This window comes from Eleutherodactylus coqui, chromosome 6 (genome assembly GCF_035609145.1).
Source record: "Eleutherodactylus coqui strain aEleCoq1 chromosome 6, aEleCoq1.hap1, whole genome shotgun sequence".
Lineage (NCBI taxonomy): Eukaryota > Metazoa > Chordata > Amphibia > Anura > Eleutherodactylidae > Eleutherodactylus > Eleutherodactylus coqui.
Window position 1 is genome coordinate 150,713,043 of NC_089842.1, and position 144,179 is coordinate 150,857,221.

Here is a 144,179-nt window from a genome sequence, read left to right on the forward strand (position 1 = left end):
TACTATAATACTGCCTCCTATGTACAAGAATATAACTACTATAATACTGCCTACTATGTACAAGAATATAACTACTATAATACTGCTCCTATGTACAAGAATATAACTACTATAATACTGCCCCCCTATGTACAAGAATATAACTACTATAATACTGCTCCTATGTACAAGAGTATAACTACTATAATACTGCCCCCCTATGTACAAGAATATAACTATTATAATACTGCCCCCTATGTACAAGAATATAACTCTATAATACTGCCCCCTATGTACAAGAATATAGCTACTATAATACTGTTTCTTATGGACAAGATGTACTAGTGCAAGTGATAATTTTGATAACATATTGGAGTCTATCTAAAAAGCTCATGTTCTTAACTAAAACAGCCACTAGAGGCCAGCACATGACCACTCAACACTGACTATGGCCTTTCACCTAATTAAACTGGAAGTAGTGTTGTCACTTCATGCAAAATCCTCATGAAATGAACCAGCAAAGTATAAATTGCAGTCAGTGTAGTGGATTTGTAAGAATGGGGATGTCTGAGTCCTAGTCTGCAATCTCTATGGAAAGTAAGGGGAGCCGATGAGCAGAAAAAAAAATTGACAAAACTGTATTGATTTGTGATAATTTTTATGAGATCAGTCACTCATACAGACATCAGCAATCTGAAAATAAAGAGTTAAACGAGTAATTATGGGGTCTCCTTTCTGCCACTTTCTAATCACAACCTCCAGGATTGACTCTATAATTACTTTGTTGCTCTTCTTGAGGGAGTTGTGGTTATATTATGTCATGCTCTGGGGGGTCTCGATGTGCTGCAGCCTCAACTGACCCCTATGATATCACTGTCCAGGCTGCTGGGCCAGCACTTCATATGTACAAGTACTTGCCGGCGTGTGTTATATGGTTTCCCCAAATCTGAAATATGTGCTGCAGCTGTGTGACCATGTTGTACAGTCGGCGCGCAGTTAGTGGGTCCAGCAAAGAGAATTCCCAGCTGTTGTTACAGACAGATCTCAGAATGTGGAAATCAGCTTGTAACTTCCTACTTGACAGTGCATGCAGAACATTTGCTGGGTGGGGAACGTGCAGCCCTTGCAGCCAAAGTGGAAACTTTGAAATCTGTAATTTACCCGGCCCAGCTGGATGACATTCTTGGGCTTCATTCACACGAGCGTATGTGTTTTTACGTTCGCCTGCACGCGCCGTAAAATCAAGCTTAAATAGTGGTTTATCGTCCATTCACACGGCCGGGTGCGACGTATTAGTGAAAAAATACACCCAGCCAGGAAATCCCTCGCTCTGCATAAATCCTTGGAATGACTTCTAATGCCTACATAGAGAGACCTGCAAGGTTTTCACAGCATTGGACACTGCTAAACTGCCTCCCCATTTTATTTGCAGCTCCCATAGGAGTCTATGGGAGCCACCAGCATATATTGGTTGAAAGGTAGAGCAAGACCTATCTTTTCCAGCAGCACATAATTTCAGTCACCGATTCTAGTGGCATATGTGTTTTTTTTCCAGTGCAACGTTTTTACGCAGCTAAAGCTAATGCTTCAGATGGTCGCGATTTTCGTCCGACATAAAAACGCAGTTAAATAGCCGCGTAAAAACGCTCGTGTGAATGAAGCCGCAGGTATACATCTGCTTCCTGACATACACGTTGGATGGGAATCGTAGGCCAGCACGAGAAGGAGAGCAGTTGTCTTGTTACGTAAAATGCTTGTTTAGACAAAAACTATCCAGAATCCGACAGATGGATGACAGGATGAGTTACTGGGGGTATGGGGGATGCCAGGTGGTTGTTATATCCACTCTGCACTGCCTTAAGGTCCATTTACACGCAAAGATGATCGCTTAAAAATTCATCAGAAACTGACAGTTTTGAGCGATCATTTTGTATTAGGTACTAATAGGCTAATCAGCCCATTAGTAGCTAACCAGCTCCATTTGCATGTATTTAGAAAACAGCGGGTGGTCTGTTCTCTAAATACATCACCTTTGTTCTCCCGCGGGCTGATGGCTGCATACAATGCTATCAGAGCTGCCCGCGGAGAACACAGAATGCCGTCCCTCTTATCAGGGACAACGGATTTCATGCAAGCCTAAACTCAGTGATAAACGAAGAGTGCGCAGTAAGTGAATAATGGGCACACATTTACACACAATGGCTATTGCTCAAAATAATCGTTGCGTGTAAATCAACCTTTAGCTTATATGCACCTATTTAAAGAGGTAGTCCCAAATAAAGTTAACCACAGGCATGTGATTTTGATGAGATCTGTCAACAATCATATCTATGGAACTTACCTGTGTCAAACATGGGGGTAAGCAAGGATCAGGGAGGTTGGCTTTTATCTTCGCTGAGCCTTTTTGTCTCCAAAGATAAGTGAAATCGAATTTGTCTGAGGATCGTATACCTTTGTCCCAAGTGCTTACACACCCTGGAAGTTGCTCATGCAAGTGCTATGGGGCTCCACAGAGAGAGGGCCCTTTCAAGGTTAGCTAGGAGGAAATGGCAGGGCATGTGCCCCGGGTGCTACAGTAGATGCTACTAATGCCTTGGGTATGGCATTTAGATACCGGACTATGGTAGCAAACTGAATCTTTGCCCTGAGCAAAAGAAAGCCTAATTTAACTTTGGTGGGAATCTGAATAGGAATGTGATACCATGTCTAAATGGGCCTTTAATGTTGCTCAGTTAGACCCCATAGATCTTTCAACAGTCAATTCAGTTTGGTTAATTACTATTTAACTAATATTTACTTCCGGACTGCTGAGTGCTACACAGAAAGCGAGGGGAAACATAGATGGCCACAGCAGATTCTGACTGCCTTAGGCCTTGTTCACATGAGTGCTGTTTTCGTGCATTATAGTTGCGTGTAAAGATGGCCCCTATACTGCACTAGATTGCGTGAATGGGTTAATTCCAGCTCTTTTAATTAGCCCGTTCACACAGTCTGAGGTGCACGGTACGTGTAATCCAGTTCCCATAGGAGTCTTTGGAAAGCACACAACAAAAATAGGTAAGGTCCTAAATTTTCATAGAATGTGAAGTGCCGAGCAGAAAACATTTCGACGCAGCGAAAGGTGAGAAAACCAGTGATGATTTTTATGTTGGTTGAAAGTGAGCAATAAACAAAAAGTAAATGAATAGTAAATAGGGATGAGCGAGTATACTCGCTAAAGCACTACTCGCTCGAGTAATGTGCTTTAGCCGAGTATCTCCCTGCTCGTCCCGAAAGATTCGGGTGCCACCGCGGGGCGGGGAGCTGCGGGGGAGAGCAAGGAGGAACGGAGGGGAGATTTCTCTCTCCCTCTCTCCCGCCCGCTCTCCCCTGCTCACCGCCGCGACTCACCTGTCAGCTGCGGCGCTCCCCGAATCTTTATGGACGAGCGGGGAGATACTCGGCTAAGGCACATTACTCGAGCGAGTAGTACCTTAGCGAGTATAGTCGCTCATCCTTAATAGTAAACCATAGCTTTGCATTTAGACGTAACAATTATCACGCATTTTCGTTCACTTGAACAAATTTCCGTAATAATCGTTCCATGTAAATGGCCCTGTAGACACTACATACTGCTCTGATGGCCAGCACGGCTCATGTGGTCATCACTGGTTAATCAAAATGGGTGTAGTGTAGAGTTGAGCGAACGTAGTCTGCTGAGCTTGATGCTCGTTCGAGTATTAGTGTACTTGATGGTGCTTGTTACTCGAACGAGCATCATGTCGTGTTCGACCCCGCCCAAGTTTCTGGCTCCTCCCCGCTGTGACGTGCCTGTTTTGGCCCCTCCCCGCCGCAGCGTGCGTCATTGGCAATTTTTTTGTCTGGTAGGGGAGAGAAAGAGAGAGAGAGGCGAACCTAGTGGGAAAAAAAGCTCGGCACCCGGCGTCCCACATACAAAAATGTTCGAGTCTCCCATTGTAGTCAATGAGGTTCGTTACTCGAGTAGAGCTCTCGAATTTTACGAAAAGCTCGACTCGAATAACGCGGACCTGAGCATTTGGGTGCTCGCTCATCAGTAGTGTAGTGTCTTAGACTAATGATGCTTACTAATACACAATGTGCACCAAGCAGTCAGAGAAACTAGTGCAGCCATCTTTGTTTTGCCGGTGGGTCACTTTAAGCTACTTTTACACGGTACGATTATCACCTGAATAATCACTTGAAACAGCAATTTTCAGTGATAGTCATCCTGCAGTGAGCGGGGGGGGGGGGGGGGGGGGGGGGGGTTGGACCCGATGACCCTGCAGGTCCCTTCCATCTCTCCGAGCAGTAAACACACTACCAATAAGCATCACCCCATGAGCATACTTGTCCTGATACCCAGTATGAAGATTTCACAATAAGAACTAAAGCTTCACCGGGTTTCTAAATTTGGAGAGATCAGGCGCTGCGTGATTTATGTCAGCCTTGTGTCATGTACATTACAGACGTGGGTGCAGAATATTCTTTGATTAAGTCATCAGTTTCAGTAAACTAGACACGTTGTCACCTCGAAAATCCCAGGATCAGGCTCAGATGCCAGAGTGTTGTGCTATACAAGGAGTAGATGTGGTACGAGCAGCACGTCATGGATGTTCTTCCTCAACATATCACGCAGCTTTCGTAAAGAAGAAGTTTATTTTAAGAATGCCATCAGATAATGGTCAGAGTAGAATTTAAAGGGACGTCTACTGTTATACAGCCTATTCGGTGTATTCGGTCTACTTCACTATTTACTAGCCAAGTGTTCCCACAGATCACTAAGGACCCACCAAGTCCTGTGAGTGCTAGCGTCGGCCCCTTGTTTAGTTACTATGGATTTTGGTTCCAGTTAATTTAAGGCCTCCATAAAGAGAATATGACATCATGAAAAACAGCCCTGAAATACTTTAATGCATGCGTACAGATGTAGCAAAGTTGAACATGAAACTTAACGCATTAAGTAAAACTTTAGTCCAACAGTTATTTGCCCTTTCAATAGTTTTTGTTGTGTTAAGATAACAGCTTTTTGTCTCGTATGCACTTTAGCAGCATGTGACATGGGTGCGACTGCCAGGGTTTTAGCTATTTTTAATCAATCAGTTTTGTATTCACTTTCTACTTAGGTTGCAAATTGAGCATACATCACCCATGAACACAATCTATACCCCCCCAGATACATTTCTGGTAGAAAAAAGGCCCAGAAGTCTCAAATATGCTCACTCTCTGCGCTCCAGCAGTCAAAAGGCTAACACTATTAACCCTTTCCAATCCAATTTGTATCCTAGTTTTCCTAGGGGGCTTATTCTTTTTCTGCCATTATACAACGGCGCTTTCTGCTGGCTAAAGCCAGTACTGCATGAGGTGACACGTTGGATAGGCTCCGACAGCAGAGAGGCTGGCAATATACAGTAAGAGAACCCCGACGGACGTCTTCCAACATTGGAGCTGTACAGCTTTAAATCATGTCTTCAGACGTCAGACAGTGGATTAGAAAGGGTTAAGGGCTAAAGGTTCAGAACAACCAGGACCAATCGTATTAAAGTTTTAAAAGGTGTTTTCCGAGTTATAACTTTCACATAGTTTTGAGCCTCTATGCCCAGAAATACATAAAAGTAATATACTCACTGTGGCACTGGACTGGCGTTTCGGCGGTCCACTGTCACGGCATCTGACAGGTAACATCACCCAGGTACAAGGCCTGGTGACGTCCTATAAACCTGCCAGTTGGGCTTCTAATATAGAATCCCTATGGCAGGTTTATGGAACATCAGTGATGAAGTTCCCGCTGGCTTCCTATTGGCTGCAGTGGTGATGTGGCTACAAAGCACAGAAAACCTACTTGAAAATGAGCTAGTGTCTTTTTTTTCAACCCCTTTGCTTAATGTCACTGGTTAGATCTTCCATTGCTGCTGTTGACTCCCTATTATCACAAGTACCACACCGGCAGTCGCCTACTACTATCAAGCCTACGCAACGACAGATCAACCAGATGATCCTAGATTTAGGTCCTGCTATCCACTTCGTACTGTGCTGCTGCTGATGCAGCGGTTTCTACTACCTCCCCTGCTGCTGCTACTACCTTGCCTACACAACCGCAGATCAACCAGATGATCCCAAAAAAGGAATATACATGCAAGCGTAATGCGTTTTTTTTCTTGCCCCTATATAGAAGAATAGGTGATTCTTAAACAAAAATGCGCAAAAATAGGTCATGTTGCAATTTTCTCTAGCATCGCTGTGAGAGAACAATTACACATGTAATTACATCCATTAAAACTGATGGCTTCTCTTCCTGTACGATTTTTGTACATCTCACAACACACAGCAATAGTGAGGGAACAATGCCTGTCTAAATGCACCCTTAGGCCTCATTCACATGGGCATAAATACACCGCATAATATGCGTGCATTTATTATAGGCGTATCACGCAGTGAATAGACCCCATTGATTTCAATGGGTTCATTCATATCTGCGTATTTTTCATGTAATTTTTGGTCGCGTGAAAAAAAAAATGCAGCGTGCCATTATATGGATTTAAATAGACCACAGAAGTGAATTTTGCACATAAAAACAATAGTCCCATCTCACATTTTTTATTGTGCACAAAAAAGTCACCCTGATGCCGGCTTCACACAGGCGAGAAAATTGCGCAAGATTTGTGCGTTGCGAAATGAACAAATCTAATACAGATATGAACCCTATTTATTTGAATGGGATCACACATATGAGCAATGCTTTTTGGCACTGCATTACACTGCGATGCGGGAAACAAATCGTGCCATGTTCTTTGCTTGCTCTCGCATCGCCCATTGTTCTCACTAGGGCCAGCGGCAGCATCACACCATGTACTTGGTGCAATGCAATGCGAGTCACGTCTGTCACTACTTCCCCGGTTGATGCAAGGTGGTTTTGACGCTTTGCATCCGGGGGAAAATCACATGTTGGCGAGTGAGATATCGGGCCGTGATTCGCAGCTTGATATCGCACTCGCCCGTGTAAAGTTAGCCTGAATGAGCAATTTTCGGACTGTAAATACGCACATAATACACTGTGTATTCATGAACCGAAAAACACTACGCCCTTGTATGAGTTCTTATTTAAAGTGCAGGGCCTAATTTCAATATCTCTGCTTGTGGTCAGTGAATGAAAACTTTCTTGTTTTTCCTAATGAGTCCTATTCAAACAGGTGGCTTGTTAAGTATTAGAGCTCTTGCACACTGGCGATAGATTTTCTTGCGATGTGAGAGTGAGGGAAAATGCATGATTTTCAATGGTTTCATTCTTATTTGCGATGTGTTCACTTAAGACAAGTTGCGATAAAAAAAATCAGCGACATTGCCCAATGCTTTCAATAGAGCTGGCCCCATTGAAATCAGTGGGAGAAGATCGCGAAACAGCCTTCGAATCGCGAGGAGAGAGAGGGGGCGGAGCTACAGTGGATCTTTTACATATCTCCCCATATTTGGAGAGATAGGGGGTGGGGCTAAAGGGCTTTCCCAGGGCTTCCCTGAGAGTGGAGGTGGGGCTAAAGGGGTTCTTATAGTGATTCTTCTCTAACCAAAATGGGGGGGGGGCAGAGCTAGAGGGATCCACCCTGCCCCCTCTCTAGCCTCACCCCCGCTCTCAGGGGAAGCCCTGGGAAAGTCCTCTAGCCCCGCCCCTATCTCTCCAAATAAGGGGATCCCCTGCAGCTCAGCCCCCCTCTCACCTCGCTATGGGGGATTCCGAGGCTGTTTCGTGATCTTCTCCCATTGAAAACAATGGGCAATATCGCAGATTTTTTTAAATTGCAACTTGGCTTGAGTGAACACATCCCAAATGAGAGTGAAACCATTGAAAATGATTGGTTTCATAATCATGCATTTTCACTCACTCTCACATAGCACAACAATCTGTCGCTAGTGTGCAACAGCCCTGAATTCTGCAGTAAAGAGCATTTAGGTCGCATCCACACGGGCGACACGATAGCGACACGAGAAAATCGGGCTGGCAGAAGACTGAAGACGAGTAAAGAAGTAACCCGCGCTGAAGACAGACAACGTTTTCGTGTGATGCAACGCAACAAAAAGGAAGGCTCCATAGGGAAACGTGAGCTAGAAAAAAAAAATAATAATAATCGCAAATTGCAGCTGTATAGAACATGCTACAATTTTGTAGGCAATGTCGCAGGCTACAAAACATCTCTTGTGTGGAAGAACCCATAGGAAAGCATGGGCTCTACATACATGCAGTTTGTAGCACTGCAACATTGCGACAAAATTGTGTGAGAAAATCGTCATGTGGATGCGGCCTTAATCACATACGGTTGTTCGATGATAAGTGACTCTCTGCAGCACCATTAACAGCCATTACATCAGAGTTCTCTCTATACAATAATGTTTCTGTTCACTGACAGCAAGCATATATGTAGAGAATGTGCTACCTTTGATAAATATTTCAATTTCTCAACAAATGAAAAGCGAATCTGTGAAACATGGCAACCAATCATATCTCAGCTCTTATCTTAATGGGGCTGAGCTGCAATACCAGGTACAACCTTTGGACAAGTGAGGTGCTGTTTCTGAAAGAAAGCAGCCATATTGTTCTATATACCTTACAAACTCTTTAAACCTATGGCTCCCGCCCACCAGCAGGAGACAGCTCTGCTGTATGTATTTCATCCTCAGTATAATTGAAGACTAGGATTGAAGATGATGGGCTTCTCAGGATGTTCCTCCCTCTTATCCATTTTCCAGAGTGCATCCATCTCGCTGGCAATCATCATTTAGCCTAATGCAGTGTGTGCAGGAAGCCGCAGATTACTCTGCAGATGGGAAAGAGCAGAGGCCTGCAGCCCAACAATTACGTGAAATGCGTAATTAACCCCTTAGCTTCTGTTCCAATCCTAAACTGTGTTTCTCCCTGCTCAAAGGCCTCCTGCACATAGCAGTACCGGATTGGTAATAGGGCATCAAGAGACATCTAAGTACCATACTGTATCTCTGATTTCATGGATAAATAATTGTGGCACATTTCCTCTCATTCTGCATTAGAGAGATTCTCCCTAGAGGCGTTGCACCATACAGTGGTATTCCCTACAGAACCAAAGTGGAGGCATAAGTACCACAATAGCAGCTCTACAGAGCCCGCATCTTAGGAGAGCCAGGGCTGCTGGGTCTGAGCCTCGCTATCTCCACTGCTCTGTTCTCGCCTCACTTAATGGCAGCTGCCTATATGGTGTCACATGACTGCTGCAGCCAATCCCAAGCCTCAGCTGTATGAGGCTGGAGAATGGCTGCAGAGGTCACGTGCGTCTGAGCATGGGACCGGCTGCTAGGAAGCAAGTAGAGAACAGTGGAGACAGCAGAGTTGTGGGTGTGAGAGGTGAGTATACTGTCCTTTCTTTTATTTTATAGCATTATGCCAAAAATACTGAGCAGGGCCATAAATGGGGCCTCATGTAAGTATTGAGCCAGGGCAAAAAGAGGGTATTATTGTATCTTGATGCCACCAGGAAGCTAGGGATGTGACAGCCCTTCAATGGAGGAAACGCCTCTGCCATACCACTAGCTGCCGATTGGCTGTCATTACATCTCCTGTGCCCCCTCCTTCCTCACTGTTCCCCCTTCTCCTGGCCTCCTGAGATGTGCTGTCTGTCCCCCCTTCTTCTGTGCCCCTGTGCACCACTATGCCCCCGTCCACTGTATGTACCCCTCATCCTCTGGTGCCAGGTCAAGGGGTAGTGTTCCCAGCTCTTTGCTGCTCCACAGTGTCAGCCTTCCTTAGCAGGCCCTTCCTGCGCCTGAGTTCGATGTTTCCCCGGGACTCCGGCAGGTGTGGAGGTGTGGATGTGCTCACTGTGAATGACTAAACAGCTGTAATAGTAATAAAAGGCAAAGACTGTCTTACATGCCAGTGCCATACTATTAGGTCATCTTCTTGCCATCGGTGGAATTTCTGGACCCATTAAATCATAACATATACTATTTGTCTGTACATTATATATCTATCCTATATATCTATATAATCTGGGACTACTACCATCAACCTGCGGACTCTAAATATGGGTAATAACATAATTGTGTTACAAATGGAACCTTTATATGGTAAACACAGCATTGTAAAGGAAGAACCTTTTTAATGGGAAAACGTAAAGTCTTAATATTATTACAATGCTGCATAAGCACTCGGTAGGAGGCTGCAACAAACACAAATCAGTCGTTCAATTATGATGAATACCATGGATTAAGGATGGGCCACCTCTAGTACTGCAGCTGTCATGACTGGCAGAACATCATGGAAAACAGGGTTCAGTGACCTCATGAAGGTCGAGCGTCACCCATCCCTCTCATATACAATACATTTCATAGAGCAGTGTGGTATTTTTTTTAAATTAAATTTAAAAATAGACAAAAAAGAATCACAATTCAAGGAAAATAGTCAACAATACTTCTCCTTCCATGCTTCTAACAGGGTATACATACTTGCCTACTTTTGTAAATTGACATCATGGAGATTCCAAGAGGTGATATATTTGGCAGCATGCAAATTTTTCGCAAGTAGTGCATATGACCCTCTTCATCAAATGCCAAATTTTAAACAGCCCTCAGGACAGAAGCCTGCATAAATACAGACCCGCTTAATGAATACAGATTCTCAAAATAATGCAGACCGGACCACCAGAATACAGATCCCAGAGCAAACCCTGTGGCGTACCACCAATAGTGGCAAATCATGCGGCTGCTATGGGGCCCAGGGCAGAATGGTCTCGTTTCTACACTGTGGCCAGCAATAGAGTCATTATTACTGACGGCGTCCTCTGTGTATAACCTGACTTTTCATCTCAGCTCCTGCTTTCAGAGTATAGTGTTCCAGAGCTGGGGAAGGAGTCAGGTTGTACACAGAGCGAGGCATCAGACAGCAAGAATGAAGAATTTTGCAAGCCGGTGTCGCGGCTTGTTGGTCACAGCAGCATTGTGGCATTGTGGCCTCAACGCGCCTTGTTATGCAGGACAAGGGTTAATGCTCTATGTGCAGAGACTGCTGGGTGCTGTCTCTCTTTGCTGCATGGATGCATGCTGGATTAGTCATGCCTGGGAGAAGGTCGGAGGTGTGCTTCTCTAATTGCTGTGCTAGTCCTCACCAATTTATCACCGATAGAACATGTATGGAACCATCTGGGATGTGAACTTTGAAGGCCTATGAGTTTGCACAATCTGGACGCTCAGTTACAGCAAATGTGGAATTATATGCTGCAGGATACCATATGAAACCTGTATGCCTCCACACCTACCAGTATCACATCTTGCATCCAAGCTAGAGGTGGTACAGCAGGATACTAGAGCCTCCATGCTCACTCATATCACATCTTGTATCCAAGCTAAAAGTGGCCCAACAGGATACTAGAGCCTCCATGCCTGCCTGTATCACATCTTGTATCCAAGCTAGAGGCGGTACAACAGGGTATTAGAACCTCCATACCCACCCACGTCACATCTAGTATCCAAGCTAGAGGTGGCCCAAGAGGATACTAGAGCCTCCATGCTTGCCTGTATCACATCTTGTATCCAAGCTAGAGGCAGTACAACGGAATACTAGAGCCTCCATGCCTGCCTGTATCACAACTTCTATCCAAGCTAGAGGTAGTACAACAGAGTACTAGAACCTCCATGCCCGCCCGTGTCACATCTTGTATCCAAGCTAGAGGTGGCCCATCTGGGTACTAGAAACTCCCTTCAAGTGTTCAGCTTGCAACAATAAATTATCCTTTTGCTCTGATATTGTAATTGCTTATATCCACGTTACAATCACAGATAGAAAGTTTCATCCAATTCCGACAACTCCTTTTAGGTACTTGATGTTTTTTGACAATGGGTGTAATTTATTCATGTAGATTTCTAGTTATCAAATACCAGGACTAAATATTACCACCATACTGTTTTTAAACAAAACACAATATATAATTACCAATAATACCACCACATCATGCCCACAGCTAGGACCACTATATAGTATTACTAGATTGACCCCAATCTTCGCTACACGAACATAAAATGTTTAGAAAAATGGTTGTAAATGTTTTAAGAGCTGTCGAGCCGAGCATTCAGCTTGAACTGTTTGTCATCCACGGCTTGGTCTTCCATGCTTTGGGAACATGGCAACAGTCAAACTGGTAAGCACTTGATATGAACGTCGCTTAGCAAGACTTGACTTTACCCTAGCAGCGCTAATTGACTGAGCCATGGCACTCATGATCCAATCGCAGCACTCACTTGCTGGAGTCGGGGTATTTAAAGCCCCGTTACCAGGAAGAGAATGCTGTCAGCGCGGAGGACACGGTAGCAGGCCGCAGCGCCAAAGACCAGAGCAAGGCACCGGGATGCCATCAGCTAGGTAAGTATAAGACACCCCTGAAAATAAGATACTGTACCTCTTTTGGGGCAAAAATTAATATAAGACAGTGTCTTATTTTGGGGGAAACAGGGTAGCTGCGGTCAGCCAGACATTTTCCCTGAAAGGGGGACATGTTGAATTACAGGACAACTAAAGTTCATCCAAATAGGAGCTGCTATTGCTGCGTGTCTATCAACTTTGGCTCATAGTGTTCATATCCCCTAAATTTAATTTATTGGAGAATAAACATCACACACAAATTGAGGCCCTTTTTACACCCATTCACATCTCGTGATGGAGTTCATAGTGGCATACCTTTCTTCCTGGGGCTTTGTTATTGAGCACAAAGAAGACGATTAAAGAGACCCTGCAGCGACCGAGATGGACACTCGGGACACGAGGCCCATGGTGAGGAGCTGGGAGGGTAGCGTTGTCACTTGTCACGGTGGTGCTTACCAGACTCCTCCCCAGAGGGACACATGCGATCTCGGCCAGAGTATCACTGGGCCTCTTCCAGACACCCCTAGGATAGGGATAGCTTAAATACATGTAGTGGAATTTCAGTATGTCACGTGACGCCACCGTTCCTTACTCACCGGAATGAACCTCGGCAGAAAATAAAGGAAATCCACACACAATGAGGTTTTTAAGTACCTCAGTCCCTGGGAACGGTCAGAGCCTGGCAAAACTTTACTTGAAATTCTTCAGCATACAAATTAATGCACACCAATGCAGGCAGGACAGTAGATTTGAGGTCAGGGAGGAAACACAGGATGACACCGGTCCTACAGTCCTCGTTATCTGTATGGTATTGCTCCTGGATAGAGAACATTTACTGAGAGGATGGGGGAAGGGTCACTCCACAGATACTCACTTATTGAAGACTTGGATCTCTGCACGGTGGACTCGTCACTCTTCTTCACTCTGCTCTCTCTCTCTAAATGGTTCCTGGGACCTCAGGAAACCTCCCTTTCTCCTCCATTCTCTTCACCACATGAGGGTTGAAGGTACCCCCATGTGGCCAGCACTCCACTCTCTACCATAGAAGATGATGAAAGACCACACCTTGCTCTCAAACACTCATACTTATAGTCTCTAGCATACCACGACAGGACATAAATTGATACAGCCACATGCTATGGGAAGCGTCGGCCGTCGTCATTCGCTGGCGGTAATGGACAGGGGGCCTAACTCCTCATTTTCTGCAGCTGTGCAATACACATAACAGGAGACAAGACATTTTGCACAGTGCATCTACTCAAAAGACATGACATGTACAATAATTATAGAGGCGCCAGGAATAGGTGTTTCTGGTCACTACAGCCCCATCACCTGAACCTATTATTCTTATATTAAAACTCACTAGCCACTCCCACCCTCTGAAAATTGAATCATTAACTACTTAGGACCCATTAAAAAAAAAAAGACTACATACCACCCGATATCTTGACAGACTTTTCCAAGAAAGTTGGCCAGGCACTTTTGCTTCGAGTCTATTGGCGTAGCTCCATACAGTGTCCGAATTCAAGATCTTGTGTTCTGATTACAGCTGCACTATTTACTGCTTTAGCAAAGCAGTAATCGATTGATAAGCATAAATTAAAGCTTTTCGATGGATTATTGTTTTATTTAAGCAGTAAGTAATGCCATTTTAGTCAGAATGTGACATCTCATGGTAATTATTTGTAAGACATCATGCTTCAGCACTGTCTGGAGTTCTGTGGCATGCTGGAGCCATCAATCAAAAGAGCCTGTCCAACCGTCTCAGGAAAGTTGGTTATGATATGGAACGGTACATAGCTTCTTTTAAAAAATATATATATTTATGGGTCCCAAGTAGTTAAAGATCTGACAGGGGGGCTATTGAGTTTTTGAATAAGAACAATAGCCAAGTTCAGGTGATTGGGTCTCTTTTAAAGGGGTATTCCATTCTTCGCTTTGCATGGCCAAAATGGCAAAACTTGGTCTCCCTGTTCCACAAAGAGCTGAGCACTTAGCTGTTTGTGTAGCCCTCATAAAAGTTTATGTCTGTTCTCTTTGGTTTCCATTTTTTAACTGAACAAATAGTGCAGCAAACTGCGTTATTTGTTCAGTAAAAAAAAATGGAAATGAAACTGAAGCCTTTCTGTTTATTTTCCATTTCCCAAGTGTTTATGCACAGAGAAAAACAATATTTCTTACTATTTTTTTTTGTTGCATGTTTGCAGTGATTTCTCTTGGCTATTAAGTTTACCAGCAGGTACTACTATAACTACTATTTTTCACTGATATTTTGTAGATATGTATATATACGCATGTAGGCACACACACATATATATATATATATATATATATATATATATATATATACACAGGCCATATATACACTTACAAATACAAGTATAGGTGCAGATAGATATAGGCATAGACATAGGCACATATACTGTACATACATTTATACAGGCACAATATGCACACATGTATATACACTATGTTGACAAAAGTATTGGGACATACATAAAAGGGGGGGGATGGAATTCACATTTCTTAATAGGGTATTGGGTTGCCTTTGGCCTCAGTGACGGCAGTAACCCTCTTAGGTCGCTTTCCACCAAATTCCGATAGATGTGTGGAAGAATTTGCCCCCACTCCTCAAGAAGAGCTTCAGATAGTGATGCAGGGGATGATGGGTGTATTACATTTTCACGGATACAAAGTTCTAGTTTGTTCGAAAGATGCTCGATGGGATTGAGATTTGGATGTTGGTCTGGCCAATAAAGTTTGCAAAAGTTCTGCACCTCAAACCAAGCCTCAACACTGCGTATGACATGGTGCTCAGTCATGTTGGTAGGTACACAGGCTGCAAGGCCAGTGTCTTAGATTGCCTGGGGGCTCCCTTAGGGATAGGGGCCCTAGGAAGTTGCCCAGTTTGCAATCCCCCTAATGCCAACCCTGTAATTATGTGAGGAGGCACTGGGGACAGGCTTGGCTCTCCCCTACTCTCTGAGGGGGATCAACATACTGGTTACACGACAGATGGCACCTGCAGGAAGGATAGACCCAACTCTTGTAGTGTGACCATCATCTCCCAGTCTACATAAGTGGGTGCAGCTGCCAACAAAGACTCATGGCCTGGTTCAGGCCATAACGGTTCAATGTTTTACAGTAGACCCAGCACATAGCGTTGTTCCAAAGCCTCCGAGAATACGTTATAAAAGATCCTGAACCAGGCATTATTGCTGGAAATGAGGTCTTAATAAACAACAAACAGCAATCTCTTTATCAAGTCTTTCCTCATCACTAAGGTAGTTTACTTCCGACCATTACCTGGCTGATTAATAGGAGCTGTTCTCCCTGTAAAACAAGCCTTTTCAACAGTCACTGTAATGGGCTCTAACTAGTGCTTACGCAGTAACCAGGTTAGTTCTCTATACAGCAGAGACTCCCATAAGGTCAGATCAGAAGAGGGACTGAGGGAGATGGCAGGCTCCAAGCGCTTTCCAGAAACAGTCCGTTAATTCAGGCTTCACACCTGTAGGGCAACTGCTTTGGAACTCATCCACTTAGCACATGACACTCCGAACACATCCTCTGGCCTTGCTCTCCCCACCTTTCAATCAGTGATTTCCCACACAGAACCAGCTGCTTCTCACACCCTCCAAGTCTAAGGGCTCTTTGACACAAGCGCATAAACGTCGTCATTTTTACACCCAGCCAATATACGCGACATTCTGAGTCATTGGTTTCCAATGCATCCATTCATATGGCGCGTAAAAACGTTGAATCGTGAAAAGTGGAACATACGTGACCAAAATACGTGTCGGGGGATATACCCTGGGCAAAAAGATAGTTCTGGAACTATCTTTTGGCCAATATATGCTGGCGGGTCCCATAGACTCCTATGGGAGCAGGGGAAAAAAGAGAAGGGGAGGCATTTTTGCAGCGGTCAGGTGAATGGGTGAGAAACTGATAATTTCCCTGGCGGGAAAAAGTCCTTTCATGTGATTTTACGGCGCCCGTGAGAAAATGTAAAAACACCGAACGTGTGAACGAGCCTGCTCAAGATACCTGTGATGACTGGAGGTAACTGTACATGTAATCACTATTACTGTATAGAGCTGTTATCTGACTATTATATGGGGATTTCATTATTTAGACATATACCAATGCTAAAGTGCTATGTTATGAACATAGTTTAACAGTAACAGTTTAAGTAAATATATACATACACATTTCAGAATACATATATGTATACACACACACACTTTTTCAGGGAGGGGCAATTCTTAGCTTTGCTCTGAGGCCCCATGAGTTCTATGTATGCCCTTGAACACCCCCGAAGTAATACAGAACCCAAACCAGGCCTCCTAAAAAAATTGAGATCCTAATCTAAACACACTCTGTGGCAGCGTTGCTAATTTGAATTTTTCATTTTTCCGAACTTATCCAGAAATCAAACTGTCAACATTTTTACTAACACATCGCAAAAAAACACCTTGAATAATAAAGATTAAAAGCACTACATGTCTGTAGGACAGAATTCGGATGTACATTCATTACCACTAGAGATGAGCGAGCATACTCGCTAAGGCAAACTACTCGAGCGAGTAGTGCCTTATTCGAGTACCTGCCCGCTCATCTCTAAAGAGTCGGGTGCCGGCAGAGGGCGGGAGCGGGGGAGATCTCTCTCTCACTCTCTCCCCCCGCTCCTCCCTGCTCACTCCCGCAACTCACCGCTCTCCCCCGCCGGCACCCGAATCTTTAGAGACAAGTGGGCAGGTACTCGCATAAGGCACTACTCGCTCGAGTAGTTTGCCTTAGTGAGTACGCTCGCTCATCTCTCATTACCACCATTTACTTTGAGTTGTAAAATAATAATTAGTTGTATAATAAGTACCACCAGCCTCAAAAAATTCATGGACACTTAAGAAAAAAGTCCCCTATTTTTACAGACTCTCCAGAAACATGTGGACAGTTGGCAACCCTGCTCTGCACCTACTCACCACTCTTACAGTCCTCTACACTCCCAGGCACGGTCTATTGTAGCGCCCAGAGCTGAAGGCAACTGATGGAATGAGGAGAAAAGTATTGTCAGAATGCGGTACCCAGGAGACTTGGCAATGGTAAGATCTGAGGTAAGTGGCCAGGCAAGTATGGAGGAGAGCAGAGGAACATACAATTAGATGAGTAGGGGCTGTAATCTGCTCTGACAGCAGAGAGGCTGGCAATATACAGTAAGAGAACCCCGACGGACGTCTTCCAACATCGGAGCTGTACAGCCCTAAATCATAATGTCTTCAGGAGGTCAGACAGTGGATTGGAAAGGGTTAATGTGTAAAGATACAAAAATGTAAAAAAAAAATCCAAATAGTTCCAATGTTTGTCAGAAAAGGAAGCTGTCAACATTTTGCCTCTAAAATGGAAAGTCTGAATGCAGTGTAATTTCATGACTCACTCAGTGCTAGATTGTTTATTTTTGCTAAAGCCATGTAATTAGTGGGCAGTGTCCATATATCATTGCTAAAGTGACATTTAGGAATTGTGTTGGAGGATTATTTTGAGTAAAAAAAAATACATATTATAATGATATGCCATATAAAACACACAAAATAACAATGCTATAGCAAAATCCCCCTCCCAGACAGAGAAAAAGTTTTTAGTTTTTTTTAATTTTCCACCCTTCTTGCCGTTTGACTGCCATTGCAGGTCCCACTGAGGTTGGATCCATTCTTTCAGGTATCACCAGTAAGAAACTGCCATAGTTCTAGAAGGATACTACTATTACAGTGTAACGAGTTAGTGCTCATCTACACATCTATGCAGTGAATAGAATCCATGGGTTCATTCACATCTGCATATTTTTCACACAATTTTCAGGTTGCATAAAAAAAAAGACGCAGCATATCCTATATTGTTGTGTATTATACTCCAAAATAAGCCCTAAAAGTAAATGGGCCAGCACATGTATGCATCACTGCGTATTTACACATCCAAAAACCCAGAAGGACAAGCATCCGCATTCAATAAGTAATTTGTGGTCCATGAATACTCTACTCATGCCTATGTATATGAGTTTTTAGACTTATTTATTAGTCTGGAAAAGCTGTTGACAGTCTCAATGAGAGCTGTCACGTCAGCCCCGATGGTGGCCACCCAGCTTCCTCTTCATAGCGGATTTGCGGATTTTCTGCAACAGAAAATCAGCAGCAAATCTGCACCGATTGATGTGGATTTTATCCCCTCATTTAAAGAGGTGAAATCTGCACTTAAAATAAGGCCTTACTCACACATGCAGATGTCACCTGCATATTAATACGCGGAGCTAAGAGCCCATTGATTTCTATTGAGCTCCTCATTCCTGCATTTTTATACATTGCATGGAAAAAAACAAAACAAAAATAAACATATCCTAATTTGGTGTGTGATGCAAAGCAATATAGGCTGTGGGGATTTAACATGTGCATTTGCTGTGTACTGTCTATTTTACGCAGGTAAAACATGGGACACATACACCCTTGTGACTGAGCCTTAGTGCTTATTCACGCGAGCGTATATCAGCCAGCCAATACACACTACCATGTGCTGCATGGACTAGGCGTAAATGCCATCGGGCGGAGGGAGAGCTATGCTGTCTTCCCCTTCCCTCTCCCATTATAAACAGACTGTGGGGGAGGGTAGAGCGAAGCTCCCTCCCCTCCCCACAGCCAGCAATGGGAGGGGTCAGGCAGGGGCAGTGCTAGGCTTCCCTCCTGCCCGTGCTCTTGTCCGCAGCCAGCAATGGGCGGAGATAAGGGGGAGGGAGTTTAGCTGTCATTGGCTCTCATAGGAGGCTATGGCAGCGGTCGTAGTCAGGCCAAGAAGATAGTTCCAGGATTAGCTTTCCTGATGGGTGCTTTTATGCCACAGGAATACACTTGTGTGATCTGATGCATTGGAATCCAATGCATCAGATGTTAACGTATATCGGCCGTGAAAACGGTGGCCGATATATGCTGTGTGACTAAGCCCTAAAGCAGCACAAATTTAAAGGTTGTGGATTCAAAATCCGCATGAATTGTCATTTCTGCTTCAAAATTTGTGCAGAATTTTTCTGTATTAAGTAGATGAAGTTTTTTAAAATCTTATCTACTTATGTTGTACTGTAAAATGCTGCAGCATTTTTTCCATGTGCGCATGTACAGAAGCAGCTTTCACAAAGGCGATGTTCTCTCCGATGCGATGCAAACATGCAGCGTATTTGCGCAGCCGACACATATTTAGACCACGTGAGCCCGGTCTTATGCAACCACGACAAACAACTGGAAAGGGACATAGCAATTCAAAAATTCCTGCCAGTGGCCGCATCACCGATATCCTGATGTAAAGATACAAGGGCAGGTAGACCATCACTTCAACAGAATGCAGACAGGCAAACTGCTGCACTGGAAACCATGGGCTTCACATATATGTGTTTTGTAGCCCGTGTGGAAGCAGCCTTATGCCTCCTTCACACGTGCGACAAAGTCACGCAATTTTCTTGCGTCGTGACAATGCTGCAAATTGCATGTATGCGACGCCCATGCTTTCCTATGGGTTCCTTCACATTTGCATTGTTTTGTAGCATGCTACATTGAGAGTCAAAAACCTGGTGGGTTTCGCAATATGCACGCGACCAGTGAGGTTTTGTAGCCCATGTTTCCCTATGGAGCCTTCCCCTTCGTTGCGTCGCATAAAAAAATGGGATTTTCATACGGTGCGATGCAACTTTGACAGTAGGAAATCCTACTGTCAAAGCCCTAAACTAAGCCCTAGCTGCAGAACAAAAAAAAAAAATAAAAAAAAAAAAAAATTCTAAAACCAAAACACAGAGGCGATGTCCCACTCTGGCCCGTTTTCTCCCCGGTTCCTGGCAGTTGTAATCAGCAGCTCTTCTAGCCAGGGATTAGAAAATCTGTGATTGGCTGAGCATCACAGCACTTGGCCAATTAGAGGCAGCGCTTCCTGGAGGTGGAGTTTTTTTTTAATCCCCGACCAGAAGAGATGCTGAAGACAACTGCAAGGGACCGGTGAGAAGATGCAGCGGAGCTGACAGCGCTTCTTAGGTGATTTTTTATATTTTTTTTCTGCAGCTAGGGCTTATTTTTGGGGTAGGGTTTATATTTAAAGTCCCCTCCCCAAAGATCCTCGAACATGGTGCTACAAAGTCACGTGACTTTGTAGCGCCACAGAATTATAGTATTGCTGCGAAACGCAGCGACATCGCGTCAATTTTTTTTGCAGTGATAGTGTTGCCCATGTGAAGGGGGACTTAAGCCCATTGTTTCCAATGAGTTATTTCTCATGATCAATGTTTTGTAGCTTGAAAAGAACCCATTAGAAACCACGGGTTTCACATACATGCGTTTCATAGCAATGATTTTGTGGCCCGTGTGGGTGCAGCCTTATTCTTGCACATAGATTGGGCATAGGAAGGGTGTCAGTCCCACCAACATAAATCCCAGCGGGCTATCCTGCACCCCACAATTGATCCACATTAGTACTGACACACCAGCAGTTTAACACCAGGCTGCTAAAGTATTAACCAATACCTGATATTCATTTAAAATCTGCAGAAGCAATCTGGCTTTAAAATGCTGTTCTTGGAGGGAAAAAAAAACCAAAACATGTTTTTCTAATCATTGAGCTACAAAATACCATTGGCAACAGTGGCTCTGTTTCCGGAGGAAGTCTGCCATGTTTTTCTAATCTCATACAAACTCCTTAAACGCGAGTCAAGAGGGGTGAAGAGGGACGACACACGTCACAGGCTTCTCGCAAACCTAGCCAGAAACCTACTGCACAGTGATAAGGGGCAAACACCCCGAAACAGCTGTCTGTACATGGATTCTGGCTTAGTTTCCTATTCCCAATCATTGTTTTACAGAATTGGTCAAGTCATCCATTGATTTGCAGGAATGCTGCCATCCAATAGGTGGCGCTGCAGAGATATTGTTCCATCTTCGTTATTTGTAACTCTCTAAATAAAAACACACCAGACTTTAAATAAAATGTTATCTTTTATTTAAAATAAAAAGCTTTTATACATAGTTTTAAATCATCATATATCATGTCTGAACACAATACTATGTAGTAGGTCTGAGGTGTCTCATGCAGCACTTTGCACAGAACAATGGCAAAACAGCACTCTTGGGGAAAAAAAAACAAAAAAACACGTGCCCAGAGGTCAGATTTCTGGAGCTTCATGAAAAACATGTAATTTTTAAGGGGCCATCTAGAACTAGAAAAACATGCCTACCGGTCTATGGGTTACGTGCGCTATGCCAGTCAAGTCCCATTGAAGAGAATGGGGCTGAGCTGTAATACCACGGACACCCATAGACAGGCATTTCACTGTTTCTATAGGAAAGCAGCCATACTTTTCTTATCCTTTATGATCTCTCGGAAAGACGTACAGGTGATAGACATTTGCCACCATGTTCTCAAAATATTCAAACATTATATGGATTGTGGAATATTGTATTACATCAGTCTATATATTTATGTGACGGCAAACCTAGAGACTGTATTTATCAAAAACGGTCTAACAAAAGAACCAGCCTGGTTGCCCTTAGCAACGGCAAATGGAAGCTAAACTCCAATGGGTTGCTATGGCCAACAAAAGCCATTCCTCTCATCACTTTTGATAAACTTCTATAGAGTTAGAGTGAAAAATCAATTTTCGTGTGCTTCCCTTTGTCTGCAAATAAGATTTTCTGAAACGCTCATACTTCTATCGGAGGAACACAAGCATTAGCACCAAAGCAGTTATGTAAATATAGTTTTATATAGAACGAAGTAGTGTGTGTATACTTTTAGGTCAGAGGCATAACTTGAAGCTCCCGGGCCCCGATGCAAAACTTGTAACAGGGCCCCCAACTATAATGCTTTATTCGTAGTACTGGGCTCCCTATATGGAGAAGAGAGGCCTTATGGGCCCCCTAAGGCTCCTGGGCCCGGGTGCAACCGCATCCCCTGCATCCTCTATAGTTACGCCCCTGTTTTAGGTCATTAATATCTTGCTTCAGATACTACTACTTGTTGCATTTTTTTTTTTTACATCGAAATGGTCACCATCTTTGACCCTTGCTGCCCTCCCCCCCTTTCCAGATTTTACTGGGCATGTATACTTCAGTGATAAAACAAGAACTTGAGGTTGCAGTGAAATATATTTAATACTAAAAATGACAATAAGAGTACATTCTTAAATGCAGATTACTATAACTAAAGAAAAAAAATAGGTGATCCTGTAACTGAAGGAAAATTAATAAACACTGTACAATTTTATAAAATTTGTGTTTTTACATAAGTTATACAAAAAAAAAACCAAAAAAACAAAATTTAACATACTTCATTCGACCTTTACTTCATATAGTCATGAAACGTTGCATATCTGGCAGGACGACGCTGGTGAACACTACATTTTTGTTTAATACTATATGGTGTAGACAGTAGGAGAACTAAAAGGAAACAAACATATAGGGAAATGTAAGTGAACTATATGTACCAACAGCCCATACACAGTGGGGGCGGTCAATAACATCATAAAAGCAATTTGAGGCAAGATGTTGACATCATTTTGTCTATAAAACTCCAACTACCTCATTGGATTAGCCTCATTTGGCCCCTAGCTTGGGCTTTAAAAATGGCTGCCAGCTCTCAGGTATGCTCCAGGTGCCCCTGTAAATATTAGCATTTTCCTTAAAAGGCTACAGTGTTCTTGAAAAAGCACAAAAATTGATCAGGATTGACATAATATCCAAAAACATTACAAGCTAAAAAAGTTTCATCAAAAGGGCTGAAAAACCCCAGAAGGTGAACTTTTTGGGAACCAAAATATAAAAATACATGCAGTAGACCTGATTATTGTGTAGTTATAAAGTCTAAGCCCTTGATCATCGTCTATAGTGAATGGCTTTTAATTCTTGCATGTTCTTCAGTCTACAATAGCCATTACGCCCCTCAAACCACTGTCAAAAACAAAAAAAATCATCCATTTCCTCCTTTTTTTGGACAGAAGGTGGTACTTGCAACATATTGTAGTATGGAAGTGCTTTGGTTAGTGCCCACAGCTTGTTAAATGCAGAACTTTCATAGGGAGGATACATTTCAAGCTTATGTTTATTGTATGTTTTTTTTTCCTTAAGCAGCATACTTAGAAAAAAAAAAAAAGAAATAAAAATTGGAAAAAGAGCTCTGGTAATCTTGGAGGAGAGCAGTGGGTGGGAGCTAAGGTCTCACACCCATCCACTTGTGAGTTTGAAGAACATCTCTTCATCGAGACTTTCGTTCTGGTCCTTGGCCCGCGTAGACAGGAAGATGTATCCACCAATAAATTCATGAACTACTTTGCAATCTACTTCTGTGCATATGAAGGAGAGCCTCATTTCATCTGCAAACTCCACGGTTACCTTTGAGGAGAAAAATAGGCTTCCATTATTGACCGTTTCGAAGAGACTCTCAAAAAGAAAAGAAACCCCTACCCAGGAGTGCATTTATACAGCCACCATGGTCAATGAATTTATGTGAAACTATATCATTATTAGCAGGGTTATCATGCTAGCCCATCTGAATGATGGTAGTTCCTATATAGTTATTGATGTGGCTGGAGATTTGAATCTCTACAATGGTCCCCATGACTGAACTTCTACAAAAGCCCCTTCAAGGGGATTTTTCTCTCCAGTGTAGTGGAAAATCCTGCTGCCTACATCCCCCACATTTCAACAGCAGTTTCTGAAGATGGGGCATTTATGGCTGTCCGTTAACTTTGCTAAAAACAAAGACTCGGGTATTCCCCTTGTTGCAATATCTTTCTTGACTAGAAGGGTTGCGCCTTCAGTCCACATGTTTTTTATTGTCTTCAAGCTAAACGATCATGCCCCATTTACATGGTCAACAACTAGTGGTCACGCGGCACCTTACTTTTTCCCTATACAGAAAGAAAAATCCTTCATTCACAGTTCTTACAAATCTCTCCACTGCCTTTTTCAATTCTATTTGGATTTAAAAAAAAACATGGTTTGTTCGTTCACTAATCGTTTAGTTTAAACATCAATCGTTCAGTCATTGTCATTCACTTATATAGTTGACGGAACGATCCCCTTAAGTAAACCATTTATCTTAGTGTTTAAACTGAACCCCCGAGCAATGAAATGGAAATGAGCAGAAATCTGCCAAAAAGGAAGACCTATTCAGCAGCTTTTATTAATGGCCAAGACAGGTCCCATCCAGGTTCCATCCATTTTTAAACCCTGACGGTACCAATAATGAGATCTAAATAGTCCCCAGTCTTGTTAGCGCATGTTATATTATAGCAACCAAGTATATATAGTCATAACTCAGGGCTCCTATGGCGAGCCACATACGATTCCAAAACCACTAGTTGCGGACCACTGGGATAGGCCAATATTACAGTCCCAGAAAACACCTTTAATTACTTAAAAGGTCAACCTGAACATTGCCCCCTCCCTAAATACGACCTAATATATATGATAATTAAGGCTAGGCTTACCATCTTGATTTCCCAGTTGACGTTCCACTGCTTCATGTTACTAAATCTCCATGTCTTAATGGCATCTCCAGTGTTGGCATCCATTCTGATGAGCCGATTATAAGCAATACCAATCAGCTCTTCCTTCTTCCCACCTTGGAACCTGCCGAAAACAATTTGCATTCATATGTAGGATAGCTGAATAATAATAGAGATCCCCCTTTTCTTATACAGCATACAAAGCTTGTTACATCTCCCAGAATACAACACAAGTTGGTCATCACTTACACCTACCTTGCAAGAAAATGGGTAATGCCAAATTCTGGTAATGACTGCCATGCTTGAATGAACCGCATCTTGGCTTCTATTAGACTCATCTGAGCAACATTCTGGTGCGCTTCCAGGATACGGGCTGTGATCTGAAGAAAAAAAAAAATCATTACACCAAGAAGAATCTTCATCTAAACATCAGCATCAAGATAGAAAATATATGGGTCATTGAATATATAAGATGTACAACTTTCTTATAGACCATGAACCAACTCCTTAGTTTGCAGTCAGTAAGTGAGAACATTCTTTACATTCAGACTATGGCTGGCCTTTTCTACATGTGACTAACGCAGTCTAGCTTGTAGAGGGGACACCAGGATGATGTAGCCTAAGGCCGATCTCCCCTCCTTAGGTATGCTGGCCAAGTCATGTTCTTCCTTCACGTGGCAGAGTCTTCTGGAGCTACATGAATCATCCTCCGCCTGGCTTGGTCTCTTCACCTCTGATGTGCAGAGGCAATATTTTCAGCCCAATTGCTCAGTTCTGCTATTATATTGATGAGCTTGGTTCTGGTACTGTATTTATTCACGGAGCTGCTCTGGATATGCTGCCATTGTCATACACACATGCATACATACACATCCAAAAATCTTTTTCTCTCATGATTAAAGCGCAAAAAGATGAATAAATTCTGCACTGGATGCTATCTAACCCAAGTCTGACAATTATTCAGAGGCAGCAGACCTTTAGATACTGTAGTATCTCAGTTGAGAAATGGATACAACTGCATCCAGTCTAGGCAAAACTCTGTGAGCCAACACATAGATTTCAGCAAAGTACCAGAGAAGTTTCTGTAGTTGCAAATTATGTATCGGTCTAGAGTCCAGCACTGCCAGATATGTACTAGTTTGCATCATCTGAATGCAAACAATGATATTCCCATTTACCGACAAATTTGTTGAGAACAGAGAATATTTGAAAATTATTAAAAACTTTAAAGCAATTGTCCAGCTCTTAGGTCATCGATTTTTTATCTTTTATCTTCAGAATAAATAAATCTTTAATAATAATAAATAATAATAACTCTATTTGTATAGCGCCAACTTATTCCGCAGCGAATAAACTCAACAGCTGATCAGAAGAGCAAGCCAAGATCTGGCGCAACTCTATTCGTGTCAGTATTGCTTAAGGAGACAGAATGAGAATTTAAAAAAGGCATTTTAAAAAAGTTAAAAATTATATAAGAAAAGAGCATTAAAAAAAAATAAATAAATAAAAAAAAAAAAAAAAAAAGGCGGAAAATACGAGAGAAGCACACACACTTTTCTCTTCTTCTTGTCTTACACAAGTGAAGATAGGATTTAATCTTATTGTCGGGCCAAGTATTACTTGAGGTACTTAATCTATGTCCTCATCTGAAAATAATAGACACCATAAAAGTTAAGAGTGAGATGTAGGAGTTGGCCCGAATTGTTCTATTTTCGGTTATTACAGGATATGTTCATTTTCTTTTCACAAGGTCCTGCGAGACCTTCTTAAAATTTTAGTTGTAAGAAATTTTTCAGATAAAATGATTGAACAATAAAAAATGATTTTAGATTTTATCTGTATTACCTTTAATTCAACATCAATGTATCCCAATAGTTGCTGAACTACCAAATGGTTTTGGAAAGACATTAAAATATAAAAAACCTCATATGCAAGTCTAAAAGCACAAGCTAGAGTGTTAACCAAATCTGCTGCATCCACATATTACAGTTCTGTATAGGAGACAAACGCTGGATTCTCAGTCTTTCAGGATTATAGAATGGCTGATTAAATGGAATTTCACTTTGTGTATTCATCCATCCAGTCGAAGTCTTTGGCCTGTCAGTTAAATCATATGTCCAACAATCCAGTAAGTTAGTGGAGAAGAATTGGAATCCATGGAAAGAATTAGACATTTCCATCAGGACGGAGGCTTCGTAAGCAGAAGACTACTTAACTCCAAACAGGGAAAACTTGTATTGATGCACAAATATTAAAGTATGAGAGCAACATAAGATAGTCAAAGACTTGCTGACTGCAGCAGTATGTCTGTCTTATGTATCTGCGTAACAGTTTGTGTCCGCTGCTATTGATAAAATGTAAGTCTCTGACAGCAGACTACAAGAAGACATCCTCAACACTCATGAGCTGCGGGCTAGCCCTGTGCACACTACCCTACAGTGCTTGGGGTGAGAAGGGGCAAACCTGCAGCTTATGAGTATTGACGGCTTCTTGGGAGTCCTGTGTAAGAAATGTACATTTTATCGATAGCACACAAAACTACTTCAAAAGATGCACCACAGACATTATTGCAATCAGCGTGCTTGTCCCTACCCAATACTGCCCTCAGAGGACAGCATAAAGGTGGTAACAAGTTCCCTTTAATGCCGACACATCTTATATGTAGTATTTTAAGAGGGTTGAACTGGGAGACTGAAAAATGCCTCCCCTATTCCAGACTGTGTGGCAGATTTACTTACTGTGCTGGGGGGATGAATTACGGTATATATCCATTGTTTGTTACTACATAAACAAACCAGAGGAACTAGTTAAAAACTCAAGTTATCCTTTAGGGCTTGTGCCCACGGCCGGGTCGGATTCAGACTGTGAATCTCGCAGCAGAATCAGACCCGGCACTCACCAAAGACCCTATTCTAACCTCTCCAGATCTGCCATGAGAGTGTCGGCCAGCGATCATGTGCAGTGTAGCGCATGGTGCTGGGGTATAATGCAGATTCCCGCGATACCTCCACTGTGCCCACAGCACGGAGTATCGCAGGACGGGCAGCTTGCATTGACTGCAATGGAAGCCATCCGTGCTGCGATTCTCCCCCCACAAGCGGAAGAAAAAAAATTAATAAAGCGCAGCTGATTTCCGCTCGTGCGCAGGGGAGGATCATTTTACACAGCATGTCTATAGACAGACATTGCTGTGGAGATCGCAGCGGGTGTCTGACCATGATTTCCGCAGCGGTAATCCGCCCATGGGCATTCAGCCTTAGAAAAGGTGGATGTAGCCTTATCTACCTATGACAACTTGTTAATATGACTAGCCAACTTTAGTGACTACAGTTCCCAGAAGCTACTTGACTTGAGGCCCTTTTACACGGAACGATTATTTTTTAAAGCCAATCACTGGATCGTGCGAATTTGAATAATCAGCGTTCAGTGTAAACATAGCCAATGATTGAATGACAAACGAGAATTTGGTCGCCTTTTGTTAGTCGCTCATTTTATGCAGACATAAAAATCATTCCCTCGTTCGCACATTCTTGCATGTGAACAGCGGTTGTTTAGTCATTGAATGCAATTCTGAATGATTTATCTCCCTATATAAAACAGGCTTCAGACGTCAACTCTGTTCTCATTCGCTCGTACAAACGATTTATCACTCTGTGTAAAAGGAGCCTTACTATTATGTAGATTTTCATTATCATTCTGTGGTCCTGCCCTTCTTCCAGACCACAGTTCTATAGGATTTGTGCATTGGGGTACCTAATAAGCACATTCAAATCACATCAATGTATCCTTGCAACCTTCCACTTGTTATGGGATGACAAGCATTCCAGAACCGAGAGGCAAACTTGTGAATAAACGGACCATCAAGTAAACTCAAATAAACTACGAACTTGCTGTAATTCCTAGTCTACAACTTGTCTAGTCCTCAGCCCATACAGTCATGTTATAAAATAGCATTAAATACTTCGAAGCATTGATACAATTAGTTATTCTACATTCAGGAATCTGAAGGTGCAGTACACAGTTATAAGAACAGTAGTCCTTTTATTAGCTAATTGCATTTCTATAATATCTGAAGAGGTTCCACATTGAAATCGACATTCTTAGAAAAAAGTTGGAAAATGTGTCTGTTTCGGCTTCCACTACTAAATGAAAAGCCAATGTCATACCAGATACAAACAGGTAACCCAACTGTACCCACATGTAGGTATGTAGAGAAGTTAATTATAACCTTTTAGCAAATCGCAATTTATAAAAAACACAAAATGCAAGTTAAAATCCCAGCAGAAAATATATAGATTTTGAGCAATCTTTGGTTGGGGTAAAACATCTTAAAAAGGCAAAGCATGATATGAAAAATTTGCCAACTGAACACAAAAGTCCTTCTGCTTGGAACTTACCAAGTCTCTTACATAGCCTGGCTGCAGGTGGCAATGCCGAGAAATGGAAGATTATAGGATAAGGAGAAAGATGGAGATAAAACAAAAAAAATTCAGATTAAAGCCAAATAGGCAAAAGAAAAAGGATCTGCAGTCATCCGAGGACAAAAATAAAGCAGAAACAAAAGCAAAATGAATGCAAGCAGAGTGAGTGTCAAGAGTCTGACGTGAAAGCGGGGCTTGTGCTGCAAATGGTGGAGGATGCAGGCACAACCGTTGTGTTCAATGCCTTTATTCAGCCCCATGCCAGCGTATACAAAAGCAGGTATTAGTGAGTAATAAATGCAATACTGATTTACCATAGGGGTCATTAAACCTCCACAATACAGCAAAATTCCAATAATCTAGCATCCACAAGACAAGTGAGAAGCGTCAGTATCCGGCAACCCCAAAAGGAAAATCCCACTCCATGATTATATAGATTTACATAGTGAAATATTACGTTTTAGTTCAAGTGAAATTTCAATTACATTAACCAATGTCCTAAATCTCTCATTGCTGAGCAGCCAGCTGACAGTGTATCTGCATTCCACACATTCCCCTGGCACAGCACATCCTACTTTATACTGCAGCCCAGTGTCATGAGATTCTGTGGGACAGAAGCGTCCCAGCTGACCTCAGGGACCATTAACAAGAGCCACTTCCCGGATGTAGCAACCATGCCGTTAACCCTTTGTGCTGCTTGATCCTGTAAGCAATGCATGAATGCTCAAAGCCTTGTGCCTAAATCAAGGCAAGACAGTGTGCCAATCTCATCAAAACCTTTCCATTACCTGCTTGTTCTTGTACTTCTTTAGATACCGGGGTGAAACAACACATTCTGGGTTGATATCAGAGTTGACCTGGTCTGGAATGAACTGTGGGTCAGGGTTCAAATGCTGCATTTTCAGGAAAGACAAAATGTTCTGGACTTCTAGGCTGTAAGAACTGTCTGCCATGGTCTTGCCCTTCGATGCCAATCTACATGCTGCCATCCATTGAGCATACTGCTTTTCCTGCAAGATTAAGTATAGTTCGTTTAACTCTTCATGATAAAGCACCATCCTAAACCATGATCCCCCTAACAGAACAGAGATTATATCTATCTGCTACATATTCTTAGCCAGATCCAATGTCCATGGCAAATTTAAAGTTTGGTCTAGAAGTTAATTCATTTAGAGGCCATAAAACTTGTCAAACATGACCATCAGGTCCAGAAGACCCAACCATTAGCAAGTTGACAATGGAGTGGCTCACATACTGCTTTCCAAAGTCCACGGCTCACATTGTTGGGGTACGTTCACACATGGTGGATTTTAGTGCATATTTCCTGCTGCGGATTTTAATATGGATGCGCAGCAGATTTTTATTGAGGAACTAAAGTCTGCTGCAGATTAATGTCAAAATTCACACTAAATGCAGATTTTGACCCAAAATTTTCAGCTGCGGAAAGTCCACAGCAAATCTACCACATGTGATTGTACTCTAAGGCCTCATGTCCACGGGGAAAAGAAGAATTAAAATCCGCAGCGGATTTTAACTCTTCTCCTGCCCGCGGATCCGCATCCCATAGGGATGCATTGACCCCCCGCGGGTAGATAAATACCCGCGGATGGTCAATAAAAGTGATTTAAAAAAAAAAATGGGGCATGAAAAAAAAAACAAAAAAAAAAAACAAACGGACCATGCTCCATTTTCGTGCGGGTCTCCCGCGGGGACGGCTCCCGCGGGCTTCTATTGAAGCCGTCCGGATCCGCAGGAGACAAAAATCGGAATTTACTCACCGGCTCCGGTTCTTCCCTTCGCCGTGGCGCCATCTTCTCTCCGTCGTGGCCAGATCTTTTTTCTTCGGGATGGCGCATGCGCGGGGCACGTCACCAACGTCATCCTGCGCATCCGCCGGGCCGAAGAAAGAAGATCCGGCCGCGACGCAGAGAAGATGACGCCGCGGCGAAGAAAGGATCCGGAGCGGGCGAGAGGTAAGTTTATTCTTATTTTCAGCGCTCATGTCCGCGGAGCAGGAGGGACCCGCTACGGATTCTCCATGGAGAATCCGGAGCGGGCCTGATTTTCCCCGTGGACATGAGGCCTTAGGCTTGGAGGTGTCACCAATAATGAAGTCCACCAGATATGGGGACCTCAATCCTAACCCTATTCTCAGGCCTTGAATAACTTATGGGACATGCATGTAAATCACCTTACTAAAAGAATAGCCCACAGCTATATCATGAACATTCAATGACCAAGGCCAGTCTTAGGTGAGCGTGTTTGTGCAGTGGCAAAGGGCTTATTGCTGCTTCTACTACAGTGGGTGCCAGCACCTTGAATCATAGTATAGGTTAGACATTGTATAGCACTGTTACTTGGCACTGCATGATGGCATTTAATTAGGTACTGGGTGCCACTGCAGAGTATGGTGGTGCCAGCACTGTAGAGCACTTATTTAGGCAACCATAAGCAAGTATTATTTGACCAATGTAAGGCATTTTTATTAGAGCAACATTTAGTACATGACTATACACCACAGGGAATTGTGTCAAATATTGCACAGGGCACCATCCAACATGCTGCCAGCCCTGAAACCATTTTCACTAGGAGCCGATTATATCCTAGAACTAGTGAGAATATTCATGCTGCAGCTTGCATTTAAATCTCTTACATTTTCACACCGGAGCCAGATTTCATTCATTCCTTCAGCAACTGGTATGAGGAGCTTAATGATAAACTTCTGGCTAGATATATTAACATCTGGAGTTACTTCACAACCTGGAAAACAGAGAATTGGTACATTTTATTGCCCCAAGTTCTCATAGAGAACATTGATATTAAAATATGGCTCCGGACAAGAACATCACATATGCCATAATAATTATTTGCATCTGGATGAAGATTTAGCTGTACTCCATCTCATATTCTCCCATAGAATGCACACGAGCCTGGAAGGGAAATTACAACTATATGACAATGTATGGTTGCCCAACTGCTACACCTTACGAAATTCCCAGCACCCGCACGCTCATGGCTCCAGTTTTACCCAAAGACGGTTTGTACAAATCTCATCAGATGTTCCAAAAAAAAGTGCTGCACCCATTCACAAGTTTTTTTGGTATTGCAGCTCAATCTCATTTACAGAGAACTGAGCTTTAATACCAGATAACCAATAGATAGGTGTGGCACTATTCCTAGAAGAAAATCATCCATGTTTATCTAATCCTAGACAACCCATTTAAGTACTGAATGATAAGTGTTGCTAGACACCCGAGTAGGTTTAAGACACAGCATAGCAACAGGTACTGCAGCTCAAGTCCGATGCCAGATTATTTCCAGGCTCCTCTGAAGAACCTATGAGGTCACTCACTATAGCTAGTGGTGTGCATGGACATGTGGCACCAGCGTTCCCTAGGTTAAGATAGCTACCATCCCTAGAGCTAAAGTAATAAAGTGTTGTTGGGAAAGGTGGGGAGGTTTACACCATCAGGAAAGACTGGATCCTTGATGGTGGAGGGTTTGCCTTCTACGAAGTGAGCCATCAAGTCAACCACACATCATTGAGAAGTCATTATCACCACATTAGGATCTCTGCTCCACCTGGCCAACAGATAAAACCAAAATGGTTTACAGCTCAAGCCAAATGTTTTGATACTTTAAAGGTTCCAAGGGGAGAGTAGCAAATCTAGTTAAGGAAGACTGCAAGACAGAAGTCAAGCTCCTGATGAGGAATCAAATATTATCTCATTATAGAGAGTCTTCAGGTTTATATAAAGCAGGGAATGCCAACTTAGATCCAACTATCTCTGCCAAAAATCGCTCCACATCTCCAGAATGATAGAACTGTACTCCAACAACTACAATGAGGACCTACATTCCACAAAACTCAATCACCAGCTTTTGGAGTAGGTCAATGTCCCTAAAAAGGTATTACTGGCGCCATGTATCATGACTCTGGCTTGACATCATTTGGCAGTCAGTGTGTTTACTGCACAGCTAAACTGGGGAACTGGTGACTGTATAACTCAACTTGTACTTCTAACACTCCCAAATAGCTTACATTTAATACAAAAACAAAATGCCACATTATAGAACATGCATGATTAGTTTTAGTTCAGTCAAACGATTTGACCTTCCAACACTACTATAATACTACCTCCACCACATGTACAATATAACTACTATACTACTGTCTGCTATGTACAGGAATATTACTACTATAATACAGCCTCCTATATACAAGAATATAACTACTATAATACTGCCTCCTACGTATAAGAATATAACTACTATAATACTGCCCCCTACGTACAAGACTAGAACTACTATAATACTGCCCCCTACGTACAAGACTAGAACTACTATAATACTGCCCCCTACGTACAAGACTAGAACTACTATAATACTGCCCCCTACGTACAAGACTAGAACTACTATAATACTGCCCCCTACGTACAAGACTAGAACTACTATAATACTGCCCCCTACGTACAAAACTAGAACTACTATAATACTGCCCCCTACGTACAAGACTAGAACTACTATAATACTGCCCCCTACGTACAAGACTAGAACTACTATAATACTGCCCCCTATGTACAAGACTAGAACTACTATAATACTGCCCCCTATGTACAAGACTAGAACTACTATAATACTGCCCCCTATGTACAAGACTAGAACTACTATAATACTGCCCCCTATGTACAAGACTAGAACTACTATAATACTGCCCCCTATGTACAAGACTATAACTACTATAATACTGCCCCCTATGTACAAGACTATAACTACTATAATACTGCCCCCTATGTACAAGAATATAACTACTATAATACTGCCCCCTATGTACAAGAATATACCTACTATAATACTGCCCCCTATGTACAAGAATATAACTACTGTAATACTGCTCCAGCTCCATGTACAAGAATATAACTACTATAATATTGCTCCCGCCCCATCTACAAGAATATTACTATACTACCGTCTACAATTCTTGTACACAGAAGGTAGTGTTTTAGTAGTTTGCTATGTACAAAATATATCTAATACTATAGCCACCAACACTCCTTTTTATAAACTTACCCCTCAAGTTCATTTGGTGGGCTGGGGTTCCATTAGATTCTTCTTTACTCTTGTAGCAGGATATGGAAGTGTCTTTGAATGTGCACCAATACTGCTTGTAGCCTTTAAGAGTCAGTTTTTTGGGTCTATGGTGTCAAGAAAAGAAACAAGAATAAGCATTTTACTTTTACTTACAACATTTGTAACTTCTTTCCCTTATACTTAGGTCATGGGCATGTAATCAAATGATCATCAGTTGCTGGAGGATTATCTATTTCCAATAAACCAGTTTCTCAAGATCCACCTTCCCAAGACATCAGGTGGTACAGTCCGTCAGTCAATTTTTCATACACAGAATCTTTGAAACACCATGCAGAATAACTTGTTTGCCAAATGTCAGTCCTGCACCTGTAATCTGGCCTCCACTACTTATATATAGACACATGTTCAGAAAGCCTTTGTATACATGCATAGGACCAGAGTTCTGAAAACCCTATAGAAGTATATATCTGCGTGATCACCACAAGACCAAGAGACACTTAATCTTTTGAAAGTAAAGCATGACTGTTTCTAGTCAAGGATATTGAAAAAACTGAGGAATTTACACAAAAGTATATTAGAAATTTATGTAGCTTTGTTAGCTATTAAATGGAGTGAGTAGCAGATTAATAACTGACCAACACATTGCAACAGCCTCTTACCTTAACAGTCACATAATACAGGGTGCGATAAATGGCACCTATATGTGATAACTTGATCAATTGAGGTCTCACTGCAGAGACCCCCACCGATCTTGAGAACAGGGGTCCCCTGTCCTCCTCTGCCTGTCACTACAGAGTTGCTTAACCCCCCCCCCCCTCCTTCCCCCTCAGCTACACTGATATAAATGGGGTTCAACTAAAATACCAGAAAAAGCCAATGGAGAAGTGTGCCATTATTTTTAGGTGAAGGCAGACATGTTTTTCTAGTCCCTTTAACAAATCTGTTTTGTTAAAGAAACAGTAAAAAGGTAAGGGTCAGCACTGTACAGGTGATCACAGGGCATCAATTCCACAAATTCCAAATAGGTAGAAGTGATGACATCACAGGGAATCCTTGATAGGAATGTTGCTGCTTATCCCTTTGCATACACCCATAATAAAGTGCGACACTGGTAAATAAAACTGCATTTTCAAGCATTTATATTAAAGGGTGAGATCTGGATATTTTTGGCTGTGACTTTAAGTAATCCCCGAGTAGACCTGAATTCTGTGATTTTTTTTCTTTCAGGGTGAAATTCAGCTTACACATATTTATATAGAGAGTAGCATGCCTATTTTTTTCTTTAAGGGGTGATTTCAGTTTTCTTTTCCTTCCATATCATTTGTAATAATTTAATCATCACCCCCCATTTTAAATAGATGTATTATCCTGGAAAACCTTTTTAATAAGATTTAGTAGCTTCAGAATATTGCTCCCATGGCGCCTACCACACCGGAATTGGAGTTCCAATTGAATGTTTTTTGGCAGAATCAGATCATTTTTTTAAACAATGAGGATTCCATGTACTCTTCAGATTTGTTTGTCTTTCTGCAATAAATTAAAAGGAGATCATCCCCGCTTCAGCCGCCATGTGTTCGGCATGGAGGCCCTTGTTCAGATACTGCCCAGGCAGCCCTGGAATGCTTCCAAACTTCAATTGGATAAGCAAAGCAAGAGATGGGGAGTTAATGAACTGGTCCTATAAATAGAGCCGCTCCGTGCAGCTTTTGGAAGTGGTGCCTCTGGTGCTTGACATTTCAGGAGTTGTAAGGGAAGAGCAGATTGGGTTACTGCCACCCCATATTTTGGCAGATCTGCTATTGTACCTCCCTGTGCCCCAGGGGTCTCTAGTGTCCTGACCTTTTAAAAATCTCTTGTGCCTGGAACACAAATAGCACTTGGAGCTCGTGGAGACTCATACCATGTCATTTCTGACGTGCCAACAGCCTGTGGAACAGTTTTTCATCTGCTCACAAACAAGACACGGGCAGAGAACCAATTTTTTTTTTCTTTACAGGGACGTAGCCAGCACAGGTGTCGCTTTTATTTCCCAATTTATACTTCCTTCCCATATACTGAGCCAATGGAAAATCCATCAAGACCATAAACTTTATAGTAAAGAGGCAAGACTGTTATATCAGTTTGAAGGCATTCAAGAGTAAGATTTTTTGTCTAAATAGATCCAAAGCTCTGCTCTGAATTAGGTTCTTCATATGTGTATCTGAGCCTCTGTTGCAGACTCCAGCATATTGGAAGGGCAGCATGCAGTTTTACTCTCCCCCTCCCCAAATAACAGACACTACAATAGAATCCGGGGTCCATCAGGCATGGTTAGTGTCGGCTGTGTGGTATATTTCAGCTTTCTGATATGGAGCTTCAATTTCTCTGCATATACAGTTAAATGATTACATTTTGACTACCTGCAGCCACCACTGGGGAGAGCTTACTGCATACTTTTTTTAAATTGAACTCAATAACACAGTGGGGCTTATTTACTATTGCAAACTATACCAGAAAACTGTAAAACATGTTTTGTGTCATATTTACCATGCATTTTAAACACTTTTGGACACTTACTGTGTCTGCCAAAGGGGCATTCCTTTACAGAAAATAGGGCATGGCTTTAATGAGATATTGGCTTATTTTAATAAATCTGATACGTTTTAAGACTGACTAGTTTACATTTGCATTAATGGTAATTTTACATGAGCCGATAGTCACCTGAATAAAATCGCTTAAACGAAGGATTATAGGAGACTGTCATCCAGTGTAGTAAGCAGAAGACCCGATAATCCCTCACTTGTTGTCATCGCTTGGTTTTTAGCCATTTACAGCGAATGGATGCAGGTGGCCGGAAGAGATCTCCAGTGCACTCTGCCTCAATTCAGTGAGCGATCATCGCTCCACATGAGAGCACAGGAGTGATAATCGCTGGGATGGCCTTCGTGCACTTAAGTGCAGGCTTAAGTGTCCAACAATTGTCCCATATAAAAGTACCCTTACCATTAAACAAGCCCCAGTAATTAGAAAGCTCTTAAGCTCCCCCTAGTGGTGGCTGCAAGCAGCCCGATTTTCATAATTTACATGTTGGATTTAGACTGTACCAGAAAAACGGATATCCAATCCTTATAAAAATATAATAAGAGGTTATACAGTAGAGAATATTAGCCTTAAAAATTGTATTAAAAATGTATAGCTTTACTTTAGGACACATCTCTTGGCATTTTATGTTACAATATGACAGTAACAAGGCTTAAAAAGCCAAGACTCTAAGCCTATAAGTACTTATTTTTTGTTCACTCCCACGATTTCCATCCTCCCAGAACAAATGTATTCCAAGCTGGGTGGAGTTTAGCCGAAGTATGACTGTGTGCCAGCTGACTGAGACCTCCGATGTAGAGGAGGGGTGACGCCCATTGTGAACACATTTTAGGATCCACCTCTAGCATGCTAAGCATGTTCATAAATTACTGTGATTAGCATATGAATTGCATACGTACTTGAAGATTTTTAAGTTGTCTGTAAGTTCTGGAATGGAGGTGATGTCACCCTAAAAGCAAAAAAGGCATTACTTTAAAATGCAGTATATTAAAAAGGATAATAAGGCTACCTGCAGAGTAGCATAACTGAGTTGTGCCCAAGAAACTCCGGATTCTGCACCACTGCTATGCTTGCAGCTACTGGGGAGGTTTTGGGAAGGGACTGCAGTTTTAAACTAATGATCTGGCAGAACACGAAGTCTTTATGAGAACGTGACCTTTAAACATTCATTAGCTTATTGTTTAGAAAGACAACCCTGCCAGCAGCATCCTGACACACGGGACTACGGTATATAGACACAAATGTAGGAATCCGGCTCTGAGGAACTAGGAGGATACCGGACTGGTATGAAAGGGGACTGTGCCAAGGAGGATGCCAGATACAGCTGCTCTTTTCCATTTGTCTAATGACTTTTCTACAGTAAATTGTTCAGCATTTACTTATTCTGCTCTACAGTGAAGCATTGCAGAAAGTTATGGCACAACCAAACTAGAAATTCCACAACACAAGGAAGAATTGCTTTTCAATCTAATACTGGTGGGTGGGTTTTAGAGGAGAAGAAAGTCAAATTCTCGGTGGTTTCCATTCTCTTCATTGAGGACAGCCTGTCTCCTGTGAATGGGATCCTGGCCATCTGTTAGCCCATTCTGGTTGACCGTCGAATCATGTAAGGTCTTTTAGAGGGGTATTCATGTTAGAACATCTTGTCTAATCAAAATGATGTGCCATAACATCGTGATCAGTGAAGGTCCAAACTATGGGAACTCCGCTGATAGAGAAAATGATGGAGTCAAGGCTTCTTTAGCTTCTCTGCACTCCATACAGCAATCCTCCTGTTACCCATGGTGGGTGGCCAGGGCGCCACAGTGATGGGAACAACTCTGCAATAGTCGGGTGCCAGCCGCCTGTAGGTAAGCTTTTGGGCGCTTATGCGTCTGTCATCCCGTGTGGGGGATCTTAAGAAAACATGGCCGCTTTCTTCCAAAAAAAAAAAAAAAAAAACCACTGCATCTGTCCACAGGTCATGTGTTAAATATAGCGGAGGTGCAATACTAGACACCCTATGGACAGGTCTGAAGAAGGTAGTTATGTTTATTAAATCTTGCTAGTCAGATTGCACTAAATCAAGGAGTGATGGCATATCCCTGGCCATACAGTTCTCTTTAGTGCATTAACAAGAAGCTGACTTATGAAAGTTGATGGTTAAAATCCTTACCAAAATGGTTGAGGTCTTTCCTCCCTCTAGCGTGATCTCCAGATCTGACAGCGCAGCATCAACCTCATCAATTTCTTTATCGCTATTGTTGTAATGATTCTCGGATGACATCATGGAAAGCTTATTTATATGATACTGCACACACACAAAAACACAACAAAAAAAAAAACTTATTACAATATCAATAGTTTGGAACACATCAAATGTCTCACATTTTGTATGTACACATATAGTAGAGCTGAGTTGGTCATTTGGCACTACTTGCGTTATTAGGACTGCAGATAACATTACGGATTTACGTGGATGCTCAATTTCAGCTCGGCTACATTGAAAAATCACATCAAAAATTGTTTTTTATTGCGTTCAACTATGGTAGTGTCTTTAGGTGGACGTAACACTACTGCCACACTTTCCAAGGTGAGCCAAGAGTGGCCGTCACTGGTGGTGTCCTCAGTGAATTTGAAAGGATCAAATCTAGAAGGATCAAATACATGAAAGCCATCCCCTGCACCAACAGGTTCTACAAGGGGGCTGATCATACATAGGATGCAAAAAGGGAAATCATGAGCCCCCACGGATGCCAACCCTGCCAGATACACAGTGATGAAGCATCAAAAGCATGGAGAACAAAACTGGCCAAAAGTCCTTGAGGCTCTGGAAGACTTCCAGATATTCACTTTGATCTTGGAGATTCGTTGTGTCATATGTCAGATTCTCACAATCTCCACCCCTGCAAACCCAAACTACACGGCTGCTCAGCACTGGGATTGCTTTTCCGCTGCGCTTGCACCTCTTTTCTCAACAGAAACAAACCAGTTGCAGATGTTCTACAGAGCGCTGCCCTCCTACTGGCTAAAGGATATTAGAAAATCCACAGGAATTATCTCCCATCTACCCTGAAGACATTCCCGCCAGATCCTCAGCAGAAAGTGGGCATGAGGAACACGCTCCGAAATTCAATAAAACCACATGAAAGACATCGGTGAACAGAAGTAGGAGGTGTAGTATTCTGTGCATAGCGTATAATAGACTTGCATTCTGGCCATGTCCAATGGATACATTTTATGGTTTAGGGGGGTTTCTAGTGATGAGCGAGCATACTCGCTAAGGGCAATTGCTTGAGCGAGCATTGACCTTAGAGAGTACCTGCCTGCTCGAGAGAAAAGGGTCGGATGCCCCCTCCCCCCCCCCCCCCCCGCTCACTGCCGCAACTCACCTGTCACCCGCACCGGCAGCCGAACCTTTTTCTCAAGCGGGCAGGTACTCGCTAAGGGGAATGCCCACTCGAGCAATTGCCCTTAGCGAGTATGCTAGCTCATCTCTAGTGGTTTCACATCTGCACTGGGGAGCAGGAAAGGGAAACCCCCACGTCTGAACAGCTGTCTCTGGATGGAACCAAACAGCGCCAGATGGATGTTATTGACTATAATGGGGGTCCACCCGCTTTGCGACAGAAGAAAAAGTGCTGCATGCAGCGCTTTTTCTTTTTCAGTATTTTCAACCACAACTGTGATGGAACCTCCGGCCAGAGTATTCAACGCAGATGTGAAACCGGCCTTACCACAACTATAAAAAAAAAATTATTTTTTTTTTTAAATAAAAATTTTTGAAAACTTGGTGCATGCCAAAAATCCAAACTCAGTCCCTACTACATGCCTGTACAATTATAACCTAGCTGTGTATCATAATATCAGACCAAATTGACCATTAATGAAACTTTGTGAATCAGCAGTATGGCCGAAAGCATCAAGGGCCATATAGCAATGCACTGGGTAGCCAAGATTACATTCCCAGACACTGCGAGTAACTAGAAATACTGATATATGAGCTTTACAAGTCTGAATCATAGTTCAGGAGAGAATACTCCAGACTCCCATTAACACTCTGCATGACACACAGAATATTACCAAGGAAGCCAAGTCATTCAAAAGGTTGGGACATTAATGAGTCCTTATAGGATGTCCGCTGTGCATGGATAATTTCATGGAATTAAGGTCGAGAGATGTAAGGAAACGACTCCACCCTCGTATCCCACTTATAAATAGCGAGGGCGCCCTAACAGCTCCAGCAGCTGTGCAAGAAAAACAGATCCCATTTCACATCTACAGAGAACGACAACAGGAAATGCAACCACATTCCCATATCAGATGTCCGAGACACAGAAATGTCTCCACCGAGGGGACCACGCAAAACGGTTTTTACAATCATATTTTTAGCAGGTGACCAGTATTCAGATCCCAGAATGGATGGATTAACCCCATATTTACCACTGCATAGTCCTGCTGCCCTGTTATTCAGTCCTTCAACAAATTGCACGTTAAGAGACTCTTCTAGCTAATAGAGAAGACCCAATCAAGCAATTTCCCCTATAATGATCATATGGAAAAGATTGTCTAATCAAGCCAACCCCCTCAAATGCCACTCAGCTTGGTGCCCAAGTGTCAAATGAATGCAAAACTGGCAAAAAGTGTCCACTTGTTTACTTTTAGAATAAAATATCCATTAAGCAACTCTCCGGCTTCAGGACTGTCCCAGGAAAGGAGGTACAGGGGGCTATATTATTACCTGCAGTTCTCTGCTGCACCTCTGATCCGCTGGTTTTGAGCCCTGCCTTCGACAGTTTCAAGATATCTGCAGCGATTCTCTAGCTACTTAATGCACACTGTGCATTCCTTTGATTGGCAAGTGCTGATCACATGAATGGCTCTGGCCAATCAGAAAAACAGGTATAATGCATTAGTAGTCTAAAGGCCCATTTACACGCAAAGACAATCTTTCAAACGATTGAAAGATTGACAGTTTTAGTGGTCGTTTTGCATAAAGTGTTAATGGACACTAATGTCCATTAACACTTTATCAGCTTCATTTGTGTGTAAAAAGGGCCTCTGGGAGCTTTTTGCAGAGCACAGCCTGTGGTCTGAGCTCTGCACACAGCTCAATTGTTCTCACAAGGGCTGTCGGCAGAATACAATGTAATCTCAGACTCCTGTGCAGAACACAGCGGGCGGGCCCTGTTATCTTCTCTCCAGCTGAACGATGGATTTTAAGCTCACCTTTAAATCATTGTTGAGCCAAAGACTGAACAATGGCAGTGTTTACACGCAATGATTATCACTCATATCTAGAGATGAGCGAGCACCAAAATGCTCGAGTGCTCGTTACTCGAGTCGAACTTTCAGTGATGCTCGAGAGTTCGTTTCGAGTAACGAACCCCATTGAAGTCAATGGGTGACTCGAGCATTTTTGTATATGACCGATGCTCGCTAAGGTTTTCATTTGTGAAAATCTGCAAAACCCAAGAAAGTGATGGAAACGACACAGAAACGGATAGGGCAGGCGAGGAGCTACATGTTGGGCTGCATCTCAAGCTCCCAGGTCCCACTATTAAGCGACAATAGTGGCAAGAGTGAGACCCCCCCCCCCCACACACTGTCAGCATAAAGATCGTTCTCCTCTGCCACAGCTGTAACAGCTGTGGCAGAGAAGAACGATGTTAGCCCATTGAATTCAATGGAGCCGGCAATACAGCCGGCTCCATTGAAAGCAATGGGCTGCTGGCGATCGCGGGATGAATTGTCGGGAAGGGCTTAAATATATAAGCCCTTCCCTGCAATTCATCCAGAAATGTGTAAAAATAAAAAAAAAATATATACACCTCACCTGGTCCCGGCAGACGGAGTTCAGCGCGGCCGGCTGCAGTTCTCCTGAACTGCTCTGAACAGCTGTGAGTAGTATTCAGCAGCCAGGGATTTAAAATCCCCGCCTGCTGAATGAGCTGCCTCTGATTGGTCAGGCTGTGACCAATCAGAGGCAGCTCTCACTCACACCCATTTATGAAGTCATGAATGGGTGGGTGAGTGCTGCCTCTGATTGGCTCAGCGCAGGGCCAATCAGGGGCAGCTCTCAGCTGTCATTCAGCATCAAGCTCGGACAAGTATGCTCGCTCAGCTCTACTCATATCCCATAGTTTGAATAAATTTGAATGCAAATAGGCCTTAACACTACCAGTGCAGTGTGGGGATTAGGAAGTCTGAAGACTGCATCAGTCAACTTGGACAGTTGAAAACAGAACCCAAAACCAGCGAATGGAAGAAACAGGAAAGAACTGCACGTAATATACCTCCCTCCCACTTCAGTCCTAAGACAGAATTGTGTCCCAAAACCAGAGAGTCACTTTAATCATCATTCCCAGTGAGACTTTCAAAAACTTCCCCACTGATCATTACAGGATGTTGACCTAATGGGATTTAATCCCAAGTAAAACTTCAGACAATGGCATCACTAGACTTGCCATGAGTCACTTAAGAGGCAACATAAACCTGCCATACATAAGCCAATTCACATAAGGGATGTCCACAAACAAGTCTGCAACACTGTTACCGCAGAGATCCAACATACTGCAGACAGCAGTAATTCCATCATGTTTTATCATGAGGTTTCGGCATTCTGCCATAAACCCAGGATTTCCTACACATTCACTGGTGTGCAACCTCTGCACATGGCAGAATGAAGAGCAACTGGCATTATAAATTCTCTTCTATTAAACCAGTAGCAAAAATTTCCAGCACTTGATACCGCTCTGCAACACTTCCCACATACTTGTAAAAGTCTTGGCCACATGTTGTGGACATTAGAGGAAAAGTCTGTAAAAAAATACCCATTCACGCTGCCCACACGTTATATGCTTGCTCGGTCTACAGCCATCTACTGATCCTCCCATCGACCAGCTGAGCAAGCATGAGCTTTGTATGAAATTAAGGGCAAAAGCTGCTGCCAGATACCTTCTGATAAAATATTGGGCACCTGAAAGTACTGTCCGATCCTCATCTGCCATTGATGGAAAGTCTGGAGCAGGGTTGCAAACCATCCCAAAATAGGGGACTCTTTCCAGTGCCCCCTTTTGGGAAAGTAGTATATAGAGGCACTAGGCAAAGCTGGAAAAATTTTGCACAAGGCAGCCTTATGCAAAATTTTACACCCATTTAAAGTCAGAAACCGATGTAAACTGGATTTAGATAGGTCTCCATATATCTATTGTATATGACGACCTTGCACAAATATTCACCACCCTTCAGTGGCTGCAGAAAGCAGCTGACATTCTTACGTATTTGTGGAAAACAGTGGAAGTTCCAACTAACATCACACTAAAGACAGTCAATGGGTTGGTAACAAAACCAAAAACACCTTTCAATAAATACAGTGTAAGTAAACAAAGACTGAAAATGCTGTAAGAACTTAAAGAGGTTGTCCCGAGGCAGCAAGTGGGTCTATACACTTCTGCATGGCCATAATAATGCACTTTGTAATGTACATTGTGCATTAATTATGAGCCATTCAGAAGTTATAAAAAGTTTTATACTTACCTGCTCCGTTGCTGGCGTCCTCGTCTCCATGGAGCCGACTAATTTTCGCCCTCCGATGGCCAAATTAGCCGCGCTTGCGCAGTCCGGGTCTTCTCCTCTTCTCTATGGGGCTCCGTGTAGCTCCGCCCCGTCACGTGCCGATTCCAGCCAATCAGGAGGCTGGAATCGGCAATGGACCGCACAGAAGCCCTGCGGTCCATGGAGACAGAGGATCCCGGCGGCCATCTTCAGCAGGTGAGTATGAAGACGCCGGACCGCCGGGATTCAGGTAAGCGCTGTGGGGGTTGTTTTTTTAACCCCTGCATCGGGGTTGTCTCGCGCCGAACGGGGGGGGGGGGGGGGGGTTTAAAAAAAAAAAAAAAACCCGTTTCGGCGCGGGACAACCCCTTTAAAAAGCTCAAGAAGGTGCAGGAGAATATCAAAGTCTAGCTCTCAGAAGTGCTGTGCACTCCTGGCCAGGAGCGCTTCAGAGGCCCCGTGGGTGCACAAATATTTACTGGACAAAATAGGAGAACCAAAAGCTCTCCTTAACAGCAGGCTAAGGATTCTGCAAACAGGCCACTGTTTCCTCTCCCAGACAAGGGCTCAAAGCAAATAATGCCCAATAATGCCCCCTTCACCCACCTGCAGGGCAGCAAACATCATCATCTCTTCCTCCGTACACTCAATCTCCTCCAGCAGGATGGACCATTTTGCTTGTTCAAATAGCTGGTTGATGCGGATGGCGTCATACTACAATGCACAAATACAAAAACATAAGTAAAAAGAGCCATGGTTGGGCCCCAGGGAGAAGATTTGCAGTGTCTCAAAAATCAAAGTTTTGTAGAAATCTTGCCTAGAACATAAAATGAACATTTTCTTCTGATCTCCAGTTTTGTCTGACAGAAGGCTAAAAAGAGTGGGCTTATGGTCCTGGCTTATTGGTGAAGACAGCAGTGGGGGAAAGCTCCTGCTGCAGCCGGATGCCTTACAGCCAGAGACAGGTTTGTGAAAAAGGGAAAAAGATGTGACAGGAACCTCATGGAATAAATATGTAAAGAATACATCACCATTTGTGTGAAATAGGAGAAGATCACAAGAGAGGAGCATATTATAAGAGAAACTGCCCATGGTGATGAAGTATGAAAGAAAATGAAGTCAGCACAATATTCAATCACAAGTCTGGAAGAGGAGCGTAGATCTCATTTATATATAATTAGATATCTATCCATTCATCCATCCTATAAGAGTTTTAGTACATTCTTTATTGATTGTAGTCATTGTTCGCAGAGTTGCATTTAAAATACAAGTGTCTATATGTGAAAAACTTGTTTTTGATGCCTTTAGGGAGCAAACCCTTCACTGTGTATTCCTCTGTCCCATCAAGTTGGAGAATTTAAGGAATGGCCTGGCCACGAAACCCTGCAACCCATCTTGGCAGTGTGTCGGGCCCGAAGACCCCCTTGAATCACTTGTTCGGAATCCTGGCATTTTTTTAAATTGATGACCTAACCTCAGGATACGTTATAAATAGTTGTTCGGCTAGAATCTGCCACTTGGGACCTTGACTGATCAGTTGTTTCAGAAACCGCTGTTACTAGCAAAAACACAAAGGTACTGACATTGGTAAATGTAGGTGTAGCCCTCATTGATTTTAATAGGAGCTGTGCCTGCAATTACTAGCACTGGCTAGTACACAGGAGTCGGAGCAATGCGCTTCCTCTCTGTACCCTGTGTGTTCTGCGGGTGACAGTGGGTGCCTACAAGTTGGTCAGTGGCCCGAGCAGCGAATCCCAGCCGATCAACTAATGACGGCGCATCCTGAGAATAGTCATCAATAAGAATTGCCTGGAAAGCCCCTTCAAGGCTCTGAAAAATTATGACGCTGAATGAGTTCAGCTTAGCAAATACCGTGGTTTTAAAGACTAGAAAAATATCCCCGTTTCCTTCCAAAAACACAGCTACTCTATACATTTCTTATGGTATTCAAGTGAATGGACCCGAGATGCAATAACAAGACAGTCCTTTGACAAGAACAGCATTGTTTCTGGAAGAAAGCAGGTCAAACACTAGATTTTCTCCTTAGGGAGAGCACCTAGACGGTGAATGAGGAGACCCAAAAGGCCATTCATGCTCCTCTGGGTAATATGCAAATAAGGGAGATGGAACAACTCTACAGTACCACCTATTGGAAGGCAGCATTCTTTCAAGCCAAAGTTAGACTCTTTATACAAGCCTTGTAACAATTACAATTCCCAGTCATTGTTACAAGGTTTGTATAAGGGGTCTAACTTTGGCTTGAAGGAATGCTGCCATCCAATAGGTGGCACTGTGGAAGTATTATTCCATCTCCCTTATTTGGAAGAAAGCAGATCACACTCCCACTACTGGTTAGTCCATGAATTACCTTAGGATTCAAATCAAAGAAGCTGTAATACTTAAATCGAAGTAGTAAAGCATCATTTTCTTTCACATCTTGTTCCATGAGAGATCGAGAAGAATCCAGCCAACTGCAAAAATAGAGAGTTTTATATACTGGGTTATTACAAATGATCTTCCAGATCTGAAACATTCATACCTCACACTTAAAGGGCACTCAAATACCAAAATTTGTTTATCAATGGAGATAAACTGCCATACATGTTGTAGGGTATCACAACTGACTGATGCAAGGACTTCGGCTATGCCTGCTCACAGATCATGCATGATGGGTGGTATGTAGACTATTCTTTAAACACTCCCACAGAGGAAGAAACAATATATCTCTATCGTGTAAGATCCAGGGGAACATGGAGTCCAAGAAAAAAAAAAAAAAAAAAAAAAGGATCACTTTCACCACCTACACGGTCCTTAAAAGTTGAGTACCACTTACGAAATACACACTAGGTGCATCTTCACCAAACTTTGTTCAAACATGATTTTACACACTAACAGACTGGTAAATGTGAAATTCAAAGACACAGATGCTATCCGGTCTTCATTGGCAGCCATTTTGTCTCATTCTCTTAGCAACAACAAGAGCAAGGGGGGAAAAAAAAAACATTTTTTAGACCTCATTTAGCAAAACTGATAAGACAATCATGGTTGCCCATAGCAACCAGTCACAGTGTAGCTTTCATTTTACCTCAGGAGCTTGAGAAATGAAAGATATGCTGTGATTGGTCGCTATGGGCAACAAGGACAGGCTTTCCATTGCTATCAAACTTATGTCTGAGCGTCACTAAATGCGAAGGTTTGAAAAATTAGGAAGATCATTCGTAAAAAACACTGTACAAAAAAAATAAAATAAAATATAAAAAAAAAAAAAAATTCACTTTCCAATTTTTAATTCTTACCCCTGATTTATTTTGGCTTTGTCAAGAAGGGTTTGAGGCTTGTATAATTTGGCGAGGATATCTGGAGATGTGATTGGTTGGCTGACAGCCAGTATGCCAGGGTTGCCCTCTGACAAAGCACTATCACCAAACCATGCTGAAGTGGGTGAAAGAGGACTGCCATCACGAGAGTCATACGTCGGGGTCATTGTCTTACTATATAGGCCAGGACTGGAGTATATACTTCCTAAAGAAATGTGGAAGAGCAAAGTAGAAGGTAATTTTAACATTTTTAAGGTTCTTAACTTTTTGTAAAACATAAAAAAAACAAAAACCATGACACAAGTGATATCCTGCATGCTACACAAGTCAGCAAGTGTACAAGAAGATGGGAAAACAAAGGGGTGAAGACAGGAGCAGAGAAACAGAACGCTCACCTTTGACAGGCCCGATGTAAAGAACATCATTTCCTATAGAAAAAGGAGAGGAAGAGGGAAAAAAAAAAAAAGGAAAGGAAATGAGACAGCAAGAGACAGCAAAGAACAGAAGGACAGTGCTCTGTCAGCAGAACAAAGGGCCTCCCAGAATAATCTCCTGGACAAACTTTAAAGTTTCGATTTTATAACCATTCCTTTCAAATTTTCTTAAGGGGGTTCGGGACCTGTAGGGAGGGTTTTTCCCTTCGACCACAGGTTCCACCTAGAAAAAAAGTTTCCTAATTTGTTCTTTTTACCCTAGCTTCGGCTTTTTGTCTCTGGGAAATTACACATATTGCAGATACAAAATTAAAGAGATCTGCACGAGAAATTACTTTAATTTTGCCTACAATAATCAGTTTAAGATATCTATAATCACCAAAGAGGTTTCTGACTTCATTTGCTGTTTTAAAGATGGGCTGTTTGACAATTATTTAGAGGAGTACAACATTTGAAGTTCTTTCCAGATGCTAAGGCCTCATGCCCATGGGCAAGTTTAATTCCATGCGGTGAATCCCCCACGGAATTCGCACATGTCCGCAGCCAGTGTGCCCTGGGTACCTGTATCTTGCCGGCAGCGGCGTCCACGCAGACATCGCTACTTCTGGGTTCGCTGTACTGTGCATGGTCCTCACGGCTCACAGTCTGACATGCGCTAAAGAGATTTTATTTTTTAAATCACCTGATCATCAACACCTCCGCAGTGTCAGCTGCAGGCGGGTCGCGGATCAGACAGCTTTCATTGACTTCAATGGAAGCTGTCCTTGTGGGAACCGCAGCAAAATGGGAGCATACTGCGATTTGTTTTCCGTACCAAAAAGGTCCGCAAAATAAATCCGCATGCTTTAATTAGGCTGCGGACGGCCCATGCATCCCTATGGGCGGTTTGATTTGTGGAATCCACGTGGATTCCGCAAATCAGATCCACCCGTGGACATGAGGCCTAAGGCTGCCTATAGACTTTCAACAATTGTCAAATGAACGTTTGTTCAGGTATAAGGAGCAGCTGCTTTTGGAAGGACATTCAGCTCCATCAGGTATTTAGGGAGGTAAGCTGCAACTAGACAGCAGACACTGACTTGCTTCCTGGGAAACAAAAGGATTGGATACCGAACGTCCCCAATTCCCCTTTCCAGGGAAAAAGTTGACCCAAACACATGAAACTTTAAACCATCAGTACCATTAAATTGACAGGTTTGGAATGACAAAGTCTAAAATTGTATGTGGACCCCAAGATGTAGTTGAGCCAATCCTCTGTTCAAATATCAACCTACATCTAAATACGAATTGCCACCCAAAAGATGCAATAGCTTGTTCTTTCTTATCAGTCGATGCACCGTGATCATATATTCATGTAACTATGGAGCATACACATTCAATAGCTGTGGGCCAAATGGTCATTTTACTTAGTTCAGCTGATTGTTTAGGTGCATTCCTTGGCTGGGAGGGGGAATAATGATAATTTATATACTGATGGAAACAATAGGGGTGGGGTCCTGCTCCAACAAGCTTACATACTACAAATAATAGGGTGATACAGAAGGTAAAAGGGGTGGAGATATGCACAGGATGACGAGGTGGAGAGCGAGTGGTGCTATACAGACAATGGTCAGAATTAAGCCATGTGGTGGCTGGCACAGAGCATAGGCGTCTGAGCAGGGGCAAAATACCACAGCCAGACTCCTCTGGTGGCAACTTATTTCCACGAAGAACACAAAGGATAAGATCTTGAATTCCAGAGTGCCTGGTCCTTCCCCCCCCCCTCCCCCCTCCACCAACAGTATCCATCAGTGAAAATTCAGTAGACCCACATAGTCGTACAACAGCTGTACTGTCGAAAACTGGCATGCTCTGACAACCCCTCCCCAGTATGGCTCCTTTAAGTCTCAAGAAGAATTGGTTGATCCTACTGAATGAAATGGCTCCTTCATGGATAGAAGTTAATCTTACAACACAAGTCTAAACCATGGACAGATGGAATAACATAAGATATAAGATACAAGCACTGTACAGGTAGACATGGTTCACATAAGAAAACTGGTTCCTGGCTCTATACTGACCAGTCCCAGGAGTCAAAGGTCCATCAAGTTCCAGAATATTCTCTTCTGTTTGATTATCTTCAATCTTTTTCTTTTTTTTCTTTGTTGGATCTCTTGGTTTTCGGAGAAGTGAAAGTTCCTCTGGATGTCGGATATCTGCACGAAGATGAAATCTATACTAAAAATTTACAATACAAGGGGATGAATCCATATACAGAGAGTGTTCTACAGAGCTTTCATGGCTCTTAAAACAGTGTTATACACCAGTGCTGAAGCCTAGTGTTAAACGAACCAAACCAGTAGGACCCAGTTTCAGGTAGAACTTTGCTAAAAACATAGTTCTGAATCGTACCAAAACTTCTAGAAAGTTTGACCCAAAACAGGGTTCTACTGGTTTAGTTTGCACAACACTACTCAGGAGGTTAATTTCCTCTGCGAAACAGATAAAATGGCTAAACTGGAGGGTCTGTCAGTTTTCATGAAAGGTCCATTCTAGGTTACATATACACACACTGACATACAGTAAAAAAATAAAACAAAGCACCTAGAAGGAGTTTAGCTACAAAACTCAGCATGCAGTTACATCTCAGGCAGATATGCAAATGATTTGAGATGGTACGATTAGTGCCTAAAAGAGGTTCCACTTTTGGCCTATATATAAAAAAAAAAAACAAAAAAAACTTAGAGGCCACTTGTGTGTTTTGGATCTTTTTTCCCCCCACTTTTGTAGAGCTTGTTGACCACTAGACATGATTATAAAACGGATTTTGATCAGTTAATAGTTTGAGAAGGGCGCATTATTGGAATGTGAGGAGCTGGATGGTCGTATCGATAAATTGCCGCCACCTGGGCTGTTCTGACCAGACTTCTAGGAGGTGTTGGGACCAGTGGATGGGTGAGGGCACACAAGGTGACCGGGCTCAGGATGCCCTCGACAGACCACCTATAGAAAAAGATTGTATGATTATCCGACAAGCACAAGCAGCTCCAACTGTTCCATCGTCCATAAGCCAGGAGATAGATGGCACCATCGTTACAGCCCCCGTGTCTGATGTAATCATTTACAGGCACTTGGGGGAAGGACATTTGGCCTCGCAGCACACATTACATGTACTGACTTTGACACCCGTCACCCCTGTTTGCAAACGATGAAATCAGAACACTATGGGTTGGAGTTGCGTTGTCTTCAGCGATTAAGGCCTCATGCCCACGGCCGGGTCGGATTCCGACTGCAATATATCGCAGCAGAATCAGACTCGGAGCCCCCAGGAACCCTATACTTACCTGTCCGGATCCGCCGTGTCTCGCCCCAGCACGCAATCGCAGTGCAGCGAATGACGCGCCGGGGCTGGGCTATGACGTGGATTCCCGCGATACTTGCGCAGTGCTCACTGCGGACGGCTTCTATTGACTGCAATGGAAGTTGCCCATGTGATTTTCTGCACAAAATAGAACAATGCTGCGATTCTCAGGGAACAAAAAAAAAAAAAAAAAAAAAAAAAAGAAAGAAAAAAGCCGTGGACTTCTGCTCGTGGGCAGGGGAGAATCTTTTAATATAGCATGTCTATAGATGGACACTGCCATGGAAGGTTCTGAAAGGCCACTAAAATGTGCCGAAAAGCACATACAGCAGACCCCGCTGCAGCAGGTCTAAGTGCATTCCTCCTAGGTAGGGACCCAGAAGTCGCAACACCCCTGACTCTGAAGTGACCCCCCCACCCTTCTCCCAGGCAAAGCGAGTGTCAGCGCGATCCAGGGAGCCCACAGGACCGGCGGCAGAGACACTGAGACACCGACCACACACTGCTGGGGGACCGCCCCAGAAGCGGCGAGCACTCCACTCCCGGAACCTTTGAAATCTGCGACGCAGAAGGGAGCACACATGAGCATCGGCAGAGACTGTGAGAGCCGGCGGGAAATCACTCCTGCAGCACACGCCGGGCCCGGTCCAGAAACGGACACCTCTCGCTCCCGCACCCCCACCCGATGTAATGTGATGATGGCCCCTGCTGCAGGAAGAGGACAGGGCCGCCGCCACAGATCGTGACTGCCGCGGCGCCACTGCTGCACACAACTGACCCAACGTCGTCAGCCCAGTGGCAAATCCACCGCGGCTCCCGGATGGACGGAAGGCTACAGCAGCGGGACAATCATACACAGCCGCTTCAGCCATTCCTGCAGGTTCCAGGACATTTACCTTGTCCGCCAATCGGGAGCTGGGTGCCTGAGAAGGGCGTTTCCCGTCAAACCCCTAGCTTTCGGTGGCGTCAAGGTACACTAATACCCAAAACACCAACAATAGAGGACGACTGAAGGATCTGTTTATTGGAGATCTTTGGGGACAAATTGCCCTTTAGGAGTTACTGGTTGCAACAGTGGTACTGAAGCTACTGAACTAGACAAGTATTTTGTAACTCACCGATTGAGAAATCACATTTTGAGAGTTGGGTCATTGGCCATGATCACGAAGACTTAAAAAGTTATGTATTTAAACTGGCAGCAAAAGGAATTTGTCTGGCCTTGAAAAGACGCGCAGACAAACAGCCTTTTAAGGGGAAGGCAGATTTGCTTACAATTGTGCAATATTTGTCAGATGAAAGCTCGGAGTTTAACAGCGGGAGAGACAGAGACTGAGATTTAAGGGGGGGGGGGGGGGGGGGGGAAGAAACGCAACACTGATTCATCTATTACTGCAGCGCCAGCCTTCAGTCTGTGCCCTTGTTTGTATGATCATGAAAGAAAGTGACATATCTGCTTAATAACCCCAATGCCAATCACAGCTTATGCATGTCAAACAGCACTCGGATACTCAGAGCAGGGCATCACTTCATTCTGCTTCATGTGCTAATTGGGGCAATTCTGTGTCACTGTGTAGCAAAAGTCACATTCATAGTTGTCACAAGCTTGATAAAAAAAAAAGACAGAGCAAGGGAAGATATCAATGTGAAGAACTGGGATAAGCAGGCCCTTTTAAATTAGGTGACTGGTGCCACCCAGACCAGCCCCTTGTGCTGGCATGTGGAATATAAAGCTGCATGAACTCCTCCTGTATCCATTACGTGCGCCACAACAGATATAGGGTTACACAATCAGGGTTGCTAGAGGAGGGTAGGGTGAAATAGAGATATCAGTGTCCAGGGCAGATTGTGTATAGGCCACTGACAATAGTTAGAAGATTCACGGACGGACGGACACTGCATTATATTACTTTTCTCTTAGGATAGATCTAGGCTTATCCCAGGTAGCTTGAATTTATTGTTGATTTTCCAACCACATCTGCTGGAAGTGTGTTCCAAGTATGTACTACTCTTTCAATATTTTCTGACATTGGTTGAAGAAATACAGCACCAAATCAAGCCTCAGTACATAAATACAGCACCAGAACAAGCCTCAGTACATAAATACAGCACTAGAACCAAGCTAACAAGTACAGTAGTAGAACCAAGCTGAGTTGTCCGTTTTCTTCTTTCTAGACCCAGACGACCATTGAGACAAAGTCATGACTCGCCTCTGCACATGCTACCCATCCTTCTGCTGTAAGCCCTAATCCACTTTTCAGTGCTGCACCATACTACCATAGTAATAGGTCCTAGTCAGAGGCGTAACTTGAAGCTGCTGGGCTCCAGTCCAAATTCTGGATCTGGGCCCCCAACTTTAAAGCTTCATTGATAGTATTGGTTTGTAATATGGGGAAGAGACTTTATGGGCTCCTGGGCCTAGGTACAACCGCACCCTCTATACTAATGCCAGTGGTCCCAATATGTGGCTCCACTAGGTGACCCCATTTAGGAATAAGAGCATCTATTTGGCCCTACTTAGTAAGGGGCCACTTCTGTGGCCCTAAATAGTAATAGTGCCCCCTCTACAGCCTAGGCAGGCAGACTGCAGCAGAGTCTAGAAGCTATGCAGCCTCTTCTCCTTGCTCCTCATGACTGCTGCCAAGTCCCAGCAGCACAGCCAGTACAACTGGACGCTGCTGCAGTAAGTAAGCAGGCACAGCAGCTCGCTAAAGCATGTCAGGTTGGGTGCAAAGTGACTCCAGGCGCAGCGCCAGAACAGTGACAGTGTGCTGCAAGAGCAATGTGCAGTGCTGCCTGACGTCATGACACTTTGCAATGCATCAGAGACCGCTGCCATGGAAATAAAAGCAGCAATGAGGTGGGTGGCCGAGCAAAGGAGGGCATGAATGGACCAGAAGGATGCGTCCGTCACAATACAGGGAGAGCGCACGGTCATTGAATCTGCTGCAGCACATTTAAGTTCTAAAGCGTAGGGTGGCTCAAAAGATGTGCTGAGGACAGGAAGCTGGCTGTTACTGCAGATGGCGTGGGCACAGCTCTTGATTCCGCGTCATCCATATGATGCAAATATACATCATTTTGCGTGAAGCTCTTCCCACCCAGGACATCTATACATGTCCAAACCCATCATTTTGGGGGAAGCAGTTGACTAATATTTATGGAGGCTTCTCTACCATCCCACGACAGAGGACGTTGGGGCAAGGAAGATCGGGCACACTAAGCTTCAGCATCCAATCCTCTGGTCCTCCCTGGAGATAGGTGCAGCCAGACAACGGATAGCATCTTTTCTCTAAGCTCTTCATGGAAAATACATGAACGCTCAGCCAAACAGAGCATTCATGTGTTTGAGGACGTTGGGAGGAAAAGCAGTCGAACCATCAAGAGTTCAGCCGACAGGCATTGATGTTTTTTGGGAAACCCGCAACCACTTCTTAAAAAGGGATCCCATAGAATAAGTGCAGCACAAGTGTCTCTACAGCTCATTCTGCATAAGCCTCTAGAACCACATAAAACACAGGAATAAAACGACCACAGAATAAAGAGATTCTGTTCAAGGCATTGTTCATGGGCAGCGATAAGGAAACACTTGTGTGTGGGCACTTCCTATCATACAGTAGTAACTTATATAAGTCAGTCATGGATCCGGTTACAAGCTTTGAAGTCCCTGGCAGCTGTAGGAGGGGGAGAAGCTGCTAAATCTGTTGTGTGACAGATTCAAAGAGTGCGCCCCCTCAACAGAATAGATGCGGGGTCTCTGTACTTTGTGATGCAGGACCCTGGCTTTAAAGTCTGCTATAGTAGTAATGTGCCCCAATTCAGATTTGAGTAAAATTTTGCATGGGCTTTCTCCAGCACCAGGCAACAAATACTGGTGCACCACAAAAAACAAAAACAGGCTTCCTCTGTGATATTCGTTGCCAATAGCAGCCAATCACAGCTTAGCTTTCGTTTCTTAAGTCCCATTTAGACACAATGATTATCAGTCAAAATTCACTCAAAAGCAGTCTTGAGTAGTAATCGTTGCATCTACACGCGCACTCATCATACACTGTTCATTCATCGCTCATTTCTAGCCAGCTAGCGATGAGCCTTATCAGCACTGCACACTGATATCTCAGCGGGCGGCGCTGATAGTATTCTTTCAGCTGGTATCCCACTGGCAGTTCTCGGCGAGACGCCAGCTGAAAGCTCAAAAGAAAGAAAAAAAAAAAAATCTGTTTGCATATACAAAACAGCTGCTTTGTTCTCGGAGCTATCGCAGCGGTATCCCACTCAGTCTGCATAACTCTTAAGTTGTTAGGAAGTTACACAAAGATGATTGCTCAAAACTGTTACTCAAACTGTTTGAGTGATAGTTCCGTGTAAATGGGCCTTTAGGGCGCCTACCCACTTGCGTTGCCGATTTTCGCGCGTGATGGGTGCATTAAGAGAAAAATAAAGGACACATATGCAACTGACAGTTCCTATGTGAAAAAAACCCACGAAACGTAAAAAACCACCAGATGGACAAGAACACATTCTATACTAATTGCTCTTGAGAAAAAACGCAAAACATCGCAGAAAAAAAAAAAAAAAATAGCTCAATATTCCACTGCGGAATTCCGTAGCATGAAAGAAAACGCAGCATGCTCCATTTGCCACGGGAATACGCGCGGCCTGCTTCCATTGGAGTCAATGGAAGCCGGCCGTCACGCTATACTTCCGCTGTGAGCACAGCGGAAGTATCGTGTCAATACGCATCTCCGCCCACCGCGTCATCAGCCACTGCCGACACGTCAAGTGGTGTACTGGTGCTAGCCTGGCAGACAGAGTTCACGCAGCGGATCCGAGAGGCGAGTGGCGGACTCCCCTGCGATATTTCACTGGCGGAGTCAGTCACAGTTGTGGGCATGAGGCCTTAGGCTGGGTTCACACAGGGCAGATTTGCCGCGGATTGCCGTTGCATATCCACACTGCGGCAAAACCGCTGTGTTTGCAGTACAATGCAGCACAAATGAGATTTGCCAATAAGCTGTTCTCACAGGACGGATTTTTTTCCACACAGCCGCAGTGCGGAAATGCAACTGCAGCGCAGTTTTAAAAGATGCAGCATGTTCATTCTTCTGTCTTTTCCGCAGTGCTTTTGTGTCCATAGACCTCTATGGACGCAGCCAAAACCGCACCAAATACGCGGCAAAAAGTAAAAATCGCCGCGGAAAAAAAACGCTTGCAGATTTTTCCGCACGAAAATCCGCAGCTAAATCCGCAAGCCCAAATTAACCTTTGAAGCGGTTTTGCCGCAGAAGCAGTTCTTCTGCGGCAAAACCACAAAGGAAAATCCGCGTCAAATCTGCCCTGTGTGAACCCAGCCTTAGGGTTGCGCTCAAAACACAGCGTTAAACGCTGAAAAAAAAGCCTGTGTGAGGGAGGCCTAAGAGCGGTGCTTAGCTCATTTTTGTGTCCCACTTTGTATAATCCAGGACTGTTTTTCATAAAATCACTGTGCAATACAAGGGTATATCACCTAGTATAAAACTAAATATCAAGGAGTTGTCGGAATCAAATGAAATTGAATTATATATATGTGTGATTGTAACATTGGTAAGGGATTACAATAGAGCAAAAGTAGAACATTTATTGCAGAAAAGTGAACACTTGAAGTACCCTGTTGGGCTGCCGCTAGCTTAGCTACAAGACGTGATACGGGCGGACATGGAGGTTCTAGTACCCCGTTGTACAGCCTCTAGCTTGGCTACAAGATGTGATATGAACATGGAGGTATATAGGTTCCATATGATATCCTGCAGCATATTGCGCCACATTTGCTGTAACTGAGCCTCTAGATGGTGCAAACTTATAGGATATCGAAGTTGGCATCCCAAATGGTTCCATACATGTTCTATTGGCAATAAATCTGGTGACCAGGCAGCCATAGATGTGTGACAATGTTATGGAGGCATTCCTGTGACACCCTTGTGTGTGCGGCCGAGCATTATCCCGCTAGAAAATGCCTCTTGGAAGCCATCACAAGAGGAACACATGTGGCGCAGGATGCCCTGAACATATTGCTGAGCGGTCATTGCCCCTCAAAAAAAAAAAAAAAAAAAAAAAAAAGGTCACTGCACACAAGGAGCCTCTGAGAGCTTTTAGATATATGACAAAAGGTGAAACAACTCTCAGATGAACGGTCTTCCTACCGGAGGCCGTAATCAAACCACAACCCTAATAATTTGCACATCTGCCCGAGGTGTAGCTGCATGCCAAGTTTTGCAGCAAAATGTCAACTCCTTCTGTATGTGTGAAAACTTTATACAAGTAACAGCATGCCGCCCCCCCCCCCCCCCCCCCCCCCCCCCCCCATGATGTCCACAAGCCATAACATAGCATATGGACAGGAGTCCTCTTTAGGAAATCACATCTTTCTTGACCATCATATTGGAGAACCAGCTTCCCTAAAAATAAATAGAGAAGGTCCTTACTTCCTCCTCTTCTAGGGCATCCAGAGCTACCCTCCCATCAGATTGCAAGCTCATAGGCCAAGGCTCACACTGGATATATCAATTAAATCAAGATCACCTTGGCTGGAGTTTTAGACTGCAAACTGCCTGCCAATTGGATTTCAGAGGAAGATGTCCCACTGGGATCTGTCTGTCTGGAAACAGAATGTCTGTGCAATATAAACAAGTGTAATGGCACAAACAGCAACATCCAGCCTTACCGTAAGTAACAGGAGAACCCCCAAGAGTCCAACACAACAAAACTACATATTGTACTAACAGACCTCAATAAGTTTCTGGATCTCCTTCAAATGGAAAATAATCACAGGAGGCAATAAGGTAAATGACCTAAAAAGGATTGAAAAAACACCCACCACCCAAAAACAAAAATATAACATTTTATATAACCGTAAAAAAAGTAAGTAAGTATAATGAAAACAAAAGGTTTGGTACCGTATTAGCCAGGAGAACAAAATGTGATTGTTCTCAGCAAGAAAAACCAAGTAATCTTGTAAATATGATACCTTTTCATGGCTAACAAAAATACATGATATAATAGCTAGCTTGCGAACCTCTTGGGCTCTTTTAGCCTGACGAAGAGCCCGAGAGGTTCACAAGCTAGCTATTACATCATGTATTTTTGTTAGCCATTAAAAGGCATCATATCTACAAGATTATGTGGTTTCTCTTACTGGGAACAATCACATAAAACTTTAAAAATAGGGCATCTTACAGATACTGCAGCATATTACACCACTGTGTGAATAAGGAGTCAAGAGTACTGCAGTAATCCAAATAGATTCTTGGACTATAAAGAGCCTCCTTCCTCAGTTCTGCATTATCATCTCATTTGTAAAAAAAGGGAGCAAGCATATACCCCCACCTCCTTGAAAATAAACACACTTGAGATTATTGCAGTGACTCCCTGGGCTGTGGAATGTATGGCCGATGAAAGTGTCCCTTCGTTCCTGTAGGGGACAATCTCCTTTCTCTATTGGCTGACCTTTCCCTGTCCCTATAACAATCACAGTCTGTAAGGGATTTAAATTCTTACCAGTCCTCACAAAGAGGGGGCTCGTCACTTCATACAAAGCGACCACTATGCTGCACAGCCGTTCCACACAATTAGCTACATTGAAACCGACGCATTAAAACAGACATCAATCAATACAAAGCATGTATTATATTGAAGTCGGAGTAGTAGGTGGTGGTTTCCAGTTTTTTTTCTGCTAATGACATTACAACTCCCGTCTCTTAATCAATACAGAGGTGGCAGCACAAAGATGCATCAGGATTTACATGTCAAGTAGTATTGCCTTTATTTCCCATCATGGCAAAAGGTTGAGTGGGACAAATAGCTGAATGACTGTAGCCTTCCTTCATATAAGTAAATTGATACTTTTTAAACTATAGATAAACAAAGACGAACAGGGTGGATCTAATAGAGAATTGCTGCAAAGGTTGCAGGTATTGTGACTTCATGCTACTAATATTTGCTATAGAAACAACTTTGTTACTTTGCTGTATGTAATTCAAGACAAGTGGTTTTTTTAACGAAGGTCAATCACATTCCAAAAATATGGCATCATCACTAAATGAAATGCCACAATATCTACTTATGGTCCATAGCTTATTTAGGAGAATATAGTAGTAGAAAATAATGATAATCACATTGCCTTCCCAGCAGGCAGAAATGGTACTGGCTCTAGCTGGTCATGTGATGCATCATGGGATTACTATCACAGCATAGAGAAAGTAGGGGGAAAATCTAAAAACTCAAGATAATGTCTGGAATCTAATAAGTATCAGACAAGAGGCTGAACTGTAGGGAAGGCAGTGTAATATACACAGATGGTTACAGGGTGACAGGCAGTCAGGTGAGGGGTGCAGTAAAAAGGTTTTCACTGGAGTGGCCTATTAATAAAGTTGCGGTTGTATCTGCAGTCAACACTAGGGGTAAGGTTAGGAACACACTATGAGGTTTTATTACGTTCAGTGTCTTGCAAGTGTGCAGGAAGCCCTAGAGCTCCCCTAGTGGTGATACAGGATGCCTTTTAGCATCTGTCAATGCAGGAATTTTGAGCCCTGCATGAAAAAAAAAACAGGAGCACCACTGCTATAAAGATATAGTAAGAAATTAAACTAAACCAGAATTTGGGACGGATTTAGAGTAAACTAAAATGGTGCTCAAGGGTGGACATTCGGCTTTCCTGCTGTAATTAGGTGATAATTTTTATTTCCCCTATGCTAGACATAAGGTGGTAACCAGTATACTAACATAATACAGCATCTCTGGAAAAAAAAAGCAGCCCTTTCAAAGTCTGCAACCTTCGGTCACAAAGTTTACCCAACAGGAAGACACAATCTTTGCACACCAATATGAGACATTTGGCAGATCCTCGAGTCAATTCTCTTACTCTCCTGCTGACATGAAGCATGCTGTAAAACAGCACTGTGCTAATCTAACTTCTCCCATTTAAACAACTGGTGACTTGTTTTTTTCCAAACTTACTGAATGTCTTGCAAATGTCGGAGACCGCTTTGAAGACCCGGTCTGAGAAGTTGACCTTCACTTTGACATATTTCATGTTTGGAAGCTGCAATCGGAGTAGTTTGTGTTGAGGGGTGAATTGTAGTTTGGCATCTGCTTGAATGCCATATTTGTCTAATGTCCAATGAGTCTTCAAGAGCCATGTTCTCTTCTTCTCCCACCACAAGGCGTGATCTGACCAGTCTTTCTTTACATCTGAAACAAAAATAAGAAGAAAGGTGATCAATTTTCTTATTCCAACTTTTTACAGAAGAAATGGAATCTTTCTCAAGGCAATCATACAGGTTAGATATAAGAAAGCATGATCGGATAACCAACTAATGCATATAGGGGTGTCCGCAGCTTCTAATGGCTTTGGATTTTAACTGCACAATCCTTTGTTCCTTTGGGAAAGAACCCCCCCCCCCCCCTGAAAACACATGCATGAGCAGGTATATGGGAATAGTTAATAGCTTACAACCCCTTTGATGGCCTATCCTTAGGGACCATCAACAGTACATCAGCAGGATTTTGCTGCCCAGGATTCTAGTCAGTCAGCTGTTCGTGGGCCTGTCCCCCTCTTCAGAAATTGGCTCACTATATAAGCACAGACCGCTCCTTTCATACTGTATTGACCAGACTTGTAATTACAGGTAAAGTTATCATTGAAGTGAGTAAGAACTTTGCGTGTAATACCAAGCCTGGCCACTGCAGTGAGAACGAAGCTGTTTGCTTCCTGCAGAAGCCAGTTCAGTGCATGAACACACTGGCCAGCAAACAGCTGATTAGTCAGGGTACTTTACAGGTTATTTTTACACGTAGCAAAGCACCACACATTTTACCAAGAACTGCTGCCGTTTTGTGATTAAGCTATTGGTTGTGCGGTTTTCACAGGTGAAACTTTAAAAGAAAGTGTCTCACCTATAAACATGCAGCCAATAACCACATCACAAAACACGTACACTCCGTCTAAATGAAGCTCTGCAGAGCACCCATTGAAATCAATGCCCATTTACTGATTTGAATGGATGCTGGCAACGCTCCAGAACTCAGCCGGATCTAAAGATTTTCAAGTGCAAACAGAAAAAAAAAAGCTGGTGGGAATGAATATTTAAAAGGAGCCGTCTATACCTCAATGCTATGCACATGGCATTACAACAATAACTTGTAGGTAACCAAAGTCCTCAGCCGTAACATTAGTTACTTAGTTTTCATTCTAGTCACTTGCATTGATCTGTTGTAAGGATCAGGTTTCTTAGGAGATTTACGTTTCCTTAGAGACCTCCTGAAGCCTGGGATGGAGACATTAATTTCATTCTGAACCATGCTCAGCTAAGGAGCGTTTCAATTAGGGCTAATAACTCCATTAGGAGGAGACCCAGTAATGGGGATTTATCCAGTTTTCAAGGCTTGGACATCACAGCAAAATTACGCCAACCTGAATTTACTGGCTAATGCAGCAATTGTAATTCAAGTCATAAGCTGGTTACATCAATAACAATCCAAGGACACTGCAGAGAACTGGAAACATTCCTGGAAATAGACACATTACTAAATGCCCCTCTGAACGGGTAAACTCAAAACTTGGATCTGAAGGCTTATATGCAATGTTGCATATACAAAAAATAAACACAATGTAACAGTTATGATTGTACAATGCAGATTTGATTATGGAAAGAGGAAGAGATTAGCCAAGTATGTGAAATGCCCCTCACAGGGCTCATAAGCAACATTTTCCCATAGTGCCATTTTGCTGAATAGCTAGCAAATAGCCATTCCAAATCAGCCAACAAATAGTATCCAGACATGGCGAATAATATCAATTCCTCACCTTCAGGTTATAAAACTACTTTTATATTAAAATTCCTAACTATATCTAATCTGTTTTTCTTTCCTCATATCCTTTACCAGGTTATTAGTCCAGGTGCTCCAATCTTCTACAACCATATTGAGTTATAAATGGAGACTTCTAGATGCGATTGAGGAAAAAAAAAATAGAAAAAAAAGTGAATAATTAGCCACACAGGTATCTCATAAGGAAAGGGGAGACAAGCACATTCAAGGGGCATCTGGTAAGATTTTCTCCCCTTAGAAAATAAGGAAGAAAAAAAAAAAAAACCCCACAAAAACATCTGATCTTTGTGTACCCTTCATACACATAGTTGTTAGCTGGTTCCACCCAGAGATTTTGGGATCTGACCTTTGAGCCATCCATTGATCAATAATCACTAGTCAATAGAGATCATTAACTCAAGTCTCTTCATAATGCAGCTCAGATACATGGGTGGTCTACCAATTGCTGTTCAGAAGCCATGGAACCAGATTCTGCTGCAGGGAAATACTATGAACATGTGGGAGGAAAGCTGAGCAGCCACAACTATGTAACACATGCCCAGGCCTATACTGCACAGCGAGTCTACCAATACAGCCATTTTAGGAACACAACAGGTACCATTGTAGCAAATAGACTATATATCTAATATTTTAGGACTCCATCCCCCCCCCCTCCCTCCCAAGGTAACTTCCCTGACCCAATTTTCATTCTCTCCACCAGCATTTCATCAGCTAGCTAGGAATGCAAATTTCTCAACTCAGTTCCTTTTAAGACACTCTCCAGCATTAAATAGGGCACTTATTGTCCTCCTCCATTTACAGTTCTTTAATGCTGGCAATACTCCACTTGAAAATTGGCAGACGCAGCTCAGATCCACAATGCTTCTCTACAGCACCACTAGCCTACTCAAGTATGTGAAATTGCACTAATCAGGTCCATGAAGATTAGTGTGAATCTACCTTGAGTAGTAAAGTGATCTGTTAATATGGAGGTCCAGCTACCAAGTTACTGAAATGTGCAATCAGACCATTAAAACAAAAGTTCTGGTGGGTCTTTATTTTGGACAAGCCTTTTTTACTAGAAGGGCCACTTGAACATAAGCAGGAAAGAAAGCTCTGTCCCATCTTTTAATAGCAGTATTAGACCGCAGGCATTGCTATCCCATGCTATTAACCCTTTGGGGCATTGCTATCACTCAGAACATAGCTAGATAGTCATGCAGTTTCCCTCAATGTTAAATGCTGGAGGATGGTGTGGCAGGTTCTGAGGATCAGATCAGTCAGATGCTATAGACAGTGTTCTGGAGGCTTCCCTGCACCTCCAGCTAGCAGAATTTATTAGTTATTGGTCTCTATGGAGAATGCCTGCCCCATTTATTATTCTTTAACCATCTGATCATCCTCTCCAGTACTGACCTGCTGAATAACATATGTAAATAGAACTATAGCCATAGGCTGACAGCTATCTTAATATGGGAAAACATCAACAATGTGGATAGTAATAAACCACACACACACACACACACACACACACACACACACACACACACACACACACACACACACACACACACACACACACACACACACACACACACACACACACACACACACACACACACACACACACACACACACACACACACACACACACACACACACACACACACACACACACACACACACACACACACACACACACACACACACACACACACACACACACACACACACACACACACACACACACACACGGCTTGTAAATATTTTCGTTTTTATGTGCAATCTTTGTATAATTCAATAGAAGTTATATTTTAAAGGGATCCAATTCCTAGTTAATGCTTATGGAGAGAGCGTTTTGGATTTTGATTATAATAGGACTAGATTGGATTCGGAGCCTATTTTTCCTTTTCTTGTCTTAACATGTGAGCTGTATAGGTTCTTCTACTGCTGGGACTCCCAAGGAATTGCTGTAATCTGCGGGGATCAAATTATTTGAAAATGGGCTTTCTAAATCAACCCCTTTAAATATTATATTCAGGTTATATTAGATTATCTTCAAGTCTCTAAAAAAGGAAGATCATCACCATTCTGTATCTGTACTTTAAAAGGACAGAATGGTGCCAAAAATAAATGCCCAGCATGGTTGGTCTGCAACATTCAGGAACATGTAGACCATATAAGTTTTAACCAGGAAGCCCCTGCTGTTAATATAATGGAATATAGGTCATTAGATAGAGGCGCTAATTGAGAGGGTGCAGAATATTTAGCATAATATGACCTCTTGGTTGGAGAGATGAAGTCTGTTAACAAACACAACACGAGAGAATTCATACATTCTAAGTAGAGATGAGCGAGCGTACTCGGAAAAGCACTACTCGCTCGAGTAATGTGCTTTATCCGAGTATCGCTGTGCTCGTCCCTGAAGATTCGGGTGCCGCTGCGGCTGACAGGTGAGTCGAGGCGGGGAGCAGGGGAGAGCGGGCGGGAGAGAAGGAGAGAAAGATCTTACCTCCGTTCCTCCCCGCTCTCCCCTGCAGCTCCCTGCTGGCACCCGAATCTTCAGACCCGAGCACAGCGATACTCGGATAAAGCAAATTACTCGAGCGAGTAGTGCTTTTCCGAGTACGCTCGCTCATCTCTAATTCTAATACAAAGTCTTTGGCTGATATGTCAATGCAGTCAAGTTTTTTTTTTTCTTTAGTGTTCATGAATTGAAAAATATGATTTTGGAACACCACATTCATGTAGGCCATGAGATACTTTTTCCAACACATATGCCTTTATAATAAAATTTAAAAAAAAATTCCTATATACCAAGCTTTTGCACTACTGCCTTCTTTTCCTCCATCATCTGCTATTGGGGACAATTGCAAGATACCCATGGAGGCGGTTCCTGGTAAATTGTTGGGTTTGGTTGATTTTTATCTGGGGGATATGCAGGGTGTATTTATCTCCAATTCTTGGGAAATTACAATTCACAGCATAGAACTCCACCTAGCATGAATTTGGTTTTTTTTTTCTAATTAGCTATAGACTAGCGCAACGGTCATGGTTGGCATGGACATATTAGGATTCTGTTCCCAAACTGAAAAAGGGAGGGGGGTGGACAGACCACCACATCTGCAAGGAGTGCCCGTATGGTCAGCGTTTAAATTAGGTTCTCCATTGTCCTGATGAGTCCTAATGAGTCCTGATATAAAAGCAAACCCACACAGAACATTAGATTCTGAGACTTTCTAAACACAAGATGCAGTTAGAGGTTTGTCTAAGACTAGGGGGAAAACAGAGGAAGTCTGCATAGTCTTTACAGAAACACCATATCTGTCTATAGGTTATGTCTGGTATTATACCTGAGTGAATGCTGCAATACTAGATACAGCTCATTGACAGAAGTGGTGCAGTTTCTGCAAACGCATCAGATAATTTTTTCCTAATCCTGAACAAAGTTTTTTTTTCATCTAAATTTAAATACATGGCTTTCAGTGAAGTCCCACAAGGTGCACCAAAATACTGAACCAACTCCACCACACAGAACATAATGACCACAAAATAAGTTACAGGATTTGTTTATCCTGGAATTGGTCCAATTTGGTTCTTAACTACTGAGGTCTTCCAGCCAAAGCCACTAGGTCTGCCCTAAATGACTGTATAGAAGTCCATTTGTGGTCAGCGAGGTTTCTTATCAGAAAAGCTCTCAAGACTCCTCTTGAAGATAGTCTTGATGTTCCCAAACTTTGACTACCTCCAGAAGAGCATCCAAGCTACAAATCTTTGTACAAAGAGGGAATTGATCTCCTGTCATCCACTTTACAGCTGATAGTAAAGGGCTTGTAGTCAAGATTTCAACTCTTCAGACTGAAGTCACAAATAAACAAGATAAGACAGAATCAAAGACAAGAAGTCAGAGATCAGAGGGGGACATGGATAAAACAACCACTACTATTGAATAGTCGCATAGATAATCTGGACTAGTAAACCCAAAGTCTGCACATTATAAGATATCATGACTCAACAATATGGAGATAAAAGGTTTCTGGAGGTTTTCAGTACTGCAGATATAAGAGATAACAGTATCCAAGCCATAATGGAGAACAATTGATGGAATACTACAATAAAAGTAGAGAGGATAGATTTCACTTTTTACTGTCCCTTTAATACATAACATTAGCAGGCATGGCAGGAATGTTTAATAGACACATCATGACCTCTTTAAGCACCAATTTTGAGTGATGATGTGATAGTCACCGTCCCTCTACCATATTCAAATGAAGGGGAATGGGAACGTTCAAGGAGGAACATAACTGCTCCAAATTTGTAATTGTACTGTGTTAAGGCTGGTTTAGACAACGATTCTCGCTCAAAAATAGCTGAAAGCAGTCTTTTGAGCAAGAATCGTTAGAGTCAACTGCACTGACATCGTGCAGGTTTCGTTAACGAGTCGCTGATCGTCATCTTTCAGCATGCTAAAAGAGAATGATCAGCCTTATCAGGAGTTCACAGCGGGATACAGCTGATACTATTGCTTCAGCTGGTATCCCACTGGGTGAACACAGCCAGAGTATGAAGAACACAGCGCTCCAGCTATGTTCTGCATATGCCACACAGAGCGCACAGCTGTATACCAGCTGAGCACTCCATGAACACACCTGGGGTATGAAGAACACAGCACTCCAGCTGTGTTCTGCATACCCTGCTTGGAGTGCTCTGCTGTATAACAGCTGAGCGCTCTGAGAAGAGAACAGCTGGAAGCAGAAGACAAGCAGCCCTGCTTGTCTTCTGCATACCCCGCTCAGAGCGATTGCTCAAAACTGTCAACTGCCGTTTGAGTGATCACCTTGCCCTCTAAATGCACACAACGATTATCGCTCAAAATACATATTTTGAGCGATAATCGTTGTGTCTAAACCAGGCTTTATCATTGACCAGTTAGAATAGCTTTTTATTTAAGAGGGTTGCATCAAGCAACCCATCTCTAAGCCATACTAGTGCATGTGACTATCATGACGGTGCGGATAGGGAGGTCTGATACTCTAACTCCCCTCTTTACAATGCAGGATGGCAAAGAGCATTTTCCTCTTTGGCAGTTGCCTTAGGATGGCTCTCTTTAGATGGATTGCATCATGAAGACCCCTTCTCTAAAGTTCACTTCAGCTCTTTAAAAAGTACAATAAGGTATGCTATAATTATACAAACAGCCTAGTAAAAACTGATAGAGAAGCAGCTGGTTCTGATAGTTAAAGAGCTGGAAAGCACAATTAATGTGACTTTTTATGGAATCCATTAGGAATATAGGAAAAGCAGAAGACCTGGCAACACGTAGACACGTAATCTCTGGGATTTCTGAAGAAAAGTATGTGCATATTCCTTCTGAATCTCAGCCATGAGACCCTCATAGAATTACATGGCTGAGAGCTTTTATAAATCAGCGTGTTCCAGCTGACGTCTGGTTGTAGAAATTCTTTCCAGTGCGATGGATACGATAACATGTGTGCTTTATCCTAACACGTGCTGCGCCAGCACCTCAATGCAGCACCTGCAATCCCTGCCAGCAGAACAGGCTTTAGATCAGTCCAATACATTAATGAAGGTTTTTATTACAATCCTACCCCAGTACTAGAAGTTACTGCTTCTTTCTCAAAACACATGCAGAATCTAAGAATCGGAGACAAAGCATATGGAGAACCCAGAGTGGATGTCCACACATTACACTAGTGTTTCCCCAACACCAGTTCAAGGCCCCCCAATAGGTCATGTTTTCAGGATATCCTATAGTAAGAACACCCGTGGCAATATCTGAGGCACCGACAATTACATCACCTGTGCAATACCGAGGACATCCTGAAAACAGGACCTTGTGGACTGGACTTGGTAAAGCACCGCATTACACATATAGCACAAACCCATAAGACCAAGTACCTAGTAACAGATTTACAATTCCGTTATTTGTCTGGGAAAGCTGACAACATCCGCCATGGGTGTTGTAAGAATGGACATATTGGTTGTCACCCAACTATGTCTAAAATAAATATTAAGAAATACCTGAACTGATGTTAAAACAACTTATATGAAGACGACAACTCAAGGATAAAGTGAAAGATCTTGAAGTAAAAACAAATATACATAACACGTGCTGCTCCTTCAAGGCCACTTAGACAGGTCACTACAGATTCCAACATGCAAGAGTGGATGGGTGGCAGATAACTCACGGTTGTCAGCAAGAGGGTATTTTGGAGAGGAGACGGTGATAAAAGAGCAGCTGCCACCGACCTGCAGGCCGAGCAAAAATGTGGATTTAGGATTGAAAAGGGCAAGACAGAACAGATGCACATTAGCCTAGGTCTAAAAGCCAACAATGTTGAAATATAGTATCCGTACACTATAGAAAGTGCCTGATATGTAATTAATAAAATATCCTATGCACAAAACGTAACCCCATTATAAAGCTCATTTTGCCCACTCCCAGTTGTCTAGAAGCGGGGCCGAGCTGCAATACTAAGCAGAGCCCAAGGACAGGAGTAACACTATAGCGATGGTTGTTTTGAATGAAAATAATCATGTCAGAGGATGGGCAACAGGGCTGCTAGTAACCCCTGGTGCCAATTTTGAAGGAAGTGATTGGACAGGTAAACAGGTAAAAGCTCCCACACCTGTCCAGTCTTCGGTTTTGAGCTACCCATGTACAACATAAATGTCAACTGTATTGGTCAACATCCTAAAGCAGATGGAGGGGATGGCACTTGACAAATTCACCCATACAGAGATCAGGCATGTTAGATTTCAGCATGCTTAATTCAAGGTTACCAGGGACTGTCAGCTGTCTAGCAGCCACCTGTTTTCTCCCTATGATAGTAAACATGCACGCTCAGCCAATCGTCATAATCAAGCACACTTGGTTACCCTACAGTGAATGCTGTGCCCAAACTAGCCAAGAGCCATCTTCCATATATATGGTGGTAGCTTGAAGTAATGTCAAGCAAAACGGAAATGCTGCATTATAACTAGTGCAGGGTTGAGGTCATACAAATTCAAAACCCTATCTACATCATGCACCCCACCCTCAATAGCATCTAGTTTCCCCTTAGAAAATATGTTCAGTAGGCTTCATTAGATAACCTTCTATCCATAATGGAGTAAGATGACTCTCCAAGACCATCCCGATTTCCAAACCAAGGGCCCCAACAACCATGAGATACAGCTACTTGATCAGTGAAAAGGTTAAAACAGAAGATTCTGGCTACTTGTTCCTGGATGCTGCACATCATACCATCACTCAGGACCAGCGTGATAAATCACACGACTATTCAGAGCCACAGAAACTCAGAAGGAAACTTATGGTTCATGAAGCAGAAGATCTATTTCTTCATGGGATTTCATGGTATTTACCAGAAAGTCAGCTGAAGACAGGAATGAATACGAGCAAGGAGACAAATCAAATCAATCATACAAAGGTTTTTCCTATTTTCGAAGTGCTGAATGTCAGTAAAGTGGGACAGAAGAACCGGAAGGAGGAGCAGTCCCCTTGAGGCATACGCTGGGAGATATGGAAGCCAAATGTTTCTCCAAACAATTCTCAGTTTCTCCAACACTACCATTTACTTTGCCAAACTGATAGTGCTTTAGTGCACCATTAGGACAGGGCTTTTATGAGCATGACTAGCAGGATTACAGTGTCTTCAATTGTTTTCCTATAGGGAAAAAAAAAATCCTGCAATGGATGGTATCACATCTAATAACACAATACATCTGAGACATTTAGGACATGGCCAAAAACGTTCGATAGATTTGGGCGGGGGGGGGGGGGGGGGGGCGGTTAAAAGGTGTCCGCAACTATCTCCATACCAGTATGCAGCACTTAATAAAAGAGCTTGCTGACCAACCTGTATATCAGAAGGAGGTTTGGGGGAGCCCCAGTGATATCTACAGGAAAGGTCATTAATGTTTGATACCATAAAATAGTTTCTGTACAAAATTCAACCATGTGCCAGGGAACACTCATCACTTTGTGAGCAGCTGTCCCGCTGCCTTACACCTCAGGAGGGTTTTTATTTTTTGAGTATTCTGCACTGTATTACTGATCCCTAATGGGAGCTCCCTGATGGTCAAAATATGTTAAGAGCCAGTTAGGGTCACATACAGTGTTTTAATCTAGGAGCAGGATGAAAGGTGGGGGTGGGGTGTCAACATTATCAGAGGCAGTTTAAGTCCAGGCATAACTAGTCTTGCTTATTAGGTCATAACAGGGATCGTAGTAATCTGTCTTTAGGTCCAAATTCTAGGAATTAAGGGCAGGTATCTGCAGTTCTTTCCCTGTTTTGGCATGACAAGACTGTTCCTTTCTCTCCCTCATCAGACTGTGGGGGTCTCTGTCCCAATCTGGACCTTAAAAGGAGCAGGAAGTGTAGCAGAAGTGTAGCGCTCCTATTGATTTTAAAGGAAGTAAAGCCAGTGCTTTCACTTCCTACCCAAAGCAATAATGACATCTCACCCCCGAGCGTGGATCCCCATTGATCAACTAAAGAGGACCTTTTCAGAGGATAGGTCATCAGTTGAAAGAGCCTAGAATACCCCTTGAATTGTAATTAGGTGACCAAGTGCTGGTGTTGCAAAGTTTTTTTTATTCTTTTAACCTTTAGATTAAAGACACTGATGACACCTGTAGGAATGTCACAATTTTAACATACAGAGAAACAGAGAATAAGTCACTGTGGAACATCAGTTGGCTAGAAAAAACCCCCACCACATCAGCTGTAGTACATAGCTTTGAAACTATGTATACCCCAAAATTTATAGCAGGAATAAAAGACACCTGCAGACTCCGCTCTCCAAAATTCATGCTTAATTTATTGCTAACCGTTAGCAATTCTGTATAGCTGGATTTCCAGATTGCTCTTCAAAGACTACAATTTACATGTATTTTTACATCGGCACACCAAAACAGATCCTAAGGTAACAAGATAGGGACCCAAGTCTGGTTGGCTGGTGTGTATGAGCATGTCAGAGTTCACTCATGCAGCCCATTTATACAGGAAGATAAATAGTTTGCTTGCTAAATCATTCCGTCATTCACATTCACTGTATAAGAATGAATGATCGGTATTTAAACCGAACAATTAGCCAATGACTTCGGGGGAGTGGTGGCATGAAATCACTGTGAAGCCCTGGCATTAGGACAAAGGTCTCCAACCTGCATCTCTTTAGTCGTTGCCACGCTACAACTCCGGCATCTGCCCGGGCATGCTGGGAGTTGTAGTTGTGCAACAGCTGAAAAAGCCTCATCTTGGATAACTTTGCCTTAAAGTGGCCTATACAGACAACAATAGTCGCAAAAACCACACACACACACACACACACACACACACACACCCACACACACCTGCTGTGAATTTACAGCAGGGCATTGGCTGTAAGCATGCAGAACAATACAGCTGTTTGCTTATGCAAAACAGCTGTATTGTTCTATTAGCGGTCGGTGGTGTCTAGTAGCTACTATAAGGTATGCAAAGATGATCGCTGAAAACGGTCACTCAAACTCTTTGAGCGATCATCTGTCAGTGTAAATAGGGTCTTAGTTGAAGATCAGAAGAACTCGCTGATTTTAACTGGACTGTCACTAAGTGATCGTTGTTGAGCAGCTAAAACTAACCGCTGCAACTTTCCACATTCAGCTGCAAAAAGATAATGATTTACAGAGGAACTTTAAAGCAACCAGAAAAACATCTTCATTAGGCCAGTTTTACACAAGAGTATTGTAGCCTCATTTCTGCATCCGTACTAGAGGCACATGTCATAACTATCGCCATCATACAATCAAGTCAGTAAACAGTGCGGTCAGGCCGAGGTACGTCCATATTAAGGGCACATATGTGGCTGTTATACAATCCCATAAAACTAGCCTGCACATTTACTTGTTCCTCGGCTTGTGTGATATGAACTGAAACCAGTTCTAGTTTAGTAGGTATAGATTATACAATCTACATGTATGGCCGCAATGTCCATTAATCTCAGGCTTGTGACGGATGCTGCTAATATTAGAGATTGTGTCACTCTTAGGCATTTCCCCTTTATGCTGCGCACGCCTCCCCTCCCCCTTCCTGACAAGGTTATGTGACCATGCACTGACCATTATTACATTTCATGGAAAGCCAAAGACTTCACTTCCTCCTCGCAACACAACGAGATTTTTTTTGGCTTGGCTTTTAAGTGGAGGTTTGAAGCTGTGCGAAAGTGAAAGCTATAGGGATGCCACTTTGGTTGCAAAACTATCTAAGAAAAATCAGCCACAGAACAAGAAATTCTATTCCTGTCTCCCACAAGTCATCAAATCCAGTTATTCATCGATGTAGAAGCACAACGCCTCATACAAGGGGGCAGACACTTCTTAAAGCACAGTTTTTGTTCTGATTTAAAGCAGTTACATTTGTAACTTTAATGATCCAGGTTTTGTTCACCTAAAGAATTACATTTTGATTCTTTACCTACAAATCAAAGTTCCTTATAACACAGATCTATACATAAATTGCTATGATGTAGGTGAAATAATCAGCAATGCGTTCTCCTATTGAGTTATTAAAGAGAACACATGGAGCTCCAATGGGTTTCCATTCAAGGTTCTGTGGAAAGCTGCCAACAACCCCATGAGCACTATAATAGTGGCCACTACTGGTAGGGACTCCAAAAAGTTTTAGTCACTATGAAATCTTAGATTTCATTTCTATGCAGTTTCTGTTTGTCACGGGGAATGTTCTTCATACTATTCTTAAGGCCCATTTAAACAGTTAATCGCTCAAAAGCCAACTTTTTAGCGGTAATCGTGTGTAACTGCACTTACATTGCGCAGTTTTCATTAAGCCATCGCTCATTGTTGTCTTTCAGCATGCTGAAAGACATCCATGAGCCTTATCAGGGATTCACTATTCACAGACGTGACTTGGTTAAAAGTAATAAATTTTATTAAGTTTTATCTAAAAAAACACGATTGGGCACAACAAAGGACACAACACAAAATCTAAGTTGTAATGGAAAGGCGTTAATCCACCAAATAGTGGATAGAAAAATGATTGGTGGGTTTCAAAATTACAACTTGGTATTACTTCTGATACTCCGTATTTCTTAATGTCGCACGTCACTTAGGAATACAGTCTACATGGGGGCTGTTCATGGATTTCCCAAAAACCGGAACCCCAATTAGATATCTGTAGTTTTATTAATATAATGACAGAATTCGACCAGAGGTACTCAGGTTGCGGAAACGTGATGTTCAACCTGAGGAAGTGAATATCTCTGTCAAAAATACTGCCTAGTGGGCTGAAAAGTTTTTAACAGCTCAAAAGGACAGTATGTCAAGGAAATTGATTTTAGTCAATTTTTATTCCTTATGGCCAGTACTCCTACTCATGGCGACAATGTTTGAGCAGAAACTTTCAGATTGCAAGAAAGTGATATTCAACCTAAGAAGATAGTTATCTCTGTCAGAGCTTGTTGCCTAGTGAGCTAAGACTTGTGAACGGCTCAAAAGGACAGTGTGTCAGATTTTAATTTTGTCAATGTTTTTTACTCATTATAAACAGTACTCCCACTCTACGCGTTTCACCACTGAGTGTACGTGGATCCTCAGGAGACTTAGTACTTAGAGAGTAATAATAACAACAATAATGTTTACAGAGTTATGATGGTAAACAATTAGGGTATCACTCCATAGATAGAGTATCACTAAAATATTTAATCCTCAATCAGGAAATGAGCTCTTAGCGTTCAATTTGAGCTAGTAGGGTTTAACCTCGGTGAGGGGATAGATAAAGATTGTAGGTACAAGGTTCATTTCTTTCAAATGTTAAACCCTTCTTCTCTATCAATCCTACTTTCAATAGTCCCATGCCAGGTGTAATGGTCAATAGGATCTCCTTACAATGAGAGTAGGGATAAAGAGTACTACATGCATGAGATTACTGGGTTTGGAATTTTGGTCTGGAGGTAATAACTCTAACAGATTCAAATCCCCTATAATTGAGTGAAGGAGGTTTCAAGTCCTAAAGTCCTTAACTACTCATGCAAATACAAGCAATGAGGCCGTTAGCATAGCAGGACAAGGAGTCAATCCTCCCTAGGTACAGAGGAGTATTTTTCCCTACACCCTCCTTTCTTTTTTTCTATCTTTTTTCCCCCTTTTCCTCTCTCCCAGTAAGCTCAAGGTTACTGCATGGACAGCAATCCCTACAGAAAGATAGAGTGCTCAAGAGGTCAGAGCATGACATAGGTTAGTTCCCATCGCCTTGATGGTAGGCTAGGGAGTGGGGGCCGTCAGGAAAAGTGGTGCTTAAATAGCTCATAGCCACACCTCCTAATGGGTTGGCCCCTTCACGGTAGCCAGTCATATTTAACCAGGAAGTAAATAGAGACCATGTGAGATGGTCTCACGCTGATCTCAGTTGTCGAGCCTCATGTGGTGCAGAGTGTAAGCTCTCGCCTATGACCCGAAGGTTTGCAAGTTCGATCCCCGCATGAATCAGGCAGCCGGCTCAAGGTCGACTCAGCCTTCCATCCCTCCGAGGTCGGCAAAACGAGAACCCAGCTTGGTGGGGGGTAATAAATAATAATTACCTGAAAGCGCTGCGGAATAAGTTGGCGCTATACAAATGCCATGATTTGATTTGATTTTATGCAAGCGTGGAAGGCCGAATGATAGCAGCCCTCCATCTAAACGGACATATGTTACACTAACCTACTTGTCGATCAGTGTATATGATTGTGAATAAGATGTTAGGTGCGCTATGTGATCGTAGAAGCGCGCCAGAGAGGCGTTGTTATTCCGCTGACGTCACATCGTTGTGGGTGCGCCGACGTGATGACGTATGTACGTCTGGCGTCACGGCGCTCCTAGTCTCGGAAACTCCGGAGAGACTAGTATTAAGATGCGCCGGCGTCACGACGTGAAGCGTCCAACGTCAGCGCGTTACCTATCACCAGGACAACTGAGTAAACAGCTTACTTCCTAGCATCGCTCACCGCGATGACGTATAAGGGGGCGGTGATATGTGATGCCGGGATATGACCCGGGTCTATGACCCTCCGCCTTGGAGCTTTAAGCCAATCCGAGGGCATATATCGATCCCCTATTGATAGTGGGATATAGTCATGTCTGAGAACATCAAAGCCGCTGTTCAGGTTGACATTGATATGGGACAGCCTATTGATGTTGTATTAACAATTCTAAGAGAATCTCAATTATGTTTTGGGTCATTTGTTGTAGATGATAGAGACTCTCATACGGAATCTACTTTATTAGTCACCTTAATATCACATAGATTTAAAGGGAAACTTGGCCAAGTTATTAGATTAGATCAGATGAAAGTAAACCTGATAATATAAATGCGTTTTGTAAATTATTTCATTGTCAGGACCGTTCGTCCTAGGGGATAATGGCCAAGGGAAGGTAAGTAAATCTTTCAAAGCAAGGTGACCCAGGCTATCAGAGGGTGGAGGAAGTTGACAGATACTTGATGTTTCCCTATAAGAAGCAGTTGAACAAAAGTTGTTCATTTAGTCCTGACGGTTGGAGGGTCTCGCAGCGATATAGCCATCCTGCCTCTTTTTGAAGAAGCAGGGAATCCATGTCTCCTCTTCTTCCGTCCGGTCTTACCAATTCCATACCCTGGAATTTTAAGCAGTTTGGGTCGCCCCCATGTTGTTGCCAAACATGGGTGGCTACCGATGTAACTTCATTCCTTTCTACGTTGCCGATATGTGCGAGGATTCTGCGGCGAAATTGTTGACGAGTTTTCCCTATGTATTGCATTTGGCATTTGCAGGTGATGAGGTAAACCACATTCATGCTGGTACAGTTGATAAAGTCTCGTATTGAGTACTCTCTTCCTGTTTTTGTTGATTTGAAAGCATCTCCTTTTTGAATAAACTTACATGCTAAGCATTTAGAGCAGGTGAAGGTGCCCCTTGGGATTGAACGGGATAACCAATCACCCTGTGGTTTTGAAGGTTTTAGAAAACTTTTCACTAGATGGTCTCTGATGTTTCTGCCGCGTCGGTAGGTTATTTTTGGGTAGGGTGGAATAAAGGTTTGTATATCTTGGTCATTCCGAAGAATGTCCCAATATGATCTTAAAATATTGAGAACCCTTTTCTGCCCTCTCACATGGTCTCTATTTACTTCCTGGTTAAATATGACTGGCTACCGTGAAGGGGCCAACCCATTAGGAGGTGTGGCTATGAGCTATTTAAGCACCACTTTTCCTGACGGCCCCCACTCCCTAGCCTACCATCAAGGCGATGGGAACTAACCTATGTCATGCTCTGACCTCTTGAGCACTCTATCTTTCTGTAGGGATTGCTGTCCATGCAGTAACCTTGAGCTTACTGGGAGAGAGGAAAAGGGGGAAAAAAGATAGAAAAAAAGAAAGGAGGGTGTAGGGAAAAATACTCCTCTGTACCTAGGGAGGATTGACTCCTTGTCCTGCTATGCTAACGGCCTCATTGCTTGTATTTGCATGAGTAGTTAAGGACTTTAGGACTTGAAACCTCCTTCACTCAATTATAGGGGATTTGAATCTGTTAGAGTTATTACCTCCAGACCAAAATTCCAAACCCAGTAATCTCATGCATGTAGTACTCTTTATCCCTACTCTCATTGTAAGGAGATCCTATTGACCATTACACCTGGCATGGGACTATTGAAAGTAGGATTGATAGAGAAGAAGGGTTTAACATTTGAAAGAAATGAACCTTGTACCTACAATCTTTATCTATCCCCTCACCGAGGTTAAACCCTACTAGCTCAAATTGAACGCTAAGAGCTCATTTCCTGATTGAGGATTAAATATTTTAGTGATACTCTATCTATGGAGTGATACCCTAATTGTTTACCATCATAACTCTGTAAACATTATTGTTGTTATTATTACTCTCTAAGTACTAAGTCTCCTGAGGATCCACGTACACTCAGTGGTGAAACGCGTAGAGTGGGAGTACTGTTTATAATGAGTAAAAAACATTGACAAAATTAAAATCTCTGACACACTGTCCTTTTGAGCCGTTCACAAGTCTTAGCTCACTAGGCAACAAGCTCTGACAGAGATAACTATCTTCTTAGGTTGAATATCACTTTCTTGCAATCTGAAAGTTTCTGCTCAAACATTGTCGCCATGAGTAGGAGTACTGGCCATAAGGAATAAAAATTGACTAAAATCAATTTCCTTGACATACTGTCCTTTTGAGCTGTTAAAAACTTTTCAGCCCACTAGGCAGTATTTTTGACAGAGATATTCACTTCCTCAGGTTGAACATCACGTTTCCGCAACCTGAGTATCTCTGGTCGAATTCTGTCATTATATTAATAAAACTACAGATATCTAATTGGGGTTCCGGTTTTTGGGAAATCCATGAACAGCCCCCATGCAGACTGTATTCCTAAGTGACGTGCGACATTAAGAAATACGGAGTATCAGAAGTAATACCAAGTTGTAATTTTGAAACCCACCAATCATTTTTCTATCCACTATTTGGTGGATTAACGCCTTTCCATTACAACTTAGATTTTGTGTTGTGTCCTTTGTTGTGCCCAATCGTGTTTTTTTAGATAAAACTTAATAAAATTTATTACTTTTAACCAAGTCACGTCTGTGAATAGGGCTTTTTCAAATTTTCAGTCGACTTGTGCTGCCCTCTCTGTGAATACATTATCAGGGATTCACAGCGGGATACAGATGATACTATTGTTTCAGCTGTATCCCACTCCCTGATGACAGGCTGGGCATGAAGAACAGAGTGCTCCAGCTGTGTTTTCCATACCCCGCACGGAGGGCTCGACTGTATAAGAGCTGAGCATTCCGTGCAGAAACCAGACGGATGCAGAAGACAAGTGGGGACACAACCCAATTGTCTTCAGCATCCTCCGCTGGCAGCGATGGCTCATCTTGAGTGATCACCTTGCGCTGCAAATGAAACGATGATCGCTCAAAAGTCGCTTGAGCAACATATTTTGAGCGATAATAGTGGTGTCTAAATGGGCCTTTTAGTGGTTGTTCACAAGGGTGCAAGTGCATTTCAGTCACGTAAATACTATGTTTAGTTACAGGACTGAAAATAGCTTACTGCCACGCATTTCACTTGTTCGATGAATTTTAGAGCAAAAAAAAAAACCCAGAAAGGCCCCATTTACTTATTTTGCAAAATTATGCACGTTTTCTGCATAGTCACGCTGGCCCCTTTACTTCAATGGCATACTGTGATGCGTCATACACACAAATAGGTCATGCAGTGTATTTTTTATGCAATTGCATGTTGTGTGAAAAAGAAAAAAAATTGCTCATGTGAACAAACTCATTGAAATGCAAAAATTGGGCACTTAATAGGCTGTGCAAATACATTCATGTGGAAAGGGTGGTCCTCTTGTGACCACCTCCACCATAGTGCCACCTGAGGTGAAATGAAGTATTACATTATATCCACTGAAGTTAATGGGCCGTTTACTTCATGAGAGGCTCTTCATGGTCACCATCTTCTGTGTGTGGTGGTCATAAATGACAGACTTCTGATATTTAGTGGGAGTGCGGAGGAAGGGTGGTTAACACAAGAGAAATGCAGTTTGGGACCTCTCATCTGCCTTTCTTCATTGTAGAGTCGGCAATCACGGGTTCTACGAGGTCAGTTCAGGTTGCGTTGTGTTTGTACTATTGTGACGTTCTAAACATTCCCTGCTGCTCCCCTCGATACTTTGGCACCATATAAAGGCAATAATTACATCAACCTGGAAATAAAATGTGAGCACAAACCATATCATAATACAGATCTGTTCATTGGGTTGCTTAGGCCACATTGTCTGCTCACTACATGGGAAGCGTCACATTACACCTGTGACAACAAGGGCAAGCCAAGACCTGAGACTCATCCTCAGGAAGGGGTGTACATTGTTTATACATGACAAAAGTCTTGTCTGGCCGGGGTCATCTATGACTAATGTAAAACATAGCCCTAAATCTATAGCAGAACTACTCTGCAGACAGTCTAGGCTTCTTGGTCTTCAGCTCAGAGAATGTTTGGCCTGAAGAACATTTACTGTATTAGCAAGAAGTACAGATGCTTAAAGCCCTTTTACACAGAATGATTGGGATTGAGGGAATATGAACGATAACGTTTAGTGTAAACGCCTGCACAATCTCCACAGAAAAGATAGTTAGTTTGCATAATCCACCACCATTCACTGTGCGACAGCGCAGGAAGGCTGTCGGGTACTCCTCCCAACAATAGTCTCATGGAAAAGGGACCTCAACTCCCTTTTAGACACAAAGAGAACCTCACGATTCTCATTTGCACGAGTGAATGAGCTGCAACGTCATCACCAGCTCATTTGCGCTTGGGCAGCCTGTTGAGATTATAATCGTGCAGTTCTTGTTCACTTCTCGATCAGGGTTTAAACTGCATGAGCCGCGATGACTGAAAGATGAAGAACCACACGATTCTCTCGTTCACTGTTAAGTTGTTGGCTCGGGTCTAAACTAAACAATTATCGTTCAATTTTGCTTGCTTGAACGAACCATTATCTGAACAATCATTGCATTTAAACGCAGCAGTGATGTGGCGTGAAATCAAAGTGTTGTTGCGCTAACAGGGTGGTTTACACTTTGAATTGCTTTAAGTTTTGCAGTGTTAAGAGAACAATAACTTTTTATTGAGTTAAATTAAGATACCTGTGTGCCCTCACAATCAAGCTAAAATCTGCTGTGCCTAGTTAAAGGGGTTGTCCCGCGCCGAAACGGGTTTTTTTTTTTCCACCCCCCGTTCGACGCGAGACAACCCCGATGCAGGGACGTACAGAAAGCTTACCGGAGCGCTTACCTTAATCCCCGCGCTCCGGTGACTTCTATACTTACCTGTGAAGATGGCCGCCGGAATCCTCTTCCTCCGTGGACCGCAGCTCTTCTGTGCGGTCCATTGCCGATTCCAGCCTCCTGATTGGCTGGAATCGGCACGTGACGGGGCGGAGCTACACGGAGCCTGCATTCTGCACGAGCGGCTCCATTGAAGAGAGCAGAAGACCAGGACTGCGCAAGCGCGGCTAATTTGGCCATCGGAGGGCGAAAATTAGTCGGCACCATGGAGACAAGGACGCCAGCAACGGAGCAGGTAAGTAAAAAAACTTTTTATAACTTCTGTATGGCTCATAATTAATGCACAATGTATATTACAAAGTGCATTAATATGGCCATACAGAAGTGTATAGACCCACTTGCTGCCGCGGGACAACCCCTTTAAGCCCCATTTACATGGGACGAACTGTCTAGCAAGTGATGTCAGACAGCGCATCCCAGTGAAGCTCGCTCCTGTGCTGTTACACAGGAGAGAGTATCGCTGGCTTGGCTCAGAGCGCGGCCAACAGGAAGGTCTGCAAAGCCCCACTGAAATCAATGGAGGCGCTGTATAGCGTTTACTGCAGAGTTTTGAACGCCACAGTAGGCGCTATAATAAAGCATTGTGTGCTAGAGTGACCCAATAGGTACAAAGGCTATGGCTGTATCTGAGCCCAGGAGCCTAACCTTTCCCATATAAGAAGACCAATGCTATAAATGAAGCGTTATATATAGCTAGGGAGCCCCTGTTACAGACTCTGCATTAGAGCCCCTCCAGCCACAAGTTGTAGAGCTGCAAAAGCAAATCCGTGCACCCACAGATATCACTGTAGTTCCTTCCACAAAAAGGGCTGCATGCTAGATTGCCAATGTTATGCAGGCTCACCAAAACACCAATCTGGTTCTTTGGACACACCATGAAATATATACTCTGCCACAAAGGAAAGTAACTTATCACCTTCTGGGATCACACTTGACATCCAAGAGTCCAATTGTTAAAACTTATTGGATAGTGACCAGATCATTGTTCTATGACCCAAGTATTCTTCTAAGACACTTAATCTCAAAAAGCTGGTCAAGATGACCTAGTGAATTGAAGCTTCAGCCTTTAATCTAAGCGAGGAATCAATAAAACTGTTTTATTCATAGACTGTGGGATAAGCCATTAGTGAGATTACAGAGGGAAAGAGCAATACAGAGCACAATAGGCTGGTACCAGCAGGAGGACATGCACTACATTTGAAAATACATTTTTTTGAAAAAGGGTTTAAAGGGATTGTATGAAGTGAGAAATAAATGGCTGCCTCCTTTCAGAAATTGCACCATTCTTGTCCATTAAATGTGTCTGGTTTTAGCAACTCTGTTCCAGGTTTCAAAAAAAAAAAAAAAAAGTTAAAAAAATTTAAAAGGCAGCACCTGACCAGGGTCTGAAATAAAGCAGACATGCTTCTATATTTCGCACAGCCCCTTTAAGTAAGCAGCAGAAAGTACACCGTGCTGCAGTGAACATTCCAACAACCGGGAGACTTATTTAACAAACAGTACTCTATGTATACATCAATGAGCAGGAAAGGGACATTCAGAAGGGCATTTCTTAGGCTGCTTTCTCAACTGCGTTAGAGCTCAGTGCAGGGTTTCCATCTCTGCTCAGTTTTTGAAGGAGAGCTGGGGCGGTTTGGAGGGAGGATGATGGCGACACATAAACAAACCATCAGGGCATGTTCAAAGTCTACTGTGTATATACCATACAACCTGCAGCAGAAATGCGAGATCGAACTATGAATTTGCGTTAACAGGAGTCGAGGATCCACATGTGGATTAGCTGAATTCAATTAAGTTAACCTTCATAGAATAGCAGAATGGGCTCAGCTCTAGTATACATCTAAATAATACACTCAAGTAAGTTGGATACCAGCTCCACACAGCGATTGCAATTAGTGCGGTTGCCTTTGAGTCTTTTTTTGTTAATTTCTCCTCTATTTGGGTCCTGACTGAAGACTTCAGGTCAATAGTTGTTGCTGCTCACTCTCCCCACTCTTACTAAACTAATGCCTCCCTCTGTGGCCCCAGTTACTATTAGTGCCCCCTCCTCCATCCTGCTAAACCCCTACTATAATGGATGAACAATAAAATCAATCTTCACTCACTGCACTTATAGATTTTTTTCATTACACATTCTTTAATCTATTTTTTTCCCCCGGAAGCCCAATTCTGAGTTTTGCTGTGGAGCCCTACGAGTTTCCATGTACACCTTTGTTGTGACCCATGCTGTCCACAGTGTGCGTGCCCACAATGTCATCAACCTTGCCCCAGCTGCCAGCCTCCAGACAGGACTGCAAGCAAGATCGGGATGAGCGCTACAGGACCGAGGGGCAAAGAGATGCAAAGCCTCACCAGCTTCCCCTCCTGCTCAGACTGGCCTGGAAGGTGGCTAAGACATTTGGGGAGGGGAAGACAGCACCTCTCTTGTAGCCCTTAGAGGCATCAGTACTGTGACCTCCCTTACAGTATTGATGCCTTAAAGGGGTACAATTACCGTGAAGGGACAAAAAAGGGTATGACCTAACAGGGAGATTAAAAAAAAAACAATAATTGCAACAGGGCACTATGCAGGACTTGTCCCTCAATTATTCAAAGGTTGGGAGGTATGCAAGATATGATGCCTTTGCAGACAACCAGACTGTCTCTATTGTCATATCTTGACTCATCATCACATAGTAGTATGCCATTTGGTCAGCTAGAAGACTAGAAGTGGATAACCGTTGCCTGCATGGCCACCACGTACCAGCAGGACAGCATAGTCAAAGTGCGAGGAGCTCTTTGCAGCCACCCTCCGCTCTTGGTAACAGGCTTTCAGGAGGAAAAGGTTCTGTGACATGGTTGCCAACATTCGTCATCCTGGTGGATGGGGGAGCAGTCCTAGCTACATTACAGAGAGCAGCATAGCCAACATTCCCGCTGCACAATATGCATTTTGTAGCAGAAGTCTCCTGGTCTTTAATGCCGAGTCCCTGAAAACCATGTGGATTTTTAGAATTCCACACCCATCACGTGAAACGCAGTAAACAGTTCCTTCTTGTGCCAGACAGAAAGCCCATTCATTATCACCACAACGTAACTGCAAGTGAAGCCAATAAGCAGCTCAAAAAGGGGCTGAAGAAAATCAATAAGTCAGATGCTGAGGTCCTGCCCTTATTTTGTGCAGTTTCTGAAGACTAATTGCTTTATTTTGAGTGCTTAACGGCTCTGCAGAAGTCACCTTGACTGACTCCCTTCAGGACCATCACAGGCACAACGCTCGCTCTCCTCAGAGGCTGCAGGAGGAGCGCTCACAAAATGTTTTTTCATTCATGGTTTATAAGATTGGAGTGGATTAGGTCATTTGCAGATTTAAAGTCTCTGCTCCATCTAATATAAACAAGTCACCTTGTAGCACAAGCAGAGAAGTTTGTAGTCTGGCCTGAGGGAGAGGACAAGGTTGGACCTTTTAATTTAAACATTCTGGAAACCTGTGTTTTTACACCCTGAGGCCACTCACACAGGCGTTAGTTTTCGAAACGCGGTCAGAGTTTTTTAATGTACTTCATCATTGCAATGGGCAATTGGATGTATAAAAACAAACAAAAAAACCCTGCTGAAACACTCTAAAATAGAGCAGACAGCATTCAAAAAGCGGTTTTTTAGTGTTCAGCACGGCATGCTTTTTGAATGCTGTCTGCTCTATTTTAGAGCCTTTCAGCGATTTTTAAAGGAGATGTCCCGCGCCGAAACGGGTTTTTTTTTTTTTAAACCCCCCCCCCGTTCGGCGCGAGACAACCCCGATGCAGGGGTTAAAAAAACCACCCGCACAGCGCTTACCTGAATCCCGGCGGTCCGGTGACTTCAATACTTACCGCTGAAGATGGCCGCCGGGATCCTCTATCTTCGTGGACCGCAGCTCTTCTGTGCGGTCCACTGCCGATTCCAGCCTCCTGATTGGCTGGAATCGGCACGTGACGGGGCGGAGCTACACGGAGCTACACGGAGCCCCATAGAGAACAGCAGAAGACCCGGACTGCGCAAGCGCGGCTAATTTGGCCATCGGAGGCCAAAAATTAGTCGGCACCATGGAGACGAGGACGCTAGCAACGGAGCAGGTAAGTAAAAAACTTTTTATAACTTCTGTATGGCTCATAATTAATGCACAATGTATATTACAAAGTGCATTATTATGGCCATACAGAAGTGTATAACCCCACTTGCTGCCTCGGGACATCTCCTTTAACCACACCTCATCACCCATTGCAATGATGGGACACATTAACGCGGTCCTACGCGTTTGAAAATGCAACATTTTACAGTTTTTTCCAGCACAGCGGTTTAAAGCTTAATGCCCATGGACATATTTCTGCCGCGTTTCACGTGGTGGAAATCCACAGCGTTATCCCACAGCTATTAGGTTCTATTGAACCTAACAGCTTTCTGCCTGTCAATGTTCACACGTGGCCGACTTCCATTGTAGTCAATGGAAGCCGTCTGTCACACGATACATCCACTGTGCGTCAGACGGGACTCGCGTGGTGGATCCGCAGAGGCGAGTATGGGGTCTTTGTGGGGCGCAGTGTCGGAACACACACACACACACACGTTATCAAAATAAATAACTCTGAGAAGCTCTTTAACAAGGCTGTCTGCAACCTATCCACCTCCATACATCTCTGCCCCGATCTCACAAGACTTTCCACTTGGGATCTCTGCACCTCACAAAACTATTGCCAAACTTTCCCTGTGCATCCCCCATACTCGAACTCTGTGGCACAAGTGATCAAACTTTTCCTCCAACTTTGAAACTTTCAAAAGTTACCTTAACCTCCACCTCCACCTCTTCAGAAGTGCCAACTATTAGTGGCTCCTTGGAACCTGGCTAGAAGTTAACCCAAAAGGCAGCCCTTTACAATAGTGATGGATTCCTAGATATAGAAAACTTTGTTCAGGGGTTGCCCCAGGGGTGGGGACTGCATGTACTCTTTAGTTTGGCAGAGTTTTGTGATTCCTCTTAGCCACGCCTCTTTCTAGACTTCTTCTCTCCTCCAAACTTGTGTATAAAAATGCATCAAAACCCACACAAAATAAATAAATTTGATGAAAGCCATCTGCTTCACGTTATTTCATGACACATTAGGACAGGACATAAAGTGACCCTCTGTGCCTTGACAAAGATGGCCACACCATCGTCTCCTGTCTGCCTTCTGCACTAGTATGCATCATTACATGCCGCTTTGATTAACTAATGCTGACCATGTGAGAAGCGCTGACCAGTCAGAGCAGCATATAGTGTCTTAGACTACCAAAGAACACTAATATACAGTGTGCATTAGTAAGAAATACTGGGAGGTCATCTTTGTTTTCAAAGCTTGGAGGTTTGCTTTAACAGTCTCAGTAATAAGTTCAAGAAGTTCAGTTCCCACTAACATCCATGATGAATTGGCCCTTTTTATGGGTTTTGGTTAAGAGATGACATCACATACAAAAAAAAAATAAAAAATGGGTGCAGCAACCTTTTCAATTCATGCAGAATATACAGAAGTGACTAAAGGATTAACAAAACCTGGCTGCTTTCTTCCAGAATCACAACCACACCAGTCCAAGGGTTGTCTCTGGTATTGTAGCCTAGTTCCATTTAACTGAATGCGGCTGAGCTGCAATGCCAAAAACAACCTGTGGACAGGTGTGGCACCATTTATAACAGTAAGCAGTAATGTCTTTACATCAGTTTTTTTAAAGTGCATTTTCTTGCCAAGTATTTTAAAAACAGACAAAAATAATTATGCAATAGCCTAAAAATACACTTGCAGCAAGATAGGTGATAAAAGTCTGATCGGCCTCAAAAATGGCAAGATTTTTTCCGACGCATTCTAACTCATGTTGGAGAAACTGCGGACAGGAAGGTACCCTATACCACTTGTTCTGGGAGTGCCCCCAAATTCATAGATATTGGCAAGAAGTATTTAACACCATCCAATCCATTACTAGCATACACCTGCAGTCTTCACCTCAGCTAGCACTCCTCCTCATTGACTGCCAAGTAATCCCAATAAAGAAAAGAAAATGGATATGCCACTTTCTGCTAACCGCTAAAAACATAGCAAAAAAATTGAGAAACCCATCCACCCTCAATGGAGGACCTCCTGGGCGCAGTTTCAGACCATTATTGTTATGAAAAGATATATGCAAAATTCAATAACTGTCTTCCGAAATTTAACCCCTTGAGTGGCGGGTTTCCTACCACCCTGTCGTGCCCACCAGGGCAGGTTTTTTAAAATGGTCTAATCATTGAATTTCAACCAGTTTTGCAGTTGCGTCTCAAGAGCCATAACTTTTTCATTTTTCCATTGACATGGCCATATAAGGGCTTGTTTTTTGCGGGACAAGTTGTGATTTTTTAAACAGGGGGGAGGAAAAAAAGAAATGGGGAAAAAAAAAAAGGGGCCATGTCATTAAGGGGTTAAATAATGTATTAACTTCCTTCTCTGGGTCATTACGACGCACATGGATACCACATGTGTGATTGTATTTTTTACAAAGTAAAGGGAGACAAGTGTTTTTTTATTTTTTTAATAATTTTTTTCCTTTTTTTTTTTTAATTTTTTAAAATTTTTTTATTTTTTTTTGTCCCTTTAGGGGACTTCCACAGAGACCCATCAGGGCCCCTGATCACATTCCGGGGGTCTGATGGTGACAGCCCTTTACATGCTGCAGTGACAGCCCTTTACATGCTGCAGTCACATAGACTGCAGCATGTAAAGGGTTAACACAGCAGAGATCGGAGGTTTTCTCTGATCTCTGCTGTAAGAGCTAGTACCTAGCTGTCCTCTGACAGCTAACAACCAGCTCTCCCTGCCACAGAGACCATCGGCTTGCTTCTGACAAGCCGATGGTCTCTATGGCAACCTGTAAACAAAGCAGGACATTGCCGACATGTCGGCAATATCTTCTGCTGGTTTTTCAAAGCCCTTGCTTTGTTCTCTGTGGGACTGTGCAGGCAGAGCACACTGTCACAGCTTGTGGCATTGTGCTCTGCAGCTCCCATAGTGATACATAGCCCGGAAATCTTCCGGGCTATGTTGCTATGAGCAGTGGAGCTCGTCACGGAACTTTTCCGGGCGTGCCACTCAAGGCGTTAATAGCACTTGGAATAAATGGCAGCAATTCGAGTTAAAAAATAAGTTTTGACATGTTTTAAAAACTGTTTTGTTGATCTTTCTCGCTTATTGCTTGAATTCAAAGAGCAACTCATCACACCTAAAGTATACAACGCTGTTTAAAAAGTAAAATTTTGACATGCTCATTAATGAAAAAATTTGTAACAAAGTACATAATTCTACTTGCATGTGAAGTTTTATGTAGATGCTCTTGCTTTCTATAAAATCTAATAAAAATTATTTGAGAAAAAAAAAAAAAAAAAAAAAAAAAAAAAAAAAAAAAAAAGAGTCTGATCGGTGGAAGGGGAAGGGGGTCTCACTGCCGAGACCTCCACTGATCCTGAGGACGGTGGTTCTGTTTCTCCCCGTAGTGAAGAGGCTTGAATGGCGCCATTGCCACATATGCACAGTGCCACTCCATTTTAACGCATACATTTGTGTGTATTTATGTATAAAAAAAAAAAAAGGTATGTCATTGGGTGTATATTTGTGCCTGTGTGTTTATAAGCTGTAACACTTGAAAGAAAAATAAATAAGGTACAACTGTGTGAATACATTTTACAGATCAGTAATTTAGTATAGATGTGCAAGGTTTTCATGTATTCTACATAAAATGGGTGGTGGTGGGGTACAACTGTATGTATACTATATTCCATTTTTGATGGATCAACTTTTTTCCCCCTTCAATACACTGATAGGCAGATACTCTTGGTTCTGGTACCATATCCATGCAGTAAGCCCCAAATCATTTTAGAACTTTATGCTTGTGGAAGGGCGGGGGAAGGAAATGATCTTCATACAGCCCAGGGCCCACAGTAGACTTATATTTGGCCTGATCTGACAAAGCGAAGAGACATTCTTGTTTATGAAGCACCAGTGGAACTTGATGCATACCAAATAAATTAAAGGAATTACTTAGTCCTTTATGAGACAAGCACCATCAGTCTGGTAATTCTGAACACCTTTAGGCTCACTAGCGATATTTCACCAGGTTGGGGGGGGGGGGGTTGGAGGGAAGCACTGACAGGCTCACCATGGAGAATCACAGCAAATCGCAGCATGCTATGCTACGATTCTCCGTTCGTGGACGTCAGGCTGCGCTTTTCACAGTTAAGCCTATGGGAAGCGTTCTCTACGTTATTCGCGGCTGGATTATTGCCACGGATAACGCAGTGACATATCACCCGTGGACACGAGGCCTTATGCTAAAACGTGGATTTGATCTCCATGTTGCAGTTTTCCGGCAAGGAAGATATTGGGGGGCATTAATCAGTCCCCACAGACAGATTGTTGTAGTATCACTCACTATCTGGAGTTTAATGCCAGTGTATGGAGCAGATGTAGACACAAATAATGCAGAGGTCTGTGGCTCAGGTGTTATCTTTTCAGCGAAAAGTTCTGCTTACTGCTTTCTAAACAGGCGATAAGAGAATCCACAGGATAACATACAAGATAATGTACCAACACTGCAGCTCAGACAAACCCACAATTGCAAAATCTTTATCTCTGTACAAAGGAGCAAATGCCACTGTCTCTATGGTGCCAAGTACTGACTTCCTGGACGCGACAGCTTCATACTAGCGTACTAACCATGATGGAGTCTATTATGAGCAGCAGCCTCTGTGCACAATACCCATACCAAATGATTATAAATCACAAGTTAAAAAACAAGCACTAATCATATTGTAAACTAAAGATGTTATTTGTAACGAACCAAAGACAAATGAAGCCACTACCAAACAAACAAACAAACAAACATCAGTCACATAGGACAGGAGGTGGGGGACTATTGCAGAAAGTAGTAGACTACATAGAATGGCAAGTCCCAAGCAAGAGAAAATTCCTTGCCCAAGTGTTGCAAGAAAACTGTGTCCCCAATATGTCATACAAGTAACTCATCTGATTTGGGGGGGATTATACCCACAGCCGAAGTATGACTGTTTTGCATGGAGCCATAATAGGACTACCATAGGGGTGCATGGCACCTCTACTGCTTTTATATAGAGGCATATGGTAGCATGTTCCATAGGATGCTGAAGGTATAAGGAAGCATTACTTCTAGGGGAGAAACTTGCTGTACTTCTAGAACCCAACAGAACCTGTGCAATAGTGCATGAAGACTGAGCAGCTCTACAATAGGAAGTAGTACAGCTACAGTAGGGCCTCAATTTGCTGTTATCCAAGATGTTTTGAGAAGGTTAGAATTTTTTCTTCTTTTCTTGAGACACTCATTGGCTGCTACTGTGGGCTTACAAATGACAAAACGACTTTGCACATTTTGCATTTGGAACAGATTGTTGACAATACAGTAGAAACAAACATCAGCACTGATGTTCCCCAGGAGCATTTTGTCTCAGCACATTCCTGAAAATATGCTCATCTGTCAGTGCTGTCTGGCTATATCCAACCATCAAGAAGCCAATCCCATGACAGTAGGAATAAGAAGAAAAAAAAGGGGCAAGGTTTGAAACTTTTCTAACATCCTATATTCTTAAAGGGGCATTTCCATTCCAACCACAGATGTGATGAGAAAACTGTCTATGATGCAGCCACTGTGATTAGGGAAATGACTGTTCTACGCAGTTTCCGTCATTCCCGAAATTGAATGGGAAGTTACCTAGTGTAAACTGATTCCACCATCCTAACAACAGTGAGCACATCATACAGACACACAATCTCACCTCATCCATAATTGGCCAAGATGGTAATACCCCTTTAAAAACAAACATTCTTACTAGATTTCACATTTCTTCCCCTCCAATACTGCTCATGCACCACTGTCTGTAAAGGTGGCCATATACATTAGAGCAAAGTTGGAGGAATCTGCTGATTTTGATGGGAGTGTATGGGGGAAGTGCCAGCTCTCCCCTGATGGCATGTCGGGGAAAAGAAAGATCAAGCATATTGATTTCAAGATGCTAGATTCTTTGTTCTCTTGCGAGGTATGGCACTGCTGGGAAGCGTCTGACATAGGCTTAGGGTCCTTTTACATGGGATGACTGTTTGGCATTCACACAAAAGCAATCATCGCTCAGTGACGAAGTGTCCATTCTCTGCAGGCTCCTTCCTGCCAGGCAATGTACCCAGTGCTCAAAGCCTAGCAGGGAGTGCTGAGCTTCTGCCAAGAGTATGCATGCGTGCTGTCTCCCTGTAATAGCATATGAACTCTCGCGGCGAGAGAGCGCGCGCACAGTCTCAGCAATAGATTGGCATTCCTTCATAGGCAGTAAACGTTACGTCACGGACCTGCTGGAAGAAGAATGAAGAGAATGGATGCTCCATAACAAGAGGGTCTGGCCGGCTAGAGGTGAGGTGACCCGGGGGACTGGAGACTATATGGTAAGAAGACTGCCTGGGGAGGAATAGGTAAGTAATGATTTGGGTTTTAAGTGACAAAACCCCTTTAACTGGAGCAACCAATGCCAGGCAGCTGCCGGAAAGGCATCCAGGATTATGGGGTGCACAAGAGAACATGGATTTCCTTGAAGTCACTGGTCAGACCACACATGAAATGTTGTGTGTACACTTTTGGCGACCAGTAGTCAATTAGGACATGTCAGAGCTTGAACAAGTTCAAAGGCGAGCAACCAAGGTAATAAATGGAATGGGCGGACTAAAAAATACCCAGAGGGGTTATCATAATTAAGGTTATTTAGTTCAGAAAAAAGATGGCTGAGGGACGACCTAATAACTATGTATAAATATATTGGGGAACAATACAGAGATCTTTACCATCATCTGTTTATACCAAGGACTGTGAAGAGGGGTGCAGTCTACGTCTAGAGGAAAGAAGGTTCCTACACGGACATAGAAGGCAGTTCTTTACTGTAAGAGCAGTGAGACTATGGAACTCTCTGCCTGAGGACGTGGTGATGGTGAATTTACTAAAGAGGGGCCTGGGCATCTTTTTTTTTTGAGCGTTCTATTACAGGTTATAGACACTAATTACTTCAGTAGGGCGGTCATCCAGGGATTATTCCGATTGCCAGACTGATTTGGTGCAGAATTTTTTTTCCTTAAATGAGGAAAGTCGGCCTTTACCTCATTGGGTATTTTTGCACTCCTCTGGATCAACATTAGGAGATAATAACCTGAACCAGAGGGACATATGTCATTTTTCAGTCTAATATACTAGGATCCTATGCAAGGGCAAATTTACAGTCTCCCCCTTCCAGTCTAATCACTGATCCCTTGTCACTCAGGTTACACTAGCTAATCACAAGGCAGCATAAGGCCTGTTTCACATGAGCATATTTGTAAACATCCCTAATACACATGCATGATGAAACAGAATGCATCCTTATTAAAGCTCTACTAGATCCATTTTTACCCAAGAGGAAAATACTGGGTTCACACAGCATTAAGCTTTCTGTCCCAAGATTCTGTTTGAATGCAGTTTTGTGCTATACAAACATATCGATTTACTTTTATCTGGCAAAAGGAGATGAAAAGGTACAAAGCTTGGTCTCAGGTTGACCTGGTTTCCATCAGATCAAACAGGGAGCAAAGTTAGTACCTTTGGTCTCTATATGATAGAAAGAAAAATGGCCCCAGCGCTCGCTGGGGCCATTTTTCTTTCTATCATTTTCCTGAATTTATTGGGTCTCCTTCTTGGGGCACTCAAGGAACCCTGCAGCTCTCCCAATCTGTGGATGTGGAGGAAGAATTTATCAAAAATTTTAAGGCGATCTTGGACCGAGAGGTGCTGGCAGGGCCTGTCTTGGAATAAGACCCTGCGCAGTACCGGGTAAGTCCTCATTAAATATCTTTTATATCTCACTATATATGACCGCAGGAGCGCTATGCTGACCTCTGTATATTTCATTTTGGTCTCTATATGCTATGGCTCCATTTTTGGGTTCCACTTGAATCCCTGGGATGGAAAGCCCAAGTGTTCAAGTTAACACTGTAAACCCAGTCTAAGCCAGATAAAGTTCTTGGTACAGCTTATACCGGGTAAGGTCCCTTTTACACGGGCCAACAGTCGGGCAAAAACAACTGCACGACCGCTGACGTCACCGCTAGTGCAGAGCGGTTACACTTAGACTCCACCGCTGGATGACAGGCTCCTCGCTTCAACCTCAACGTGAAGCTCTGAGCTTTCACACAGAATGACAAGCCTGCGATGGTTTATGAGCTGACTAGAGAGTCCACTTAAAAACCTGTGACTATAGTGAGCGGTTTCTGTGCATTTACACTGAACGATTATTGCTCAGATTCGTTCGAACAACTTTTGAGCCATAATAGTCCCATGTAAATGGCCCATTAGAAACAGGCAGGGATGCAAGTTCCATAGGCTGCAAAAAGCAGATGCAGCTTCTAACATGTACAGCCTGACAAGTGTTCAAAAAGGTAAAAGATATTTATTTATGTTAATAGAGAAACAAAAACACCAATTTTCCTGCTTCTGTGATACATATGGTAATTCTTATTAGAAAATTCCATTTGCAAGAAAAAGCTACATACATTTGCCAGATAGACGTGCATCACCTGGACAAGATACTCAGGTCATATATTAGTAAGCTTCTCATAAGAAGTGTCTATGGCACACATCATTCAAGCTGCAGTAGATTGCGGCAGCATGTCTAGCTCTGCAGCCTTTGTATGCACTGCTTGGTGTGTACATACAGCAGACAGCCTGTTATGTGACATGTTTATTCAGCAGGGGACAAATCATGTATTCAGCTATTTATACACCGACAACCTCCCAGGAAGAACAAGCTCCATACTTTCAAAGAAAGTGACACAAATGGCAACAAAAGGACAGAATGCAGTCATGTATGAAATAACTAAGGAGTTTTTGGTTTGTTTCAACTTACTGGGCAAGATACACGACAAATAATGGTGACAATGCTGGGAGACTCACATCTGTTAATAGAGCAATGATAAAGGAGTCAATACCCGAAGATAGTGATAAATAAGGAGGACTTAAAGGGGTCATCAGTAGAGATGAGCGAGCATACTCACTAAGGGCAATGCTTGCTCAAGCAATTGCCCTTAGCGAGTATGCTCGCTCATCACTAGTCATCAGGTACTCCGGGAAGCTGGGGCTGCCATCTCTCTTTTTCCAGGCCTGGGAGGGTCGCTTTAAGCCTAAGTATTGTATAGATAAACTATAAAACACAAGGCAGAAAGTTGTGGAATAGTTTATCATCATTTTCAATACCCCTGCTTGCCAACAGTGAAGGGGGAACATTTTCTGTTTACATTCAGGGATTGAAAATCTGTACAAAAAAGGTGATCATTTTCACAGTTAGGCCCCCTGTCCAAGGGCGGGATGGAATATCGCTAGCGATATTCCGCTGCCAGGGAGAGAACTGACAGATCGGGTAATCACAGAGAATCGTGGCATGCCACGATTTGAGTCCTGCAAGCAGAGAATCGCCATGATTCTCCGCTCGTGGACAGGGGGCTGCGCTTTCCATATGAACACTATGGAAAGTGTGCACTGCGTTACTCGCGGACAGATTATCGCCACAAGTAACGCAATGCACTATCATCCAGGGACAGAAGCCCTTAAGAGTCTACTCCAGTTGTACTCAGACAAAGCAACCCACTGCAGGTTTCATCACCAACATAGAAGGGGGTTCTTTACTGTAAGAGAAGGGAGACCATGGAACTCTCTGCCTGAGGACGTGGTGATGTCAAAAATCCATAGAGGAGTTTAAGAGGGGACTAGATGTCTTTCTAGAGTGTTATGATATTACAGGATGTAGACATTAGGTGACCAGCAGGGTTGTTCTCAAACGTTGATCCAGGGATTACTCTGGCTGCCATTATGGAGTCAGGAAGGAATTTTTTCCCTTCATAGAAGCCAATTGGCTCGCTGAGGGTTTTTTTTTTTGCCTTCCTCTGGACCAACAAGGGGAGGTTAAAACTGGCTGAACTAAATGGACGTTGTCTTCATTCAGCCTAACATACTATGTATATTACTGAGCGAAAGAGCCCAATCTGCAGAAATACATTGTAGAAAACATCAGGATATATGAGGTTTTTGTTGCCACTGCTAATATTTATAGCTCACAAAATGATTGCAAGACTGTAAACAATTCTATAAAACCAAAATGAAAAAACAAAGGTCCTTTTTAATTTGATGTAAGTGACCATGGCGCCAATTTGCTTTTGTTTACATGGGCTAACAATCTCTGCCATGGGAATGAACAATCGTTCATCCCCATAGATTGGCTGTACATCTTCCTGTTCACAGGGAGCCTTCATTGGCTCATAACTGGCTCCTTTACACAGGCTGGTTGTTGGGCGAACAGATTTCACATGTCCAAAGAAAACAAACACCTTGAAATTCATGCATTTATACATTCTTTTGCAGTCACACAATTTTTGACAGGCGTTTCAAATACTGGATGGGTTTTACCTCTTTCTGGCCTTTCAAGCAAAAAAAAAAACCAAACAAATACATAACACTATTAAAAACTGCACTGGCGCTTTTAGAAAAACTGCAGTGTGTGAAATCGCCCTTAGGCCACCTGCACACAACAGGTATCCCGCAGCAAGATCCGACCCTGTGCCCAGCCGGTGCCCCTGCTCACCTGTCCAGATTCTTATTTTTCTGTACTGCGGGACCGAGGGTCATTACGCATGCACAATACAGATAAAGCTGCACCGTCGCTAGGAGAGGACGCGGATCCTGCGACCCTTCTGCAGTTCTCAGAAGGGGACAGATGGCTTCCATTGACTTCAATGGAATCAGTTAGTGTGGAAAACCACACAGAATGGAGCATGCTGCGATTTTTCTGCTCGTGTGCAGGAAGCAGAGGGTCTCAATAGGGGACTATGGGTTATATTTGCTGTGGAATTTGGTGGCAGCTACTGGCCCTGGATTCTGCAAATCAAATCCACCCATGTGCAGGAGCCCTTAGGCTGGTTTCACACTGGCAAATGCGATATCGCTGCGAGAAAAATGGCGTCTATCACATTTTTGTACTTGAGATGTTTGAGCGTCAGCGATACTTTTTCCTGCAAATATTGCATTGCTGCTGGCAACTTTTCTTGCACAAAAGACAATAGAAGTTGCTAATGTTAAACACGTATTGCAGGAACATCACAAGTTGCGAAATTTTGGAGGCCCCATAAGGAAACATGGGCAATTTCACATACCACAATTTTTTCGCACCACATCGCATCAGTGAAAACATCACAGATGTGAATGAAACCATTGAAAAAGCATGTGTTTCATAATTCTGTGCTTACATTTGCTCCCGCATTGTGCAACTATCGCCTGTGTCAAAACGGCCTTCAGCTACATTCACACAAGCACAAAACTCGCACGCGAATATGAACTCTATTCCTTTGGATGGAGTCATACACATAAGCAAAAAAAGTCTCTGCATGTTCTATTTTTGTGTGCCCCCTGGAACGCATTGCCCATTGTTTTCAATGGGACTTTAACATTGCATGCCGTGCAATGTGATGTTTCTCATTGAACTCAATGGGAAACACTTGCCAATCCTCCGATGTGCGTGAAGCAAATGCTGGACTATTGCAATTTCACTGAAGTGATGCAAAACAATCTTGCATGAAAAACTCCTTGCATCTGCAGGTAAAATGTACGTTGACAACTGCGATATCTGGCCTGGTTTCTTGGCCCGATGTCACGCTCGGCTGTGTCAATGTAGCCTTAGTCGTCTACTTGACCATATCCCCATAGGAGCCAAATTAATTTATCTAATATCAGAGGGGGGTGTCCTTGCTACCATTGCACGGGTAATGTTGCTTCCTGCAATGATAACCAATAGGGCTTATTCACAGTTATCCATTACAGTCAGTGGTGCAATACAGGTTTTTTGGGAAGGGAGTGAAGAAATTTACCATAACTTCCCAGTTTTCCTCAGATCACTTCGTGTAAAGCAAAAATAGTGTGGCACTAGGTTAGGCAGAAATTTCTCAGTAATGTTAAATACTATTGTAAAAAAAAAAGAGAAACGTATTAGAGGTGAAACCGTCATTGGCCAACCAGAAAAAAATATATATGCCAGCTTTCAAGGCCATTTAATGTCCCTTCAACAAGCTTGTTAGATAACTGAGGAAACATTTACTCACAACAGATCAGAAACTTAAATGTACGGTAAATTAATCACACTATAACAGGCAGGAAGAGCACAGCATTTATATGATGACAAACTAGAGTATTATGCAACTAAGGTTTGTGTGGAAGATGATGGAGGACATCACTCAGGTTACTTGGGAACCATTACAGTTTTGTAGTAGTAGTACCTGTATCTGGAAAATGCTGTGCTTGTACTCTGTTTACATACAAGCACAGACACATTGTTGCCTCAAAGGTGAATATAAATGCTACTTGTTCATCTATTTGCATCTTTTATACAAATGCTGCAACAATGTAATAAGCCTAAAAGATTTCATAAGCAATTGCCAGGAATCATGAAGGAAAATTGAACAGAGTACAAAGGTGGATGCAGAACAAAAAAGTTATTCAGAAAAGGGTGAAAACAGCAAAATGAATTCATTATTCCAGACTTTGGCTTAGGGGGGATGGGAATGATCCAACCCAGTACAGTACGCCAGCCACACCTACCCCATATGCAACTTACCAAGTTTTTCCACCAGTTTAAGCATCACCCCTCCAATATGTACATCCCCAGTGACTCGGAGTGTAACATCCCGGTTCAGATCTGTCACAAGGATATTTAGTTCCCATGTTCCATCAGCATAGCAGCCATCTGGCATCCGTATACCATCCAGAGCCATAGTTCCCTTCCTGTGGGGAAAGGAAGTGACAATCCCATCAGCTAGGAACCATCTATATGAGCAGTATAGTAATATCCTCAATCATACATTTACGGTGCTACATTTGTACATATACAGCATCACATACTGAGACCTTTAGTAACAAAACTGATACATCACAGTGAAAGCTATAAGACATGAAACTCCTAAAATTTACAGGGAAATCCCAGTAGATTTTACTATCCCCACCCAGGACTGCAGAGCAGACAGAGCCACAAGCAGCGACATCACACCCAGCTCGTTAATAGAAAGGAAATTATCGAAGATTAACATTAAAAACCACAAGGCAGAACTGTATAGCCCCCAACAGAAAATAGGGAAGAATATTTACTATGAGTCATAGTCTGCTGTCATAAGAAAGACATTTCAGATAAAGCACATGGCCTGGTGCACAAATATAGATCACCCTTTGTACAAACATCAATATATAAATATATAACAAATCCATATAAATAACAAACATAAGATACATATTGAAGACTATACCAAATAACCTAGAACAGACAGATTCCTATCCAGAGATCACTGTCCGGGACTACAAGTCCAAGCATGGCCTGCCATCCCTCTATGAAGCATTAAAGATACAACTACCATATAGAGAGAATAAAATACACCTTGACCCTAGAGCTGACACTCCACTCTTTTTTTGCTATGGTACATGTCCATGTTCACCCTGTCAGTAATTTACAACATTTGCACACACACACACTATGATATGATAGTGATCCAGTGGCTACTCTAAAAGTCCTAACATTTCCTCCCATCATTCTTGGTTGCATCCCCCCCTCCCAAAAAAAACAAAAACCACACACCATATGCTTTCACCAGAAAAATCAGTGTTTGTGTCTTTAAAGTGTAGCTTGAGCAGCTCTTCCCCAGCAGCCCCTCCTAGTTCAGGGCTTCCTCCCCACAATCCCAGAGCCCTCTCTAGCTCCCCTCTGCTACTTTGCAGCCATGCAGACTATCCATGTAGCTATTTGCACTCATCATGCTCCATGCAAACCGTTGTTCACCTGTTCCTTCCAACTTATCCAACCGGTCTGTCTGCTTCCAGCCTGGGTGGAATATTAACTTTCCATAGGGGAGGGCTGGGAGCTAGAGAGAAGATGCATCTATAGATCACACCAGGAGTGCACTTACCTCTATGTAGGCTCCTGGGCTTGGACAGTGCTTCCTCAGGGATATCCACAGAGTAGGAGGCAGCTTCCCTTGTGCAGGGCAGTGTGAGCTCTTCTAATGGAGTCCCCCAGGCTGCAAGGCTCTGGGCTCACGTCACTGCTGCTCAATCTGCTGCAGTCACTCCCCTCTCTATTCCCTTTTTCTTTGCTCAGACTCACAAATGTGCACTGAGTGAAGGAGGAGGAAGAGCAGGAGGAGGGGAGGGGGGAGCAGAAGTAGGCAAGAAAAGTTTTTAGGAGTTGCGATGCTGAATCCTGCACACTCAGTGCAAGTCTTGAGGAGGCTGCGGCTGCCCTTTTATGGAAGTGAATAAAACTCCAGGATTGGATCCAACATCCGGGAATCAGGGTGGAAGGGGGGTGGGAGAAAAGGCTGGAAAGGATGCAGTCCCGTTATACAGCTCTTGAGCTGCAGATCATTGGCCTCCAGATGTTAAGGAACCTCCCTCCCCCACTCCCAGCAGCTGGAGGAGGTGGGAGTCACAGGATGCTGCTGCAGGACATCTTTGTATGTAGAAGTGTCAGTCATCCTGGATGACATAGTCAAGAAGATGAAAACTCCTAAGCACTAAAGGAACGTGAAGAGTAACAGATTTATCCTGTAGGGTTTAATATATCCAATAAAATACTATTGAAATGCTATTTGAGTTGCAAATGTAAAGCTTTGGCTTGGATTGTGAGCATGTTATTACACTTATCTTCGGATCTATTTAATTACTGTTTGTTTGTTTTATGTGGAGGGGAGGGAAAATGGTATCTGGCTATGGTTTACATGACAGCTTTTGGGGTATGAACACGTGCAGCGACCCAAACTGCATAATGTGACTTTCATATGAAGATGCAGAAGGTTTATCTGTCATCTTTGGAGATAAGATACAACCATAAGGCTGGTGAAACGCATGGGATGTTTTTTTTTGCAACAATGTTGCATTTTCTACAGTTTTTTAATGGCAAAAAACGCTGCATCCAGATGTTAGCTGAAGATCAATAGGGAATTGTTAAAGGAGGTGAATTTCACCACTTGAGGTACACTTTTCGAGTTAATGGCATTTTTTGATAATTGCAGTATTGTCTAATATGGCAACTTTTTGTCCACTTTCTCCAGAGTTTCTCTATAAAGGAAAAAAAAAGCTAGAAAACTCCTTATGTATGACCAAAAACTGTTTGTATAAAACACGTGAATTTCATGGCATCTTTTAGAAGCCAGAAGAATTGCAAGAAAAAAAAGACATTTAGGAGATTTACCTAGGCTGCAATCACATTTGGCATTTTTTGCTGTGTCTTTTAAACTGCAGAAAAAAAATGCATATTTTTCAAAAGCCGCGTTTTTTTTTTTTTTTTTAAGCATGCATTGTTAAAAACCATACACGGGTTCTCAAAAATGCATGCAGTTTAAAAAGAATGTTGTTTTTTTTTTGCTGCGGGTCAAATATGCAGCAAAAAAGTCAAGTGTGAACACAGCCTTAGGGTGCATTCAGACGACCGTCTATCAGCTGGGTTTTCACGCCCAGCTGATATACGGTGTCTCTCTCTGCAGGGGGAGGAGGCTGGAAGAGTCGGGAGCAGTGTTCTGAGCTCCCGCCCCCTCTCTGCCTCCTCTCCACACCCTCTGCACTATTTGCAATGAGAGGAGGCATAACGGGGCGGGACTAAGTGCCGGTTAATTAGCTCCACCCCTGTCCCGCCTCTCCTCATTTGTGCAGGGGGGTGGAGAGGAGGCAGAGAGGGGGCGGGAGCTCAGAGCATTGCTCCCGGCTCTTCCAGCCTCCTCCCCCTGCAGAGAGAGACGCCGTATGTATATCGGCTGGGCGTGAAAACCCAGCCGATATACGGTGGTCTGAATGCGCCCTTACATCAACATTTTAGGGACTTTTCACATGGGCCAGAATTTAGCCACAGGATACATTGCAACATGCAACTGAAACTGTTGCTATGGAAATCCTCACCAAAATCTACATGGCTACATGTGGATTTTGATGTAGAATTGCTGACAGAATTAAGCTATTTAGATGCCACATCAAAATCCACATGGAGGCATGTGGATTTTGGTGCAGAATATTCCACATGTTGTGGTGTCTCCTACTGCTAAATTTTAACCATGTGAAAAGTCCCTAATTATTTACTGTTATGCTCATCCCTCTCTGGCACCTATCAAAGTGCTATTAATCACAACGTGTGTATGCCTTCTTATCCTGTCTCTGGTATTTATCTAAGTGCAAATTAAGTACACCATGTTTGTGCCCTACCATGTGATCATGTGTACATGTTTTTATATAAATACGTCCTTTGATCTCTGTTCTCTTATGCCCCGAGGAAGAACCATGAGTAGGTTTGAAAGCTCGCTATAGCATTGTGCATTTTTGTTAGCATCTACAATATTACTTGGTTTATCTTACTGAGAACAATCACACTTTGCTCTACTGGCTAACATGGTACTAAACGTTTTTCGTTGTAGCAAGTGTGCAGTCATGAGGGTCACCACTCCCTACTCTACCCCAACAAAAACATTGCAAGTCTTTTAACCTTGAGGTGGCTGGAGTTTCTAGGGAGACCATATCACTCAAGGATCCCCACCTGTGTTGACACAGGAGCAAGACCCATTCCATGCTTGGAGTTTAATGGTTGATTTGGTAATGGATCTCATGAGGTCTGCTCACATTACAAGCCCTCTAGAATTCCATGAGAGATTCAATGTATTTCACCCCACCATAAACCTGACATTAAGCTACTCATACACAGAAATCAACTTTTTGGACACCACCATAAAAATTTCAAACAACTCAATACAGACATTCCTATACCGAAAACCGATTGTCCCACATACCTCAGATGGGACAGTTCCCATCCTAAACACATCAAAAAGTCCATAGTCCACAGCCAGGTCATCAGAAACAACCAGATCTGCTCCAACCTAACAGACAAAGAGGAACATTTATACCATCTCAAAAGGACATTTTTAAATCAGGGCTACCATCCCACCTCAATTGATGACCAAATCACCAGAGCCACCAGGATACGCAGAAATCAACTACTCCAATACACAGAGAAGGAAGGGAACGATCATGTACCTCTAGTAGTGACCTACAATTCACAGCTGGAGGTACTAAGGAAAACTGCAAAGAAACTCCACCATACCCTACACAAGGATGACCGCGTGAAAACCATATTCCTGGACTTTCCCTGTCTGTGTTATGGCAACTTCCAAATTTGAGGAACTTTATAATCAGGAGTGCATTACCCTCTGACACACAAAAAGGAACTTATCCCTGCAATGTAAGGGGTTGCAAGACCTGCTCACATGTATGGACCACAGACAGAATATGGATCCCCAACACACAGCAGGACTATATGATCCCGGGGACATTCACATGTTCCACGTCCAATGTTGTGTACCTGATCCTGTGCAGTGAATGTCCTGTTGGGGGCCTTCATGTTAGGGAAACAGGACAAAAACTGAAAGCCAGGATGAGATCTCATTGCCACACAATTAAAGAGAGAAAGACAGAATTACCTGTGGCCAAGCATTTTTCTAGTCACGGAAACAACATACAAAATATGGACGTTATTATACTTAAAGGCAATTTTAAGTCCCAATGTCACAGAAGAATTGGGGAATATAAACTTATAACCACCTTTGATACTATCAGAAACTGAATGAATCTCTGAGGTTTTTTTTACATCAGTGGAGAATATAAGATATGAGAAACCTAGAGCAGAGGTAACACGCTGGCCTGCTGACCCCCTAACATCAATTTAGAGACCATAAAACTTTCATATTCCTTGTCACTGGACTATCCACTGTTTTTCACTATCCATCTGGTATTTATCTAAGTGCTATTAATCACAACTAGAGATGAGCGAATGTACTCGGTAAGGCCAATTTCGCAATCGAGCACCGCGATTTTCAAGTACTTCACTACTCGGGTGAAAAGATTCGGGGGTCGCCGGGAGCAGGCGTGGTGGAGCAGCGCGGAACAGGGGGGAACTCTCTCTCTCCCTCTCCCCCCCACTCCCCTCTGCAACCCCCTGCTCACCCACAGCGCCCCCCGAATCTTTTCACCTGAGTATTGAAGTATTTGGAAATCGCGGTGCTCGATTGCGAAATCGGCCTTACCGAGTACCTTCGCTCATCTCTAATTACAACATATCTGTGCCTTCTTATCCTGTACTGGAATTTGTTTCAAGTGCAAATTAAGCACACCGTGTTTGTGCCCTCCCGCATTATCATGTGTAATATGTTTTTATATAAATACATCTTTAGATCTGCTCCATTATTCCTGAGTAAGAACCCTGAGTAGGTTTGAAAGCTTGCTATGACATCATGTATTTTTGTTAGCCATTAAAAGGTATCATATCTACAAGATTACTTGGTTACTCCTACTGAGAACTAAACGGGTGCCGGTGGCGGGCGGGGAGCAGCGGGGGGAGAGTGGGGAGGAACGGAGGGGAGATCTCTCTCTCCCTTGCTCCCCCCCGCTCCCTGCCGCAACTCACCTGTCACCCGCGCTGGCCCCCGAATCTTTAGAGACCAGCGGGGAGATACTCGGCTAAGGCACTACTCGCTCGAGTAATGTGCCTTAGCGAGTATACTCGCTCATCTCTAGTCTTGGTACCTTTTTGCGCATCTTCAGGTCCTCCATGTGCCACAGTCTGTAATATGCACCAACTATACTTATTTTCCCCAAATGCATCATGCACTAGCTGTGCCTTTTTGTGTTGTTTTTGTGGTGTTTCTCCATAGGCTTCTCTATAAGAAAAAAGTCCACAGAAGACTTCCTTCACTCAACTCTATTTTGTGACGTTTTCTGTGGCATGTAAAATGCCATGAATTTCATGTATTTTACAAGATTTTTTTCATGGCTTTTTTAAAACAGCTGGGTTTTTTTCAGGCGTTTTTTTTTCAGTAGAGAAATCTATGGGAAAATGTCTATAAAACTCTCCAAACTTACAACATACTGCATTTAAAAAAAAACTGCACTGCCCATCTCAGGATTCCCTACTGACCTACAGCTAACATCTGGCCATAGCATTTTTAGGGACTCTGTCAGCTCCTATGACCCCATAACCCAAATATTGGGTGTAATTATATGTCGAAGTGCAACACTAGTCTGAGAAAATCGCCCAGAATTCCTTATGGGAGCAAAAAGATGCATTGCAGTCACATGAAACACGCATGTCCATGCAAACACATTGCGATTTTTGTCTGCTCCCAGAGAAGAATGTGCGAACAGAATCTCCCAAAAAAAGGACATGCTGAATTTTTCTCTAGCATCACTTCTCCTTGTTGGGCTGCGAGAGTAGACTCACACATGTAAATACACCCATTAAAAACAATGGGTTCTTTTCCTGTGCATCTCACAACACACAGAAATTGTGCGGGAAAATCGCCCGCACCTTTTTGGCCTCATAGTAGCTTGAGTGTTGGGCATGGGGATGTCACTCTCAAATTTACCTGCCTCCTCATTCCCTCGCTGTTCACCTGCAAAGCTGGTGTTCTTTGTATACAAAGCATTACTATTGTGTGTGCTTGCAAGGGCAGGACTATTCCTCTGTAATTTAAAGGGGTTGTCCCACTTCTAGCTATCAGTGACCTATTCTCAGGACACATCATCTACAGTAGATCGTGGTAATCCAACACTCAGGATCCCCCGTCAATCCCTGAGCTGCTGTCATACAGCTCTGTACACTGTGCAGTGTTCAAGATTAGTATTGCAGGCTGAATCCCATTCACTTCAATAGGACTCAACGTGGGCTACTGCAATGCACGTAGCTCTCTGCTTCCTGTAGCATCCAGCTCTATACACAAAGACACCGCTCATGGGAACAGCAGATTTGCAAGCAGTAGACCCCCATCAATCTACTATTGATAAGCGCTGCGGAATAAGTTGGCGCTATACAAATAAATATTATTATTATTATTGATGATCTGTCCTGAGCATAGACCATCAATAGCTAGCAGTGGGAGAACCCTTTAATAGCTCTCATCTTTTTACTAGAAGTAAATAAAGATTTTTCTGTTCATGGTGATAGAACCAAGAGGTCAGTAAATGGGAATATGATTCCTTGAGTTAGGACTAGAGATGAGCGAGCGTATTCGGAATAGCACTACTCGCTCGAGTAATTTGCTTTATCCGAGTATCGCTGTGCTCGGGTCTGAAGATTCGGGTGCCGCTGCGGCTGACAGGGAGTCGCAGCGGGGAGCTGCAGGGGAGAGCGGGCGGGAGAGAGGGAGAGAAAGATCTCCCCTCCGTTCCTCCCCGCTCTCTCCTGCAGCTCCCCGCTCCGTGCCGGCACCCGAATCTTCAGACCCGAGCACAGCGATACTCGGATAAAGCAAATTACTCAAGCGAGTAGTGTTTTTCCGAGTACGCTCGCTCATCTCTAGTTAGGACCCATTTAGATGAATAGATATTCATATAAAAGATCACTGATACAATAACTGTAAGTGATCTATCAGTAATGACAGACCAGCACTGAAACATACCATTATCATGTCAATAATCACTGCAAAGTCTTTTTTGATGGTTAAATCAAATATCGCTGTCTGTCTTCAGATATAGGCCTGCAGTAGTTTGAAAGATAATTGGTAAGGTAAAGCTGTATCCTATGGGAAGGGGGAAAAAAGTTAATTACCGGCACTTTCTTATTAACGCCCTTTTCCCAATCACCCTCCAGACCGCCACATTTTTTTTGTACCATTTAAGCATTATGTCATAGCAACATAATTCATGCTTCAACAAATAGTTTTAAAAGCAAAAAGTGCCTAGGGACTGTTTTGTAAACGAATGTAATGATGTCACAACATTCAGCGCCCTTGTGATATGGTAATTATTCGACTTCTCTCCATCAGAAGCAAACATAATAGCGTAATTGCGTACGTCAGAAATTGTCTAGTGCATGTGCATTCGCGATGGTAGAAATAATCACGACTTCATCAGCATCAGTACAAGTGATGATGATGATGGACACCAACCTTCCATTGCATAAGATGAGTTTTCCAAAAATGGAGAAAATGAAGTATAGTAAGTATGTGATACATGTTGCTGCAGGAAAGCAAGAAAGCATAAGGCCACTCTCATACAGCCGTTTGCAACGCACTGATTAAACGCTGTACTAAGCCGCCAGTCATTTCAATGGGGCTTCTCAGATGAGCGCTAAAGCACAGGGTTTCTAACGTTGCTATTTTCGAGCGCCCTTTGTTGTATTTAAGTCCTGAGCTTAATTAATAGTGAAATTGTCCATTCACACGATCGAGAGCTATGTTTTGGCTGCAACCAGCCGGCAGCTCCCATAGAAGCAGGAGATTTCTCTCCTCGCTCCCCCCACCCCTCTCCACTGACTTAACATAGCGGCCGTTCAGTACTGAACGGCTGCTTTTTACACTAAACGATGAGTGATCAGCTCATCGTCTATCGTTTATGCTGCATAAAAGATGGACGATGAGCTGAGTAATGATTGCTCAGTGTAAATAGCAGCCATTCAGTATTGAACGGCCGCTATGTTTAGTCAATGGAGAGGGGCGGGGGAGAGCAAGGAGTGAAATCTACTGCAGCCGCCCTGCTGTGAGCCAGCGATTCTCGCTCCCGTGCAGCAGCACAAGAGCGAGTATGTGCGGGGACGAGTGCCCGACACTCTTCCTGTCTAAATAGGCCTAAATTTTCATGGACGATACTAGGGCATTCAATCTATGGGGCTCCATGTACATCGGACAGCACACAGACACTGGAGGGTTTTTTTTTGTGCTCAAGTTTATGGACAGTTCATCTCAGTAAATTAGCCCTGAGATTGCTATGCAGTTCCTAATGTAAATAAGCATTTCCCAGAATGCACATATGTGAAAGGTCTGTGAAAAATGCAGTCAAATGCTGTGAAAAATGCATAAAACTTAGCTGAAAACGCAGTACAAATGCCTGTGTGAGAATGTGACTCACCTCTAAGGGGATAATGCTGCCCTATACATAGACTGGGAAAGTGCACCACAAAGTACGCCAAAATCGTCACGTGCAAAAAAAGATGTGCTAAATTCTAGCACAACTGAACTGAGTATGCTTACTGGACTACGTTTGATTGGTTGATACTCTGATTTAAAATGGAGCAATTTTTGCTGTGTAGTGAGCTATAGAAGCGCTATATGGAGAGTGACAAGCTGCTGGCTGTGCTGAAAGGAAGGCCTGGAGAACTGGCACTAGCGCTGCTGGAGAACACGGAAAGAAGGATCATAACCACTCAATACATATAGAGGACTTGTCAGTATCGAAAGAAGGCCAAGCAAGAAACAGAGAGTAGTGCTCACGACCCTGGACCAGCAAATTCCACACATCAAATCGTAAGTGAGGCTGACCTCATCAAGACTCTTACGTGTCCACACTCTCAGCACTAGGGTATATAGACATCAGGCCTGCTGTAGGAAATAAAGCTTACACTAAGGACGCTGGATTATTGGCAAGTTTCTGGTGTTTGAGCCCCTATGATGGTATGGGGTATGAAGTGAGCATTAAAAAAAGAGACAACATAAGTGTATTCTAATAGACTGTAATATTAGTAGTGCAGATTTTGGTACTGAATATTCTGCAAGAAGGCATGTTCTGCAATGGTGTTGCAGAGTATTCTGTTCTGTCTGAAGGCACCCTTATATATTATGTGATCTTTATTTCTGTGGAACTGTGCTGTGATTATCGAAGTGTTATTGATATTGTTCATAGGGTATTACTGTTGCTAAGTATTGCTCAAAAGCAGAACAGCGAGTGAAGTTCCAAAGCTGCACCCTCTTCCGCTTATGAAGTCACTGTCTACATACATTGCTTTTTCTGTACTGATCTTGAGTTACATCCTGTATTACATATGCTCCAGAGCTGCACTCACTGTTCTGCTGGTGGAGTCACTGTGTACATACATTACATTACTTATCTTGTACTGATCCTGAGTTCCAATCTGTGTTATACTCCAAAATATAACAGAGGCTGTAAGTCTGGATCAGTATAAAGGCCCATTTACACGCAAAGACAATCTTTCAAAGGATTGAAAGATTGACAGTTTTAGCGATCGTTTTGCATAAACTGCTAATGGGCACTTATGTTCATTAGCAGTTTATTACCTTTATTTGCATGTAAATGATCCTCTAGCAGCTGTTTGCAAATCCCAGCATGTGGTCTGGACTTTGCACTCAGCTGCATTGTCTTCACAGGGGCTGCCATGGGCTGTCAGCTGAATACAATGTAATCAGCTGCTCCCGTGAAGAAAACCATGTGTGGGCACTGCTATCTCTCTCCGCCTGAACGATGGATATTATGCTCACCTAAAAATCCTCGTTCAGCCGAAGAGTAAATGATGGGAGCATTTACATGCAACAATTATCGCTCAAAAGCCATTGTTTGAACAAATTTTGAGTGATAGTAATCGTTGCGTGTAAATGGCGCTTAAGATAAGTATGTACAAAGTGACTCATGGTGACGCTTACCAGGTGAGCTCACCAAAACAATGCCAGTAAAAAAAAACCACAGTTATCATCCAAAAAATGCTTGCGATTTCTCTAGTGTTTTTTTTTAACCAAAAAACACCATAAAAAAAACTTTGAGAAAAGCGTAGTGACAGATACACTGAATTAAGCATTCTGTCTGTTGTGTGTGCCTGTGGTGCTGTTTGGCAGATATCCTTATGAAGAACTCCTATCAATGGTATGCAGGAATGCAGAATCCTTGGTATTCATGAGTTGCAGATTAACTCCGCCCATCCGCCACAGACTGACAGCTCTTTCTGTATTCACTATAAGGCCAAAAGGCATATGACCGTATTTTCAGAAGTGGAATACAATGGAACACACTACTCCATTATATTTGTGTTGCTGTATTTAGTTCAGAGAGGATTAAGCCGGTTTCATATCTGCGTCGGAACCTGCGGTTGGAGGTACGATCACAAATCTGGCTCTAAGTCCTTTTTTCCGTCAAAAAGCCGGGTAGCTGAGTGTAAACCGAACAGACCCCATTGTAGTCTTGACGTGCAGTTGTTCGGCCGCGGAGATTTCCCCTTTCCTGTTCCACAGACGAGGCAGGAACGTAGCACCCCGAGAGCAGATGTGAAACCACCCTTACATTACAATTGTACATTGCTACATTTCTGTCTGCACCATCCAATGATTGGGGACCTGGTGGACTGTTCATTCTAGGCCTCCTGGTTCATGAAGGGAATGCTAGAACTACTGTGACACTTAGGACTCTCTCACACAGGCGTTTTTTTTACAGCAGTTAGTGGGCATCTTTAACACTAAAAACGCAGCATTTTACAGCGTTTTTAACGCCACTTACTATGCCACTGGAAGGAGGGAAAAATAATGATGTCATCCGCTTACATTGTCTGCATTGTACTGCCCAAAGTATGCAGTAAAAGCGCTGGCAAATACTCATACAAATGCTGTAAAATGCCTGTGTGAGAGAGGCCTAAGAGGTAGGAGAGTGGCATCGGAAAGGACGTAAGGCCGCTCTCATACTGGCCACTTTTTACTGCGATTAGCGCGGCATTCCGAGCACCGTGCTAACCGCGGTACAACGCTCCCATTGTTTTCAATGAGGCCTTGCAGACCTGCGCTCGAACGCGTCAATTTTCGAGTGGTGTCTGTTCTACTATCTGCGTTTTCATGTTTTTTAATGCACCCCATCACCCATCACAATGGTGGGGTGCGTTAAAAAATGCTGTCAAATGCGTTCAAAAACACTGCTTGAAATTGCGGTAAAATGCGGTGGTTTTGAATGGTATTTAACTGAATGCATGTGTGAGAGTGGCCTAGCTCTTCGTAGCAATTCAGATGTATATATCATGCGTGCTATTGGCCACCTCTAAGGGGACAGGTATGGTTTTTAAATCATTTTAGGCATCCTTCATACATTTTCTAGCAGTTTTTTTGCTTTGGATAAAAGCCATGGTTTACATACGTTTTTTGCAAGCATTGTTGGGTAACGATTGTTTGTTCACATGTTTTTGACGTGTTCTTTTCATGCACCTTATTTCATTAGACTGTAGTATTACTAGTATCGCTCCGACATAACTCCTCGGAGAGTTTAGCTGAGGAATTAGCTGAGTATACTATATAAAGTCTGACAGCCAGAGAGGATGAGAGCCGCAGCCAGTGGGAGTGTGCCTGACATCAGCCTCTGCACTGAAATTAATGATGCCTCTGCTCTAGGTGATATTTTGCGTGAATCCAAAGCCCTGAGCTTTGGGACCTTATTTGGATATTACAGATGGTGAAGGCCCAGGCTGTGCTGAGCTGCAAACACTGAGACGGCGTTCAGTTCCAGCTGCAGAGTATGATGCAAGACCCACTGTCTTCAAATACATCCCGTCCTCCGAAATCCTGAATTCCATCTTGTATTGTCCAATAAATCTGCAATCTTGAGACATGGAAAGAATCCTGCGTCTTTTTACTTTCTGGTTACAGAGTTTAGAAGTATGCAGCGTTCCTGTTCCTTTACAGAGGGAACATACATATCATCTTCAGGGCTTAGAACTGGGATTTCTTGAGGTTTATTGTTTTAAACTGAGATAATAATTCCAGTGTCTGGCACCATCATAACCCCCAGACGGCATGCCCGATGCCTTGGGGTCACACTGGACTCTGACCTCTCCTTTGCCCCCCATATCCAATCTGTGGCCCAAACATGCCACATGCACCTCAGAAATATTGCTAAAATATGGCCGTTCCTCACCACGGACACGCTAAAGACACTCGTGGTTGCGCTCATCCACTCCCGGCTTGACTACTGCAACTCGCTACTCATTGGCCTCCCCCGCACTAGACTCGCTCCACTCCAATCCATACTAAATGCAGCAGCTAGACTCATTTTTCTATCCAGTCGCTATTCAGACGCCTCTGCATTATGCCAGTCACTGCATTGGCTGCCCATCCACTGCAGAACTAAATTTAAACTCCTCTACCTCACTCACAAAGCTCTGCATGGCGCTGCGCCAGCATACATCGCCTCCCTACTGTCAGTATACCACCCAGCCCGCTCACTCCGATCGGCTAACACCCTCAGACTAAACACCTCTGTAATACGAACCTCTCATGCTCGCCTACAGGACTTCACTAGAGCAGCACCCATCTACTGAAATGCTCTACCCCAAGGCATCCGGACAATTCCCGATGCACGAAATTTCAGACGTGCCTTAAAAACGCACCTCTTCAGGGAAGCATACCAAATCTCTTGACCTAGTCCCTCGCCCCTCCCTATGGTGCCCCACCCTGTTTGCCTTCTGATAAATGATCTGTACATAAAATTTCCTATTGCCTGTGTTCCCCAACCCCTGCACCTCCTGTACCACCCCCAACCCATTTGTGTCTAACCCAATGTTTCTCACATTGTAATTGTTGTATTGTTTTGCATTTTTCCCATGCCTGAAAGCGCTGCGGAATAAGTTGGCGCTATACAAATAAAGATTATTATTATAATAATACACTTTCTATGTATTATTAAAGTGGTTGTCCAGTTGAGTACCGCGAGCCTCTGGTGTGTAATTCTTGCTTGTTACTTATCATCTTAAAGGGGTTTTGTCATTAGAAGAAAAAAAAAACTTACCTATTCCTCCCGCGTCAGTCTCCATACAGTATCTTTTCCTGGTTCCTCCAGTGCCCCCGGGTCACCTCACCTCAAGCCGGCCGGATCCTCTTCTTCCTGTTTTGCAGCGTCCATTAGCTGCAGTTCACTTCCTACAGGGCAGTGAACGCCGAAACATTGACAGTCTGCTTTAGCGCACATGTGCAATATCTCACCGCTAATGTTTCATATAGTATATGAAACACTAGTGGCGAGACTTTGCGCATGTGCAGTCGCACTGAAGCAGGCTGCTGAGCATTCAGCATTCCCTGCTAGGCAGTGAACGCTACGTCACTAGTGATCGGGTACACTGACCTGCAGGAAGCAGAATGTTGGCAATGTAACGGGAAGAAAAGGATCCGGCCAGCTGGAGGTAAGGTGGCCCGGGGGACTGGAGGAGACTGGAGAAGATTGGGGAAGTGAAGATCTGGTAAGAAGACCGATGGGGGGAGGAATAGGGAAGTACTAGTAATTATTAGGAAATTACCAGTGTTTCTTTTAGCGCAGTGCCACACAACTCTGCTACATGCATGTCACACACACACAGCTCTGCTACATTGCTTTCTCATAGGAGCTGCATGTGTTTGCCAAACTTCAGCTGGTGGCTGAGGTGACATTGGGGCTTGTTGCTGTGTCATGTAAGCTGAATTAGCTTCATGGCGGTGTTGAAACCTCCATGGTGACATGTTTGCACGACAGCAGCGCTTACTTCCAACACTAGACAACTGTTGACGATAAGATGAAGGCTGGACTGGTGTTGGCGGCATTAGCACTTGAGAGGATATGATATCATGTCCAGGAGATGTGAAGATAGTGGAGAAGGACTATGCTTCAATGTTGTTGGCCAATATCCACCGCCAGCTATGTGTGTGGACATTCGTGAGGTGTCAGTTATTGGAGTCTCCACTTAGGTGTGCAGCTGTCTGACAACCAGGTACAAACTGCCAGACTGAGTACTGCTGTATCTGGGGGATTGTGGGGGATGTAGTCCACCCATAATCCCTCGTTCAGCTCAGAGACCATGTAACTGATCACATGAAGGTGACATCTTCACAGGTCCTGGCAGCACACAACCTATGTATGTGTAAATTTGTGAGGTGTCATTTACTGGAGTCTCCACACAGGTGTCCAGATGTCTCATAAACAGCTACAAACTTCCAGACTGAGTACTGCTGTATCCATAGCAACTGAAGCCGTAGTGGTTTGTGGGAGATGCAGTCCACCCATAATCCCTCATTCAGTGCAGAAGGAGGATAAAGGACCTGTGATGACGTCACTATGATGTGATCAGAGGGTGGAGCTAAGAGCCAGAAACTGACATCACAGGTTCTGTCAGGCTCTGCATGTAAGTCACACAGCACAACACAGACGGACAGACGAGTGGTCGTTAGCACTTTGATAGATTTTTTTTTTAAATGACAACTCCTTTAATGGCTACTTCACACTGGTGATGGCGATATCGAGCCATGATTCACAGCCCGATATCATACTTTCCCCTGTGTGAAAGCCCCGTAAATGCGAGGCATTTTCATGTGAAAATAACCTAGCATTACTAGGAGAATCTCTTCATCCCTGCTGGCGATGAAGGGATTCCCCTGCTGTGGCTGTCACAGCCACGACAGAGGATCGTGGAGTTCCCCCAGTGCTTACAATGAAAACAATGGGTGATATCGCAAAAAGATAGAACATGCTGTGATTCTTTTTCCACGCAACATCACGTGAGTGAAAACATCGTAAATCGAAATGAAAGCATTGAAAATCATTGGTTTACATAATTATGCGTCTCACATTGTGTGAAAATCGCACAATCTTATCACCAGTGTGAAGGCATCTTAAGTGCTGGCTGCTTTCTTTTGTAGCTCTGCCCCATTAGGCTTCAGCTATAATAAGTCACTCCTAGGGATTGTCTATAGGAGTCCAAGACAGTCTTGCCTTGCTGGAGGGTTGTTTCTTCTTCATTCAGCTGTTTGGTGGAGGTGCCCTGAGTTAGACTCCCACTGATTGGATATTGATGGCATTTCCTAAGGCTAGCCGATCTATATGACATCATCCTATTCCCATCTCATAGCCACTGTAGGATATAAAATATTACACACAAGGAGGATTCTCCACCCAGGGGTCAAGGACTACAGCCACCACTCAGTGTCCCATAATAGTTATGGGAGGCTCGACTATATATTCATCTCACACAATCTCTTAGATCTAGACCCCAAGTGTTCTATGGGCGATTTCATATGGTCGGACCACGCGCCTGTCTATGGGGCACTCACAGGGCAGGAAAAAAGAGGGGGCCTGAACTCCTGGAAATTAAACGACAACCTCCTGAACGATGCGTGTTGTCACCAGGAGATCAGGAGGACTATTGAGACCTTCATAGAGGTACATAACTCGGACACAACATCCCCAACAGTGCAGTGGGAGGCTCTCAAATGCGTACTGCGGGTTTTTTTTATCTCCCACGGGACACGCCTTAAGAGAGATAGGTCGGGCAAACTGTCAAATCTGATCACCAGGCTAGATAAGGTGGAGCAATCCAATAAAGCAAAACCCACACAGTCCCAAAGCGCTGAGATCTCAGAGCTACGCCAGCAAGTGCTAAAAATATTGGATAAAAACCACCTAGGTATGAGGGATAAATTTAAAGGAAAATTCTATGAATACGGCAACAAAAGCGTACCGTGGTTAGTGCGAGCCTTAAACCCAAGGGACAGCCAAAGCTATATATTCGCAATGAAATCGAAAGAGAAAGGCAAGGTACACGCGACAAAAGACATCTTAGAATGTTTCCAAAACTATTATAGTGCCCTATACAAGATAGAAAATCCAGTAGATCAAAGGGAAATTGACCAATATATACAGGCACACACCCCGAAAGCAATATCATCAGACCAAGCGCTGGCACTAGAAGACTTCTGCGAACAAGAAGTCCTCAAAGAAATCAAAGAACTGAAAATAGGGAAAAGTCCAGGCCCTGACGGCTTCACCCCAAGGTTTTACAAAGCCTTTGGGGATCTCCTGGCCCCACTGCTGAGCAAAGCCTTTAACACAATCTCCAACAAATGCTCCTTTCCCCCACAAGCCATGCAAGCTATTATCACGGTATTGCCCAAACCTGGCAAGGACCCGATGGCATGCGAGAACTATCGCCCGATCTCCTTATTAAATATCGATACGAAGATCTTTACGAAAGTTATCGCTACACGACTAAGTCCAATAACTAGGGAAATTATCAACAGGGACCAAGTAGGATTTGTCCCTGGCAGAGAAGCCAGGGACAACACCATAAGGACACTTTCCCTGATAGAACGAGCTAAGGAGGTAGATACACCACTGTGCTTGATCTCGGTTGACGCCGAAAAGGCGTTTGACCGAGTCAACTGGTCGTTCCTAGAAACCACACTAAAGCAGATAGGACTGGGCAATAGATGTAGACAATGGATTATGGCCCTCTATAACAAATCCACGGCTCAAATAAGAGTAAATGGCACACTTTCCAATTCAATTAACATAAAGAATGGAACGTGCCAGGGGTGCCCTCTATCCCCGACACTGTATGCATTTGCAATGGAACCGTTAGCTAACGCCATTAGGGAGAACGAAGAATTAGCGGGATACAAAGCCAGTGGGAATAACCATAAGGTAGCATTATTTGCGGACGACCTCCTGATCTACATCACAAACCCCAAGAAAGGTCTACCCGCTACTCTGCAAGAATGCGGAAAATATAGCCGGGTCAGCAACTTTAAAATTAACATGAATAAATCAGAGATACTAAACATCACACTCCCAGCAGAAGACATCACACACCTGGCACAAAAATTTCCCCTTAAATGGCGAGAGGATCAAATAAAATACCTAGGGGTAGCCATATCCCCGGACACCGGGAAACTACTCGGGCTAAATTTTGAACCCATCCTAACAACCATCGCAAAAGATTTAGAGAGATGGAAAGCAGTGAACCTGTCTTGGCTAGGCAGAATCAATGTACTTAAAATGAATATCTTGCCCAGACTCCTATATCTCTTCCAAACGCTACTCATAAACATACCAAAAGACTACTTCACCAGAATTCAAAAATTAGCAACCCGCTTTATATGGAAGGGATCTAGACCTCGCTTCAGCCATAAATTATTGACACAGCGGAAGAGTAGCGGGGGTTTGGGACTCCCAGATCTGAGGTTATACTATAGAGCCGCAATATGTAAACTAGTATTAGACCTTACACGTAAGGATCCCACAGAACATTGGGTTGAGTTAGAACAAACAACCAAACAGCTACGAGGCTTATTCTGGCTAAAAGGAGGGCTAGGGAGACGTGGTATTAAAGTATCCCCTTTACTGCGCACAATACTGAAAATTTGTGACAGTTTTGCAGTTAAAGGGAGATTGGTGGGGGTGCCGGGGCCATGGACACCACTGACGGGGAACCCAGACTTCCCTCAGGGAGAGGCTGGACTGCCCTTGCTGGAGGAACTGAGGCTGCAATGCCCCAGGGTGCGCAACATCACAAATAAAGATGGAATTCTGCGAATAGAGGAACTCCTGGAAGGGGGGGACCGTGGGCAGGTGCGTGGTTCCAATACCATCAAATCGCTCACTACATAAGAACCTTGGGCCCGATGAACAAACTAACATCACCATCGACCCCCTTTGAGGAGCTATGCGAAGCGCCTCAGAAAAGGAAAGGCGAGATATCCGCGACCTATAGCATGCTGGTCGCCGAGGGGGGCCGGGACGCTGGAGAAGGGATCAGGAGGTCTTGGGAGAAGGAGCTGGGGCGAACCGTGCCAGACGAGGATTGGGCGAAGGCTTGGTGCCTGACGCACAAGATGACAGTGTCAGGTAACCACCAAGAATTAAACTACAAACTGCTCACACGATGGTACCGTACCCCGGTACGATTAGCCAGATTTTATCCAGGTGTATCCGACCAATGTTGGAGATGTCTGATGGGAAGGGGGACTCTCACGCATATTTGGTGGTCATGCCCCCAGATATCATCACTCTGGAAGGAAGTTGAGAAGCTACACAACGCCCTGACCAGAGGTTCCTTGGCCTTTACCCCTGAAATTGCCCTCCTGTCGATCCTACCGGGGTCGATAGGGGAAATAAGAAAAGAATCCTCCGGTTTTTCCTGTTGGCAACAAGGGTCATCATCCCCCGCCTTTGGAAATCGCAAGTCCCACCCTCTAAACTGAACTGGGTAACAGCTTTAGATGAAATAAGCCACATGGAGGAGCTGAGAGCAGGTGACGAAAATAAATATACAACCTATCATGCGGTATGGGAACCATGGCTGACATTCCGTAAGTCAGCAGATTTCGACGGGTGGCTTCAGAGGGGCGAACTACCCGGCCAATAGCGAGTCCTGGACCAACGGGCGCACTGAGACAAGAGGCATTGCGAGGTTCTTCCACCTTTTTATTCTTCTACCTTTTATCTATAACTCTCATCTTTCACCAAACTCTTCTTTACATTTCACCCTCTCACCCACTCTTCCCTATACCCCCCCAAGATCAGATTGATTAGACCTGCCACAAGTACACTCAAAAGTATATATGGTCTCGGCGCACATCGTGCCCTAGTGTATACCTTGGGCGGGGTGGCCGCCGACCAAGAGACCACAAGGAGATTAAGCGGTTACATTGTTGGTTTTGTAGTAGATAAGAATTAAGATGCAACGTTATTTTGGAAGAATAGTTAGCTGGAGGAAAATACGGAAACTAGCAAGAGATCCAATACAAGAATCGAGACCTGATAAGTAGTACATGTTTATTTCAGTTACAGTTAAAGCATTACAAGTATGGACATACAAAGTACATACTTCGGCATGACATGCTCTGATAAGGTTGTAAGTTGTATGATGCAAATAACTCTAATAAAATATTATTGAATATAAAATATTACACACAAAGACTTTCCTTCAGAAACAGCAACACTTTTTTTCCATGGGTTGTGTCTAGTTTCCATCTGAATGGGACTGAGCTGCAACACCAACCCCAGCCCACGCGCAAGCATGGCGCAGTTTCAAGAAGAAAGAAGTCATCATTTCATAAAGCTCTTTAAAATGAAAAATTGCAGAACCTCCCAGTCACTATATTGCTGCCAGTCAGCCATTCAGGACTCTATGGAAGTTGTGTAAAGACCACTAAGAGACTCTCAGGGATGTCCTTATTTGTTGGCACCCTGGAACCATTCAGATTGAAACATTACACATTTCTTGAACGTCTAGTATACAGCTTCAAAATAAATGTTCCTAGTTCCTCAGACCAGGCTGACTCATAACCAGAACTATTTTAGCATCAGGGCTGCTACCCAGAACACATCAGGATTGGGAGAAATCTATATGACTCTTCATGTTACGCAGCAATACTTTCTTGTCTTGACCACATAGGAAAGATTAATCATGGTTTACAAGAGGCCAAGTTGTCAGCTGTAACTATGGAGAACATAACATCAGTGCAGATAACCCGTGTACAGCCCTGCCTACAAATATGTCATGTTAGTTATTCATCCATATCTTTCATCAGCCATATCAGATTCAGATGTTTTGCAGTCAGGAAACAATGTTATCTTTGCAGTATTCTAAGTCACATGGTGAGATATATACAGTACACTGATCAGCCATAAAATGAAAAGCACCAACAGGTGAAGTGAATAACATTGATTATCTCATGACAATGGCTCTTGTCAAGGCGTGGGATTTCTTAAGACCCATTTAGACACGATTATGGCTAAAGATTCTCTCAAAGGCAATCTTTTGAGCGATAATCGTTGTGTGCATTTACATGCTCCGAGAACTACTGTGTTCTCGGAGCGCTCAGCTGGTATCCAGCTGAGCGCTCTGAGCGGGGTATACAGAACACCGTTGGAGCGCTGTCTTTCGCATACTCCTACTGTGTTCACGGAGCACTCAGCTGGTATACAAGCAGGTGTAAGGATCTGAGCAATGTAAACTGGGACCAAATTGTTTGACAACAGGGTAAATGGCAGGTCTTGTGGTGTGTACCTGGTATGCAGTGGTTAGTACCTACCAAAAGTGGTCAAAAAAGGAGAAACTGCTGAATCGATAATAGGGTCATAGGCAACAAAGGCTCATTGAAGACTAGACTATCTGGTCTGAGTCCATAGAAGAACTACTGTAAGGCCAGTGTCACATGGCGTAAGCGTATTTATGTGTACATTTGAGCTATATACTTTTGCAATAGGTGTTGCATATTTGCGTGTTTTAATGTACTTTTTGCGCACGCAAAAAAGCAATAGGCAGTAGTCAATTACTCTAATTAGTTCAATATGTGCTCTTTCCCTAAGCAAATGTGACTGAAATGTACGCGCAAAATACATAGGTGAATGAAGCCATTGAAATCAATGAGTTCTATTCACTGCGCATTGAGCTCGCAAGTACGTTCCTGTGACAGAGGCCTAGCAGAAATTGCAGAAAATGCTACTGCTGACTATGATAGAAAGTTGCCATTACACACAGGGCATTACTGCTTCGCCACTGCACAACCAGAACGCCAATGCTGGCCAGAAGTGCCTCCGGTGGACACGTGAGCATCAGAGTTAGGCCGCCTGCACGCGGGATTTCCCGCAGGATTTCCGCCGCTGAAAGTTTGCATAGGAGTGCATTACAATACGCACTCCTATGCAGACGGCCGTGGTTTGGCTGCGCGAAATCTCGCGCGGCAAACAAACCGCGGCATGTCCTAATTTTCTGCGGGGCACGCACTCACCCGGCCGCCGGCTCCGGTCTGCGCATGCGCCGGCTGCGCGGCAGCCGGCACATGAAAGAGCCGGGGCCGCCAGGCGCGGGTGAGTACGCGCTCGTCCCTGCAGGCGCTCGGGTCGGATCACGCGGCGAGAATTCTCGCTGCCGGATCCGACCCGCTCGTCTGCAGGCGGCCTTAGCCCGTGGAGCAACGGAAGACAGTGGCTTGGTCTGATGAATTACGCTTTATTATTTATTTTTTTTTACATCAGGTGAATGGCTGGTGCGTGTGTGTGACTTACCTGGGGAAGAGATGGCAGCAGGATACAGCATGGGAACAAGATAAGACGGCAGAGGTATTGATGCTCTGGGCAATGTTCCACTGGGAAACACTGTGTCCAAAAAACAAAAAATATAGCGATCAGTGTTAGTGTAGTGTGATCGGTATCAGTGTGTTAGTGTAGTCAGTGTATTTAGTGTAGTGTCTGATCTTGACAGTGTAAAAAATAAAAGGTCCAGTCCCCATCTTCCCATCCTGTAGTCCCCCACCCTGTGGTCAGTCAGTGTGTGGGTGGGTGGGTGGGTGGTTAGTCAGTGTAGTGTCAGCACATCAGTCAGTGTGAGAAAAAAAAAAAAGGAAAAAAAAAGTTCCTGCTGTGTTTCCATTCCAGACACCCATCCCGTTGTTAGTCAGTGTAAACAAAAAACAAAAAGAACATGTAACCAAAACTTCCAATTTTTTGTGTCCATAATAAATTTATATATCTATAGTATGGTCTGCAGGAGGTTAACAGTGGAGGAGACTTATGCAATAATTGCCTCTGAGTCAGACTCGGCTAGTGAGGATGACCCCACTTATTTGGCATTATCCTCTTCATCACCAAGCGAGTCTGAACCCCCTGTACCCCTGAGAAGGAGTCCAATAACAGCCACTTCAGATTAATTAATGGTCTCCCATTAATCTGATGCTCACTGGATTGCCCCAGAAAATTTCAGACCCCAAAACAATTTAATACAGCAGGGCTCAGAAGGGTGGACTTTTTAAAGTATTTTCTTTCAGATGGTTTTATTGCCCACGTTGTTATCCAAACTAATTTTATGCCCAGAATTTCATCGGAGAAACCCCAACACTAGTTTTGCAAACCCCCACAAATGGATGCATCAGAAATCGCAGGATTTTGGAACATTGTATTATGCATGGGGCTAGTGAAGAAGCCTAGTGGAGCATGGATATTTTAGACCACACCCGAAGGTTCTGCATGGCTATGTCAGGGATGCGTTTTTAAGCAGTGCCCACCCCCCAGTGATGCCCCCAATTATGATGGCTTATAAAATCCTATAAAATCAGGCTGGTAATAGAGCATTTTAATGCTAAGTTTGCCCAGGCATACACCCCTGAGAAAACATTTGTGTAGAGGAGTCCCTGGTACATTTCAAAGGGAGGCTTCAATTCCCCCAGTACCTGCCCAATAGGGCACGGTATGGCGTGAAAATGTACAAGCTGTGCCAATGTACATCAGGATATATGAAGGGAGGGTCACCAAAACTGAGCCCCTAGAATGACCCCCTTCCTTGGAGTTACAGAAAAAATTGTATGGGAATTGGTGCGCCCACTGCTGGACCAAGGTTACCACCTCTATCTGGATAAGTTTTACATTGGTGTTCCCCTATTCCAGAGCCTCGCTTCCAGAAGAACTGTGGCATGTGGCACTGTTAGATAAAATCAATGTCAGGACTGAATTGGTCCTTAAAAAAAAAACAGCTTTTGAAATTTGCTAGTACTTATGAAAAATTACTATATTAGCAGGACATAGATGAGAAGGCAAATACACCACCTCCCATTAGATGCTTTCTTAAATACAACGCCTCCCATTAGATGCAGACAGCCCAAATGCTAAATGGAGGAGCTTATAACAGATGCAAAGTACTGATGAACAACCGCTCACATGGCCACCCTACAATGCAATATCACCATTATTAGCGAAAATAGGCCATGGCAGATCCGGACGCCTTTGTCTGCTGTCCTGTTGCCATGCAACCCAACAGCCCTCCGTGATTACATCACCATGGACTGATGATGTCACAGAGGGAGTGCCCTCAGTGAATCCTTTGCACACTGCAATCAACATAGATCGCAGCATTAAGCAGTTAACAGCGGGGATCAGTTTTCTTACCGCTCCCTGCTGTTGCAGCTGAAGGCTGTCTGTCAGTCACAGTCGGCTCCTGCAGCAGAAGCACGGGGTTAGTTTCTGAGTCCATGGCATCCATAGAATGAAAGTTTATGTCCATTTGCAGGAACACCTTCCCAGCGAGAACATAAACCTACATCCTGTATCTGGAAGGGGTTAAAGGTTCAGAGCAACAAGGACCAAACTTATTGAAGTTTAAAGGCTTAACACAAAAATGCAGTGTTCACAAAAAGAAGACAAAGTAAAATGACACACAAATCAGTTATAAAAATAAAAAGGAGAAACGCAGAGAACTATAACTTGCAGGGCATTCTAAAGTCTTTTGTTTCTGAGGGCGGAAGGAGCTGCAGAGCTGCCCACTTCAAATGTGACATTGTCCAATTGTTCAGTAAATTTTTTTATACTTTCCACCCTGAACTCCAAGTATAGACCTGCTCCTTGGTCCATTAAGTAAATCCCTGGCTTAGGACTGAGTAGTCCGGGGAAACCCAATTAATATTCAATCATCTACCAATTTGTACTTCTTCCTCCCAGCTGGTGATATGGGGGTTGCTTGATTTGGGAGGCTCAATTTGCATTTGGCTTCTTCTCGAAACCAGTTTGGCCAGACTAGATTGACAAAAGAGTTCCATCACACAGATTTATGTGGCTCCATGGTTACAGACTACAAATAGACCTTGTGCAGTCTGATCCTGTAATGATGTTATTCCACTGTCTCGGCCTCTTCTTCTTGATAATCCAATAACAATAGAACATAATATTTTAGGCTGAAAAAAGATTTGTGTCCATCCAGTTCAGCCCGTTTTTCTGCAATGTTTTTCAATAGGAAGGCAAAAAAACCCAAACAGTGGGGTAGATGCCAAATTTCCAAACTTGTGGGAATAAAATTCCTTCTAGACTCCAGCACGCGAGCAGTTCACAAACTGTGCTGTTCGGGAAATAATAATAATCTTTATTTATATAGCGCCAACATATTCCGCAGCATTTACAAGTCAGGGGGCAATAGAAACAAAACCATGGTTACATGTAGTAATCTGTTGAATGAGACAGTAGGGGTGAGGGTCCTGCTCCAACAAGCTTACATACTATAAATAGTGGGGTGATACAGAGGGTAAAGGGGCTGGAGATGTGCACCGTATAGCGAGGTGGAGTGTAAGGGATGCTATACACAGACATTGGTCAGACTTAAGCCGTGTGATGGCTGAATCAGTATGACTGCAGGGGACGGTTGATAATGGCTAGCAGGGATTGCAGCCAATAGGTCAGGGAGCATGTTATCAGGCGGAGTACAGAGGGGTTTGGTTTAGGAGCTGTGGTATGCCTTCCTGAAGAGGTGCGTTTTCAGAGCACACCTGAAGGTTTGTGTTGGAGATTGCCCGAATAGTTTGGGGTGGCGTGTTCCAGAGGACTGGTGCTACTCTGGAGAAGTCTTGGAGGCGGGAATGAGAGGTTCAGGTTAAAGGGGTCCTTAATCTGATCTCGTTAGCGCAGCAGAGGGCGCGGGCTGGGTGGTGGATTGAGATCAGGGAAGCAATGTAGGACGGCGTGGTGCTGTGAAGAGCTTTGTGGATGTGAGTTTAAATTGAATTCTGTATTTGACAGGTAGCTAGTACAGTGACCGACACAAGGCAGAGGCATCCATGTCGCGGCTGGACAGGAAGATGAGCAGCATTCAGGATGGATTGGAGAGGGTAGAGTCTGGTGTGGGGAAGGCCGATCAGCAGCGAGTTGCAGCGAGCCGGGAGTGGATGAGGGCAACAGCGAGCATTTTTAGCATGTCCACAGTGATAAAAAGGCAGATTCTTGCGATGTTTTTGAGGTGCAGCTGACATGTTCGGCCCAGAGATTGGATGTAGGGGGTAAATGAGAGATCAGAGTCGAATATAATCCAAGGCAGCGGGCATACTGGAGTTATGGTGGTGCCACACACTGAGATGGAGATGTCAGGATGAGGTCGGTTAGTGGAGGGCGGAAACACCAGTAGGTCAGTGTTTGAGAGATTTAATTTTAGGTAGAGAGTAGAGATGAGCGAACACCAAAATGTTCGGGTGTTCGTTATTCGAAACGAACTTCCCGCGATGTTCGAGGGTTCGTTTCGAATAACGAACCCCATTGAAGTCAATGGGCGACCAGAGCATTTTTGTATTTCGCCGATGCTCGCTAAGGTTTTCATGTGTGAAAATCTGGGCAATTCAACAAAGTGATGGGAACGACACAGCAACGGATAGGGCAGGCGAGGGGCTACGTGTTGGGCTGCATCTCAAGTTCACAGGTCCCACTATTAAGCCACAATAGCGGCAAGAGTGGGGCCCCCCCCTCCCAAAAACTTTTACTTCTGAAAAGCCCTCATTAGCATGGCATACCTTTGCTAAGCACCACACTAGCTACAACAAAGCACAATCACTGCCTGGATGACACTCCGCTGCCACTTCTCCTGGGTTACATGCTGACCAACCACCCCCCCTTCCCCCCCACAGCGCACACCAAAGTGTCCCTGCGCAGCCTTCAGCTGCCCTCATGCCACACCACGCTCATGTCTATTTAGAAGTGCGTCTGCCATGAGGAGGAACCGCAGGCACACACTGCAGAGGGTTGGCACGGCTAGGCAGCGACCCTCTTTAAAAGGGGCGGGGCGATAGCCCACAATGCTGTACAGAAGCAATGAGAAATAGAATCCTGTGCCACCGCCATCAGGAGCTGCACACGTGGGCATAGCAATGGGGAACCTATGTGCCACACACTATTCATTCTGTCAAGGTGTCTGCATGCCCCAGTCAGACTGGTAATATGTACCTTAACAGTAACCGCGTTGGTGGTAATGTGGTGGTGACTGCGGACCTAGTAGCGCGGTTTTATTTTGTTGGTTTTCGGAATGTGGCCAGGATTAAGTGGGCCGTGGCGGGGGGATGGTGGGGGGGCTCTCTTGTAGTGTCGGTAAAGGTGAAATTCTTGGACTGCCACCAGACGAACCAATGCAAAGGCATTTGCCAAGAATGTTTTCCCTGTTGGAGGAGGAGGGGGATGTTTTTGAGGCACTACGTGTCCTCTCCACGTGTCCGTGGTTATATGCACCTTAACAGTAACCGCGTTGGTGGGAAATGGCCTCGCCGCCATCATGTCTTTGGGAAGCCTCTGTTTCCACACCCCAGAGACATACCATTAGCAGCGGTATAGGCAGAGCCCATAATTCGTAACATTTCAGCCGTAGCATTAGGACAGGCCCCACTAACATATCACTAGCAGCATTATAGGAGGAGCGCAGTCTTCGTTCCATGTCAGCAATAGTAGCACTCAAGACAGGCCCCAGTAACAATTCCGAAGCAGCAGTATAGCGGGAGCGCAGTCTTCGTTCCATGTCAGCAATAGTAGCACTCAAGACAGGCCCCAGTAACAATTCCGAAGCAGCAGTATAGCGGGAGCGTAGTCTTCGTTCCATGTCAGCAATAGTAGCACTCAAGACAGGCCCATTAATCGCTTTGGTTAATGTGGCTTAAGTGGTAACTAGGCCTGGAGGCAGCCCAGTTTAACGAAAAATTGGTTCAAGTTAAAGTTTCAACGCTTTTAAGAGCATTGAAACATATAAAAATTGTTTAGAAAAATTAGATGAGTGAGCCTTGTGGCCCTAAGAAAAATTGCCCGTTCAGCGTGATTACGTGAGGTTTCAGGAGGAGGAGCAGGAGGAGGAATATTAGACACAGATTGATGAAGCAGAAATGTCCCCGTTTTGGATGGTGAGAGAGAACGTAGCTTCCATCCGCGGGTGCAGCCTACGTAATGCTTACGTATCGCTGCTATCCGCTGGTGGAGAAGAGAAGCCTGGGGAAATCCAGGCTTTGTTCATCTTGATGAGTGTTAGCCTGTCGGCACTGTCGGTTGACAGGCGGGTACGCTTATCTGTGATGATTCCCCCAGCCGCACTAAACACCCTTTCCGACAAGACGCTAGCCGCAGGACAAGCAAGCACCTCCAGGGCATACAGCGCTAGTTCAGGCCACGTGTCCAGCTTCGACACCCAGTAGTTGTAGGTGGCAGAGGCGTCACGGAGGACGGTCGTGCGATCGGCTACGTACTCCCTCACCATCCTTTTACAGTGCTCCCGCCGACTCAGCCTTGACTGGGGAGCGGTGACACAGTCTTGGTGGGGAGCCATAAAGCTGTCCAGGCCCTTAAAGACTGTTGCACTGCCTGGGATGTACATGCTGCTCGATCTCCGCACCTCCCCTGCTACCTTGCCCTCGGTACTGCGCCTTCTGCCACTAGCGCTGTCGGCTGGGAATTTTACCATCAGCTTGTCCGCAAGGGTCCTGTGGTATAGCAACACTCTCGAACCCCTTTCCTCTTCGGGAATGAGAGTGGGAAGGTTCTCCTTATAGCGTGGGTCGAGCAGTGTGTACACCCAGTAATCCGTTGTGGCCAGAATGCGTGCAACGCGAGGGTCACGAGAAAGGCATCCTAACATGAAGTCAGCCATGTGTGCCAGGGTACCTGTACGCAAAACACATGGCTGTCTTCACTAGGAAGATCACTTGCAGGATCCTCCTCCTCCTCCTCCTCCTCCTCCTCAGGCCATACACGCTGAAAGGATGACAGGCAATCAGCCGGTGTACCGTCAACAGCGGGCCAAGCTGTCTCTTCCCCCTCCTCCTCATCCTCCTCATGCTCCTCCTCCTGTACGCGCTGAGAAATAGACAGGAGGGTGCCCTGACTATCCAGCGGCATACTGTCTTCCACCACCCCCGTTTCCGAGCGCAAAGCAGCTGCCTTTATGGTTTACAGGGAATTTCTCAAGATGCATAGCAGAGGAATGGTGACGCTAATGATTGTAGCATCGCCGCTAACCACCTGGGTAGACTCCTCAAAATTACCAAGGACATGGCAGATGTCTGCCAACCAGGCCCACTCTTCTGAAAGGAATTGAGGAGGCTGACTCCCACTGCGCCGCCCATGTTGGAGTTGGTATTCGACTATAGCTCTACGCTGTTCATAGAGCCTGGCCAACATGTGGAGCGTAGAGTTCCACCGTGTGGGCACGTCGCACAGCAGTCGGTGCACTGGCAGCTTAAAGTGATGTTGCAGGGTGCGCAGGGTGGCAGCGTCCGTGTGGGACTTGCGGAAATGTGCGCAGAGCCGGCGCGCCTTTACGAGCAGGTCTGACAAGCGTGGGTAGCTTTTCAGAAAGCGCTGAACCACCAAATTAAAGACGTGGGCCAGGCATGGCACGTGCGTGAGGCTGCCGAGCTGCAGAGCCGCCACCAGGTTACGGCCGTTGTCACACACGACCATGCCCGGTTGGAGGCTCAGCGGCGCAAGCCAGCGGTCGGTCTGCTGTGTCAGACCCTGCAGCAGTTCGTGGGCCGTGTGCCTCTTATCGCCTAAGCTGAGTAGTTTCAGCACGGCCTGCTGACGCTTGCCCACCGCTGTGCTGCCACACCGCGCGACACCGACTGCTGGCGACATGCTGCTGCTAACACATCTTGATTGCGAGACAGAGGAGGAGGAGGAGGAGGAGGGTGCTTTAGTGGAGGAAGCATACACCTCCGCAGATACCACCACCGAGCTGGGGCCCGCAATTCTGGGGGTGGGTAGGACGTGAGCGGTCCCAGGCTCTGACTCTGTCCCAGCCTCCACTAAATTCACCCAATGTGCCGTCAGGGAGATGTAGTGGCCCTGCCCGCCTGTGCTTGTCCACGTGTCCGTTGTTAAGTGGACCGTGGCAGTAACCGCGTTGGTGAGGGCGCGTACAATGTTGCGGGAGACGTGGTCGTGCAGGGCTGGGACGGCACATCGGGAAAAGTAGTGGCGACTGGGAACTGAGTAGCGCGGGGCCGCCGCCTCCATGATACTTTTGAAGGACTCAGTTTCCACAACCCTATACGGCAGCATCTCAAGGCTGATGAATTTTGCTATGCGGACGGTTAACGTTTGAGCGTGCGGGTGCGTGGCGGCGTACTTGCGCTTGCGCTCCAACAGTTGCGCAAGCGACGGCTGGACGGTGCGCTGAACTACACTGCTGGATGGGGCCGAGGACAGTGGAGATGAGGGTGTGGGTGCAGGCCATGAGGCGGTAGTGCCTGTGTCCTGAGAGGGGGGTTGCATCTCAGTGGCAGGTTGGGGCACAGGGGGAGAGGCAGGGGTGCAAACCGGAGGCGCTGAACGGCCTTCGTCCCACCTTGTGGGGTGCTTGGCCATCATATGTCTGCGCATGGTGGTGGTGGTGAGGCTGTTGGTGTTGGCTCCCCGGCTGAGCTTTGCGCGACAAAGGTTGCACACCACTGTTCGTCGGTCGTCAGGCGTCTCTGTGAAAAACTGCCAGACCTTAGAGCACCTCGGCCTCTGCAGGGTGGCATGGCGCGAGGGGGCGCTTTTGGAAACAGTTGGTGGATTATTCGGTCTGGCCCTGCCTCTACCCCTGGCCACCGCACTGCCTCTTGCAACCTGCCCTGCTGCTGCCCGTGCCTCCCCCTCTGAAGACCTGTCCTGTGTAGGCGTTGCACACCAGGTGGGGTCAGTCACCTCATCGTCCTGCTGCTCTTCCTCCGAATCCTCTGTGCGCTGCTCCCTCGGACTTACTGCCCTTACTACTACCTCACTGCAAGACAACTGTGTCTGATCGTCATCGTCCTCCTCACCCACAGAAAGTTGTTGAGACAGTTGGCGGAAGTCCCCAGCCTCTTCCCCCGGACCCCGGGAACTTTCGAATGGTTGGGCATCAGTGACGATAAACTCCTCTGGTGGGAGAGGAACCGCTGCTGCCCAATCTAAGCAGGGGCCCGAGAACAGTTCCTGGGAGTGTTCCCGCTCCTGAGCAGGTGTCATTGTAGTGGAGTGAGGAGGCTGGGAGGAAGGAGGAGCAGCAGACAGAGGATTCGGATTTGCAGCAGTGGACGGCGCAGAACTGCATGTTGACGATAGGTTGCTCGAAGCACTTTCTGCCATCCAGGACAGGATCTGCTCACACTGCTCATTTTCTAATAACCGTCTCCCGCGTGGACCCATTAATTGGGCGATGAATGTGGGGACGCCAGAAACGTGCCTCTCTCCTAATCGCGCAGCAGTCGGCTGCGACACACCTGGATCAGGAGCTCGGCCTGTGCCCACACCCTGACTTGGCCCTCCGCGTCCTCGGCCGCGTCCACGTCCTCTAGGCCTACCCCTACCCCTCAGCATGCTGTATTACCAGTGATTTGATTTCACAGGCAGGAAATAAATTGGCGCAAGACTGCAGGCCAAATATAATTTTTTCCCTTTTTTGAAAACGAAAGGCCCCACTGCCTCTAGTGAATGAATAATCTAAGTTTAATAACTGTGCTGTGGCCCTGCTAATGTGTCACAGAACGTGAGGGTAGCAGAGTTATTATAACTCTGGCAGAGCAGGTATTTGTTTTCCAAATTAAGGAAAGCAAATGGCGAAGCCAGGAGTAAAAGGGTAGCTGGGTGCGTCTGATTTTTAAACGTTGCACACGCAGCCGACACGTGTCCACTGCCCTTAGGACGGACAGAGGCAGGACAAATAGAATTTTTTTCAGTTTTTTTCCACCAAAAGGCAGCACTGCGTATATTCAATGAACATGAGAAGTTTAATAACTGTGCTGTGGCCCTGCTAATGTGGCACAGAACTTGAGGGTAGCAGAGTTATTAAAGGGGTTGTCCCGCGGCAGCAAGTGGGTCTATACACTTCTGTATGGCCATATTAATGCACTTTGTAATATACATTGTGCATTAATTATGAGCCATACAGAAGTTATAAAAAGTTTTATACTTACCTGCTCCGTTGCTGGCGTCCTCGTCTCCATGGTTTCGGACTAATTTTCGGCCTCTGATGGCCAAATTAGCCGCGCTTGCGCAGTCCGGGTCTTCTGCTTTCTTCAATGGAGCCTCTCGTGCAGGATGCCGGCTCCGTGTAGCTCCGCCCCGTCACGTGCCGATTCCAGCCAATCAGGAGGCTGGAATCGGCAATGGACGGCACAGAAGAGCTGCGGTCCACGGAGGAAGAGGATCCCGGCGGCCATCTTCACCGGTAAGTATAGAAGTCACCGGAGCGCGGGGATTCAGGTAAGCGCTCCGGTAAGCTTTCTTTAGGTCCCTGCATCGGGGTTGTCTCGCGCCGAATGGGGGGGGGGGGGGGGGGGGTTGAAAAAAAAAAAAAACCGTTTCGGCGCGGGACAACCCCTTTAACTCTGGCAGAGCAGGTATTTTTTTTCCCAATTAAGGAAAGCAAATGGCGAACCCAGCAGTAAACCGTAGCTGGGTGCGTCTGATTTTTAAACGTTGCACACGCAGCCGACACGTACACACAGCCCTTAGGACGGACAGAGGCAGGACAAATAGATTTTTTTTTCAGTTTTTTTCCACCAAAAGGCAGCACTGCGTATATTCAATGAACATGAGAAGTTTAATAACTGTGCTGTGGCCCTGCTAATGTGGCACAGAACTTGAGGGTAACAGAGTTATTGTAACTCTGGCAGAGCAGGTATTTTTTTTCCAAATTAAGGAAAGCAAATGGCAAAGCCAGGAGTAAAACGTAGCTGGGTGCGTCTGATTTTTAAACGTTGCACACGCAGCCGACACGTGTCCACCGCCCTTAGGACGGACAGAGGCAGGACAAATAGAATTTTTTTCAGTTTTTTTCCACCAAAAGGCAGCACTGCGTATATTCAATGAACATGAGAAGTTTAATAACTGTGCTGTGGCCCTGCTAATGTGGCACAGAACTTGAGGGTAGCAGAGTTATTAACTCTGGCAGAGCAGGTATTTTTTTTCCCAATTAAGGAAAGCAAATGGCGAAGCCAGCAGTAAACCGTAGCTGGGTGCGTCTGATTTTTAAACGTTGCACACGCAGCCGACACGTACACACAGCCCTTAGGACGGACAGAGGCAGGACAAATAGATTTTTTTTCAGTTTTTTTCCAAAAAAAAAAGGCAGCACTGCGTATATTCAATGAACATGAGAAGTTTAATAACTGTGCTGTGGCCCTGCTAATCTGGCACAGAACTTGAGGGTAGCAGAGTTATTGTAACTCTGGCAGAGCAGGTATTTTTTTTCCAAATTAAGGAAAGCAAATGGCGAAGACAGGAGTAAAACGTAGCTGGGTGCGTCTGATTTTTAAACGTTGCACACGCAGCCGACACGTGTCCACCGCCCTTAGGACGGACAGAGGCAGGACAAATAGAATTTTTTTCAGTTTTTTTTCCACCAAAAGGCAGCACTGCGTATATTCAATGAAAATGAGAAGTTTAATAACTGTGCTGTGGCCCTGCTAATGTGGCACAGAACGTGAGGGTAGCAGAGTTATTATAACTCTGGCAGAGCAGGTATTTTTTTCCCAACTAAGGAAAGCAAATGGCGAAGCCAGCAGTAAACCGTAGCTGGGTGCGTCTGATTTTTAAACGTTGCACACGCAGCCGACACGTACACACAGCCCTTAGGACGGACAGAGGCAGGACAAATAGATTTTTTTTCAGTTTTTTTCCACCAAAAGGCAGCACTGCGTATATTCAATGAACATGAGAAGTTTAATAACTATGCTGTGGCCCTGCTAATGTGGCACAGAACTTGAGGGTAGCAGAGTTATTAACTCTGGCAGAGCAGGTATTTTTTTTCCCAATTAAGGAAAGCAAATGGCGAAGCCAGCAGTAAACCGTAGCTGGGTGCGTCTGATTTTTAAACGTTGCACACGCAGCCGACACGTGTCCACCGCCCTTAGGACGGACAGAGGCAGGTCAAATAGAATTTTTTTCACTTGTTTTACAAGCAAAAGGCCGCACTGCGTATATTCAATGAATAATAACTGTGTTGTGGCCCTGCCTACACAATTCTTTCCCTGCAGTATCAATGGAGGGTGCAATGCTCTGCAGAGGCGATTTTGAGAAGAAAAAAAATATGCAGCACAGCTAACAGCAGCCAGCACAGTACTGCACACGGTTAAATATGGCCCTAGAAAGGACCGTTGAGGTTCTTGAAGGCTACACTCACTCCTAACACTCTCCCTGCCTATGCAACACTTCTGTCCCTAATGCCGGGTGCAACGCTCTGCAGAGCCGATTTTGAGAAAAAAAAAAATTGCCACTGCTAACAGCAGCCAACACACAGCTATCAGTGGCCCTAATAAGGACCTTTGGGGGTCTTGAAGCCTACACTAACTACAAATTCTTTCCCTACAGCAGCTCCGGTACAAACAGCACTGTCCCTCATCTAACTCACAAGGCATCTGAGGCGAGCCGCGGGAGGGGCCGACTTTTATATTCGGCGGACACCTGATCTCGCCAGCCACTCACAGCAGGGGGGTGGTATAGGGCTGGAACAACACAGGAGGAAGTTGTAATGCCTTCCCTGTCTTTCAATTGGCCAGAAAAGCGCGCTAACGTCTCAGGGAAGGAAGTGAAAGTAACCCGAACACCGCATGGTGTTCGTTACGAATAACGAACATCCCGAACACCCTAATATCCGCACGGATATCAAGTTCGGACGAACACGTTCGCTCATCTCTAGTAGAGAGACAACATAGTGTAAGAGATAGTGGGCAGACAGTCGATGGTGTTCTGGAGGAATGGTGCTGTGATGTCACGGGAAGAGGTGTATAACTGGGTGTCGTCAGCATAGAGATGGTACTGGAAACCAAATCTCCTAATGGTTTGTCCAATAGGGGCTGAATAGATGGAGAAGAGGAGGGGGTCAAGGACCGAGCCATAGGGGACCCCGACAGCAAGGGGAAGAGGAAAGGAGGAAGAGCCTGCAAAGGATACGCTAAATGAGTGGTCCGATAGGTAAGAGGAGAACCAGGAGAGAACAGTGTCCTTCAGGCTAATGGAGCGAAGCATATTAAGGAGTTTGTGGTCGACAGTGTCAAATGCTGTGGAGAGGTCAAGGAGGGTCAGTAGGGAGTAGTCATCTCTCGACTTGGCCATCAGTAGGTCGTTTGACACTTTAGTCAGGGCGGTTTCTGTCGAACGCAGAGGGTGAAAGTCGGACTGTAGGAGGGTCAAGCAGAGAGTTTTCTGAGAGATAGCTTGTAAGGCGGTAATAAAGCAGGCTTTCTAATAGTTTGGATGTTTGAGATGGGTCGCCATAGGACGAGTCAACAGTCATTTTTTTTAACCCCCTAAGGACCGTCCCTTTTTCCCATTTTAATTCCCCCCCTGCCCCTTTTAAAAAATCATAACTCGGGGGAGTGGCCTGGCCGATGGAGAGCTAGGACGTGCCACACTTCAGCTCCGTTCTCCCCACGGCTGAAATCATAAAAAAGAGCATCCAAACCCCCTAACTACACCAAACCCGAACATGGTGAGGAGAAGAAGAGCCACAAGCCTCACCAGGAGCAGAGAGGAAGACTCCGGGCCCCTGGACCGCTTCGTGACAGCCGGCGGGGATCGCTGCAGGCGGGAGGAAGAAGGCGGGAAGCGGCCCCCGGCGGAGGGGACGAAGAAGAGAGAGGGGAGAAGACGTCGCACGGAGGAATCGGAGGAGGCGGACGTCAGCGAAAGGCCCCGGGACGGAGAGCGCGACCGCAGGTCTCCCACACAGCAGGCGGACGACCCACGCGGCGGCAAGATGGCGCCGGATGAAGCTCCGCCGCCGAGCCCGAAAGCTACAGCAGGAGAGGGAACCGACCAGGCACCCACAACGGCGCACATCGGCTCCCCGCAGCACAAGAAGCCTCACTCACCAACCGCCGAGGCCCACCGTTCACCGCCAGCGGAGTCGCGAGCCCGGAGGATCCTGCCGGAAGTGCGGGCCCGGCCGCCATCTTTGTTCACCACTCAACCGGAAGTGAGGGAGGAGCAAAGCGCGAGGCCGCAAAACACCGGTACGGAGGCCCTCAGCAGCCGCCAGGGACCCGGTGAGACACTCGTCGGGGGGAGGGGGGGCCAGAAAACCCCCGGGGACCGCAGTCCTACCTGCAGGGCAGAAGCGGAGCAGGCAGGGGGGGCAAAGCAGGGACAAAAGGAGCAGCCCAGGCCACATGAGCCCATGATGGAGGGGGATGAGGAGTGGGCAGCCACCCCTGGACCCTCACCCACAACGTGGGGAGGTAGGGAGGGGACAGTGCGCACAGACCAGCGGCCTGACACCAGGAGGAAACAGGGGGACCCTAACTCCCATACACCCCTGCCATACAGATCAGCCCTAGACCGTAGGGGTCCACCGCAAGAGCAAGTGTCCCACACCGGGGACTACAGAGATATACCCCCCACCCCCCTTACATATGCCAACATAACTAAGGCCCCACAAAGGCAACAGAGACCGGCCACACAACCTCCCACAATGTCAAGCGGCCGAGCGGGAAGTGGGACCCTTACACAGGCCATGGATCCCTCAAATGACAATTGGGACTGGAAGGAGCACCTCAGAGCCATCCCAACCAAGGGAGATCTGGATGACCTCTTCGCCCGATTCGCCTCATCACAAACAGCAGCACTCGCATCCCTGCAAAAAGAAATCCAGCAGATGGGACACCGAGTAAGAGAGACGGAGGAGACGCAAGAACAAATACTTCATCACGTGAACGAGCATCACGACATCCTAAGCGAACACGCTAGCCTGATATCAGAACTCGCCACCCAACTAGACGACATCGAGAATCGCCACAGGCGTAACAACCTAAGGATTAGAGGTCTAAATGAGGAGATTGAAAGCAGACACCTGGAGACCTGGGCGCAAAAATGCTTCGGGGACCTCCTGAGCAGAACCTCAAACACACCGATCGAAATCGACAGAATCCACAGAGCCTTAGGCCCCAGACCAACAAACCCAGACAGACCGCGTGATGTGGTCTGCAGGATACACTTCTATAAAGAGAAGGAAGAAATCCTGCGCCAGATCCGATCTAAAGGCCCAATCAAGGTCAGGGACAAAGAGCTATTGATACTACCGGACTTGTCAAGAAGAACCTTACAACAACGTCGGGCACTTCGGCCCTTACTGACATTACTGAAAGAACGGGACATCCCTTATCGCTGGGGCTACCCCTTCCAGTTGGTGGCCGGCTCGGGGAGCGAGACAGCCATATTCAGATCACTTGGGGACCTACCTAAGTTCCTTGCCGCTTTCGGACTTCCAATGGTCTCGCTGCCGGAGTGGCAGATGACGAGAGCCCCGACACAGCCGCCACCCAAAAGCCAGTGGCAGACAGTACAACCCAACAGAAGAAAGGAAAATAACAAGGAGGGAGGCCTGACCCCGCCTCCTGAAAGACAAGTGAGCCCTAGACAAGAGAGACTTCCCCTCTTACCGTGGAATTTTAGGGAATCACAAAACAGACTCAACCTGCTCATACCTCAGCTTGCTGCTACACTCTTCAAGATCTTAAGAAGCCCCCCCCCCCGATGATGCTGCAATACTTAAGGCCAGGCTCTGAAACACTACCCAAGGAAGCTAGCCACCGAGGCTCATCACCCTGTACCAGCTGGAACAGAGCCCTGTCTGCGTGCCCATTACTCCTCGAGCATGAGACCCAAGACGGAAAGGACCATCCAGCTTATCCGGGACCCACGACGAGACCTCTTGGGATGCAGCATGGGAGGACTTCCCCCCCCCCCTCCCCCGTCAGCAGCATGCGCGATGGAGGACCCCCCCCCCCCCTTTTTTTTTTTTCTTTTTCTCTCCGTGCCTCTTTTCTTTCTTTCTCTTCATTTCCCCGCCCTGCCCAGGATACCCGCATCAAGGTTTGGATGCCCACCACACAACCAAAATTTTTTCTTTTCAGTCGCCGTGGAGGAGAGGAGCTACGTCCGAGAGACTCGACCCGACTCAGTCGCTCCCCCACTAGGGACCGCAGCAAGTTTTTGCTGTAGAGACGTTAGTCGTTTGATAGATAGAGTTTAAGTGTTTTCCACCTTAGGCTTGAAGTTTGTTATGTTCAAGTGGCTACCAGGTGGACCACTGTTACCCCGTCGTCCCTCCCCCCACCTTCCCTCATGTGTGTTCCCCACCCCCCACCCCCGCCTACAACTCCAGGTACGGTACATGAGCGGGACTCAGTCCCCAAAAATTAAGTGGCCAGCAGGTCATTCTCTTAATACGTTCAGATGGCACGACTAAATATATGCTCCTTCAACACAAAGGGGCTTAATAGCCCCAACAAAAGGAACCAAGTGCTGTACAGACTCCACAGGAAACAGGTGGCGGTTGCATTACTACAAGAGACGCATTCCCACGCTCGGGCCCACCGGACTGTGGTAGGAACAAATATTATCCCCTGTGGTTCCATTCCACCCACCCTGAGACCAAAACCTGTGGAGTCTCTATTGCATTCCATAAATCTATAACCCCAACGGTGATATCTCAGAAAGGGGATGAGGAGGGGAGGTATATGTTTCTCAAGGTGTCTATCAATAGTAAAATATACACGATTGCTAATATGTACTTCCCTAATCAGGGACAAGTGAGTTTCGCGGTCGGGGCTCTCCGGAGCCTTTCGGATTTCGCAGACGGAACCCCGATCCTGGTGGGAGGCGACTTTAATATGTGCATGGATCCCCGGTTGGACTCCTCCACAGGGCGCTCAACGCTCTCAAGGTCAGCCACCCGAAGGGTTCAGGAAGTCCTCGTGAGTATGGACCTGATAGATCTCTGGCGCATTCTTCATCCGGGTAAGCGAGACTACACCTTCCACTCCATGGCACATAACTCCTACAGCAGGATCGACTACATTTACATTTCACACAGCTTGCTAGACGGGGACCCTCGATGTTCCCTGGACATCCTGCTGTGGTCCGACCACTCCCCAGTGTTTGCATCCTTGGGCCCGGGGGACACGGAGTTGAGGACACACACGTGGCGTCTAAATGACAACCTGCTCAAAGACGTTGTCTGTATGAATGACGTCAAAAAAACAATAAATAACTTCAGGATAGACCATGAATCAGACCCCACGCCTGGCCCGCTAAAATGGGAGGCATTAAAATGCGTCCTGAGAGGGGTTTTCATATCACATGGGGCCAGGATTAAAAAAGACCAAACAGCTAGGCTTACCCAATTGATAAAGGACCTCCAACAAAAAGAACTGGCCAACAAGAGGCATCCATCTCCCACCCTCCAGGCGGAAATCTCTGAGACACGTCACAAAGTCTTAGACATCCTCGATCAAAAAGCCCTATGCAGAAGGGATAAGTTCAAAGCGGGATTCTATGAGTATGGGGATAAGAGTGGCAGATGGTTAGCCAGGGCCCTACACCCCAAATTGTCCCACCCCCACATACACTCCATAAACTCAGCGGAAGGTAGGCGAATCCACTCCCCAAAAGCAATACTAGAGGAATTTCGACGGTTTTACTCAAAACTATATAACATCCCTGAGCCACGAGACATCTCTGACACCCAACACGCACAGAAGCTCGAGGAGTATTTAGATCAGTATGTTCCCAGAAGACTTTCGTCAGACGAAGTTGGGGATTTAGAGAGGGACCTCGACTTAGAAGAACTCTCAAAAGTATTAGCGGACATCAAGCCAGGAAAGAGCCCAGGCCCGGACGGCTATTCCCCGAGATTTTATAAGGCATGTGGGGACTGGGTATCGGATCTACTGATGCAGGCTTTTAACTCAGTGTCCCGGGGGTGCCCATTCCCCCCACAGGCCTTACAGGCTCATATTGTCTTGATCCCCAAACCTGGGAAGGATCCCCTGTCTTGTGGCAGCTACCGCCCAATATCACTGATCAATTGCGACATTAAAATCTTTTCTAAAATAATAGCCAATAGACTAAATCCGGCGATACCGCGTCTCATCCACAATGACCAAGTGGGATTTGTCCCCGGGAGGGAGGCAAGGGACAATTCCACCAAAACCATGTCCCTGATAGATCGGGCCAAGAAAAAGGGAGTCCCACTCTGTCTGCTTTCTGTGGACGCTGAAAAAGCGTTCGACAGAATCAGCTGGAGATTTCTGGAGGCGACGTTGGGGAGGGTGGGGTTGGGGACAAGGGCACTATCCTGGATACTGGCACTATACAATAGCCCATCGGCCCGGATCAGGGTGAACGGCAACCTGTCCACCCCCCTAGAGATCAAAAATGGGACGAGACAGGGGTGCCTCTTGTCGCCAACTCTGTACATATTGGTAATGGAGACGCTCGCAAACGCCATCAGAAATAACCCCTCAATAAAAGGGATGCAGGTTGGGCAGGCAGAATATAAAACATCACTTTTCGCGGACGACCTCCTAATATACGTCACTAATCCCCGTGTAGGCCTCCCAAACATTATCCGGGAATTTAACGAGTTTGGAAAAATTAGCAACTATAAAGTTAACGCACAAAAGTCGGTGATTCTGAATATTTCAATACCTCAAACAATCGTAGCTGACTTGTCCTTAGAATTCCCTTTTATTTGGAAGCAGGTCTCAATCAAATATCTAGGGATCCAAATCCCGACAGACCCGACCGCGACTTATGAACTAAACTACAAACCCCTTCTTAGAACCATCGAGAAGGACCTGGAGAAGTGGGAGGGAATGCCATTATCATGGTTCGGCAGGATGAGTGCGATCAAAATGGATATCCTCCCGAGGGTCCTATACATATTTCAGACCGCACCATGTAACCCTCCAAAAGCGTTTTTCGATAAACTACGTAGCCAAATTCTTAAATTTGTATGGAAAGGAGGATCCAGGAGACTAAGCTACAAAAGTCTAACCAAGCAAAAAGTGAAGGGGGGGGCGGGACTCCCAGACCTGCGTCTATATCACAAGGCGACAATCGGCACCCTCATATTAGATCTCTTTCACCATAGATCTGACAAACAGTGGGTGCAAATAGAGAAAGATGGTAATGACATTGAGACGAGGGGGGTGTTCTGGGTCCCCGGCCTGAGGACACAAGAGAAATCGACGATCTCGTTCCTAATGAACTCCCTCCTGGGGGCCTGGAGGGGGGGGGGTGTGACGTGTCGATTCCGGGGCCTCTCACACCACTGGCCGGCAACCCACAACTCCCAGCAACACTGCACACACGCAACCTGAGGTTCATGCCACCCGGCGCGGAGGCAAGGATAGGGGAGGTGCTGGAGTCGGGAAGGCTGCGGGATATGGCAGATATCAGAGGAGCAGTGCACTCTCCCCCGGGCTCATGGATGCAATTTCTCCAGATCCGTAGTTACTTGGAGAAAATAAGACCTGCTGGGGGCTGGACAGCGAACCTCACCCCCTTTGAGAAGTTATGTTGCACTTCGGAAACGCCCAGACACACAGTCTCATTGCTATATAACCAATTACTAGACGAAAAACTGGGCGACCATCACCCCAGGTGGGTGGGGGCATGGGAGGAAGCGCTAGGCCGGCCGGTGTCGGGAGAGCTCTGGTCTAGGGCCTTTCAGCTCACACATAAGATGTCTATTGCGAGCAGAATCCAGGAGCTTAATTTCAAAATTCTATCCAGATGGTACATGACCCCAGAGAGATTACATACCATCTTTCCAGCAACCTCGAGCATCTGCTGGCGCTGCAAAGCGGAGACCGGCTCGATGCTTCACATTTGGTGGGAATGCCCCATGGTAGCGCCCATCTGGTACCAAATGAAAAACCTGTACGAGAGTACGTGCAGGGAGACTCTGGATTTGACACCGGAGCTGGCGCTTTTGTCAATTGCCCCCAACACCCTGTCCCTCAAAAAAGGCCTCTTAAAGTTCTTCCTTTTGGCAACCCGTCTATCAATCCCTAGGTTCTGGAAGCAGGACAGGGAGGTTCCCAGGCATGCGTGGGTGGGGGCAATGGATGAAATAGCCCGGATGGAGAGACTGAGGCTAACCGATGACCCCCAGGGTCATGATAATTTCTATAAGACCTGGGCGTTGTGGATAGATATTCGGGAGACACCCTTATTCACCAGATGGCTGCAAACAGGTTCTTGCATATAGAACCAAACGATCAAGGTTGGCCTCTATACCACCGAACCCAATACCTGGATTCCCCCCCCTTCCCGCTCTTCCCTCCCTCCCTGGTCCCAAACCCCTGTCTTTGTATATGTCACTGTTTGCGAGATGACAAATCTCAAGCAAAACGCATCTCTGTTTGATTGGAAATTTATGGCAATAATATTCATGGAGCCATGAGTGCTCTGCTTAGGTTCAATATCATTTACGCGTTAATGTAACTGTTTCGCCTTAATGTTAAAATTCAATAAAAATTTATTAAACAAAAATCATAACTCTTTTTTTTATTCATCAACATAGCTGTCTGAGGGCTTGTTTTTTGAGGGGCGAGTTGTGTTTTTTAATTGTACTATATAATGTACTGAAAAACTCTTAATGGAGGGAAATGGAATAAAAAACGAAATTCCGCCGTTTTTGGGTGCGTCTTGTTTCTACGGCATACACACTGCAACAAACTGCTAACTCTATTCTATGGGTCAATACTAATACTACAGTACCTTATTTATTGTTATTTTTTTTGCAGTACTACTTTTTTTTGTTTTTCAAAGATATTTAATTTTTAAATTATTTTCTTCCGCTATCTTCTGGCAGCTATAACTGCTGCCATGACACCTGCACAGCCCCCCGCGTTCTCATTGTGGGGAAGGCAGATGTACAGGACCAAAGAACATCAGTCGGGGGATTTAAATGCCGTTGTCAGAATTAACAGCAGCATTTAAAAAGTTAACAGCTCCGATAAGTCGCACAGCTTATCGGAGCTGTTGCCAGCTGTAAGAAACAGCTGGTGCCACATTGTATGGAGGGAGATCACCCTGTGATTTTTCCTCCATACACACCTTGAACATGCAGGACGTAACTTTACGTCCTGTGTCATTAAGGGGTTAAGCAATGAGGATATGAGAGCATGTTTGAATGAGGAGGGGAGGATGCCAGAGGTCAGAGAGAGGTTAAATATAGTGGTGAGGTGCGAGATGACTACCCATAACAACAATGCGTGATATGTGAGCAGACAGCCTATCGCACACCTTATATACCCACCAAACCAGACCTCGACATGTCACTTCTTCATGGGCTACATGCTGCCAATGTCAAAAGTAGAAGGTGGTGATAACAAGGTGACTCGATTGTGTATAATACTGCCCCCTCTGTACAAGAATAGAACTACTATACGCCCTCAATGTAAAAGAATAACAACTAGAATACTGCCCTCTATGTACAAAAAAAAATTGGTGAATATTTTATGTCATTTAAATTGCTCTTCAAATAGTCCTAAAAATATCCCTCAGTTTTCTTCTGGGGAGGGCAGGGGGGAAGGGCTTAACTTCACTGGCAGCCCAAATGGCTTCATGTTATGCATCATGAAATAATATCAAGATTTAAATAGAAAAATATTCGTGCTATTTCAGCACTTGACACAGATGACATATTTCCAGCACTGAAAGTGCAAAGATATAAAGCAGCTGTGTAAATGGGAGCAGCATTCCTCACGGCTGGTATGCACGTGGGCACTGGAAAGTTTTCCCTATAGGATCTCAGCCTCCACGTTCACCGGCATGCGAGGAGTAGGGAGAGCGCCAGAACCTGCTAGAATATTTACAATGAGATGATTACGCTAACAGCAACAAGACTGTTAGTAATAGTAAAGAAGAATGTATAAACCCTGCTGAGCTGCTTATATGGAGCCTAATAGACCCAGTACTTCTAATTGTACAATTTAACGATTGCTTTTTTAAAACTGCATTATTGTTTATTTTGGTGATGCCATGCCACGGATGTTTCAAGCATAGCTGGATGTTATTTTGGACACTTACAGGTTACACCTATTTATGAAGTTGAGTAACTTTGTAAATCCTTTTTTTTTTTTTTTAACTCAATGCTACTTATCTTTTTTTTCTTCTATTGCAGATAGAAGCTGCTGTTGTGCGAGTGCCCATAGTAGCAGATGGAACCTGATGACATCGTCAAGCAACCTTTACAAGCTATCAATGCCGGGCTACATTGGGGTCGGGGCCGAAGCTGCTGCTCCGTTCCCTGTGTAGTGGCCGGCGCTCATAATTGCAGGTGCAGCTCTCATTAATGGGAGCTGCGCCTGCAGTTAAACATGCATTGATTTCAATGAGATCTGTGTCTGCAATTATGAGCGCCGGCCACTACACTGGGGTTGGAACAGCTGCTTTTGCTCCAACCCCATCGTAGTGCAGCACCGATAGCCACCGCTGCCTGGAAAACTCCTTTAAAGGGGTTGTCCCGCGGCAGCAAGTGGGTCTATACACTTCTGTATGGCCATATTAATGCACTTTGTAATGTACATTGTGCATTAATTATGAGCCATACAGAAGTTATAAGAAGTTTTTCACTTACCTGCTCCGTTGCTGGCGTCCTCGTTCCCATGGAGCCGACTAATTTTCACCGTCTAATGGCCAAATTAGCCGCGCTTGCGCAGTCCGGGTCTTCTTCTTATCTCAATGGGGCTCCGTGTGGCTCCGTGTAGCTCCGCCCCATCACGTGCCGATTCCAGCCAATCAGGAGGCTGGAATCGGCAATGGACCGCACAGAAGCCCTGCGGTCCACCGAGGGAGAAGATGCTGGCGGCCATCTTCAGCCGGTAAGTAAGAAGTCACCGGAGCGCGGGGATTCAGGTAAACGCTGTGCAGATTTTTCTTTAGGTCCCTGCATCGGGGTTGTCTCGCGCCGAACGGGGGGGGGGGGGGGGTTGAAAAAAAAACAAAAAACGTTTCGGCGCGGGACAACCCCTTTAACTTCATTGTTTATTTACACAGCAAAAAAAAATAAAAATCGGTCCTGGTCATATGATGAGCATACTGATGCTAGGCTAAGGACAGGGCTGTGATAACTGCACTGCAATAGTAATAAGCTGTGTTCTTGTGGAATCATCATACGACCAGCACAGGTTGGATCTACTAACAATAAACTGTGTAGTTCCCTTTTAAATGACAGAAAGCAGAGATCTTAAACATCCATGACAAGGTGATACAGAATGTATACAAAAACTATTTTTTGATACGAAGAATAACATTTTTTTGATTAAAGTCACCCCTCCCCCACCTTTTATTTACAGACTCTTTGAGCTCCAGTGTAAACCACAGTCTGTATTCTGCAATGATTACACTTCCCGTACCCTCATTCCAATTGTACCGATGACATTATATTTTTGGTCACTTTCGTCTCGCACATGGTTATGGTTTTTGCTAGACATCTGTACCATTGCTGAATCACTTCCAATTACAACTACGCCAGCTGATTGATTCCAGTTCCTGGTGTGATCCTGGCTACTTTTACAGTTGTTGCTACTTTGTTAACCCTTTAACTAACAGCAATTTTTCGAGTTTTTGCTTTCATTTTTTTTTCATCCCTACCTTCCAAGAGCCGTAACGTTTTTTTTCCTTTGACAGAGCGGCATAAAAGCTTGTTTTTTTTGCGGGGTGAGTTGTATTTAATGACACCATTTCATGAACCATGGAATGTAATGGAAAAGTTTCAACATTTTTTTAAGTGGGGTGAAATGGAAAAATTTAAATGTGCAATTTTTAAGGGGGTTTTGCTTTTGCGGTGTTCATGTTGTGGTAAAAATAACGTGGTAAGTCAGTGTATGAGTCAGTACAATTATGCTGGTACTATTGCTTATAAATTGTATAGATTTTTTTATGTTTTACTGTTTCTAAAAAGTTAAACACCTTTTAATAAAAAGAAAAATGTTGTTCATCCTCATATTCAGAGCCCTAAGACTAGAGATGAGCGAGCATACTCACTAAGGCAAACTTAGTGCCTTATGCGAGTACCTGCCTGCTCGTCTCTAAAGATTCGGGTGCGGCTGGGGGCAGGGAGAGGCGGGGAGGAACGTGGGGGAGATCTCTCTCTCACTCCCCCCCCCCCCCGCTCCTCCCTGCTCACTCCCGCAACTCACCACTCTCCCCCGCCGGGACCCGAATCTTTAGAGACAAGCGGGCAGGTACTCGTATAAGGCACTACTCGCTCAAGTAGTTTGCCTTAGCGAGTATGCTCGCTCATCTCTACCTAAGACCCTTATTTCTCAGTTGATGGGGATGTATGAGGGCTAGCTTTTTGCTAGCTTTTCTGACTGGAGTTAGGAAGGGCATTATGTTTTTTTACAGCATTCACTCTGCAAGATAAATAATGGGAATCATTGATTGTACTGGCTTTTTCTTATGTGGCAATGCTAGTTGCTTCAATCGTTTTGTGGGGAAAAAGGGAGGATTTTAAAATATTTTTTTATTTTTAAGAAGGTTATTGCACCTAAATTATACATAATTTTTAGTCCTCTTAGGAGAATTAAACTAGTGATCGTTTTATTGATTCTATAGTATACTGCAATACTTCAGTATTGCATTATAATGTATTTTTCACATTCCCATATTAAGGCACCACTAAGTCAAGGGCTGCCATGGCAATCATCAGCATCACAATCACATCAGGGAAAATGTGTGTGTGTGGGCATGCTGATTCAGAGTGGGAATACCCCTTCCATCTGACAATTTACATGCCATGTTCAGGATTAACCATGTATTTAGGCTGTCAACCAGTTGTGATCGCAGCTACCTCTGTTCGCAGTGGGTTTCAGCTGTGAGAAACAAGTAAAATGATTAAGGCGACTTCCTACCTGAGGAATACCATCATTGTGATAGGTGGTTTGACCTATGAGAGATGAAAGGTAGGCTGCTGCCTTTTTATATCCATAGGGTCATATAGTAAGCTTCAAATGGCAATGAGATATTCTTAGAGATTCTTGCCATAGGGGCATCTATTTTTGGTGTTTTGTCCCGGTGCTCAGAATCTTCAACTGTAAAGGGATACGTCCTTTTAAAAGCTTCTGACAGGCGACCTTCTCTCAGGATCTTTCCATACCTCAACTATCAGCTTTTGCACATTCTTAGGTATTGGAAAAACCCTTTCTCCCTTTCCCTAAGTCACAGAACCTTTGATCCTGAAGTGATTGGGGTACTTTAACATCCTTAATTTTCATAGTGGTCCTTATGGCTTTGAAAAGAGGCTCTGTTTCTTCTGCAAAGCAAAGGAGGTGACAAACTCATGAAAATAATTAGCTTTCATCCTGCTCCAGTTCAGTGTCAGAGGTTTCCAGTAAAGGAACTGTAGAAGATGAAGTGGATAACCTAGGATAGTGGGTGAAGGTGGAAACCTCTCCTACTGCAGAGTTAACGTTCTCCTTGATCATCACCCTCGGTATTCTCTGGGATAACTTTTTCTGTACATTCAACACACAAAACAGGTAAGCTCTTTCAACTATTGGCACTTTTCTACAAGGATTCACTAGATTTTTGGTTTGGATGAGGGCATAGCCTTATTGTAAAAACAAAAATTAATACAAGCCACTATAAATATCAAATGGATAAGAAATGGGATCAGTATATATGTGCTGC

At 44.3% G+C, this 144,179-nt stretch overlaps 1 protein-coding gene across 4 annotated transcripts; it reads right to left on the bottom strand.

The window, feature by feature from the left end:
* Positions 1–21,353: 21,353 nt before the first annotated feature.
* On the bottom strand, positions 21,354–98,796 carry FERMT2 (FERM domain containing kindlin 2). Of its 4 annotated transcripts, XM_066607983.1 has the most exons (17): positions 98,378–98,796; positions 97,042–97,208; positions 60,583–60,816; positions 50,315–50,449; positions 48,216–48,248; positions 47,800–48,025; positions 46,872–46,974; positions 45,110–45,217; positions 39,123–39,257; positions 37,867–37,916; positions 34,367–34,491; positions 31,950–32,056; positions 30,085–30,306; positions 29,273–29,293; positions 25,131–25,255; positions 24,858–24,999; positions 21,354–23,757 (listed from the first exon to the last, which is right to left on the bottom strand). In XM_066607983.1, exons 2-17 carry the CDS (start codon positions 97,196–97,198, stop codon positions 23,584–23,586), a joined length of 2,097 nt encoding a protein of 698 aa, XP_066464080.1. In that variant the 5' UTR covers positions 97,199–97,208; positions 98,378–98,796; the 3' UTR covers positions 21,354–23,583. The 4 variants fall into 4 exon arrangements, with proteins under 4 accessions (XP_066464080.1, XP_066464082.1, XP_066464081.1 ...); XM_066607985.1 differs by lacking the exon at positions 48,216–48,248 and having other exon boundaries at positions 98,378–98,792; XM_066607984.1 differs by lacking the exon at positions 29,273–29,293 and having other exon boundaries at positions 98,378–98,790.
* Positions 98,797–144,179: the final 45,383 nt, after the last annotated feature.

What these genes read in the sequence shown, in the direction of transcription:
- FERMT2 (XM_066607983.1), bottom strand. Translation starts at nt 97,198, where the DNA reads ATGGCTCTGGATGGTATACGGATGCCAGATGGCTGCTATGCTGATGGA. An exon ending in AAAGCCAAAATAAATCAGGG is followed by an intron (nt 46,975 to 47,799) that starts GTAAGAATTAAA and finishes CTATTTTTGCAG; the next exon opens with TTGGCTGGATTCTTCTCGAT. An exon ending in CAGGCTATGTAAGAGACTTG is followed by an intron (nt 25,256 to 29,272) that starts GTAAGTTCCAAG and finishes TTTTTTCTTCAG; the next exon opens with ATCACAGCCCGTATCCTGGA.